General features: G+C 41.0%; 2 protein-coding genes across 3 annotated transcripts; both read left to right on the plus strand.

Annotated features, from left to right (window-relative positions):
• The first annotated feature begins 19,909 nt into the window (after positions 1–19,909).
• med13a (mediator complex subunit 13a) lies at positions 19,910–91,203 on the plus strand. 2 transcript variants are annotated; one of them, XM_029519298.1, is made up of 30 exons: positions 19,910–20,506; positions 28,348–28,582; positions 39,465–39,633; positions 58,111–58,256; positions 63,008–63,208; positions 63,321–63,515; positions 63,689–63,851; positions 65,242–65,352; positions 67,350–68,099; positions 69,630–69,846; positions 73,486–73,516; positions 73,980–74,101; positions 74,344–74,434; positions 75,722–75,933; positions 76,307–76,482; positions 78,660–79,570; positions 80,012–80,179; positions 80,699–80,922; positions 81,420–81,609; positions 81,909–82,320; positions 82,773–83,004; positions 83,688–83,879; positions 84,613–84,836; positions 85,361–85,503; positions 85,624–85,782; positions 86,924–87,112; positions 87,652–87,800; positions 87,893–88,066; positions 88,674–88,774; positions 89,532–91,203. In XM_029519298.1, exons 1-30 carry the CDS (start codon positions 20,441–20,443, stop codon positions 89,662–89,664), a joined length of 6,486 nt encoding a protein of 2,161 aa, XP_029375158.1. In that variant the 5' UTR covers positions 19,910–20,440; the 3' UTR covers positions 89,665–91,203. The 2 variants fall into 2 exon arrangements, with proteins under 2 accessions (XP_029375158.1, XP_029375157.1); XM_029519297.1 differs by having other exon boundaries at positions 20,441–20,506; positions 78,648–79,570; positions 89,532–89,664.
• Positions 91,204–91,998: 795 nt separating this feature from the next.
• ints2 (integrator complex subunit 2) lies at positions 91,999–107,375 on the plus strand. The gene is made up of 25 exons (XM_029519054.1): positions 91,999–92,303; positions 93,182–93,492; positions 93,599–93,737; positions 93,967–94,069; positions 94,365–94,478; positions 95,482–95,612; positions 96,178–96,348; positions 97,008–97,228; positions 97,455–97,580; positions 97,808–97,879; positions 98,705–98,819; positions 99,314–99,382; positions 99,534–99,668; positions 99,775–99,951; positions 100,467–100,581; positions 101,307–101,411; positions 101,595–101,759; positions 102,563–102,764; positions 103,967–104,092; positions 104,403–104,604; positions 104,781–105,062; positions 105,499–105,606; positions 105,730–105,835; positions 106,148–106,324; positions 106,652–107,375. The coding sequence occupies exons 2-25, from the start codon at positions 93,200–93,202 to the stop codon at positions 106,831–106,833; spliced, it is 3,636 nt and encodes a 1,211-aa protein (XP_029374914.1). The 5' UTR covers positions 91,999–92,303; positions 93,182–93,199; the 3' UTR covers positions 106,834–107,375.
• The last annotated feature ends 36,804 nt before the right edge of the window (positions 107,376–144,179 follow it).

Here is a 144,179-nt window from a genome sequence, read left to right on the forward strand (position 1 = left end):
GTTTGATGGCTGAAAAAGTGTAGTTGTGTTTTAGGAACAATTGGCAGAGATATTCTGACTCTATAACACTATAAGCTGTTACATGCTCTCAACATTCAAGCAGATATTTGAATGCATAGATCTCATTTCCACATAATTGCAGGGTGCACTAGTGAAGATGGGTCTCTTAGCATAAGAGTCCTAAATGCTGAACAATGGGCTGTCTGTTTCCTCTATGGAAGTATGTAATGGCATGTTAGCCACTGAAAAGAGGAGTGGGCTGGAGCCATTGATGTCTCCCTTATTCCCCCTTTTTTTCTGTCCCTGCCTCCGTCCTTCTCAGCAGGTTAATATGCATTTCATTAGACGACCTGCTGTTAGGGAACCGTGCTGTTTTGTGCTGTCTCCTCCACTTGCCGCAGAGTGACTTCCCCCCAGGATCGGACATAATTGTTCTCGGAGACGGCAGCAGGTCCAGGCCCACTCTTCACTTTGCATCCAGCCACCAAGAAAGCTGTGGATAATTCACCTCTCCTCACTCCGCTGTCTCTGAACTGAGATGGATGCAGATGAGCTTTTCTGTACCTTTCATTGTGTGAGAGTGTGCCTGAGTGTGTGTAGGAGGTGGTGTGCCTTAAGCAAGAAATGGATTGGACTGTGTCTTTAGACTGGGCTCAGAGAGGCAGGCGGAGAGTATAATCTGATTTAAAGCATGTCAAGGATTGTGAATAATTTCCTCATTACCCCAACCCCTCCCGTCATTTTCAGGGCATATTTAATTTAACAAGAAGAGGGAGAGGTCTGTGTGTGTACATGTGTGTGTTTGTGCGTGTGTCACGTCTACTCTGAATACTGTCTCCATCCTCCTGCTCGAGGAGAAAAGAAATACTCGTTGCATACTCTCCCTCTTTTTCTGTCTCACTTTGCCTCTCTCTCTCTTTCTTCGACCCCCTGAGAGCTACAGCTGTCACAGTGTCACTTTTCCCATCCATAATTGAGGAGTACGCACTGCACAAAGCCCATGAAACCATGTCAACCACTTCCAGTTGCTCCTGTTAAATAATCAGGCAGAACCAACAGTGCCAAGGGGGAATCTGCCTGTGCAGCTGCCTGTATCACTGGCTTGAGCAATCAGTACTCAACCTACCAGCTCCTCCGTCTTCTCCATCAGATTATAACCCCCCCTCTTCTCCATTAGCACCCTGGTTAGGGAGCCACAAGGTGCGAGAAGATGTTTATTCTTTTCTAATCTCCTTTTTCTTATCCCTGCCTGTCTGCACCCTCCATATACCTGAATCTCTCTGTTCCCATTCCCTTTACCCGCACCCCTCCTCTCTCCTGACCCCTCCTCTCTGTCTTTCTTCCCGATGGCAGATTCTAGCTGGCATCTCATGGTGTCAGGAATCAAAGAAGGCGGACAGCTCCGAGGAAGGCATACGGCGTGCTGTGTAGCAGGCGCCAAGCTCCCGCTCTCACCCTCACCCCGACACCCCTTCATGGGTCGGCGTATAATTAAGCATCACTACCTTCACCGTGGAACTGCAATGACTCACACTGTTCACAGACACAGAATCCATTACAATAATACTGCTGATGATTATTAGGCACACACTTCACTCTCACAGGGAGGTTGCACAGAGAAGCGCATGTCAAGATGGGGGGGGGGGGGTTGGTTAAGATGCAATGTAGTTTAGCTTGACATGAAAGTAAACCTTCAAATGACAGAGAACAGCTTACATTTAGAAAATAAGCAGAGCTGCCCGGATTGAAATGATACAGGCACTTACATACATAAATTCTGTGTGTGTGTCTGTGCCGTTTGATCAAAAGGGCTGTCTGGAAACATACACCCTCTAAAGAATTGTAGAGTATACAGTGAGGCTTAGTAATGAAAGATCTGTAATTACTGTGTGGTGAACAGTAATGGTAACCTCCCACTCTACAGGCTTTTGACAGCCATACTGCTCTCTGGGGACCGTGGATTTCTTTATATAAAATGGCTCTCTAATCCTAGCCCTATAGCAGCTGAGATGTACCGTGCCAGGCCCAGTCATGAATTATCATTCAATACAACCAAGGTAGGACACCAGAGAAGTCTGTTGTTGAGATAGCCGCCTCTCCGTTCTCAATATAAATCCTGTAAAACGCGACACACTTGGCCTCAGAGAAGCAGTCAGGGTGCTGATATAGGTGTCTAATAATTATTGTTTTAATACAGAACATACAACTACTAATCTCATTTCACTTAATTTTCCACTTTATGGGGAGATTATTATTTTATTGAAATGTTATTGATATATGATAAGTCATAATAGAGAGGGTGGTTTGTTGTGAACAGTCCCTTTGGGCAGTCTTCTATCATAACTTGCTTAGCTGGTTCCCCACAGTCAAAGACTCATGAATAGACAGTTGAACTTCTCAAAGAGCAGCCCAACTTAACCAACAGTGATTTTACTTTTAACTGGTTAATTAAGTCTGCAGTGATACATTTTAGCAAGTCACTAATCCATGCCGTTATTTCTAGTTACACTAGAAACATTTGTAAAGTATGACTAAATTGGAGTGAGTGGAAATGAGCATGCTTTTAGAGTATAAGAGAAGGTCATTCAAAGTGAAATGGAAATTCAACATGCTTTGAGCCATTGGCCTACTTGGTCTGAATTTTATTTTTTGAGTCTCTGACTCATCATCAACAAAAACATAATATCATTTAGTATATATTGATCGTTTTGTTTTTCCTCTGTCGATCTGCCGATCCTGGTGCTCATACTCCAACTCTACTGTTGAATGAGCAGATCCAACGTGTTATTAGTATTTAAAATATCTGTTCAAGTACGCAGACTTTCTGAGAGAGTGGAGAACATTGTTCACTTACTCCTCCACACCATGTTAGTCCAGTTGGTCCTGAGAATTGAACCGGCAACCTGCTGGCTAAGAGCCTAGGCGAGGCGAATGTCTTTGGTTCTGGTGCTCACTTACTCAGAGACATCTCAGGGCTCTTTGATGTGACTTTAATAACACTTTTGACTCAAATGTTTTCATATTCCTAACGGTACTGCCAGGGTGCTGCTGTCTGTGGGCAATGAATTCCTCTATGATCTACTCCTGTATGTAACCTGAATGATGATGTCTAGGCCACAGTGCCTCTCTGCCAACCCACTGCTTTGTTATTATTTGCAGTGACACATGCAGGGAGGGGAAAAGGTCAATGGCCTCTCCCATAGAGAGAAACAACAGAACCTCTGGATCATCTGCATATCTATGAGCCAGCGAGAGTCATTGTGACCGGCTGCTGTGGATTTATGGACTACCATACGAGTCTAAATAGGGAGTCATAATTGTGTGGAGACGAAGGAATCCAAGCAGACTACATTATGTTAATGTGGCGTCTGCTGGAAGAGAAGAAAGGATTGTGGAGTAGTATTTGTGTTTTCCTGCCACTCAGTCTGCATCTCATAAAAGCAGTCAGCTTCAAGGTTTTCTGTCTCTGTATGTACTAACCAGAGCTATTAATAGCTGCGTTTGCCCCTGAGCAGAGCTTTGTCTGTGTGACTGACTTACCAAATTGTGCAAGAGGCAAAATGTCTATCTGTTTGTTCATTAATTCATTTTCTACCAATTATGCATTTCTGGGTTGCAGGGGATGCTGGAGCCAATCCCAGCTCACACTGGGTGAGGGGGGGTCACACTGGACAGGTCACCAGTCCATCACACAGCCAACACACAGAGACAGACAGAGACCAACAACCACTCACACTTACAGATAATTTAGAGTCACCAGTTAACCCAAACATGATGTCTTTGGATGGTGGGAGAACATGTACACAGAAAGCTCCACACAGAAAGGCCCCAGGCTGGGAACCGAACCCACAACCTCCTTATTGTGAGGCAACAGCGCTAACCGCTATGCTGCCAGGCTGTGCCTAGCTATGCGTTTGAGATTGTTTTTTTTTTTGTTTTTTTTAGTGTCTGTGAGAGAGGGAGAGAATTTGAACTAATTGTTTACTTATGTTAGTTCTTTCAGGAACCAGGAATTATGTTAAATGAACTCTGCAAAAGACTGAATCTATACAAAGCACAGCCCTGTGCCTCTGACTTGCTGCCCTACCTTTCCCACACAGACTTTGGGCTTTCAGCTTCTCCAGTATGACTCAAAAGCAGCTGCCATCGCCAGGTCTGCCATTCGTCATGACTGGCTGAAGTGGAGTAAACTGATTGGAGAGATTTCTTTGTTTTCTCAGAATGAAAAAGTGCCCAGGAACTCACTGTAATCAAGTCCTCATCCGTGATGTGTGAAATCTATATTGTGTAGCAATTCAGTGAATGGACAAAACAATAGTAGTGTATGAGAACATAATGTCAAATGTATAGAAAAATACAAACTTCAAGCGCTCACATGATGGAGCAGTAGTGATCCGGAGTATCGCAAAAGGCCTTTACAGGCTTACATGGCTTGTTCATGAGACAGGATCAGGAGACACAACTGAATTTGATCTTTCAAAGCTTTGAGCCAGCAATGTGTCCTGACTGATTAAATTCGATGACAGGTAAAAGTTAATCGGATTCATTCAGCCTGTCCGACAACAAATTGCAAAAACATTTTTTAGGAAACACACTCCTGCAAAGGGAGATGTTTTTAAACTATTTGAGGAAATTGATTTTAGACAGCTCAATGATCATTTTCACCTTTTCCATCTTTTTTGTTTGAGAGTTTTTTGAAAAGTAGTTCCTGCATGCTGTTATACACACCCCTTAATGACTGTGTCTAAAGGTCAGGATAAGATCAGCTGGGATATATGCCCAGAATGTACCCACTGAGCACACTGCTGTCTCTTTGGACTTGAAACATTTACATTGTCATTTGTGGCTGTTATTGGATTGCACCCTGTTATTGCCGACCCACTACTGAGGAGGCTAATGAAATGTGGTGAAAGCACCTTGTTTTAGGAAGACTTCATTGATGACTATTGTTACTGTTGTCTCTATTTCCTCTGGGGATGAGGTGTTGTGTAGATTGGGCTCTATGGTTAGTTTTGCAATTAAGAGAAACTGGAAGTATAATGTAAGTGTGGGTATGTCACATGCTGAGCAGAACACAAATATATGTACAATGCACCAACCCTTATTCTGCCTTGGTGGTTTTAACCCTTTACATTACATAGTGAAACTGCCAACAGTTTTCCTTTAGATGCAGCTTCACAGACAAGAGCCAGTCAAGCTACTTCTGTATGCTATGTGTGTCACAAATCAGAAGACACAAACACAGAATCATAAGGCAGAGGCAAGCATGCAGCAACACACTGACTTTACTGAAAGTAGAGGCAGAGGAAAGTACAATCCATTCTAGAAATCAAAAACACAGAAATTCAAACAACGAGGCAGAGGCACAAAGACATCAGGTAAAAGAAGGAATACACAAAGACTGGCAGACTACAAAGCAGGCAGGAGCACAAAGAACAACAGCAACTTGCCAGCTAAGGGCTTAATGAGAAAACCAGCAACAGGTGTGTTGCTGAATGAACACACTGGCAGCTGATAGGCTGACAGGCTGACAGACAATAACAAGGGGTGTGCCAGTGGAGGTGGGAGGTGAGCTGGCGGGAAAAGCTGGCAAATGCAGACTGGAGGATGAGTGCAAAAGAGCCAGCAGGAAGCTCCAGCAGTGTCCATGAGAATGTGTGGGATTAGATGTGATGTGGCAGCGAATGGATAAAATCATGCTTCTGTGTTGTTTGCGTGTCTGAATGATCATTGTGTAGCTCAGGAGGCTGCTGATTTTATGCTGAAGTGTTGTTTAGAGGTCAAGCTGTTCATCATGGGAACTACCAAAGGGGCCTTAAACACTGTTGATGGCCTGACTCAAGTGTTTATTCAGACTGTGGTGATAATATCTGATGCCACATAAGAATGTCCAGTGCTTCCTTTTTATTGTTCTCTCCTCATGTATTTCTCTCAGGCAAACATTGCTCACCCTAATAAGGCAGTTTAGGGGATTATTTTGGCCCACACAGGGATGCATCGTTACTGTTTATGTGTGTCAGGGACATTGTTAATGATTTTGTTTTCAATGGCCCACCAGTCAGTGTGTCCTTGACTCTGTTAGCTGCTTAGCTGCCTGCAGAACATAAGGACATGTGTCTGATGTGTTTTCGAAAGAGAGAGAGAGAGAGAGAGCAAGAGCAATCTATCGATATGGAGTTTGTATGCATGCACTGTATGGCTTTTAATCTCCAGTGTCGGTGCTTGTGAGGCTGCGCTGTGTGTGCGGGCAGAGCAGCAACCCCATCCTCCACCACAGCAAAGGCCCAGGCTCCACTCTGGAGACATCTTGTGTGTCTCTGGTGAGTAATCAGGTAATTGATCATAGAGACAGGTAATTATTCCTGTGCCAAGCTCACTGGCAAATGAAAAGTCCAGCAAAAAGCATCAGTCTCATCCAACACAGCCTGGAGTAAGAAGACAAGAGAGGAGTAAAAATGGGGTTTAGGGAGGATAGATGGCCAAAAAAACAGGCCTTAAATCACAAGCAAGTTTTTTTTTTTTTTTTTTTTTTTTAGTCTTTTCAGTCTTTGGCCTATTAGAGAGGTGTGTGCTCCAGATGTTCATAACTAGAACCTTAGAACCAGGGACGAACACAGTGTTTAAAAGGGCAAATTCTTATGATGTAACTCCCGTGGTCACACTGCAGAAGTTTGAGGAGCGGTCTCACATCTTACCAACAGCAAGTCAGTGATTAGAGCATTACACTGGTAATATAGCGTGTTTCACTTAGGCCTGCAGTCTGTAGGCTGTAAAAGGTGAGCTACTGTCGATGTGACAAAGTGCTTACAGGCAGAATTTTTAGCTCCCCCTGCCTACATCTGTGATCTAGATTGCTTGCTTCATTGGTGTCATTTAGGTTTGTTCTGGAGCAGTGAGTAAACCAATCTTCTTACATACACCCTTGTCTGCAGTTTGCCTTGATTTATGAGGAGGGAATAACCCAGCCGAACTTGAGGCTCATTTGTCACCTGTCATTAAGATGTACTGGTAAGGTGTTTTCCTGTTACAAATAGGCCCCTTCAGCCCGCTCAGTAGTTGTGCTGCTGCTGCCACTTCTTGGCCTGTGTTATGGAGAGCAGGGGAGGAAGGAAGAAGAAAAGAGAGGAGCCTTGCTGCCTCTCCAGATGTGTGCATCTCACACAGAAGGAAAGGGTATTATGTGTTGTCCAGTTTGCCTGGTGTAATTGCATTGCCGTCTACACCAGACACCAGAAGATCTCGTTCCCCTCACGGCTATCACTCATTTTTCATCTTTGTGAGCGAGCGCACAGTGCCTTCTTTCCTCCCTGTCACCCCCTCCTCCCCGCAGCCAGCAGAAGTGGTTGCGCTCTTGTGGGCTGAAACTCCCACTGGAGACAGACACTTATTTGGCTCCAGGATAAAACTAGATGTGTGCTGAATTGAAATGCTAAGTCTAGCATGAACCTCCGGGGCCATGGGAGACTAATCAGTTGTTGAAAGCCAAATAAATAAATAAAGGCGCGCTGCAAATCTAATTTAGCCTGGACGTATGCTACTGCATTTTGTGAGCATGACTGCTGCTAAAGCCTTAGTTGTAGAACACAAGCAAGTGTGTGAGGTTTTTCATTCCCCTTTGTTTACATGTAGAATGATGGAAGTACGGAGAGAGGAATAGGAAGGGACATTAAGCCCACAGAGGTGAAGGAGGAGGGGAGAATGGAGACGCTGGCTGAATAGATGAGGCCTAGAGAGGCACAGTTTCAGATTTGTCATAAAATATGTATTTCCTTCAGCTGAAATCCCTCTAAACAAACTCCCTGAACTGACATTCAATTGGTGTTCTCCCAGCTGCACAGGGAGGAGGGGTGAAACTGGGAGGCAGACACACAAAGGGAGAGACACGAGCAGACAGAGGAAGAGTGTAAGAGAGAATATGTTTGACAGGAATAAGAAAAAAGTCAGGGGAAGCTGTCTGGGGGGGGGGGGGGGGGGGGTTGAGCCAACAAATGCATAATGTAGCTTTAATCAAACGTGCAAGTGTTAAATATTCAGTGAGTAAACAATGACAGAGATGCTGATATATCATTGAGAGCATTGTTCTAAATGCATCTAAATGCAACTTCAGATCTTCTGGATTTCTCTGTCCGCTGACAGCAAAATTGAAGCTCATGTTCCAGGCATGAAATAACTGGAGCATGTTTGACAGCTAGGATTACGAATAGTTACACAGCTAACACTCATTAATATCTGAGCCTAATTATAGCATTCTGAATTGAACTTGTAAGCTTACAAGTCATTTTATTTCCTGAGGGACTCTCAGTGTGTGTTCACTTACCTGTTCACACAGCACAGAGGTGCTACAGTGAGCTGTAAGAAGACACTACTTGAAGTGCCTTTTAAAGACTACTGCACACATTCGTTCCAACATTTTTCTTCAAACCATTACAAGCTACCTTCTTAACAAGTTGGTGGAAATCCTTCAGACTTAAAATTTTTCATTATGCCTCACTATCACAGATAAGGCTTTAGAGAAAAGGCTGAGAAACTCATTTCTCCGCCAAGCTGTATCCCGGAAGGCAGAAAAAGTGCAATACACGCTGCCCCCTTGTACCTTTCTATTGCTACTGCTCGCTCCAAGTACATGTAAAACAACAGCTGAAAACAGCAGGTTAAGGTCTCGCCAGTGGTAGATGTCAACATGGAGAACATTTCTGTCATAGGTCGGAAGTGAGTGGATACACTGGGAAAAGTGAAATAGAGAAGACAATAATAAATCAAGCCTGCGTTTGCCACCATGCTTGCAGCTCCCAGAGGCTGTTCTTAGACACACTAGTCAAGAGAGAGCTGCTTGTTCACATGTGGATCTTTAGCAGGTTTGGCATAATGTTTACCATGATTATATCAATAATTTTGCATGCTGGCATGCAAACATTTGCTGATTAGCACTAACAGAAAGTACATCTGGGGATCATGAGATTTGTTTAAAACTCAAGATAAAGTCAGATGTAAAGTCATTTATCCCATCCCGTTGTCTGGACCAAATTTCATCCAAACGTTTTTGAGGCATGACATTCAACATGTGTCAGTCTCACTGCAAGTTCAGGAGATTACCCCAGTCTTGACATTTTAGAGTCAGATCAGTAAAAACGTAGACCTGCTGGTGGCTGAAATAACGGGATCACCAGTGTCTTGGGTGTTCTTCCTCTGTGGACAACAAGATCGAATGAAACTGAGAGACATGTTGTGTAGCTGTCTGCAGGGACCTGAAGCCAGAGAGATTACATTCACTCCACGTTTAGAAACGTACTGAAGTACAGTAAGTATAATATAGTCAGTTACAGCAGTATTAGTTGTCACCTCATTATGTGTTACGTGTTGCACAGATTTAGCACAGGAGTGAGATGGTTTTAAATTTGCGTGACACAGGAGTACTCTCATGAAATGTTTCTATATGCCACTGTATATTATTGCTCACTCCATCCAGAATGTTTTTGTTTTTTCAATTGTAGTGAACTTACACTACATTTATGGTGAGTGGTGGGTGCAACCAGTGATATCGATCTCTTTGAATCACATGCCAATTTTAGGAATTTGTTTTGATTTTGAGCAATCTGTCTGGTGTTCATTTATTTCCAAATGTTTGTTTTTACTCACGTCATGACAAAACAAAATTTGAGCGTAAGCTGAAATTAATTGAATTCCGCAGTGTAAGTTATTTCTCACTGCAGTCTGACTCACTGACAGTTATAAAAGTAATTCCATGAAAATCTGTCAGGAAACGTCCAGAAAACGCTTCAGAGAATTCATTGAATGATTTAAAGCTTATTCTGCAGCTCTGAGGTCCCTTCATCTCTTTCTGTGGGGGAATATTTCAGTGTTGGATATCATCCTTTTGGGAAAAAAAAGTTATCTTCACAGAAATATCTCTAAACTTTACAAATAGAGACGTGTTAGTGTGTGTAAAGTTAGTCAAATATTATTGGAAAATCCTTGAGGAATTGAGATCAGCCATTTTTAAAATATCTATCAGACAAAGTGATGAGAAGCAATGCTATCACTGTCTCCAATGAGTACTGGTCTGATCTAATACCAAGACTGAGCCTTTCCTGGCCGATGTCGTCAAAAGATGGGTGAAAAGGCCTGAGAGAAAAGTTTTTTATGTTCAGTCTCAAAACGTCTCTTTGTGTGCTGTTAACTGTTAAATCCATGCAGGAAGACATCTGTGGCACTCAGCAGGTACTGGCCGTCCATCGTGCCCCTTGCTGTGAGTCATGGTTAGAGAAACATGGAAACTGTATTCACATGCTTGCTGAGTGCTGCTTTGCTCTTGCCTGTTTGTCTGACGCCGCAAGGTCTGTGGTAAATCCCCTACAGTACAGTTCCAAACTACAATAGCAATAAATATTTTTTCACTTTCATCCCCCATCATATGTGGCTCAGAGCACATTTTGAAGATGCCAAAAAACATTTCTTCCACTTAAGGTGTCATATTTTCCAGCCCAAATTAGTGGCTAGCTTTCTGTGGGTAAGGACTATTTTGCATACAAGCTTTCATTATTCTGCATGCACACATGAAGTATGTGCACTTTTACGTAAAGTGATACTGCAAATCATGATGACATTTCGCCTATAGGTGGTGCAGCATCCACAGGATACGTTTCATTATTCAGAAGGAATGGGTGTGACTAACTTTTTTGAAATGTAGACAAGGACTGTGGAACCTGGTAAAAATGTCACCAAAACGGAACGACTGTTTCATGCATTCAGTCACTTAGACGAAAAGAGGCAGAAGTTGTGTCACTGTTAAAATGCCACAGAGTGACAGGGAAGTTGACCAACTCTCATCTCTCATTCATGGTCTACTGAGGCCAGCTCTGACTCATCAGGTCATGCACCGCCATGAATCAGACAGAAAAGGCCAGAGCGAGCGGTGTGTGTGCTGTTTGTGTGCAGTATGTGTGGGCAGAACGTGGAGGTACCAGGAGTACAATAAAAGAGTTTAATACGTTCTCAAAACCACATCAACACAGAACATCTGTGGCTCGATGCTACTAGCCAGATGTTTATCTCTAATCAATATGAGCACAAAGAGATTACGGCAAAGTCTTATCATCTGTCATCTATTACTGCGAGGCTCCAGTAAAAATATCGTTGTCATTTGCGCTACCTGTTGTGCAGTAAAACCTCCAGCAGTCAACTGGCTGGGCGGCTTTGGGATCCTGTGGCAGTATTCCAGTCAAAGCTGTGATAGTGATAATGAGGCAAACTCAGCCGGCTGTGCCCTTCCCTGGCTTTGTAAGTGGTATCATCAAAAGTACTCAAACATGTAAGGGCATATCTGATTTGCAAACCAAATACAATCATCCAAAATGGACTCTTTCAAGTGTTTACAAGTTGAGTATATTAAAGAAGAATTGACACTAAATTATATCACCTATGCATAGAAAGGCTCTATGCAGTTGCCACAAGCTGAAGATTAACTGACTGAAGTATACATTTGTCATTCAGTCTACAGCTGCTTTGTATCAGGGCAATGATATGCAGGATGTTAATGCATTTAACATGCACAGATTCTTCATAAATAAAGTCTCATGATTCTGACTGACGCTTTAAAAAGCGCATTTCTTAGGATTATCTTCTTCTTCTTTTTTTTTCAGACACTGGACTCTGTGATTGTTAATATAGTGAGATGAGATGATTCTGCAAACTGGCAGCTTGAGCTTCCATCAGCCAAATCCCATCTAGAACATAAAATGGAGCGAGCTGATCATACACATTATGCCAACCATATTGCCCCTCAGAACAAGACACTCTATGCAGTAAATGTAAGACACAGATGCAGACATGCATAATGCATGAGTGTTGAGTAAGTGTTCACACAGTGAAGTGAGTGTGTTTTAAGAGTATTTATGGCATATTTAACTGTGAATAGAGAATCCAAACACGTAAAGAGACTCTCTCACACACGCGCGCATGCATTTGGATGTATTCTGACAAACAAACACTGCATGTGTGAGTCAGTCTTCTCACTACCTGTGCCTCCTGTACTACCGCACTACTCATGTACGGAGTTGTGCTGAGCAGAATGATAGAAATAAAAGCTACAATCCTCACAAAACTGTCATTTTTAATAACGAGGAACCATTGCTGCATTGTTCTTTACATCAACAGATTAAGTGTTACACATCCATTCATCACAGAGCAGAGGAGGGTACTGTGTCTGTCGGTGGTTTCTATGGGGAGCGTCTGTTTACAGAGGCCATGGATGCTGCACTTGGCAAACTTATTGACCAGTAACTAACATGTTCAAATAAAACTCGCTCATGAATATTGACTGATATCCCATAAAATATTGATGAGTGTGCTGTGCTAGATCCTTGGTTGTGTGTTTTTCTTTGTTTCCTGCCAGATGCATGCAAGCATGAAATTCATTCAAATGTTTGTACATAGATGTTAGAGTTGTATAAATAGTGTAAAAGTAAAAGATTAAAACTAACTGTACCTGGTGATTCTCTGATATATCAAACATATATTTTGTAATAGAAGCATATGATGTAGACCCTGATCAGATGAGTGAGGGCTTTTAATGTTATATTTTCTCGTGGTTCCACATCTACTTATGATTTGCCTTGAACTGGGGTGTTACTCTGGACATTTAACAGCTGGAAACTGAATTGAGACTTGGTCCTGATGAGGTAAGTGACTCAACCGAGCATTGTCATGTCTCAGGTCTGCTGTTTGTTTGAAATCCAGGTTGATCAGAATCTCTACTTTAATTTACACATTTCTGCACAAGTTGCATTTTTCACAGCATGAAAAACAAATGCAATGGAGGGTAGGGTTTGGGGGCAGCGGGCAGGCTTACTGGGTGGTAAACAGGTCTCTGTATCAATCAACTGAGGGGGAGAAGAGAGCCCATGGGCTCTGGAGCCTCCTCCATCCCACACACAGCCTCCAATTAAACAATTTGGCATCAAGGCTGCTTTAATTGGAAACATTGCTGGTCCTGCTGCACAAGGGTCTCCACTACATCAACAGCCCTTCAACCTCCGTGCAACATGCCCTTGACTTGAACCCTAATGCACCCCTTGCTCTCTGTCTCACTGGCCCTCTTGCACCTTGTATATCTTCTTTCTTCCCTCTCTCTCTCTGTTTGTCTCTTTTCCTCCTCAGTGTTTGTCTGCATCTCCCTCTCTCCCCCTCTCCCTCTTTCTCTGCTTCTGTTTCTGATCTAATTGCAGCAGTCCATATGGATGGTGGGAAAACTGCAGTGTCTGCAACCTGGATGTGTTTCCTGTGGCTGCTTTGTCCTGTATTATGGCACACACTGCCATAATCCAAGAGGAAGATTGAGGATTGAACCAAATTGAACCCTCAGAAGACCTTGGGAGTAGCCTCTTAGGTGTGTCTTTTTTCATCTAATTTTCCTATTTTCAAAGGGAGAAACTATCAGGGAAGGAATTTGTGGATGCTACAGGAAAACATCTCCACACAGGAGCAGATATTATAAAAGTCTTACTAATTACACTGTTCTGAATGGTGCTTCCTTGGATGTGTCCTGTCCCAAATTGTCCCTATGAAGGAAATGACAAAGCACCATGTCACAGAGGAATGCCAAGCATGTTGTAGCCAGTCCCTCAGGTCAGACTCCTGACAGCAGGCCAGTTTTATGGTTTTGCTGACTGCTGCTTTTGATGGTGTAATTGTGACAATGATCTCATTCTCTCCCTCTCTCTGCCTGGTCTCAAGGAGCTCTGTGCTCAGCCTTCTTCCCAGCGGCTGGCTGGCAGTCAGGAGGGAGAGGTGGGGGCCCACATTTCATTAGCTTTCAATTCATATTGAATTTATTAATCCCATGCTGGGCTGGAGGGTGGAAGGCTGCTTAAGAAGGGCGAAAATATCTTCAATATAGACACCTTTTCCTCCATCTGCTTGCAATGTGTGTGCAAAAGTGTATGAAAGTGGAGGTGGGGGGGGGGGGGGTGGGGGGGTGGAGGGAAGGGGGTGGGAGCAAAAGAACCAAGAAGGCGGGAAGGGAGAGGGAGCATAACAACGACAGCCTAACAACAAGGGCTTGTGAAAAGACTGCAGCAGGAAAAGTGTGTCAGATCATTTACCAGCGGGGATGCACAACTTCGTCTTTTTAAAGGCAGCAGCCCTGCAGAAAGGCTCTTGTCTAGTCAGCACTACAACAAAGGCACAGCATTGGCTTTATTTGAGTGCCTGGAATGTTCCTGCTTGAACAGGGGCAGCACCCAAACAACTTACCCTCAGTCCCATCAGGGGAGGAAACGTGGGGCTACACCTCACCCCAGATAGAGAAACAAAGCAGTGTTGCAATAACTGAGCCGACAAGCGCTTCTCCACTATTTCACGACACAAGTGATCCAACAAATAGCAAATAGCAGCCCCCTGCCTAACTGTCTCTGAATAATGCTGTTTGTCGTTCTGAAGAGACTCCTGTCCTGTAACAAAGCAGGTTGCAGAGTTGGATTTCAGCAGGTGTCTTCTAAGGCTTCTCTGAAGTGAGGGTAAGTGAGGGGGTGTTGGGGGGGCACTTGTGGTTTGCAGTCTGCTTGGCTTGACCCTCACTCAGCAAGGTTTTGCACACTCCAGCCGGGCTGCTCAGATGAAGGTTGAGGGCACAGAGCCAGCCTCTGCATCCTGAGCACTCTGCAGTCCTCACGAGCTAATGACAAGGGGGCTGCTAACACTTTATCACATGAACAACTCTCAGTCGGTCCGTGCGTGGGAGGGGCTGGGCGGTTCCCATTCAAGTTTAGGCCATGCCAACTCTTTTCACTTTAGCAGGAAAATTGTGGGATAAAGCAAAACTTCAGACTACATCTTCTTCTATTTGAAAATGTTTTCTTCTTTCTTCCCCATCATAAACCTTGTAACCTGAGAGTACCTTTTTCACCTGCCACCTGCCATTCAGCTCAGATGTTTAATCTTAGGGCGATCAGATAATCACAGCAAACACCTACTGAGCCTACTTTTTATTCAATAATATTTGGTCGTGGAATCCCCTATTTGAAGACCTTTAAAGGTTACTCTGCAGCAATGAGCAAGAAAGCTGCATTATTTAAAGTATCTCTGGAAAGTAAAGTAAAATAAGATTAAATTCACCTAAGTCAGTAACACACAAGTGCAATAATGCTTAATGTTTCCCACCTACATCTAACTATGACTATATCTATAGTGAACTGAAACAGTGTAGTGAAAAACCAGGGCACTTTGTGCCACAATGATGGATGTTTTGGTCTCAAATTGAAATTGTAAAATTTTGAATAAAAATGTCAGAACTTGAGGCAATAGGAGCCATTGAAAGCCGTGCACAATGTTTTCTGTTTCCTTCAGGTCAACTTTTACTTTCATTGCTTGGCTTATGAGCCAACTGCATCATTATGTTTTATGTTGCAGTACAAGCTAGATTTACTCTCCTCTTTCCAAGATGCAACTACATCAGCAGATTCTCCTACTGGTAGGCTTTTATTTTCAGGTTTCTGTTTTTCAGCCTGAAATCAGTGAGATACAGTGGTAATTTCATATGAAATGCAACCTGGTCCATAATATTCATATATTTACTTTCAGCATTTGTTCAACATTAATGGCAACGTGGATAGTTACTATTCAAAACCAAGTAAGTATTTGAATCTCATGTGCTTTTCCAGATCAGCACTGTGGGTCTAAAACATTATATTATGGTAATTCAAGCACAACCTTGGCTCTCAATATGTTTTTTTCCACATTTTAATAACTTTCCAGTCATGGCCAAGTGTCGTTATGTGAGTAAATTAATGGAATAAGTGCTTGTTCTCATTATTTTCAAAAGCTCTGCTCAGTCTATCTTTGTAGACAAGGTTTGTAGCTACTCAGAATGAACAATCCTCAATAACCATTTTTGTCTGTGTGGAAGAAGGAGAGGTGTGTGTGTGGCGGGGGACGGGCTGGCCGGGGAAGATGGCTACTTTATTTGAACATGGCATACTTGTTGACCTCATCAGAACTGTTCCTGCTCCGCAGAGGGCAAGATTGGGATATTACCACTTATCCTGTGTAAACACAAGTTACACTGTTGAACTATGAACTATGAACCTTGGAGTCATGCCCTTAACTGCTGGATGCCTGAGATTTATCTGTCAGTGAAGGAGAAGCCTTTTCTGCCTGGATGGTCAATTTTATTGATTTACAGAAAGCTTTTCAAATATGTCACTTGATTCTCAGGATTGCAGAGCAGCAGTGGTGTTTGCTTCTTGCTTCTTGCTTCTTCTCATGCTTCTGGAGTCACAGGCCATTTAAAACCACATGTTCTCACAACAACATTTTTTTTCACCATTTAAGCTCTTCTATTTGAGCATAAGAGATGATAACCAAATCAATTTTGTGTCTCCAACAGTGTTGGAGTGTTGCATCTTACCTGACCACCGGCGTTCATTAAAGTCAGACCAATTTCTTTTTCAGGCTAAATTTCAACTTTATTATTCCCTTTTTCCAGCAGGATTTAGTCATATAACAGAGAGACAGGGCAAATCCTCCAATTGCAGACTGACAGAGAACATGGAGCATGTCAAAATCAAATTTCAAAATACCAGTTGGCCATCTCCAAACTATTTTACACTTTCATTTTCAGAATATTTTAGAGTGCTGCTGGGAAAGAATATGCATGACAGAATGTCTCTGTGAGATTAGATAAGAAGTAGCTTGTGATAAGTGGGAGAAAACCATCACCAGATATGATAGCAATCTGATATCCATATTAGTTATTCTGCTTTGACAACAGTGCTCAATGGCTACGCTATTAGGTGTTTTTTGTTGTTGTTGTTGTTGTGGTGTTGTTAAACAATCTTAATCAGATGGTATCATACCAGAGTTGTTTTTGGTATCAAGAAGAGTGATGATAAAGCCTGGGAAGTTCTGAAAGTGAGATTATGATTCATTCCTACAGGGATATATTCCTTTAGGGCAAACTGGAGACACAAAGCTGATTGTGTGGGCCATCGGAGAATGCACAAAACAAGCAAAAAAAAAAGTCTTGTTATGCGTTGTACTAGTATTGAGTTTAAAGTGCTTGCACAATTGACATATCTATGTTCGATCAAATCATTTATAAGTAAAGTGTAACTAGAGGAACGCTGGTGCTGTTTTGTGTGAGGGACATATGCTTTTGCGGCTCTTGACAGACACACAGGAACAATGTTGGGACATTTCAGGGGCTAGTATTTTTCGTTTAGTTTCACTCCATGCGTTCTTGTTGTGCAAACACGGCCGGTATGTTGGTAATGCATGAAATGATTGAAGAGATTATTGTTTTGGCCTGGTTTTCCCAGATCCACCTTTGCAAAAAGTAATGGTACTTTTCTCCATTGGCAAGGGAGAAAAGACCTGTCACACCCATTACGCTGATTAATAAGCACCCAATTAAATAGTTAATGTATTAAAAAAAAAAACAACTAGACAGCAATCACTCATGCATAGAAGTAAGAGTTCAGAATAACAGAGAGATAGAGTGAAACTTGTATTACATGGTAAAAGCGGAGGTATTACTAGAAGGAGCTGTTAAATAACACTTCCACTTTGAGTAAAGTAATTACCCGACAATGAACCACAGAGGAAATTCTTGGTTAGTTAGTGAGTTGCCATTCATTTCTAAAAAGAAACTGCCATGACTAAAGATGCCTCACATTGTATGATAATTACTACTGTAGGCATTGCAAAGTAATGGAAAAGAGACCTGCTAAAAGCTAATTATTAATATTCCATACATTTACTGAGCTCAAACTTAGAATATTCTGGCTGGGAACGCACCTTTGGGTAAAAATAAAATTCCTGGTTTACCTGAAGAATTCATTGTACAAACAAAATATTTGATCTGACAAGAACCAATTGTACTACTATTTCGTATGATAATGTTGCATCACATTGTTGAATGTGCAGTATAATATGTGCAGTGCAATAATATTTCATACAGTGATTTGATGAAGCATAAAGATTTGAGTCATTGTTGAAATTATCTATAAATGTCAGCTCCAATCCAATTGACGAGAACCATTGTAGTATTTGCTTACAGAGGAAAAGCCTATATTGAGTGATAATGCAAATTCAACTGGACAACAGTGACCACTGAACTCCTTAGCCTCAAGGTTAATGCAAACTACAGTACATACTATACATTTTTGAAGTTATAATTGAAACCATTTTGGTGGGATACTGGCCATATAAGATCACGAGTGTTTGGTCAACATTGTGGAACAATTATATATATGACTCCTCTCACTTAAAGAATACAAATCATGAAGTGTAATAATACACTATGCGGTTTGAGTCAAGATTACTTCCAATGATACGCAGGCTGCAGCCAAAATCTGCAACAAACTAAAAATACATTATTTTGATTACAGTTCAATATCAAAAGAGGACAACAACACCTGAAAGAGGAACTCTCCAGAGTGCTATTGTTGGAAACTTCTTCTGCAGAACATAGTTCACCTTTTCCAAATAATATAATAAATTAATAATAAATTTGGAAGTCAGTTCATTTTCCTCGTGGTTCATTACTTTTGTACTGTTGCATACATTACCACTAAGGTCTCTGACCCCCCTCAGGGAAACAACACAACGTGATGATCAGAGACTGTGATTAATCAGTGCTGATTCACACTGTTATGATGCCACAACCTCCACACCTAATGATGCCTGCTTGATGAACATGCTAGTTGGATAGTTGGGTGTAAAGAAAAACTGTAAACAAACAAACATAAAAATATATTTTATAAAATGCTGGTAAATGTAGGTGATGGTTTTTGACTCAATATGTATCTACATCCAAATGATAACACTGAATCGTGTTTATTTAGAAGCTTTATCAAATTGTAATAACAGACATTGTGTCAGAGCCAGTAAAACACTGTTTGAACTTTGTTTAGTCAATTCTAAATATTGTTTTCCCCGCAGGTTTACTAATAATAAAATATTGCCTGTGGTTAAATCTGACATTTAACTTTGTTCTCTCTTTGATTTTGCAGTGGTACAAATCATTTACCTCTGCATAATACGTTATTTACATTGGACTGTATTTTCAGATCGTCGACATAAATCATCCTTATTGCCAGGCTTTGATGCACACTGGTTCATCTTTTGCTCCCCCAGCTGTGTCATCATGAGCCATTTTATTTATCTATCTGTTAGTGTTCTCACTGCGTTCCCTTGCTGTAACTGCTTCATATATCTCCCTCAACGATACGCGATCGTTTATTCTTGCGGTTTTGCACACAGTAAATATTTGATTTTTACTGCTTTGTTTATCTCTCTTAAGCAACACTAGATTGAGGTGAGCCGAATGAAGTGAATGTATATGATTGAAGTAAAGCAAAACAAAGGGCGCATCAGTGCATCTCGGTTGCAGTTTCAAATGCAGCATCACATGCGCTAGGTGGTGCACTGTGTAAGTGAGCAAGTTGATAGGGCTTGATCATTAGTAACAAAATCTGTTGCTCAGTAGCGCCACTTGCGCTTGGCCTAGCGGCAATACCTATCAGTCTTGTGTTATTACAGCCCTCATGACCACGACACTGTCAAGGTATCTGTGCTCATAGGCGGAAGCTGCTGTGCGGACTGCCAAAATAAATCATTTAGTGATAATAACACCAGCACAACCTGATGTAGCATCCTTTCATGACAGGCGGTATGTTCAGAGCAGATAATATATAATTCTGATATTAAATGTAAACCACGGCCATTGTTTTCCCTACAACTGCATTCATAGTAATGAGTAGACTAAGGGAAAACACCACTGTGTACTTTTACTCTGCCGGAAACGTCGCCTGCGGTCTGATATATTTCTGTCTGTCTGCGGAGAACTTGACAGAGCTTTGACCACGAATGAGCCAATAGGCTGTGGAAGGCAGAGTTGTCCCTGTGGCCGCCATTAAAGAAAGGAATCCATGAATTCAAATGGAAACCAACAGGAACCGAGGCAGAAAAAATGATCGAAATAATCGTTAAAATATAGGCCGATGGCAGATTTCGAGGGTTTTTTACAAGATGTATGTCGTTTTTAGACTGAATTTTGCGATGGAGGAGTAAGACAGGACGTTTTTGTTTTTTAAAGCAGAGACCGTTTTAGGGCTAAGGGGGAGGGGGAGAGTTGCTTCTTTGCTCTCCTTTTCTCTCCCTTTCTTTTTGTTTTATGAACATTTGTCTCTTCCTTGAATATGTTTTCACTGTGTGCTTTCGAGATGTCGACATAAAGACTGCACGGTCTCTTTTATCCGCTTTTAGCTCCGGCGGGGGGAACTGCAATCGGAAGGTTGTTGAATTAACTATCCTCCAGCCAAATGTTACAAAAAATATTTCTGATTGATTAAGCCTGCACATCATAGAAAACACAAATCCGCAAATTGTTCTTTATTTCCCGGGAAGTGAAATGATGGAGAGTTGGATCTCGCAGTGAAGAAGGATGAGTTCTTGTTTTGTACCAAACGGGGCCAGCTTGGAGGATTGCCATTCCAATCTATTCTGTCTGGTAAGAGATTTAAAACTAAAGGAAAGCAGCCATTTTTAACTAGCTGAACAGGAGCTAAGCTAACGCTAGCCACTGAGGCATCAGTTGATAGTAGCTTAGCTAGGCTTATGGCCTGTCGAGCTGACATCTTTTCAGGACGAGGTGTCCCACTCCGCTAACGTTACCATGTATCCTTCTCCAAACACGTTGACACTTTGTTGTAAAAAGCGCCTTCTAATAACACCTTATATGTTTTGGAAAACCGAATTTCCATTTCCCCTCAGGCGAACCAAAACAATTGAGGTTAACGCCACTCGTTTATAAAGCTTGGCTTACTCCACATCTCAGGACAGACATGGCAACATATCGCCTGTTAGCATGGAAAGAAATGTTGTGAATTTTACTGCCAGAAACCCGACTGTGCTCCCAGTGAGTGAGTTACTGTGGCACTTTCTCCTCCTTGCCTCGGTACCTTGTTTATTATTAACTTGCTATCTCGTTCTCATTACATTTCCACTATGTCTTATCAAGCGGTGCCCGGTAAACCAAACACTTCATGCACTTGAGTCTGTAGCCTGGAGTTAAATCACTGGGAAAACGTGGGGATGTTACTGCTGACTGTAGGTTTTTTTTTCACTTCACAACACTGACAGCTCCTGGATGAACAGATATCAATTGCCTAACTCACACAGCTTGTCGATAAGTGCAGCCTCCCCCGTTATGGCTTTTGCCTAGAAAGCTCTGTTTAGCAACAAGATTGAATATTACTTTGCAAACGTTAACACGTCATCATCTTGTTTTTTTTAGTAGACTTCATTTGGTAGTATCCCCCCCCCCCAACTAGGGCACAGGCCCCAGGCTGATTTATATAATTTCTGGCATGCATTGCAAACATCAAGGTAGCTGCATATCTGAGCTGCACTTTCTGCTGTTATAGGTGAGGTGTGTAATGTGTTTACCTGTTTGTCTGCCTCTGAATGTCTGTCTCCACTTAGCATGTCAGATGTGGGGAGTTGCTATTACCCCTAAATAGTTGTGGTTGTGGTGCTACCCGCGTTAAGTTCAGAGGTATTATTTAAATCCCCTCCGAGATAACTAGCACAGTGAGTGTTCAGAGTGCAGTCCAGTCCAGATCAGATGTAAAGGCAAAGTCTGGGTGTTCAGTCCCTCCTCTGGTGGATAATCAGGAACACAGTCTGTGTGTGTTTGTTGTTGCAGTTAATTGGCTTGTCAGCAGGCTTAACTACAGTTTCACTCATTAGCTAGCTGAGACCTATAATGCTACCTTGGTGTGCTCATTTTAACATCTTGCATTCATAATTGGAAGTTGTTGATACAATTTGTCAAGTTATGAAAGGTAACTCTTTTGGGGATTAGAATTTTAGAAATGGATTAAATGTCAGTTTTTGTTGCAGCACCAAAAATAAAAGACAACAGCGTGTGTAGACTGTAAATTGATTTGTTAATAGATTTAGGTGAAAGCGTTAAATGAGGAGGGAGAGTGTAAATGCATTGAATGGAATATTGACATTGAATCTAATAACAACTTAGGGAATTACTACCCCTTTTTATATCACAAACTGACACAGCTCCCAAGCCTTCCGCCCCCTAATGCTAACATTTCATTGCAGAAAATCCCCACTCTCTGAATACTACACTTTTTGGTCGATAGTGTGTGCTGAACTTGTAATTATAATGTTTACGACAGCGCTTGAAGGCACTGTTGGCTGCAGTGGACAGGCGAGGTGGTGGCTGGTAGTTGTGGTGCTGTGCCTGTCTGGCTGACATTTTCCCGCACAGTGAGACTAAGCATAACACCACTGCTGTTATGACTCACTCACTGAACAGACTCCACTTTGTGGCTTTATGGAGAAAGAATGTGAACACATTGTGGCCCTTTTTCTCCCCTTCATTTTTCAGAGGATAATCTTCACTAGTGTATGACACTACTTGTTGCATACTCTTTTTGTATTTTGAAGTGGGCCTGTTTGAATTAACTTGGAGAGGAAGTTCAGCGTATCTACTCATACGTTGTTAGACATCTATGTAGCTGGTTTAATTTGAGCTTTGCTTATTGGGTTGATATATGTTTCAGTGTCGGGAGTTTAGGTTCAAACTGCTGTGAAAGTGCATAAATCAGAAAGAAGTGTGTATGAACTAGTACAAATGAAACTTGTTGAATTTGCATTCTAGCCAACTGAAAATGTGAAGACACACTAGTTAGTTTCATGTTTGCTGCATGATAGACTTAACTGAATGATAAAGGTGACACAGGAAAACCCAGAGCATCTCTAACTTTATTTGAACAGCTTCACCTGTTGCTTGTTTCATATCTTGAAAGGAAGGAAGGCAGCTGTTTGAACACAGTGTTCTCTGCTGAGACACACAATCCTAAGTGGCCGGAGGGAAGGTGAGCAGCCGGCAAAATCAGGGGTCGTCACCCCTTAAGTATGCATCACCTCAGGAAAACTTATTGCCCATATCCGGTGTCTTTGGCCTTAGATTCCCTCCCACAGCAGCAGTGTAATTTTTGGCATTGGTACATGAAAGCTAAAACTTCTAATGACCCACATCGCTCGTTGTGCCAAGACATTTTCTAAGCAGTTGCTCATGTACCTGAGCATTTACGAAGACACAGAAAGAGAGAGTAACTGCAGATTCACAGTGAGCGTGTTAGGCACATTCATGCCCACAGCCTGTATGTGTAACCCAAGTTTGAAGGAAATACACAGATATTCTTGGCGCCCACTGTTTTTGCACACAGGCTGCCTCTAATTTATTTTGAAAGGACAGACAGAACAACTGCAGAAGGCACATTTATCCTTGATAGAGCAGTCTGTCTCTGTTTTATTGTTGATGAGGAGACGAGTGAAGTACTGATGTGTCTGGTCTTTGACAGAGGGGCTATTCAGTGGTGCCTCTTCAAACTCAGAATATTTAAGGACAAGTAAATATTCTTGTCTGAAGCAGGGATAAGGTTGAACCCACAGTTTGGTTTAATACACTATTGCATGTATTCTACACCATCTCTGACTCAGGACAATCATGATAACAAAAGTAGTAAAAAAAAAAAAAGTATAAGCAGGCTGCCTGTAGTGTAAGTTCTAACTTTTAAATGTTATTGCAAATGCTGTTGAACACGAGTTTAATTCCAAAATGATTGATCCTGCTGCACATCTGTGCAGCTATAGCCAGTGCTTTTTTCACAAGTAAAGAACTTTAAAATCACGTTCAAAGCTGAAATAGTGCTCAACTTCACAATGAATGAGGTGTTCTGATGTGATAAAGTTGTACAAGATGTGTTGTGTTGTTTGTCATCTGGAAGGCGAGTCTTTCTTAAAACACATCCAGTCAGTCTTTTTTTCCCACACTGTTACCACTCAGCAGTGCTAAACAAACATCCCTAATGTCATCAATTTTCAAAGTTAAAGATAAACGTTAAGTATTTCTGCAGGGAGACTTGGCTTTATTATATCATTTGCAGACTTATAGATTACATAAACAATTTATCAGTCTAGCTACTAGTCTTAGTTACTTCTATTATGAATCAGCAGCACAAATTCTTGGCTCACTTTGTGTGTAAACAAAACAGATTCTGCTTGAAGTTCCCCAGGAAGAGTCCTGTTTCTTTGAAACTGATTACACCCCTTTATTGTCTGATAAGCTCATCAGGTTTAAAGAGAACACTCGGCTCCACAGCTGCAGGTCCAAACTGATCACTGCTCCCATCAGCCTTGCGGTTTTAGGCTCTGTATAGAAAGGGTAAAATCAGCTCACCTTGGAGTCAATAAAGACTATTAAAAACTTGATGAAGTTTCAACGTGGACCCAGTTTAAGTCCACCGTGTCAACACATCCATGCAGTATTGAGGTCAACTGCTCACTGGAACTCTTTTTGTTGAAGTGCTGTTGAACAATCAATGAAAAAAAAAAAAGAAGATGGCTTGAAATTTAAGCAAACACTTTAACGCTACAATGCAGATGGTCAATATTATGTGCTGCATAAATTGTCTGTGCTGCCTGTGACAAACTTTTGAATGGCTCTTTTCTTCAGCCAACGGCATTGGGAGAAAACCTTATGTTCATATGTCTATTACAGACACTCTTAGTCCCTGTATTGTATAGACATCTCTATATATGATGTACAAATTGCTTTGTCCATCTTGATTTTGTTGGAGGGCAAACACTGGTTCGTTGCTAATGAGTTCATGTATTCTCTGCGTCAGTTATGCATCCTTATTTTGTGTTTTCCAACTCATTAACATTACCCTGTCCCCTGCCAGAAACACAGATGTAATGACACACTGTATTTGCCTTTGTTTCACACACACAAGTTCTTATCTAACTGAACATGTATCTAGGCAATAAGGTATCTGTACATTTAAGCTAAATGACAGGCAATCAATTATGAAACTGAAACCGCATTATAACAGAACCCATAACATGTCCATCTCAACCAGCGATGCACCTGTTTGATATTGTGTGATTCATTGTCTTTGTTGTTCATCTACATCTTCGGCTCAGCTCTGTGTTAGAGTTTAAATTGGATTATTGTCTCTTGTTGAGACTTGTACAGTGGACTTCTCATTGTGTATTGGTCAGGTGTTCAACCATGTTTTATTCCCAACAAATCTAAAGTGTGCCATCGGAAGTAGGAGTGTGTCCCAGCTTCTTGTTCAGGGCAGTTATGATGCTCATGATCAGTGTTGTGTTTACATGCTGTTGTAGTCATCCTTGCAGAATATAATTAACAAAAACAGTGAAGTGTTAAATATTGTAAAAATTGCATCTCATCAAAGCAGATTGTTTTTTCTTCCTCAAGTGTCTGTTAAATTAAGGTTAATATTGTGAAAGATGCCATTGTTGTGATCATTAATTGCAGAGTAATAATATTGAATTGTGGCTGTTAATGATTAAGTTTGGCATTGAGGATGAAGATATCAGATATAGCGTTAAAGTAATAAACATTAAATGTTCTGAGGATAATTGCCTATTGATGGTAACATGCAGTCTTTGGTTATACATGCCCTGTAGACCACAGTTGGTGTACTGAGGGCTTTTTGTGTGGAATATATTCTAAATGAGAGATTCCTAATGTATTCAGCCCCCTTCTTGGCAGTGAAACTGCACCATAGATGAAAATATTCTAATAGTAACAGAACTGTTGAACAAAAAAAAAAGGTTATGAATGGCTCTGTAATGTAAGATGAAGACTCAGGCCTTCTTCTTCTGCTCTTGTAGGCTGTTGTATTTCATTGACACATTAACAGCGCAGCAGCATTAATCAGCGTGTTAGCTGCGAGTGCTACTACAAGAGCCAAACTTGAGATGAACCAGGTCAAAGTTTCAGCAGTCTATAGTCAGTCAGCTCACTTTTCCATGTGTGCACAGTTGCACTGCACTAACTGTAGATAACAACTAGAAGCATGTCACTGTTTTTGCATGTGTCAGTTTAGAAGTTAGCTGCTTTTAGGCTGAGTGTTATTCAACCATTTAACTCTCTCTTGATCACACATGGCTTTTGTGGTTATTCATGCATAAATTGTCGGGTGAGGAAGATTCTAACTAGCATCTAAAAAAACAACAACAAAAAAAAAATCGCAGATAAGTGATTATTAATGAATATATTTTTTTGGACTAATCAATTAATTGTTTAGTTGTTTATGACCAACAATTATTGTCAAATTATAGTGCTTGAATGTTATTGATGAACAGCAGGATAGAAAGCAGCTTTCATTTCCCTTTTTCGTGGTTGATGAGTAGGATATTTGGAAAATAAAGCCTCTCTTTGTATATATTTTATGTACAGCAAAATCCTACTGAAATACTGGAGATTTTTTTTTTTTTTTTTATTAGACCAAATGTTATAGCAAATGCAATGGTTTTGCAGTTGTCACTTTGTTGATTGTTCGATGTGGCCTGTGAGAGCAATGGTCTTGTATATCTCTGCTCTATTTAGTGGTGCTTGGTTACAGTTAGGCTGACTCAGAGGAGTTGAGGTTAACCTTAAAGATGAATTCATGACAGCTGTTTCAGAAAATGTGGGCAAATTTGGATAATGAAAAAAATTTTTACCGCAAGTTAGCAGTTACCGAAACTGATTTGTTTATGTAATTCTAACTTAAGGATCAGCACCTTGTGACCAGCTTGATGCCTGGCTGTTTGAGTGCAGCACATAATCGTGTCTGAAAGTGTGAAACCAATATCTATAAGGAGCGGAGGCCTATAATAAAATCTGGATGGTACTCTTGAACAAAACCTTTCATACAGTGAAGCACATAATACCACTGGAGACTGGCCATGGTCAGTAAGATGATGGTGCTGTTCCTTTTGCTAATTGCCTATCTGTGCCTCTCATGATCTGGTTTCACAGTTAACCGTTGTCCCCTCCCTCCCTTTGCATTGTGTGCACAGATGTTTCCGAGTAAGATGCAGGTGTAATGTAGTGCTTCACACTCCAGCAGGAAGGAGAAGCCTGACTGCTGCAGCTATATAGTTACACACAGACCTAACTGTGCTGGTTGCACCTCTGCATGCACAGCAGCTTTTGAATTCCTAACAAGCCACATTTTTTTATCAGAGCTGGTGACGTTTTTATCATGTGTCCTAACAACTTCTCTGTTATGTTGTGTTGCTACTATAGTGCAACCTTGGGCTTTTGTATATTTGCTGGACAATTATTTCCTCCCGAGTTTGTGCTGGAGAACAAATTGAACACATGATTTCTATTTATTGATGAAGCACACGGTGGTTATGTATGCAGAATACCATCCCAACCTGTATCCCAATAATATATTTCCTTTGGACATGTACAAGAGCCATAAATATCACAAAAAGTATTCTTAATCTCAGTTTTTTTCAATGACCTGTATTAGTTGCTGTGTCTTAGGGCTTGCTAACTTGTTGTGCTCAAGCTCTGCTCCAGCTGATGCCACAAAATGCTCTGTTTTGAGAGTCCCCATCCCACACCCAAACCTCACCACACACCATCACAAATAACTCCACAAATCTCCTAGCTTATCCCTAGCCAGGCGAAAGACCACCGCCACAACCGCGGGTAATCACTTGTTCAGGCTCAGCGCATCTGCACACGAGTTAAGATATCCCCTGAATTGTGATGGATTAATTGGTTGAATATACAGAAGGACAGCTTGCCAACTCAGCTTGAGTGCAACAGGACAAAACGGCATGGAAATGAGCAGTTCATGTTCATGCAGATTACTTGAACTGTGTACAAGGATAGATAGAGGACTGAGATTGCCAGCTGAAATGTGGGTGTATGCTCTAAGCCACTGTGTGTGTCCATGTGAGTGTTTCATCGTCATTAATATTTGTATGCATGCATGTGTTTAGGTAGACAGGGATTGGTGGGTGCATAGCTGATAAGCAGCAGTGGTGGCTACCAGTAGTGTGGAATGCTCCTGCTTTAACACTTAATAACCCTGCCAGTGATTTACTGCGTGTGAGGCTTTTTCCTGTGTGTTTTGCTCTCTCTATAAAAGCCAGACAGTGTTTATAGAAAGGCAAAGCATCTACACACCCCCAATACTCCCCAATAATGAGGATTAAGGTGGTAAGACCACAGTTACTAGTAGTACTTTCTTCCCTATTTGTGTTTTGAACATGTTCACAATGATGTTGAAAGCACAAATGCACAATCCAGAAAAAAACACTTGTTCTCCCCCCCCACCTTTTTGTTTTGTTTTGTGTTTTTTTTTTTTTTTTTTTTAGGGGTTAGAGTTTAAAGAGAAGTTTTAGGTACTTAGTCTTTAAACAATGATCATGATGTACACATTCCAAGATGCTAAGTGGATCTTAAAGTAGCAAATGCACACTCTAATACATACTTGTTTTATCTTGCAGGCTGACTTGACAGGGATCAAATGGAAGAAATTTGTGTGGCAGGGTCCCACCTCTGCGCCCATCCTCTTCCCGGTGACGGAGGAGGATCCCATCCTATGCAGCTTCAGCCGCTGCCTGAAGGCGGATGTGCTAAGCGTGTGGCGGCGGAGTCAGCGGCAGGGTCGGAGGGAGCTTTGGCTGTTCTGGTGGGGGGAAGATCCGAATTTCTCAGATCTCATACACCATGAGCTTGCAGGTGGGATATCCTTGGTATATACATAAAGGCATGTAAAGTGGAAAAGAAAATTATGTTTTATTAAGCTATGCAGATATATATTTTCTTCCCTAGTACGGGAAGGTCAGAGGTCGGGGTAAGCAACGCAACAACATCCAGGGTGCTTGTGGACATTCAGTGATTCAGTTCAGGGAAACGGGGCTCTCTGACATAGTGCTGGTTCTGTTATTATAACAGTAGTTGCAGCAGTATTGACCAAGATAGGCAGATAGTCAGCCAAGTTAGTTGTTCCAGTTGTTTGGGTATCTCTTTAAATTATTAAAGAAAGTGAGAGATAGACTTGCCATCCTATTTTTCTGAGTCACTTACTTAGATAATATGTTCTTCTCCACTGCCAATGCATCTTTTGTTGGATCCACTCAAGGATATATAGCTTAAAGAATGATGGCTGCAAAAGATAACAGGAAGTGGAAAGAGCTCACAGCTTTTGTAATAGAGCCACTTGAACATAGATCTCTTGGTCAAGATATGTTGTTGGTTGTACAAAGGAAAATGATACAGATTCCACTCCTTGACTGTCAGGTAGGCAGAGAAAGCACACTGTAAGTAAGAACGTCAGGAAAGTCTTAATAATCTCCCTAAAGCTCTCCCCTTGGCCTCTTCTGACTGATCAGCTGGCCAGCAAGGCTGGTACTGCCAAAACTTGCAGGAAAACTCCTTCTCCCTGGCCACATGGGGCATCATGCTGTGTTATTATTGGATGTGTCACAGAGAGGATTATCAAATCTAAGTGTCTGCTGCCCTATGGCAGATGATTCAGCGCCTCGCATTTTATTTTGGTGAAGTAGAACAAGTGGGCTAAAGTCACACGTCACCACTCTGCTGTGGATGAATGAGAAGGAAAGAAGGTATAAGAATCTGAGTTCAGGCCTATCATAACACGATCAAGAAACACAGCGTGTAGGAGCATTCATGCAGAAACGAGGCAAATGCATCCACCCCCACTTTCTTCTTTTCTCTCCTCAGTAACAGTGACATTAGTGGTGGAAGATGGGGAAAAGGCCATCTTTATTCATGCTCTCTGCCATGTAGATTGAACTTTGGAATCTGAGCCAAGCACAGCCTGTGTGTGACCCTCCTTCATTATAGGACACTGTGCCTGAAGGGGACTCAAAATGGGAGCTAAAGGCTACAATGGGCAACTCATTCAGGCCTAACAGGTCCTGGTAATAACCTGAAGCGTCAGGCTCAAGCCCTCTAATGGACTGTGCTACATTTCAAGTGGGGGGGTGATATGGAGAATCTATTTTTGGAAATTGTTGTTGTCCCTGCTGGGATCTTACACAGGCTTTAGAGGGATAAAACATATGTTCCAAAATTGAATAATTGAATATTGACCAGTAAATCTGCACCATATTTTGCCTCCATGTTTTTGAACATAAAATGCTAAATCACAAATTTGTGGGATCTGTGGTGGGTCTTGTTTGAGATGTTGTTACCTGAATGTTTAATTAGACACTGTGGTGCAGTGCATCTCTTCCTCTGTGTCCCCATGGACAGTCACAGAGACTTGCATCCTGTTCACCTGATGAGATATTTCACATTCCCCACCCCTCCCCCATGTTCCTCAAGTGTTTTGCACCCTGACTCAGCTGTGTCTCAGTGTGAATGGCTCCCAGATGGGTGGTGTCATAATCTGTGTTTCCTGTTTTGGAAGCCGCTGAGCCCTACTCTCTTGTGGAAAGTGTCTTCTCGTTTCTGAGCCTTTCCCCCTTCTGTAGCTCCTGCAGGGCTCTTCCAGTGAAATGGAGCAGGGCAGCCTCTCTAGATGGATATAAAGTCAGCCGGAGGGTTACTTTCTCTCCTCCTCCCTTGCAATCTCTGATCTGCAGCTGCTGATCAGTCTGTTTTGAATGGTGTGCCCTCAGACCTGATATTACATCTGAGACTCAGATGGAGCAATGTAAGGAACTGCTCGTATTTGTCATCCTGTGAGTCTGGCCTGCCTGGAGATTTTCAATGCAATGGACTTCTAAGTCCTTCCAAGGCCCCAAATTCCACACTGTTAAACTGGGAACGTGGGAATCTGTCCAATGCTGACACAATAGAGAATGATAAGCGCTCTGGGTCCTGAGCCGTAGCATTGATCACTGCACGTGCGTGCGCTGGATGATGATTGACACCTGCTTTATGTCTGGACTCTCCTAGGTGCTTTGCCTGTAGAAGTGTGAATCGACAAATAACGGGTAGAATTGGCAGTTCAGACTGTAGCGGGACCAGCCCAACCCATGCACTCAACTGGAATGCCACAAATGTTGTCACCTTTTTAACTGCCACTCTCTTTTTGCCATCAGTTTGATGTAATTTTTTGCCTTTGGTCCTAGTTTGTCTTGGGAATTGTAAAAAAGCTTTCTTTTCGTTCAGTCTTTACTGCTTCTGTTTAGTCTTTAGTGCAATGTTGGCGGTAAACATGAAAATCCTCTCTTTTCTTTTCATTTCAGCAGTTGAAATAGCGCCTGTGTGTCCGCCCCAACCCTCTTCCATCCTCATTAGATTAGCGGCCTGTGAAAGTCTTTTAATTTTGAAGAAGTGCCATTTCTGTATACCAGTGTGCCAGTAATCCCTTCTCTCCAGGGAGATGAGGGGAGAAGGAGTGAGCAACAGAGATGAGAGTCGTGAAGGGCGGAAAACTTGAGGGATCTTTTAACGCCGCCTGACACTTAATCACCATTGAAGAAATGTAAGGGTAACAAACCACCAAGCCCCTTTTCTACGCTGTTGGACAACCCGACTCACTCGTAACACAACGGGAAAACCAATTCTAATCTTCCCCTGGCCATGCAGAGAAATTATTCCCAAGAAGAGAATGCTGTTGCTGAATTAAATGGCCCCCCTCCCCCCTCCCAGTGGTTGACGACAGGCATGTGTTCTTATGCAAATCCTATACTCTCTTCATCGTCCTCTCCCCTCAAAAGCTGGTGGAGTCTTCTGACTAGGGGCATCTAAAGCAAAAGATAAATGACCGCCTTTTCCTCCTCTTGAAGACCTACTGATCTTTTCTTTTTGAATTTAGGAATATATGTCTGTATGTGAGGGTAATTTTTCTGTGGGACATTTCTTCTAAATTCTTACTAGTTTGCCCTGGACCTTTTCCCCTGCACCGCAAATCCCATTCCGGCTTTCACTTCACCACATTCCCCATCCCCTCCTTGTTTTTCCCCTCCCTCACCGCTCCCTTCGCTGCATGTGACACATGTGGTGGGCTGCATATTGCACTGCTAACTGTTAATAGGAAGGTTTAAAGGGCCATTGGTCATCTGCTGTCCAGAACAGGTTATGAGCAATATTCAGTGTGGTTCCTGGAGCTCACATATCTATTCTTTACTAGCTACTTTGTCTGATCTACAGAGAATGGCAAGGAGATAAGTTGGGGGGGTGTTTGCATTTAAAATGTCCATCTCTTCCACCAGTTGAGGATGAACACATCCTAAACTGTTGAGTGAAAAGCTGCATTTAGTAGCATTTTTGTTTTCACAGGGATCGTCTGCTGGTGGTTCCAGCTTTGCTAAATTCAGAGTTTTTTTTTTTTTTTTTTTTTTTTTTTTTTTTTTTTACTGTTCTTGGTTTACTGCTGTCTTCCATGCCCATTGCAAAAACAACCTGCCTTTGCACCTCAGGGCAACTTATCCAGTTCCAAAGGGCACGTATCAGTAGTCTGTGAATGTTGTGTTGGAGTCTATTTTTTTTTGTCTTTGTTTGAAAACAATCTGTACTGAACAACCTTTGTATCTGAAAGAAGAAAACAGCTTCTAATAAGTCTAATGACAACAAATATCCATAACAAGTGGGGGGTGTTATTGATGGTTAGATGGTGGGAAAAACCTGCACAGGTATTAGCAGGATATTGTTGTTCTGAGAAGATGACACATTTTCGTGGCACAAGCTTGATCATTAGCGAATGTGTAGTGAGAAGGGATGGATCAGTTTTCTGCTGTCTGTAAACCCCAAACACTTTTCCTGCCTTCTTGCATCCCATACAGAAAGCAGTTTGTAATTCCAAATAAATAAATTTACGGTAAAATTACGGATGAAACTGCTGCAGATGAATTCAAGCAAAGTCTTTGAGAAGTAAACATATCTTTATCATATGTGACTTGTACATTCATTGAGAAGTAGTCAAATCATTCATTGGTTGCATGGCATGCTGATGTGATGCACATAGATTAAAACTCACTTCTGGGTAATCTGAAGTCATCATCTTTGATTTTTAAGTGATCAACTGTAATAATTTCAATACATTGTGTTTATTTGATTGGAGCTGCTTACCGGTACTTAGTTCCATTGGCTTGACAAACATCAATACCCCCCGCCACCACCATAAGCACCCATTTCGATACAAAAAGATTGTAGGATCATATTTGCCTGTGACAGCGGCAAACTGGCAATCTGTTTGTGACGATCTGACTATGCACTTATTTTAATGACTGTATGGGCGTATTTGTTCTGTTGAATTGTGACAGGAGTGATGACACAAAAATGGCTGTGATACAAATTCAGCTCCACAATGATGTAAGGCCCATTGCATTGTAGCACTGTAGCTCAGTGTGTGCCCCAGGCAAGGATTCAGAAAGGAGAAATGCCACTCACTCTTTAGAGTTTCCAAATGTTATTGACTTGGACAGCCTGTGAAAGTCACAGTGAATTTTGAAATCTCCACATTTAAGCTGTAGAAACTTGTAGAGTGGAGAGTAAAATGTCCACAAGTCCTGGCAATGGCTTAAATAATTAAAAAACAAAACTTCCTTAAAAACATCATTGGGGTAGGAAACTAATTACTCTTTAGTCATAAATGCCATTGGCTGAAAATGCCCATTTATATTTAAGGGTTGTTTGGAATACACACTGGAATCACATGGCTTTAGATGAAAGATAATTAGTCAGTGATACACATGGTTAAGCTTGGCTTTGGATTTATGGTGGTTTTTCTTTTTCTCCTTCAAAATGGTTTTAAATTTTAGTGTGCAACACAGGGAATGATGAATAGATAAACCCAGACCAGCTCTTAGGAGGAAAAAGTAGTGGAGGCCAATGGCTTTTGTGCTTGGGGATCAATTTTCCAGGGCTAATCTCCTGCCTGTGAACCACTCTCTGCTTTCTTCTTTTCCCTCCTGCTCCAGCTCCCTCTCTTGCGCTCACTGATGGATCTCCATTGGCTGGCACAGTGCAGGAACTCGGCCATGCATGCAGCTCTGGCCCATGGGTGCAGTCTCCCGCTCCTCTCTATCTATCTCTCTTTTCCCTCTCTGCTCAAGAAATATTCATTAATTAGTAATGGAGACTTTACAGAGCACTACTGGTTCTGTCTCCCTCTCTCCCTCCTTGCAAATGAGTAGGATGTGGAGGAGAGGAGAAAACCTTCTGGCCAGGCTTGGTAGAATCCCCTTGAGCACAGTAGATCACAAGGCATTAATCCTGCTGTTTAATGACCGAGTGCTGCTCTAATTGCTTACACACAGAAGACTTGGGTTGGGGGGGAGGCACTTTCCAAATTTTATGTGGTCCCTTAAAATACCCATGTGGTACTTTGCCATTTTGAGTATGGATGTGCATTTTTGATAAACGCACAAATCTAATACTGCAACCTATCTTGGTGTCAAAGAAAGGTTGATGTTGTGTGTTTTCATGTCAACAAAGACGTTTCCTTACGAGAGATAGATGTGAGTATCCTAAATAGAGTTGCTGTGCACCCGCCTGGGAGCTCTTTTAAAGGTCAACTCATGTGATCCTGCTACATGTGAGACATGAAAGTGTCCTAATCATCAGCTGAGCACATAAATCTTTGTCTAAATGAGGCAACTCATCTTTGGCCCTGTTTACTGTCCACCTCACTCTGCAGCACTGCCTCCCTACACATACTGTGCACACACACCGGACATGAATTCATCTTTTCTAGTCAGACTTATAGAACATCTGATACGTCAGGTCCTGGGGGTGTTTTTTAAATTTTTATGCTTACTATCATAAATTATAGTAAACTGAATATCACTGGAGATGGGACTATTTATAGGATAACACAAGCAATTTAAAGTGAATGCCTCTGAGGAAATTTGTGATGTTTTCATTATTTACATCACACATTAGAGACAATGAAATAACAAGATAGTACAATAATATAGTTTGACTGGGAATTGGCTGTGTTTGAAGAGTTTCTTTTTAGCTATTTTACAGTTTGACCATGATGCCTGACCTATTTATGATGAATGAACAGTTCTCCACACAGACCAGTGTCCTATTGTTTGAGTTATCACCCACTGCTTTTCAATGTGCAATGGCATTTGCAGACTATATTTAAATATTACTTGAAAGAAAAGTCATTTAGAATTAACTTCTGATACACTGCTCTTTTAGATGTTAGATATTTTTGAGATATGAATTAAGTTGGAAAGCCAGGGGGCTTCTCTCGCTCACTAGACAAGTGCAAAAAAAAACAAAAAACAAATCTGGGTTTAATTTAAGGTTGGAATTTTTTTTTGTGGGGGGGGTTGGGGTATCTATGTTGTTCCTCCCCCTGAACCCAGTTTAGAGTTGTTGCACTGCTGCTGTAGCAGGTGGAGTCTTAGCACTTAGGATTCTGCACGGAGAGCCCAATCTGATTAATTAGATTTTTGTTGTGAAAATAGTTTTCCAATTTCAGGGAGTGTTCAATTGTTTACCCTGGAACAGTAGATTTAACTTAGAACATTGTGTTTCAGTCTGTGTATGTCTGAAATGGGAGTGTTGAAGCAGGCATTGCATGATGAACATGAGGTTGTTAGGAAGGTTTGATGTAAACCAGACGCCTGTTTTAGAGTTGCTTGGCGCTAGAGGGAGAGACTGAGGAGGAACAGGCAACAGAGCGGAGGAGGCAATGGGGCAGATGTGGTCTCGGCTAAAAGCAGATGGGATCGCCGTGGTGGTAGCGCACGATGTAAAAGTAGGTGGAGGGAGGTTTCTGCAGGACTTGGCGTCATCAACAGAGGACTAAAGCGGGATTGCAAGTGTAAATGCAAACTGGTTTGAACTTTTTCTTGCATTAGATTCCAGCCTTGCAGCTTCTCCCATCTTTCATGTGCTATCAGCTTCACTGATCATCTACTTCTGCATTACGATTTGCACAAATAATTTTTCAATGTCATGTCATACTTCATTCTTCTCTGTAATTTCTCCTAATGTGCTGTCAGTGCATTAGTGGCATGGGCTTTTGTGTGTTTATTTTTTTGCTGCTTTTCCTGCCATGTTTCTTAGTGTGTCCAGACCAACTGCTAAATCAATCAAAACAGACTTGTTTTTTTTTTTTTTTAAAGCAAGAAAAGAAACTTGACCTGTGCATACAGCACCACAATAGTTTCTTGAACACAACATTGGTTTGTTTTCTTTGGGTTGGGTGGGATGTTATAAAAGCCAGCTGAACGTGATACTTCTAGAATGTCGAATTTTGAAGGGGATTAATGTGGTTGGGATACCTCTTTTGATTTTATTTTATTTTTTTTACTTTGTGACATTAAAATTGACAATCCTACTTTTATATTATAATTGCACCCTGGCTACATAGTTGGTTATTTGCTTCAAATCTGGAAATGTGTGAAAGCACTTAGTGTGTCTTTGACCAAACTTTACCAACCTGCTAGAGTGATACACAATATTTCCAATTCAAATAAGGAAATCAATGTAATTTCCTATTTTGATAGCCTGAAAGTCATCTGATTTGAGAATAAATTTCCCTGCCTTATGCATCACAGAAGTAAACCATAGGTTAATAATTCAATAAAATTTGATTAAGTTGGCTCTGGGCTGGCTCATATCTAGCTGGTGCACGTCAAGCTGACATGAAGAGTGGGTCACATCCAGTGTTTATTTTGTGTCTTCTCATGCAGACAGCACACTTGGGGTGATGTTTGCTGTAGACTTGACTGAAAGGAGCTTAAGTGCTGTAAGATGTGAGCAGTGGCTGTTAATGAGATTACACCAGCATTCAGGACAGCACAGTATGTGATTCAGAAAGCAACTTTGATAGGTCCAAGTGTACATAGCTTTATCCTGAACAGCTCAGTACGTGAGGATAAGTGAGTTGTATCAGTTCAGCACACATGAACCAAACTGTTAACAGTGTTGTGACTCTGAACAGGCTGATTACTGTTGAACACTTGACATGTGTGGAAAAGTGTAAGTTCTACCTAAGAGATTTGTCAGTGCCAGTTGTTCTCTTTCAGTCATACAATGCTAGTATGGTTAGCCATCCCCTATCACTTCCTATTAGCAAGCATCATAGTTTCCTAGTGAATTATAGCCGTTGTGAACATTTAATGTGTTCAGTGTATAATTGTGTGCATAGTGTCCTTGTGTTTTTTGCAACTCAAACTGGTCCAACACATATGACATTTTCTTTGGTGTCATTTCTTGGCTTTGCGCCATCTAAGCTATGATCACTTCACTGAATTTGGAAACGTGTCAGTAACAACAATCAGTGTAAGACACAAGCTGAACATGTTGTATAATGCAAATGAAATTAATTAAAGGAAGTTTTGATTCAAGGAAAAAAATGCCTCTATCAGTTTTTTTTTTTTTTTTTCCCCCGTCAAATTATTTAATAGTTTCAGCCCTGGACTACATCAAACGGGGTATTTCATTGGCGACATAGGCATTTTAGCCTATCTGTACTGGAGGGAAATTAGAAAAAGGTGCAAGTCCTTGTCCCCATGGTGTTGACGTAGTTGTAGAAGTGCTGTCACCACCAAGGATTTCTGAGACAGATGTAGTGCTGTGCTTGATATGGACAAGTTTATATCCTGATAGAGGTCATTTTATATCCCCATAACGATATATAGCCAAGAATCGTATTTTTTTTTCTTCTTTAAATTATATATATGACATGAAATGAATGGCAGAGTCTCTTGTCTTTTCTCCTTTAATTTATAAAACACATATTTTATATAAACAAAACAAAACAACCCCCCCCCCCACACACACACACACACAAATTTCAAAGGGACAAATTCCATTTAAAATATCTGGTGGTGCGGTCAGTTTCAAGTAAATAGATGTGCAAAGAAATAAAGTAAATACAGTAACAATAACGTAACAGAGTTCCCCTTCTCTGCACTAATTCCTCTTTGGGTTCCACTGTGCTCTCTCCGTCTGCAATGGTGTCTACATCCATGCTCCCCTAGCGGTGCTGTCCTTGCAGGTGATGTAAAAATACTATCGCAAAGCAGTAGCATTGCTGCAGTTACATTAGCTGAGCTCAGTAGCCCACACGTTAAAATTATGATTTAAACAAATGGAACATTATCCTATGGTAAACAGGTATATGTTGCACTACAATATATATTGTAATATTACACAGCAGTAGGCAGATGTGTTACCAGAATCATTAAGACGTGCAGAAAAACTTGTATGAATAAGTGAGCAACAATCTAATATTTCTTCTTCTGCATGTTTTTGCTGAAGGTCACTTACTGACACTTTGCAAATATGAGTGCTTTACCCTTCTGCAAGTTTTCTGCAAGTCCTTGGGAAGTCTCGCATTCTAAAAAGCAATAATCTCAGTTTTGCCAAAATGTTATTGGGAAACAAAACCAACATAGAGCCAATACCTCTAATGCAAACTATGCCACCAGGTCATTGAAAGAGAGAGAGAGAGACACGCACTCAAATACTCTTGCATGCACAATTTTCTGTATGGTCATTTTCAGTGAACATTAATAAATTCAATTTCTTTGCTAGTAATACCTGGACTTATTTCCCTTGGTATAATAATATTTTTTTCTGGCCAGCATGAACTTAAAACAAAGTCTGAAGTCTGTTGCTCATGGTCCTAAAAAGAGCTTAAAACCTGTTGAAACATGATGAAACCAAAATCTTCCCCCCACCCACCCACTTTGGAAACCAAAACTTAAGGTGTGATTTTTGTGTGTCCATTTTGTTCCTAACCAACTCAACAAGTGCATGAGCAGAAAGCACCTGAAACCTCCACAGCCTAAAAGAAGCAGCAGCAGGTTTCCGCATAACCCCTTTTATTCACACTGAGCACACATTGTTTGCATTTACAATTTCAGTTTGTCCTCTTTATGTACTATGCTCCTCAAATTCCAGTTTTTATTTTACTCAATGTTTTTGCCTTCCAGGATATGTGAAATTTCTGTACCTGGGTGTTCAGTGTTAACTATGAAGTCCTAGAAGATGGCCCATCGCACTCATTAGATGTGTGTCACAGTTTCCCTTCTGTGATTATGCACAGAGTAAGATGTTGTGCACACTGAAGGCCTGTGTTTTTGAATAGACATAATTACTCACAGCTGCATACATTTTTGTTGGTGTTCGTGTCAGACTGGAATGGCAAAGGGAATCATAATAGCATCTATATGAGTGAACTAATGCAATGAGGCTCAGTGTCTTACTGTAGACTTACTGTAGGTTGGAATTCTGGCAATTTTTTTGAAAATGAAAATACCTCTTTTAAAAATCATTATGCATAATCACACATATATAAACATTTTATCCAGTGAGACATTCTCTGGATAATTTGTTGATCTTTGAGCAAGGTAATACGTGATGATAAAGCCTGTTTAATATTGAAGAGTCATATGATGATACAAAGTAACGCCACCGTTATATTTGTTATGACAGTTGGTGCTTCTACACTTCATCTTTCAGAGACTATTAATCATCTCTATTAGAGGGTGTACCTGATCATGTGAAAGGCTTATGTGTTGTTTGCCTCCACCGTTCTCACTGTAATAGAAAATTGACTTTTTGCACTGTCAACATTGGCATTACTCAGTTCTTAGTGGTTTATAAAAGTGGGATGAAATCTCTGAAAGCTTTCAACTCTGCTCACTGCTCTCTCTCTCTCCTCTCTTACCAGCTGAGGAAGATGGGGTGTGGGATAACGGCCTTTCCTACGAGTGTCGCACCCTGCTGTTCAAAGCCATCCACAACCTGCTGGAGCGCTGCCTCATGAACCGCAGCTTTGTCCGCATCGGCAAGTGGTTTGTCAAACCCTATGAGAAAGATGAGAAGCCCATCAACAAGAGGTATGCTGGCTCCACTTGTTTTTGTGCAGGTTGTCTCTCCTTTATGCTCAGGGCATCGACCTTCACTGAGGAGAGGGGTTTTTTCTTGACTCTTTTTGTCACTCTTGCCCCCTGTATGCTATGTCTATTGTTTCCAGCTGTGATGTGGTCTGGTGCAGCTCAGTGCTCAATACATAGGCTCATAGTGTTGATGTGTTATTCAGTGGCTGTTAGGCTATTAAACCAACATTTCCACAGCCAAGGGTTCTAGTCCCACCGACATAAATACACACATTCATTGGGCTGCTTCAGACTGGGGTAGATGTTCAATAGCATGTATTGCACCGAGAATCTCCTGATCTTTTTTCCACTGATCCAAACTCGAGTACTTAAATTTCAGTATTGTGTCCATTTGTTACTGCCATTCGATGGTGGGTAGAATAATGTGATATTACTCTATGATGTCGTGTATGTGTCCTTCTGAATCTGCGAGCTATAAACCATGCGCAGGGCTTGCGCATTCAGTTGTCTTCATGGTGTTAATAGAGGTTTCAAATGCTTTTCATCCAGCTGTAGAGTGTTGCTGATAAAGAAACTATGCTGTTCTTGGAAGTTTTGGATTACTTGTTTGCAGTGTGCTTTACAGTCTTTTAATGGAAAGTGTTTGAGCAATTTTTATGTATCATGTTGATGGTTCAAAAATTTCTGGAATGGCCTCTAACTTGATCGTATGTTTCAGCTGTGCAGTGTACATTGTTTAGTGTGAAGTGAGTTTTAGGGAAGACTTGGTGCTGTTGTTCTAACTGCGCATTCTGTCTCCTGGCTCTTCACTTGCTCTGAGTGTACTTCTGTATGACTGAGACATCCTCCGCCTCCACTTAGCTATCTGCTGTGCTGAATTTCTTGCCTTCAGTGTCTGGGTTTATTGATAAGAGGTACAGAAGCAGGTAGCCAAGATGACCGCAGCATTTTTTGCCATACATGCCTATCAACTCCCTGACTTGTCCTACCTCACCCTGATCCCACATATAGTATAGGCTGCTCACGTTCCACTGTTGTTGACTAATTGTTTTTGGTATTGTTGCCAAATTCTTGGGTCAGGTGACCGTGGCGACTACATGGTGGCATAATCTTGTGTATGTATTATTTTTCAAGTCACTTGTTCTGTTCAGGTTAGAATTTACTAGAACTTTGCTACCTGCTGTCAGCATATCTTTATCATTGACACAGTGTGTTTGGCAAATCACTTTAAGAGGGATTCTTTCTGGGGCTTGCTTGAGTTGGCGGCATCTCTCAGGACAAGTATCTTGGACCTTCACTTTGCTGGCAGAAAAAGACTAAAGAATAGACAAATGAATACAGCAGAAGTATTCACTTCACTTTTTATGCTATATTCACGCCTTGTTTTTGGATCTATTGCTTCTTTTCCCAGTATGCTATTCAAACAGAGCCTTAGTCATGGAAAAACAGAAAAGAAAACAATGGTCTTTTCCCCTGCACTGGAATTCGCAGGCCACCCGCTGCCTCTGTGTCTGGCTCGCTCCCGCTCTTCTTTCTCTTGCGTCCCACTTTCTCTCTCTCTCTCTTCACCCTCTGCTGTCACAGAGCAGACTGGGCAGGTTATAAATAGTGGTGCAACCACCCTGAATTTCAGTTGTCGTCAAGGATGTTTTTCCTCTCCCTTTGGTGTGTTCCACTGTGTCCCAGCCACGCTAGAAATTCTGACAAACAAAGCACCACAAGCCTTTGACAGAAATTCACTGGCCCTGTTTTCTGTTTTTTATTATTATTATTTGTTTATTTATTTATTTATTTATTTATTTTATGTGGCTACTGCTCCCAGACCCCAAATGTCAGCGAAGCTGTTTTTGAGCAGTTACTGATTCAGGACTGTGGTGTTTGTAATTTATTAAATGTCTCACATAATGTTAGTTTTCATGTCAGAGGTAATGCTTGGTCCTCAGTCCTCTCTTATGCTTTTGTGTGATCCTTTGTGTTTTGAGCTTCCTTTGTGTCTCGTCACTGTGGAGCTCCTCAGGTGTGTCCTGCTGGTACAGCCACAGAGAGCTCTGTGTTTGCCTATCGGGAGACTTTATCCTCATGGGTGGTGTGATGGTGGCTTTTACGTCTGTGCTGGCATCATTCTCAGCGGCTGACTGATTCTATAGTGAGTAGGACTGAAAATTTCTGGGGGATTCCAAGTCTCATTGCTCATTGAAAACTGCATTTATTGACTAATGTGTTGTTTTATGCATCTCTTTGATTCTTTTTCTTCCATCCTTCAAGTCAAAACATGCTCTAAATTGATTAGTTTACAGTTTTTGCTCCTTGTCTGACTGTAAGTATGTTGTTCACCTTTTATCAAGTAGGTCAGCCACTGTTTGTAGCATCTCCTCTTCTTAATCATAAATAGACTTGCAATTTGGAGGAAAATGCCATATTTTCTTTGCTTTGAGACCAAAAAATATATTTGTGTTATGGAAGTGAGTTTAATATGTCGAGTCATAGTAATACAAACATTTGAATTGGGGAATGCCACACAGCTTACAAAGCACTGACTTTTCTTATAACCATCATTACCTCTCTTACACTCTAAGACTTTTTCCACAGTTTTGAATTTATTTATTACAAGAAACCTGAGTTGGACTAGGGTGGTTGTTTAAGTGCTGATGGAAAACTCAGTAAATGACATGATGGGCGTTGAGGGAGTTGGTGGCAAATAGCACCTGATACACAAGTATATTTTCAGACATTTTTGTCTGTTCGTTTACAAATGAATTTAGGGCTAAGACTAATGTTAAGAACATTGGTAAAAGCTTTTCTAATGTGGAAACATCTCCTTCTTGTAACATCACAGCCAATTATGGGGTTTGTGGTTTGAAGACAAAACAACACAGTTAATGGAAATTGATAATGTTTCACTTTACTTGCATAGTTTAATCAGCAGCAGCTTAAATTGTATAGCATTTGTTTACAATATAGTCAAGTATTGAGCAAGACGCTCCTTACAAAACGTACATGTCACAGGGCTCATTGTTTGATCTGACATGTGTTTTGGATTCATGAGTTGGAATTGGGGGGTTTTGGTTTCAGCCATCAAATGTTTATACACATTAAAATAAGTTACATATTTAAAAGGTATTTCTTCCCTCTGACCGTACACTGTGAAGTCTTGTGGACTGTCCTGTCTGGTCTAATACCTTTCTCCAGAATGCAGTTAAACCAGGACCAGAATACACAGATATGCACGTTTCACCATTTGGCCCATTTGGATGTGTTTGGCCCTCTTGTCCTATCATTTCTGGCTTCTGAAGAATGTAGTGATCATTTCCCATTTGTATTCTCTCCAGTACATGCTTCTTTCCAAGTGACCTGCTTTTGTTTCAGCTTCCCATTTTCAAGTAGATTCAAGTTATTTTCTTATCTCAATTTTCCTTTTTTATTTCTATTTGAAAACTTTCTAAGAGTTTAGAAAAGTTGTGTAAATATCTAAACAAATCTCTGCCACGGGATCAAAGTAATTCTCAACTCTTCAAACGTCTTAAGATTTCCACCACTTAATATCTGATACAGCTTCCCCAATCATTGGTCTGACCTTTTTATCTAAAAGTGATATCTAAATTGGTTATGTGCGAAGGTCTTTATTAATCCAATACTAGTTAATGAGCTTACCAAACACAACATCTTAGCCATTGATAGCATTAATTATATGTAGGGCTGGGCAATGAAACGATAACGATAAGTATTGCAAAATAACTTTTCCTCAATAAAAATATAAGACATGGTTGATAGAACTCATTCTATCCATGTTTCGAGAGACAACACGAACAGCCAATGATAATGAGAATAGCGCTGTGCCGAGTCAATCACGTTGCTGGAATAGTTACAGTCACATGAAGCTAGGTTAACACACACACAGAGTAGGTGATGCAGCTGTCTTAAATGTAAGCATACGCGATTGTTTTGGCCACCAGTACGTTGGCAGAAAATGTTAACACGAGCGATAGCAGCCCCAGAAGAAGACACTCCAATGGACACAGCCCAAGGCTCAAAAGACGAGGACATTGTTGAGAAGAAAGGGCAGAGGAATTCTGTAATGTGGGGATATTTTGGCTATTTGAAGTCCGACAAGAAGTAGAGAAGTGAGCACTGCGCTTTTGACTGGTCAGAATTGAGAATTTTTATATTACCTATTTTATTTTTTTGTAATTGACCAAAGAATTTAGTTGTCGATTTGTTTGCGTTCTCCTGTAACACTTGAAGCTTCTGACTGGTCAGAATTAAGATTTTAGTTTATTATATAATAATTTTATTTATTTGAAATACAGTCCTACAAGGTCTGTAGTACATTTCATATGTTTAACTTCTGACAGAAAACAAATAATATCTTCACATCCCACATAGGAGTAAAAAGGAACCTTTAAATAGTTAGAAATAGTTATTTGATTTATATCATGATATATCAACTATCGATATCGACTGATATGAAATATCGTGATAGGATTTTGTTCCATAAAACCCAGCCCTAATTGTATGTTATTTAGAGCATTTTTCAGATTTGGAACAAGTGTCCATTTATGTCTATTTAAGATTTCTCAGAAGATTTGGAAGTCTGCATTAAATTCTGCCTTTGTAATCTAATAATATGGATCTGTGTCAGATTAGTGAGGGTACACAAATAATTAACTGATCATAAAAATTATCAGGTTAATTGATCACGAAATGTGTTGCTGCCCCAGTTGATCATGAACTTTCACATACGTTGTTACATAGACTTTTTTAAAAGCTAAAAATAGAAAATACTATAATAATTGTTGGTGGGAAGGTCAGATCAAATTTGCATATGAGAAACATCGAATAGCCCTCGGATCATTGCATGGCTCCCGTGCTGCATCTAGAGTCTCCAGTTGGTGCAGGCTGTTGCTAGCTGACATTGTTCATAACCTCAGACCTCAGCCTGTGTTGAAATGCTTACATCATCTCTCCTCCCTCCCTCCTTTCTCATTTTTAGTCTGATGTGTGTGGTAAGCAGCAGGCAGCAATCTGAATTTCCAGAATCTTTAATAGTGATAACCTCCTCTGGTGCCTCCATTTGCCCATATTTCCTCCTTTCCTGAACAAGATATTATGAAGGATTAGCTGTATTTTTCTGAGAAAATATCATCTAAATGGCTCTGCAAGACAAATAAATATTCTTGGATTAAGGTTAAAATAAAGTATTGAGAACACTTGAACAAAAAAATCTATTAAAAAATCAGCGCATATTGATTGTTCAGATCCTTGTGTTTTCAACATTACCAGCTAATGCAGCAGTATGTGTTGGTACAGCTGACAGTAATTCTCTTTGTCTGGAGCGCAGGCGGCTCCAAGTTGTGCTGCCTGGTTGTTTCTGAGAAGCTTTTGCTGCTAGGTAGACTGGCTTCAGGAAACAGAGAGAGAGAGAGAGAGAGAGAGAACACAAGGGAGGGTGGATGGGAGGGAGGGAGCAAGGAAGAGCTCCTCTTGGTTGTCATGGCAGCAGGGAAATGCACCCTGGGATCGTGTGTTTCCAGGGTGAGGTGGGATGCGTGTGCTCTATTGGTCAGTTTAAGGCATACTAACTTGTTGACTTGTTCCTAATTGGCTGCATTACCAAAATTCGTAGGAACGTTAAATCTTTGATGTCTTAATTTGATCAGGACAAAAGGCACATTTGTTTCTTTTTATCTGCTTGGTATGCATGTCTGTGTTTAAGCAGCATTTACAAGATCTACAGCATGCTCCAGCAGTGCTGCAATCAGCAGAGTGTTAGATTACTACTCGCTGTATTTAAATATCTGTAGTCTGCTTGTTGTTGATGTCTGATGGAAAGTGTCATTAACAATCAAGCTGTTATTAAATGAGGCCAGTGTGCAGCAGCTCATATTCTAAGAGTGAATGGTTATGATTGAATGCAAACATAGTTATACAATAACACTTAGGCCTGCATAAACATAGGCGACTGCGCTTTTCTGCATGACTGTGTGTTATGTGGCTGAGCACATTCTTCCTCTATTGTTTTGGCCCGACGTTGAGAGGTGAATGTGTGAGCCCTGGTGCGCCGTGGCAGGCGGAAGCAAAGAGCAGCACTCTGTTAAGTAGGACAGTGCAGGATAAAGGGCTACTGCCTCCAGTCTGGGGCTAAAGCGCTAAATTTATCCCCTCCCTGCTCCCAGCACAACACAAACTCACAGGCACACAAACATGCTTGTCAACAATTGGCATGCAAGGCAGTCCACACCGATGGCTGTGGGAGATTTGGCACACAAACTTTTCATTAGAATTATTGGTATAAGACACAAGAAACAGCCAGAAAGAGCTGCTTATAGAACGTGCTGTTCTGATGTACATATACAACTCAGCACCTCTCCTAAATACATCACCCCTCAACATTTGACCCCCTACCCCTCAGTCTACTCTGTACTTCATCGGTCTCTCTGGCAACAAGAACTCCAGGGAGACTGGACTGTGGGGCCATGTGATCCGGCACTCTGGATATATCATGTTGCTAGAGAGATCCTGTTCAGAAGATAAATATGGCTCTCAAAGGAAAATACTAGTGTTTGTCATTGGTATGGGTCACTTGCTTAAGTGATGCAGAATTATATATTATTAACAGTTCATTTCCCATCAAATCACTTCAGTCTTACAATTGCAATACTAAAGCAATGTCCTGTGCATTTCTGGCCATACAACAACACTGTTTTAGACACTACTATTTGTAGCGATTGCAGATATGCCCAATTGTCATCCTCAAAGCAAGTTTTGTTATTTATGTTGACTGTACTGGTTGCAACAATATTCATCCATTACTTTAATGCTCACTGAAATGGGTTAAACACTTCTCTAAATGAGTTAGCAGTGCTGCTCACTTTCCAGGAATGGATTATGGAGGTGAACACAGTATAGCATGTCCGATAGAATGATTAACATATCTCCTGACATTATGTGCTCAATGAACAAAATGCCCATAAGGTTTCAAGCAGTATGAAGAAAAGCGACACCATCAGAAACTTGTAGCACCTTGTTTGTTTGTTTTGTTATTAATCTTTTGACAGACTGTAGAACATATGCCATCATCACAAATATAGGACAAACACATCATCTACTTTCCTGTAAAAAAAAAAAAACAAAAAACAAAAACTAATATAAACAAGCAAAAAAAGCAACAACTTGTGCTTCACATTTAAGTTCTCTATTTCTCCTCTTATTCTACTACTCAATCGCTATACTGGATTAGATGAGATCAGGTGCCTTATATTTAGACAGACAACCCCTCTATTGATGTCAAGAAGGAGCCCCACACTTGACTGAAGATATCCTCTCGCCGCATTACTCTGTATGTGACTTGCTCAAAAGTAGCCATTCTTGTCATTAGTTCAATCCATTCCTTAAAACAGCAGAGAGCAAATGACTTCCACTGTCTCAGAATTATTCGAAATCCTGTAGTAGTAGCCAAACTATCCATAGTCTTTGTCTTCCAGTCAGAGTGTTATTGTCTGGCAGCAGACCCAAAATACACAGAGCTGGAGTGTTGGTGAGTTGTAATCGGAACAGATAATTTAAGAGGGAAACAGCCCTTTCCTTTAGATGTACATTTGTGTACAAGAGTACCCACTTCCTTCTCACACCTCCAACATTTTTCACTGTCCTTAAGTTTTAGTTTGGTCATTTTACTGGGTGTCCATTGATTTCTATTCAACAGTTTCCACTGAATAAACTGAGATTGTGCTTCACGAGAACAGGTATGCCAGGATGCAACCAACTTAATTAATCTATCTGCTGAAATCTCTTCGCCCACATCTTTCTCCCATGTAGCACCTTGATTATTCCACTAATTTCTTCTCCTGAATACTGTTCCCTTATTCTCTGATCTAGGCTTGAGGCCCTGAGCACACAAAGAAATCTCTAGTTTCTAAAGTTTCAGGCTGCGCTATCTTTTAGGTGTCATAGTGCAGAGGAAACCCCATATTAATCTCAGCGATGGAACGGGTAGCGATGGGGACAAAATTTCACTATTCATGGAAGGAATCCTTTGTCCTTACGTTTCCTGTTGTGTTTACGTTCCCACCTCCTCAGCCACGGCACCTTGCATTCCTCCAATTCCTCCCATCTTCCCATGTGACCAGAGGCTATTAGAGAGGATTGGGCCAAGTGAGGGTCTGAAAAAGTCCTCATAGTTAATCTGTCAGGCGTCACTCTCTCCCAGGTCTCTCCTCCTCTCTGTCCTTTTCCAAGTAACTGGGATCCACATAGTGCTGTCTTTAATCCAGAGGTTCAGACAGATGGCCACTTTTAAAACTAATCCCTTATATGGTGTTTTACATTTCACCTCATTACCCGAGACTACAAGGTGGTCACACTGGAACTTGACCAAGCAAACCATGTTAAAAAATTTTCATGGATTTTTTTCAACATTTGCTCTCAATAACCCAACTCCTGACAGATCTCTGCTATCCAGATATAGTTTTCAGTTGTTTAAATTCACTGTTGAGGTTAATAATGTAACAAAAATATTCTTAAAATGCATCTGAGGATAAACAGAATAGGTAATCCTTACATAGAGCCCAGGATTAGGGTGCTGTAAGGGATCCTGTCTTTATGTTTCTTTTTGGCTGTATAGACAACACAGTGCTGTCTTCAGCTGAAACCGCTCCGGTTACATTTTCACTTTCATCCTCCCATCTTCAAAGCTTAGCTGGTTTAATGCTTCTTGAAACTTATTTCCCATGTTTAATTTGCAGTAATATCAAAGAAAGAAATGACAGATAGTCTAAGTGGAAACCAAAAGGATTTTTACCCTGTAATAAATATAGGATGCAAGTACACAACTTAGTAACAGAACTGTATCAGTTTTTTACATTCGTCATCTGTTGTAAACCTGGTAAAGTCCTGTTTTGTTGTGCAATGTAAACAGTCATCTTTTTTTTCTGACATCCAGCAAGTTAATTTAATTGCTCATTAAAACAGACATGATGTCCACCTGTTTAACCTTTCCTCGTTTCTCTCAATTGTAGTCAGTAAGACCTACTGTAATTTCCAGACTATAGCACCTGAATATAAGCCACACCCGCTAAATTGAAAGAGAAAAACAGTTTGAACATAGATAGGCTGCACTTGATTATAAGCCGCAGGTGTCGGAAATATGGGAGAAAATGGCATATGGCAGGAATTATGTTACACAGAAAGATTTCACCCTTTCGCCAGATCGATCACCTTTGACTTAAAAGCTGCATCATATGCATGGCTTCATGTATTTTCCATGGTAAGGGTGTGTGCATGAAGCGCAAAATAAATGACTCATCTGAAGAACTTAGTGTGGGTGCAATTAATTTAATTCAAACAATTTCATTGGTCCACTGTGACCTGTTGGGTCATTTCATTGGTCTGATGTGATGCTAAATGTATTGGCGGCATGAAGCTCGTTACCCTTAAAAATCCACAAATTAGCCGCATAGTTCTTTAAGATGCAGGGTTCAAAGCGTGTGAAAAAAGTAGTGGTTTATAATCCGGAAATTACGGTACACATTTGGCCACAGCATTTAGTAAGATTTCTGTGTAGAATATGTTGCACCTGGAAGACAAAATTATTGGGACTGTAAGTAAATTACAATGGCAGGATTTACAATGAACATTTAATTTCTCCTAATTTGAAAGAAAAAGGCCAAAAGAAGCCCTTGCTTTTGTGGGTTGCATAAGCTCATTTTTAATCCAAGATGAGGCTGACTAATTGGCCGTGGCTCTGGGTAATTAAGTTTTATTATTGCAACTGCATAACTTAGACTACTTATGCCATGACCCAATGACTCAGTGCAAGGCTTGTCCTAAAACAGGCTTAAAATCCACCCTCATTACACGCGACCATAACATATTTACTTTACCACTCACAAGTGTATAGGATGTGTTATGCTACACGTGTATGTCTTGACAATTTCTGCACATCACACTGTGGTGAATATACCAAGTGCCTTTTTCTTAGGAAGGAACAGATGTCATATTACAATCAAGATGCTGTTGCAAAGTGCTTACGTGAACATGCTAATGAGTATAATTACTGAAAATATTTTTTTTTTCCTGACGAGCAAAGGTAACAGGCTCAGATTGAGAGTGGCTTTTTAGCTGACAGCAGGTATATTAGAAGAATCCTGGTGTGCATACCTGAGTGTCTGTTGGTGCACTTATGTGTGACATAGCCCAAATGTGGGGGAAGCTGGATCCTGACTTGCTGTCAGGGTTATGTCAGTATTATCTTTAGTCTGCTCCGGCTCTATCTGTGTATCTCCTCTTTTTATGGACTTGTCGTTCCATCTCTTTCCATTTCTCTCTCCCTTCCAAGTCTAATCTGACATATATAAAGAGGCTCACCCTGCTCTCCATTTGTGGCAGAGGGAAATCAATTCAAAGTAATAGAGCTCTGAGTGTGTGTAAGTGAATGTGTTGGCCTTAAGAGTTTTAGTCTAGTTTTTTCTCCAGCACCTAGTCTCCTGTGTGAGCTGTGTGTTAAAGGCAGGCTGTTGCCTCTCTCAGAGCCCGTGTGTTTGTGTTACTTTGGCAGCAGACAGTGCTGTTGTTTCCCAGTGGTCAGGTGGCTAGACAGTAGGGAAGATTATATCACCCTGGAAATGTCCTCTAAATCAATGCAATCTGCCTTCTTTGTTCTTTCATTGTCCCTTCCTTATTTGTCTTGTTTTCTTTCCCTCTTCACCAAAATACCATCTGATGGTATAATGCATATATGCTTAATCCTTATGGCTTAGCATGTGTCTTGTCCTGTGCCAATTCCCAGAGTGCTTTTAAAGGAGAAAGGGAAATTCACGCTGCCTTTTGATATTTTTACAGGTAACAGTAGATGTGTCATAAGATGTCACACATAATACAAGCTCCCCAGCAGCATTGCTTATCCAAATAAAATTTTATGTTGTCTTTTTCTCTCTTTCGTCACTGTCCACAGTCATAATAATTGACACTCTTTTACTCACGTAGTGGCTGATTGCTATTGTAAGCTTTTTATTCCACAAACATTGTTTATCAATGTTGTGTCAGAATCTGTACCAATGCCAGCATGTCCTGTCACTGCAGAGGCACCAGTCAAAACATGTTTACATGGCCCACATTGCAATAACAAGCTGCTACAAATGGCAGATATCCATGTGCAAGACAGAGCAGAGATGACAGCTGTATGCCCAGAGATTGAAGGGTGTCTCTTCTCAGCGGAATAGACACTTGCTCTCCACTGTTGCTGTTGTGCTGAGGAAATGTACATCATCTATACGGAAGCTCAGTTCAATAGTGCGCGGCCAGCCAAAGCCAAATCTGTGGAATGTCACAACTCTGCAGCCTCCTTCCTTCCTCACCCCTTTCTAGCTTTATATCACCACTCTAGAGCAGGACAATAATTTGATATAGATATTGTGATAGAAAAGATTTCAATAATGTCGATATGGTTTTTAAACACATTTCTGATATTCCGCTTTACATTATTTACAGCATCTGTCTCTAGTTGCAGTTCATTGCATGATGCTGCCGCCACTTCATTGTATTTAAGTCAAGTAAAAGGAGCTGAACACAACATGCTATGTAGGTGCATCATGACATCACCACAGCCAGCTCTGACACACTAAATGTGAACCTCACAGAGGTGACTGAACAAGCTTTTACAAGTCATAATAAAGCAGACATAATAGTTGATAAGAGAGAAGAGACTAATTGAGGGTTTGGAAGAGGTTCAACTATCAAGCCTGAACAAACACTTTTGTTATTCTTAATCGTGGTGGCTGATGCGCTTTTTGTTTTTTTTTTTACTCAAGAATGAAATAATCAGCCTAAGATATTATTGGCAAAGTTGAGGTTTGCTGTTTGAATATGACAGCTAAATATGAGTAAAAGGTGACAGTGATTTACTTGCATTGTTTTTAGATTTAAAATATTGAATTATTTTGCAGGAGAGGGTTTTATAGACTTAGCAAATAAATTTTTTGTAGAAGTTTGTACGTACAGACATCTGTGTGCACGTGTGCCTGGCTTCATCTGATACCTAAAAAGAAAAGCATGAGATTGCTCAGCAGGGATATGAGCAGTAGCTAATGTTTTGTGAGTTCTGTTTCTCTTCTAGAATTTAGTTTGTTTTACATTTACTTGCAATAAAAAGTGATTGAAATAACAATAAGTATTTTATTTCAAACTGCTGATTAGTTAAACCCTTAGAGGCTTTTAAAAACAAACATAAGAACGCAGCAAAAGAATTCATGTGACAGTGGGGCACTATTTTGTTGGTTAACCAAATCTTAACAGAAGCAAACAGTGCAAACAAAATTACATAATGCTTAGGAAATAAAACTTAGTGAAAATACCACAGATACATTACATTTGCCAGGAACATCAACATCATCCCACATTACAAAAATCCTAAAGCAATGCATGTTACTTTATCACAGCTTGAGCTGCCTGTGAATAAATTCAGTTTGGTTCCTTTAGGTTTGAATGGGCAGCTGCTTTGCTACCATTTTCTATAACAAGCCCCAAATTCATCTGCTGGCAAGCACAGATCCAGATAATACTGTAGATAATGTCGTTGTTGCACACAGAGTAATTTTTCTAAAAATCTTATTTCATAGTCTTATTTGTATCGAACAAAAATTATTAGATTTTAGGATAAATTGTTCTTCAGAGATCAAAAGTTTGAGAAAAGATAAGAAAAAAAATTATTGATTAATTAGTTGTTCAGCAGCAGACTAATCAGAAACTGTTTTAATGATTAACAATTGTTCCAGTGAGTTCCTTCTTTTTCATTGTAATGATTTGTTATTTTATATCATTGTAAACTGTAAATTTACTTTGGGATTTAAATTGTTGTTCAGATGAAAGCATGAGCTTATGCTGAGGTAATTTTATTTATAAATCATTGGCATTCTGTCCAAATTAGTTAAAGCTTTAGAGCGAATGAGGTTTAGAGGTAACAGTTGAATGATATGGATCTTGAGGCTGAGTGCAGTTTAGATAAACTTAAAAGCAGTGTGAGTGAACAGGGGAGAATGCTGCTCCGCTTTGGTCTGTCAGTGAAGTGATTAAGCTCTCAGAGGCAGTAAAATGTCAAAAGGCCATGTACACTGATGAAGAACAAGCTGGGATGTGAATTTGTTTTTACATAAAAGCCATATTGAAACTTCAGGGTAGCGATATCTGTCCATGTACCACGCAGCATGTGACAGTGACTGAGGCTGTCAGTCCTGTTCAGCTCTCACTCCCGACTCTCTCTGCTGCCACACCGGCCTTGGGCACCTCATTTCCATGCCATGCCATGCCAGCTGAAGGCAAATGTACCCACCTGCTCTCCTTTTGTAAGTGTCCCCGCTTCAAATCCTCACAGGATTATCTTATTGTCTCCTTATAGTGGCAAAGGCCATCAGCCATTTGCATCTGAGAGGTGAAACAGGGAGTGCCTCTGTGGCGTGTGAGTGACCATACGCTCCGTGTGACGAAGAGGAGAGAGCAGATCAAGAGAGTGGCCTGCTCTTTTTTTCCAGCTAATAGATGAAGACCAGGGTAGAAGTGAGTGGGAGGAAAGGTGGGGAAATGGAGAGAAAAGATGATTAAAGATCTTGTGGCTTTTTGTCAGGGTACAACAGCAGCCTTCCTTCCTTCAAGCTTTCTCTTCAGGACTGAAAGGAAGAGAGGAAGTTGAACACATTGGGAAGTGAGATCCCACAGATCCAGTTAATGAACATCATACTCTGACAAGTATCTGCTTGTTTTGTTGGTTATTTATCAAAGTTTATTAAAATTCTCTATTCAATTCCTCTAATGATAGAGCAAAGGGGATGAGAAATATTTAATCGTTTAAGAGGGATTTCTGTGTCCATCAGCTCATGCATTCTGTGCTGCTGACAGGTGGTGTTTTAATCGCACATGTGCACAATTTTCTGTAGTGTGCAACGTTGGCCTTGGTTTTTTTGGTCTTTTTTGAAGTGTAAGCAGTATCTTGCTGCAGGGGAGATGACATTCTGAAAATCCCAGAGAACCTGGAAGCAGGTTTGACATACTTTAACAGACACAACGTGTCATGGAGTAAAGGCATTTAGGGAATTCTTTGTTGACTTAATTAAAACGGCCAGAAAACAAGGGAAACTGGACAAAATATAACTCTTTTACACAGTTTCTGTACAGATTAAAAATCTAATTTAAAGCCGTCAATTAGTTTAGAAGAACTGATCTTACTTGCATTTTGATAGTGCCATATAGAGCCTGTTTCCACCTTCTTCTAGCACTAATGATAAGTTATACTGACTTGTTTCCAGCTCTGAGTTCATATGCAGCATACAGACATGAGTGGTATTCATTCTCTCATCTTAACTTGGGCATGTTTCCCAAAATATGCAAATATTATTTCTTTTGGCATTTTGCCTTTTCCTTATTGGACATTTAACAGTCCAGAGATTGACAGGAAATAAGGACAAAGGGAGAAGAGTCTGAAATGCAACAAAGAGCCATCTAGCCAGGAAGTGAACGGTGTACCAGTGAACCTTTAGGCCCCAGGATGCGGAAGCCTCCTATTTCTATCCTGAAACAAAGCTCTGTGTCATCATGTCATTGAGTCACTTTAATTAGTGCTGAGGGTTCCCTGTGCCTTCACTTGGCCCGCTCCTCTCCTACCACTTGCCCCCCACACACACTTCTTCCTTCTTAACAGCTGACGTTTGCAGGTGTATGTTTAGCCCTCATGTTGAGGTGTGTGTGTGTGTGTGTGTGTGTGGGGCTGTGTGGCTGTGTTAACTGCACCAGCGAGCAATAGATGTTTACAAACCTGATATTGGCACAATGGTGTGTTTGTGTGTGTCCAACGTGGACAATGAACACACTTGCACACCTTATAACAGTTCCAACAGGCTTGTGCTGCAGTTTGTCACAGTGTAAGCTTCACTAAATCATGTTCTTTCTGTTTGTGTGTGTCAGTGAGAGATGCAGTGACAAGGAAATGTGTCACGTGTTGCTGTTTATGTTGATGTTTCAGTGCCTGCTTGGCTGAGTGCCATCAAGGCACCTGTTGAGTTCAGTAAGGCCTGTCTGCAGGATTATCTCCACTGTCCCTGTTTATTGACCTGACATAAAAAGACACATTAAAAGGGCTGAAACCGGAGTTTTGTGGAGTTAATTTAAGTAACTGAAAGCAGACGGGACTCAATAACTCATAAGAAATTAACATCCATGAAGTGATATAGGAGCGGACTCTCATCTCTCTTTGGTCGTAATACGATTGTTTAGCCTGAAACGGTTTTAATATCAACAGCTGGCACATTTGATAATCTTCTTAGCCCAAAAGGCTGACACTGATGAAGCAATCTGTACACTCACATTTGAGAAGATTTAATTTGAATCTAGTGTAACATTTTATGCATTTGTGTGTTTGTGTTAGAGTTGGGTTGTACTTCTGCCTGCTGAGCCACAGATGGCAGCCCTCTACCTCGAGCCTACAAGTGCCCTGCTAACACGAATGTGTGAGAATGCGTAGCGTCAGGTTTTCTTTGAGAGCGAGAGGAGAATGGTACACTGCAGTTCTGTTGATGTCTGCACAATACAACCACACATGTAGACCTCGTCATTTCCCCTCTTCTCCAGCATGGATGTTCAATGACAATCAATGACTATCAGTACAATTGATAGGGTTTGCAAAAATCTGCACCCTGTGCTGGTCAGTATCAGTTAACCACCAATTGAACACCTCCACTGCTTTGTTACTGGAGCAGTTGTGACACACCTCCCAACAAACCACACCTCAGTTATCAATTCTGATCCGATCCAACCTGACCAGGTGTCGTCATTTGTGTTTCCGTCCCTCTTCCTCATCAGGTGATTGCTGATAGGAACGGTTGTCTTTTTGTAGCATTTCGTCTTCATCTTGCTGCTCCCACTGGGCAGCTGTGCCCGAGACAGCTCTGTCAAGTCCACAGTAATGAGACAGTTTATAATACCACAGGTCAGGTCAGGATGTTGAAAAATGTCTAGCATAGTATTTGTTCATGTTACAGGGATGAAGCAGAAGTGAGTTCAGACAGTTTCAGACTCGAACAGCTAATCTGCTGAGCAATGCAGTGGGTGTCGTAGATGTACTTTCGCTTCATGATAAAGCTGGTTCTCCATTCACAAATCTCCATATTTATGTCTAAATGCAATAAATTTGTTTAGAGGAAAAAGTGGCAAAACATATAAAATGTAGAATACAATTTTATATTTTTTTTTTTCTTTTTCTTTTGAACTTTTTAAATTTGTTTCAAACACTTTTTGTATATTGCTCAGTCCACAGCGGTTCCTGCTGCTTCTCTAAACTGGCAGCAAACTCATCTGAATTTACTTTAGCTAATGCATTGAAAATACATGAGGACCTCACACAATCCCACATTCAAATAGCCCAAATGTCGTTGGTTTGTTTATTTATTTATGTATTTATTTATTTCTTATTAGCTGTTTAATCCTTTTCCCAGTTTAAATGCTTTGTTATTGAGCTCTTGAAGGAACCGGCTTGTGTGTAATTCAGAAAACACTGTAAGCATCAGTGAGCATGCAATTTGATGATGCAAATCATAGAATGCCGCCATCACATCACTAGGCATTCCACCTTGAATGTTTGTTGAATTTATTACATTGTACATTTGAATGGTCTACAGAATGCCAGAATGAGATTTTTTCTTATAATGGCAAAGTTGAGCTACATTCACTTAGCTGCAGGAAAATCTTGCATTTTTTTCTGGAGTCCTCTGTGCTGGTCTAAATGTGGTGCTCTCCTTTGAATAAACAAAGGGAGAAACAATATTTCATTATTGTGTTGTATAAATATTTTACATTTATTTATTTTTCCTTTTTCTTTTTTTTTTGGCAGCTTCACAAGGAAGCACTGGAAATAAGCATAGAGGTCATTCTAGTAATAATAATAATAAAAAAGAAAAAAACAAGTCTGATGAGTTGTCTCACTCAGACCCCTAATGACTACAGAAAGCAAAACCATGCCCACTACATCAGACTGCTGAGCTCATGTTTCTTCGATGGACTTTGGTGCACAGAACAAAGACTGCAGATTTTTTTCCCCAACATCACTTACACTGTTGTCCCTTAAGGCTCCACTGTTATATTAAGATACTAGTAATGAAAAACACCATCAATGAACACATGAGCATTAAAGTATTGTATTAAACATGTCCATGAATGAATAATGAATGACAGCAGCAGTTCAATACCTGAACACTAAAACATGGATGTTTTGGTAGAAATGCAGTGATATGAAAGGCTCCCTCTTGCTTTTACTTGCCTTCATTGGCCTACTTGCCGCCAGCTCTACAAAAATGAATAGTATACATTTATAGCCGTTCACTAACGAGAACCACCTCATCTTTGGAGGAAAAAGGAAGTCTAAGATTAACGTCAAGCTCAGGGGGGCTTAGGGCATCTCTCCACTACGTAGGTGGTATTATCTTATTGAAGTGCACTCTCTCTCTCCATCTATCTATCAGCCTTGCTCTCTCTCTGCTCCTTTTCTTTAATCCTCTGCAGAGTAGGTGTGCCAGAGAGAGAGGGAGAGAGCATAGTGATATTTGCTTAACCAAATCCTTGGGGGACGCAACCCTTTTTGATCCACTTCCAAATTCACCCCTTCATTTGGTCATCTGTCACTAGCACTGTCTCCCGCTCGCTCTGCATTTATGTGACTTTGTGCGCATGTGCTTGCAGGTGTGTTTATTAAATGAGACAGGGTGGGCGAGGGTGAAATAAAGAGGAAAGCCCACAGATAATGGTCCTTCTCGGTTTCCATCTGCTGCGTCCTTCCTTTTCATTTCTTCTTCCAACTTGTCACTTGGGTTGTGCTGTGCTAAGGTCAGACTTGCACAGGCAGGGGTTGCTGTAAGTAGATGGACTTGTGGCTCGCCCCTTTGTTTCACACCTTCATCCTGAACTCTGCACACACCGTTGAGGTTTTTCTCAAATATCCCATCCATTTGTGTCTGATATTTATGGGATTATTTGTGTATTTAATATTACAGTTGAAAAATGCTGCAAACATTTTACCGGTAAAAGCATAAAAACATCTTTGCATGACCAGAGTGTGCACAGATTAGGAGCTTCTCCTTTTGCTCCCTTGTATCATCTCTGGCTTCATCTCTTCCATCAAGTCTTTGTCATGTTGACACAGAATGAGTGAAAGAGAAAGAAATTCCACTGTGCCCTTTGATTTAAAAAAAAAAAAAAACACTGGTTATTCTAATAATATTTTCTCTTGCTACCTCTTCTCTCCATGTGAGCTCTTATTTTTTTCTCTCTATGAACAGGAACAGGAACATGAACTTGACTATCTGAGCCCCTGTCCATTGCAATCGTTCCTGCACCTCACACTTTGTAGGAGTTATTCATTGCGAGCCGTACTTCATTTCAGAGGTACATATTAAAGTAATGTGATCCCAAATGACTCATATTTTCTCTCTCTCTTCCTCCACACAGTGAGCACCTATCCTGCGCCTTTACCTTTTTCTTGCATGGTGAGAGCAATGTGTGTACCAGTGTGGAGATCAACCAGCACCAGCCCGTCTATCACCTGACGGAGGAGCACCTAACTCTGGCTCAACAGGCATCCAGCCCCTTCCAAGGTAGGTCTCCAAAGGCACTTGACATCTTTTGAACTTGTATCAATGAGTTCTGTGCATCTCTCAAACCACCATGTTACACAGCATTCTTGGTGAATATAGTCCAGTTTGGGGCCAGTTAGAAACACATGTACCACATGTAACCTTGTTCTGTTCTATTTCATGCTGGAATTAGGAATGTAATCAGTGCTTGAGTGGCTGGATAAACAAACAAACTTGCCACTTTGAATTGACCCCCAAGTTGAGTGCCACAAATTATCTACTGACGTCATTATTGCTCTTAGGTTTTGTTAGAATCTGATTGATGGTGTCTGAAACTTCGTAAATGAAAGATAAACAATGTCCCTCCCAATGGGCCTTGTGTTATTGGAGGAAATTAATCCTAATGTTTTTCATCTTTTGTTTCTTTTAACTTATTGCGTCAAGGCTTCCATGGAATTCTTCATTCCAAAAGATATTGCCATGATCAGCTGACAAAATCCAGCAAAAGCTTCCTGATATTCGTATTTGTACATATGCCTGTGTACTCAGGCAATCAGGCCAAAAGGACTGGTAGTCTTTTGGATTAGCTTTTTTTTCTATTTTGCAACTTCACAAAATGCAGCTGGGAGGCGGTGCATTTTAAGGTAAAGAATTAAAAGTGGTGTTTTTCTTTGTTTTGTTTTTCTATCAGAAATCTGCCTCATGATCAATGTAAGTACACAAAGTGTATGAAACAACAAGGTCTCGCACAGAATTGTGGGAACAATTTTACTGGGAACAGCTTAAAAATGTGAGTGCAAATATAAAGCAACTGTGCAATCAACTGCATTCTTATTTCCAAATAAGATTAACAATATGCTGCTGAGGCCGAGAGGGCTTTATCATGTTTACCATTAAGAAAGTAAAAGATGAAAACGCCTTGCATGAAATTACCCATTGAAATGCATTGTCAAATCATAGAAAAGAGAGACAAAGAAACACCAATGTCCTATAACCATGAGTGATCGAATTTTAGATGGCCTCATTTTTATATTCAAAGATATTCATGTCTTAGATTAGTCTGAGAAGCAGCTTAATATGGGTTGGTATATAAAATGTGCATCTACAAAAAGATGTTAAGCAAAGCAAAGCCCTATGTCCAAAGGAGTTAAGGTGGAATATAGTAGAGAAAATGAGGGAAATGTGCTTCCTTATGTCTATTTTTTCACATTGTCTTGTAATATAACAATTTTAAAGCTCAGTGTCGATGGAGAAGGTTAAATTTCTCAATGAAATATATTAGAAAGTGTGTGTATTTGTGTGTTGTGTTCTGTTGTATGCTGTTGCCAAGATAATGCATACAATACAACGTTTTTGTCAGGCTGTCTTTGGTTAGAGATTGGCTCACAGCCTTCTTAAAAGAAAAGCTTCAGTAGTCACTGTAAATTAGAGTGTAGCACATTTCTAAAAATCTGAGGCCCTAACATATTTCCATCATTGGCTCTAAATTCATTATCCTACCCCAAGACGAATGTGGTGTTATCAAAACCATTGTTCGCTTGCATCTCCTCTCACACATAGAGATGTTAATATAATGACTATAATTTACCTCTTGACTTACATTGTTTGGGGAAGGAAATCGTTTTCTCCAAGTAACATTATTAGATTAAAGTGATTTCAAATAAGTATAAGTAAATAAGTACACATCCATTCTGTTGGTATTTCTATTCAAATTGAGGTGTAGAGTGCTGTACCAAGCATTTGGCTCAGCTCACCACCCCCCATGATCAATCCCTCTTACGCAGGCTGTCACGTAAATGGACCTTTTCTTTAATTTACCAACACCAACATTCCGCCTGACCCAAGATAAAACACATTTTAAAATCCTCTGTTTCTAAATAGAAGTTAGTGTTTCCCAGGAAAGTGACAAAGCGCGACATTGTCTGACTTTTGATCAGACTTGCTCAGTGATTGACACACGAGCCTCTGGGAAAGGTTTTCTACCTTTAACCCGCTCATCTATCGTTAGATAGATGGGATTCTAACCTCTCCTTTCCATACGCTGCCACCTAAATAATAACAATAATCACTTCCTTCAATTACCACAGCAATTCCTGCACAGCCAACTCCTTCTCCTTCTCCTTCTGAAGGGTGGTGATAATGCCTGGTCTTGCTAAAGAGCAGTGACTTTGATATAAATACAGTGATTACTGGAACTGGCATGGATTCTTAAATAGATATTGATGGGTTTTGCTTGTCAGTTAGGATGATCATAACCCTCTTCAGTCTCCAGCAAGTAGATTGTGTTATTACTGACTTGTTCTATTGCTCTGTGAACACCAGTCTTTGCTCAGTTATCTTCCTTTCAATCGTCCTGCACGGACGTGCCTGCACCCCATGTAGTGAGCACTGATATATAAGTGAGTGTGTATCTATTTTATGAGCCACACTTAGGTATGGTGTGTGTCTGTGCACAGGTGTGTGTTTTCACCGTCACAGCCTATCTCCTCCTGCTTCCCTGTCCCCAACCCCCACCTCTGCTGTGCTTGGTTTACTGCGCAGCCGAGCGCTCTGGCAGGCAGACCTCTTCAGGATGTGACCTCATAAAAGGGCGCAGAGTGAATGTAATGAACTCTCAGCCCATTACACTGATCTGAGCACATTTGACATGTCTTCAGGGAGTCAGAGAGAGACTCACAGGCAGGCAGAGAGAGGCAGAAGGGATGGAGGGAGGGGGTGGCACTGTGGGGTGGGGTGGTGATGGGGAAAATGGTAAACCATTTCCATAATTGTGCTGAATTTGATCTCTCGTCCACAACTGGCCCCAGGTCTTGGGACTGTGTATGCAGCAAAAAAGGCAGAAATGAAAGGGAAAAGGACTCCGGTTAAATTTAATTAAGGTTAATGTAATCGGCCATAGCTGGATGCTGTGTGCTGCACCATAAACAACCTTTTGTTCTTCACTCTGTTGGGTTGTTTTTGCTGACGTAGTATATTCTGTAGGTTAAGGTGGAGCATGATGCTATGGGGCTCTTGGGTCCTTTGTGTCTCTTTCCATGTTTCATAATTTAGCTTAAAAATGCGTTAACATTCAGGTGTTCTGAACTACACTACAGTTCCTTTGACAGTGAAGAACATTGGCGCTCTTTACCTTGTGATGTTTAACATGGATGCTGCCGTCCTACTGTGTTACTTTCGCCACCATCTACCAGCTACATCCTTAAAATAGACACAACTGATTTTCATTTCAATGTCACATTGAGTAATTTTCATTATTTCTTTGCAAAGATTAAAAATGATCCACTGATAGAAAAAGTGCTTAATTTTGTTGATGCATCTCTAACAAGCCTTTGTGGTCAGGGCTGTATTCAGTGAACAAATGCATTGTTTTCTCTGTCTAGTTTGGAAAGGTGCTTTTCCAGTCAATCACTTTCAGTTTGAAAACTGTTTTTTTTCTATTATCAGTGACTTAATACAGGGCTGACAGGGTGAAAAGATAAAGTAAAAAGTGAGGCTGATATCAGTCAAGTGAAACTGCACTGGGTTTTTTTTCTCTGAATCGCTCATGCTGAGGTAGTCAGCCTGAATCCTGAGAGGAAATAGTGAGTTCTGCTTAAATAAAAACAAATCTAACTCTCTCCTTTGATTTTACATTTTACGGGGTTTAAGTTCAAGAGCTGGAAGATTTGGGCCTCTAATGAAACTCTACTCCTCAAGCATCTTGTCTTCTTTTTCCCACCATTTTCTTTTTCTTGTCTCCCCCCATTTTCCCATCCTGGAAGCTGTTCTATGGTCCGGCCCCAGGATCAATACCTGGAGACAGAGGCCATCCAGTCTAGTAATGGCATACTAGAAGAGCAGAGCAGAGAGGGACATTAACAAATGCTCACTTACCCACCTACATAGCCAGTGTAGCTGAATGAGAATGGAACAAGCTTGACAGGTTGCATGTTTTTATATATATATACATACTTAAATGCCAAGCTGATATGCTGACAGTATATTTTCTGTGCATATATGTATGCATTATGCATGTTATCTTATGGTAGTATTTGCATCCTGATGGATTTAGGTCTGTTCTATAAGCAGACTGATGGGCTCACTGTGTGACTCCCATTTGTCTGTGCAGTCAAATGTGTTTGCTGAGGAGTGGCCCTTTTTATAAGCCTCTGTTTATGGGCTCTGAGAGGCCACAGCTTGCCAATAATTGGCGTCTGGATTGCTCTGTAAGTATTTGGTGAGTCAGCCGGGACCGGCTGAGTCCAGCAGTGCTCTGAAAAGGTCAGGGTGCTGCTGATTCAGCCAGAGATGGGAGAATGACAGGGGGCAGAGAACATATGGTAAAAGAAAGAATGCAAAGATGACCCAGATGAGAAGAATGAAATTATTGCAGGAGTGGAGATAGGAAAGAAGATATAGGAGAGGAAGGGAAAAGGAAAATGTATGAGCTGAAGGACAAAAGTAGGAAGGACAGTTCGAAATGAATAAGGGCAAGGAGCAGGAGGGATAGGATGGAAGAAAGATGGAAAATTAAAAGAAAGAGGTTATGATTGAGAACATAAGTCTGGGGAGATGAGATGAGAGGAGAAGAAAGAAAACTATGGGAGTAAGAGAGAGAATCCCACGAAAGGAAGATAAAGGTTGCATAAAATTGTGCAAACAGTATTAAAGGAATTTAAACAGGAGTTCTAAGGTGAAGTAAAAAAGATGGGTGAATGATTGTTGCTGTTTTTGGGGCTCTGTTCAGGGTGAAAAGTGCTAACTAACTTCCCCTCTCCTCGCTGTCTCACCAGTGATCCTGAGTCCTTTTGGCCTGAATGGTACACTCACTGGTCAGTCGTTCAAGATGTCAGACCCGCCCACTCAGAAACTGATTGAGGAGTGGAACCAATTCTATCCCATTGGCCCCAGCGCCAAGGAGGGTGTATCTGAGGACAAGGTGGATGACATGGACTGGGAGGACGACTCCCTGGCATCTGTGGAAGTCCTCGTTGGTCAGTTTTTAAAAATTTTGTTTGTATTTTCATTATAGTTGCTGAATTTGTAAAGTGGCATTCATTGGATTAACCTCTGTGGTTCCTGTACGTCCTGCCTGTGTGTGTACAGGTGGTGTGCGTATGGTGTACCCAGCCTGCCTGGTGCTAGTTCCTCAGTCAGAGATCCCTGTTGTGGCCCCTGTGGGGTCCTCCCACTGCACTGCTGTCTACTCGGGTGGCCACCAAGTGCCTACTTCCCAGCGAGAGCCTGCCATTTCTTTGGTGACCCTCACCCCTCCCACATCACCCGAGGAGGCGCAGACAGGTACTGATGAACACTGCCAATTAATAACACTGGAGAATAAAGAATTCACCAAAGTGTTTAGGTCTGGATCCTCTTAACATGGTCTTTATCATGAAGTTCCTGATTTTTTTTTTTTTTTTGTTTGTTTGTTTGTTTGTTTGTTTTTTTTTTGTTTTTTGGCTTTCCCTGTCCAGTGGACTCTCACTCGGCCCAGAAGTGGGTGAAGATGCCTTCATCATCTGATGTGTTCAGTGTGGACAGAACAAGTCACCATGGAGGGAAGATTCCTCGCCGGCTAGCAAGTCAGGTGGTGGAGCGTGTCTGGCAAGAGTGCAATATCAACCGAGCCCAGAACAAGTAAGTCTGCTATCAGCTGCTTACACACAACAACCCTAATTTATATCTAAAAATTGACTGAATGAGGAGCTGGATGTGAAAATGAAGATGAGGGAGGGTAAAGCACTTTCATTTGCAGCAAGACACCAACAACAGCTGTGAGACTGCATCCCAAGATACTTTTCCAACAGGATCAACCATTCAGTCTTAAATAGTCCCTTCTATATATGGTGAGCATAAAAAGAATTCAGGTTTTTATTGACCAATTTATTCATGTCATTTGATAAAGTGAAAGAACTCTCGAAATTGATAAAGGGGACTTTTTGTAAGTTTTAAGAGCTATGGATCAGTGTGACTGGACTCAAGGGAAGATGAGCGATACGGTTCTTTATATGCCAGCAAGTGAAATTTATTATGGCAAAGAGACCTTGATATTGTCTCTCCAACAGTCTGTAAAAAGTGTAAAATCCAATTCCAAAAAATCAGCATTTTAGATCAGAAAATCAGATTTTACCAGGTTGAGTTGATCGGAGTATGAAGATAAGATTAACTTTCTAAAGCTGCATTAACATTGGTCTGCCTTTCAATGTATTTGTAAAACAGCTTTGATTGTGCTGTAACAATACACTTAAATCATTCCCTGACCCTTTCATCTTAATCAGAGGAAGCTGTTGTCATGAACTTTATTAATATTTTTCTTTTATTTTTATGAGCACACACGAGTTTTAGGTTTGACAAGCAGAATAAATGGGACCACAGGTTTGCAGACTGGGAGCACTGGATATCCTACTGTGAAGCACTACACTAGCTCAGCCCTCAATGACCCGATCTAAGCCCGACCCTCCTGCCCTAGCAGCACCAACAGAATACAATGCTGTGTGAAATGTTGAAATTTCAATCCAATTTCCATTGTATTTTATTAGTCAATTATAAAGCTGAAAAAGTCCTTAAATATGCTGTAATTGGGAATGATGATCATGAGTAACTAGAGATGAGTTGGTCTGGTGTATTGTCCCTTGGTCTTTTGCTTTATACAACATCAGTGAATCTGACACATTGGGAGCACCCTGGGATTTTGTTGCCCCTTAACTAAGTGTAGGATGTCGAATATTCTTAGCTGTTGGCTTGTCAGCCAAAATATTATTGCTCCAAGCAAGCCCATAAAGACAGCCTAAGCAGAAAGATTTTACCAATCACCACGGTATACCAAAGAAACATGAGACACGGCAGCTCACTTTTGAGGATTAATGTTTCAGAAATTGGATGAAAAAGAAGACAGATCTGTTTACATGAGTAACACTGCATTTAAAAAAATAAATAAATAAATAAATAAATAAAAAATCAGAAAGTTGCAAGACTCAACTTTTGCCCTCAGATTAATTGTGCTTGAAAATGTTGTTTTCCTCTCTAGACGGAAGTTCTCAGCTGCAACCAACGGTACCTGTGAGGAGGAGCTGATGGAGAAAGTGGGGGTCTGGGATTTTGTGGAGCCTTCACAGAGGTCATACTGTAGCTGTTCAAGGTCAGTCACTTTCCATATCAATGAGTGGTATTTACTGCTGTAGCTCATATGTTCATGCTCACAGATTTTGAATTCAGGCCTGGAGGGCTGTACGAGTTATACGTAAATCTAGACTTTGTCATCCATATTATTATTCATATTATTATTCATATTTTTCAATTTATAACTATTTTGTTAAAGTGACAGCACTGCTGGGGCGGTATCCTGTGCTGGACAGTGTGTTTCTATAAATCAGACATTTTTATTCTCACGCTGATGGGAATAATTTGAAGGAGAAAGAATAGATTACCCTCTGATAGAGTGCTTAAGGGCAAGTGTGGTAATGAAAACAGCATGTGTGTTGCATGCTCCGGCTATTGACAAATGAGTTCAAAACATGAAGAATGAGTTGAAGTGCGTGTGTGTTTTCATTTCCTCATGCTGGCCGAGGAAATGTGGGAAATTGTGCTGTCATGTAGACAAAATGTGAATCTAATAACATAGTAGAAACCTACAAGGAATGGATGATCTGATTATATTTTTGTGTCTTTCTACATAAACCTGAATATTAATGAGGCAAAGCTGACTTCCTGATGACAAACTATCAGTACGATTCTTTAGTCATAGAGTTCATGGTAGGATGGAGACCAGTCCAAGTGCCTCTTTTTTTTTATCCACAAGGACAGATGAGCACAATTCCAGGTGATTCATATTGTCATTTGAACCACAGACTGGAAATGGTACAGTGAGGGTAAACCCCTTTGAATTGTAATGCAAGCGATGGAGGCATACATTTTGTCACCTGACACCTCAGTCTTTGTAATTATACTTTGTGTGCTTACACACACACCACTCCATAGTATAATGTGCATTAGTGTGTAGATGTGTAGATTTTACCACCTTATTACTTTGATGGATGTCTTTAGAGTCTTATTCTATGACTAAACAGCAAAACAAGTATCTCCATTATCCCCAGTCACCATTTTTTCTTTCTAAACCAACTACAGTCACAACCAGCTGCTTTACTCAGAAGGGCAGATGTAAACAGTCCTGAGAGATGGGGGTCTGGATTCACGACTGGCCTCCTCATCAGGAGCTAAACCACTTTAATTGGTTGATTGAGAGGAATTTTACCATAATGGTTGAAGAAAAAGTACTGCCAAAAGTTTATATCTTGTGTGGGTCTGTCCCAGGAGGGGAATCCTTTGCACCAGGATTTTCTTCCACCTAGAGAGAGGAGAGCCAACTTGGACTGCAGACAATAGCAAGTGGATTCGGCCAGTCACCTGGAGCGTATTAATTTGCTGGCAGCCAGCCAGCACCTTGGCGACACAGAAACGGGAGGCTCTCTGCATTGCCAGTTTAATTGCCATTGTCTTTGTTAAGTAGATACAAGCCTTTGAGGTTTCTGCATATCTTTATATCTAATAGACATGAAAGAGCTGCAGCCTTCTCAACAATGCTTGAATTTTAATCACAACAGTTGGGTGAGTGGTGAACCGACTGGAGAGGCTCAAGAAACACTGATGCTGATACGAGAGACTGTGATGCATTTCTGTATGTGTGAAGCACTTGAATCTTCACAGTGTGGTGAGACAAGGCCAGTGGGGATGGTTTGATTGACTGATGACAGGAGAAGGTAGTCAGGTTCTTTTTTTTTTTTGTTTCTATTTCTTTTAAATTACCACAGTGACAAATTTGCATGATGCAATTTTAAATGTTCTCTTCATTTAAAAAATAAATGTGTAAGTTCTTGAAAATGCATGCTGTTCATGTCTCAATAATTAAGTAAATTATTGTGCAAAAATGTGATTGTTGCAATTTTACTCTTATGCAACTTAATGAATGTGTGACCAAAGTGTTTACATAAGCTGCTCAAAGCCTCTGTGTATCATGAATATTTAAAATCTTCATTGTATATTTAAATGGTTAACAAATGACTATCTCCTGCCATTTTGTTCAGTGTCACTGGCACAATATAATCTCACTGTCTTTCCGTGTTTGTCCTCACTCCTTAGATACAAATCAGTGAAGCAGCGAACCGGGAGTACTCCTGGCCATGCTCAGTCAGCAGGCCAGCCCTCCCAGCCTCCTACCAAGCACAAAGCTGGTGGAGAGAAGCCTGAAAAAGGTGACAAGCAGCAGAAAAGACCCCAGACACCCTTCCATCATCGCAGCCTGACCAGCGATGAGGCCTCAATGGACACAGAGACAACTGCAGGTCAAAGGTTGGCCATGAGAGGCCAAGATGGAGGAAGATTTCCTACTATCCGCTCTGCAGAAGTGTCAGCCATCCAAAAAGCCCCCCAGCTCCATAGTGGGACGGTCAATGCTGGACCATCAGAACAGACCAACTCCCCCCAACCCCCACCACTTAGCCCCCACCCCTGTGAGCGTGGTGAGGAGTCAGGGGAGGGCATGAAGAACCCTTCAACCCCCAACAGTCAACACTTTTACCAGCCCCCCCCAGAACCTTGTCTGGTGAAGGGTGGAGGCGAGGAGCTCGGTGGGACTGAGAGTCTGAATCAACACTTTCACACCCATCATCCCCACTCTCACCCTGGAGTTTCAGTCTACTCCGAGCCTCCTGAGCCCACGGTGTATGTGGGCGCAGCAGTCAACCTGGAGGAGGACAGCTCACACGCACCATGGCGGTTATTCAACTTACCCCGTAGGAAAGAAGCTGAATTGGTCACACCACTGCTGCCAGGGGACAAGCTGAGGGATGAGGCCTTGGCTTCACAGGACAACCTGGTGTCAGTCACAGAGTAAGTGACGCTGGCCAATTAATCCTAATCGTTTGATTTTGATGCGCTCTCAAACTCATGTGCATATGTGTATATATAATAACCACAACAGCTTGGTACGTGTGTGTGTGTGTATGTGTGTATGTGTACATATATATATATATATATATGTGTGTGTGTGTGTGTGTGTGGATACACACACAAAGCCAAGAGGGCTTCAGCCATTAGCACACTGACTAAGCTGTTAGGCATCTAAACCCTCATACCATTTCCCCTGTTACGGATGGCCTTGGTTTGCTTTGGAGCACTTTCAATAGTCCAGGAAAAAATTGTTTTGAGCGAGCAATGATGTAAAACCCACCTTCTCCCTCTTTCTGATTCTCTCTCTCTCTGTCAGATCCCCTACCTTACTTCACCTCTCTCATCCTCAGCTTCAGGATGCTCAGTGTAGTGCTAAGCTGCACACAGCATGTTAATCTCTTGCTATGTGCCCTTTTGACATCATACATCTCCAATGTGCGCGGCCAGCACTGCTCATTGATTCCTACACACAAACACGAACATCACATCTAGGAGAGGGGAAGAGTAATGGCAGGGTTAGATAGAGATAAACCTCTGCTATTGTAGTAGAGTTGAAGCTGATAGAAATATTGTTGGGTATCAGTTTGGCAGGTCCTGGAGAGAGAGGGAGCCGATAGCATAGAGGAGTAACACAGAAGATGAAGTGTGTGTGCATGTGCGCGTGCATCTGCCTTCGTCCAGTGTGAAGGCAGGCGTGGTGACCAGCAGCCTGTAGAGTGGCCGTTGTGGGAATTATAATTGAGGTTATGCAATCCCAAGGGACCAGCTACTTGTATGGACTGTTCTATTCACCTGTAATCCTCCCAGGCTCTGAATGGCAGCTAATCTCTGGCCCAGGCCACTGCCCACCATCACCTCACTTCAGAATTGGACAGGCATGATGGGAGGATAGAAGTACATAAAAATGTAGGAGACAATGGATGGAGGGGATAACAAATTAGTCAGTCCCCTCAGTGTTCTTTCTTTACATATGAGCAAGAAGTAGGCCAAAGATGTATCTTTGTAGGAGTTTCCGATGAGCCATGTCACAGCAATGGGTGATAAATGCATCTGTCTGTTACGTGTTTGAGTAGTGAGTGCTCCAGTCACCATGTTTCCATAAATCTGCCAGAGAGGTGATTGTCTGACAACAAACATGATGTATCAGTTCTGTTGTGTGACAGCTGTCAGTTTTGTTTTCAATCCCTTCCTGCCATTTCTCTTACTGTAGAGAATGATGCTAGAAACACTAACATGATATCAGGCAGCATGAGGTCAAAACAGAGCAGATTAGGAAATGTTCCAAATTCCTATTCACTTAGTTTTTCCACATACAGCTCCTTATTATTTTTCAACTTACTATACTGTAGAATGGTTCATAATCAAAAAAAAGCTCTTGGGAGTTATCTTGTTTGAAAATCTTAATTGTCTCTGATGGTCATGTGATGCTGCTTCGTAGCCCTTATACCTAAATCATCATTCTCTCCTCAGGGTGATGTCAACATCTAAATTGCCACTGAAGGTGTCTGAGGAACGTGTTCAAATGTATCGAGCCAGGAGAAACCAGTACTTATCTGCCGCCATAACTGATGGTGATCACGAGCCTGAAGTGGACCCTTACGCCTTTGAGGAAGGTGACGTCAAGTTCACATTCTCCAACAAGAAGGATAAGGCAGGCAGTGAGCGTGAGCCGGGCAAGAAACATAAGGTAAGACAAACTGAGTCAATAACTGAGATCGGTTCATTTTCCCTGGCCGACAATTCATTCATACCACAATTCTTCTTCCACCGCTTATCCGTTTTCGGGTTGTGGGAGGTACTGGAGCCAATCCCAGCTCACATTGGGTTAGGGCGGGGCACACTCTGGACAGGTCGCCAGTTCATCACATGGCCAACACACAGAGGCAGACGGAGACAAACAACCATTCACACTCACATTCAGACCTACAGACAATTTAGAGTCATCAGTTAACCCAAACATGATGTCTTTGGATGGTGGGAGGAATCAGGAGTACCCGGAGGAAACTCACACAGGCACAGGGAGAACATGCAAACTCTACACAGAAATGTCCTGGGAACCAAACCTGTAACCTTCTTGTTGTGTGGTGATAGTACTAACCACTAATCCGCTGTGCCAACAATATTTAAGAAAATGATTTTGCCTTCTTGTTGTTGGTTTGAGCATGCACATTTTTTCCCTATATGTACTGTGGAAAGTGCTTCAGATGGTTGCCAAATAAACGCCATATTTTATCTTACACATTCATGATCAAGAAATGGTAGAATGTGTACATAACTAGAAAACAGGTTATGCGGTATGTTTTCATGGCAACAAATTATAGTATCTTTCTGTACTGGTAAACATTAATTTTAATAACTTAACTGCATCTTACACAATCAAAGTTGCAAAAGCTCTTCAATGTGCAGTTTTGACTTGATGTAAATGTGCTCAAATGCTTCCTGGTACCCATGCCTGTTATATATTCATACCATCATGATTTGTTTTCCTTTTGTCCAGACAAAATGTCCCTTTTCCTCCAATTTTTACAGTTGAAATGAAAGCTTAATTTTTTAACCGCCAAAATGGTTTGTTTGTGTTGGAGAAACATCTACATCACTGCACAATCAGAATTCATACTAAAGACTACAAATACAAATTGAATGGAATTGTGTGCAGGTGAGGTTAAGAATTATATCTAGGTTTAACTCATGTTAAAACCTCACCTCAATATACAAAATTTCAGTGACCAGTTATGTCATTAGAGTACTCTTGGTATGGGCTTAAGAGTAAAGTCTTTCCAAGAAGGCTGTTTTTTTTTTTTTTTTGTATGTGTGGAGTTAAAAACGCAATATGCATTGAAGGGGCAGGGAGGATCTAATGAAAGATGTTATCCAGTTTCATCATGGGAAGTATAGGATCCAGTGTTTCTGGAGCTTAACCCACTCCAGGGACTAAAATTTCAGAATGAGTCCACTGCTTTGATTTTGCCTTTTCTTCCTTTTTAATCAGTTTTTCTCAAATCCTCTAACTTCATGAGAGGAAAGTGCTAAATTGTGATTACTTAACATAAAACACAATCCAAATTGAACTTTAAACAGATGTGTGAAGTCCTCTGCTCTGGCTAAGGAGACACACACACACACACACACACACTCTTCCTTTTTCAAGTTTGCTGCTTTCAGTTGACTTTTCCGTCACAACCCATTGAACACAATTCAAAAAAGCAATGACAGTTTAGAAAAATGCTTAGTGGTGTGAATACTATCTTAAAGGTAGCATAGAGAGTTATCATGTAATCCATGCCTTCCTCACTAGTTGCCAAGATAAAAACAGAAAAGTGCGCTGATTTAAGATCAAGGAACAGGCAAGGTAGAAAATAGGCCATCAGCATCCTTAGCAATACTAGACTAAAAATAATGGTGTGACCGCTTTCTGCATGCATCCGCTTTCACTGCCCAACTTGAAATGAACAGGAAGCCATCCCTGAATCTCCATTGTTAGCTCAGCCCAGAGGAACACCAAATAGTTAGTCTGTCTAATTTCCTTTAGTTGTTGTACTTTCTATTGGATATGCCCTCTCCCTCCTGCCCCCAGTGTACTCCTCTTTTCTGAGCCTGCCTCTGAGCTTGTTGGCTCCATTTCCCGACACGGGCCACCTGTTAACTGTGGATCACCCCTCGCAGGGAAAAGCAGATTCCATGTGTGTGTGCATGCGTGTGTGTGTGTGTCTGCATGTTTGCAGTAGGAGCCTTGAGACTTAACCGCAGCAACAAACCTGGTTCACTCAACCATTACACTTAGAAGATGCATGCAAATATTCACCCTTTCTGCTGTCTTGTGAAGACTCTGTGTTGGAATATGTGGGTGCTGGCTCTCAATGGACTCCAAGGAACTGTTTGTGCAACAGAGCCCCACCTCTACCTGCTGGATATGTATCTGTATGTGGGTGGGTTGTTGTTTTGTTTTTGTTTTTTTGGAGGATCTCGAGTTATTCTTTCTAACTGAAGGATACTTAACCTCCTACCTGACTGATGTGAAATACAAACCTGAAACATTAAGAGAATTTCATTCTGATAGACTAATTAGTCAGTTGAGATTAATGATTGAGATTCCATTAAATATTCTTAACTGCTTTAATTTGTTTTGTGATTGGATTTTCAGCTTTACAAGCTGTTGTTTATGGCTCATTAGAATCTTAAATCATTGACTGGTGGCCAGAGTAGACAGACGTATGTGAGCGTCTCCAAACATCAGACTGTGACATCTTCACACTGGAGAGTTATTGAGTGCTCCAGGCCATGCGACGTGCTGTAATGGACTAGCGTCTGATCCCCATAAGATTGCACAGAAGTGGTTCACCTATATATACCTATACTTCCTGCTGAATCGAGTATAAGATGTGGACATAAAAAATGCCTCATACAACTCAGGAAAACAAGTGAGATTGCGGAAAGAGATGATGGGTTGTCTCATGCATGCAGACTTGGAGTCGAACAAGCTTTTGCAATATGTAAAGACTTCGTACCTAAACACTTTTCAACCCAAGGCCAGGTTATTGATAAGGGGTTAAGGCATCATTACCACCTATAGATTGTAGCCTTGGTGCGGATGTTGTGTTCTGCTGTAGATTGGTCCTTTAAGGGAGATGGATTAAAGCCCTCGTTACTCAGAGAAAAGCCCTGGAGCGTAATAAAATCAATGGGTAAGACACAACATTCCTGTTCCCCAGCTAGATGAGTGCAGCATACCTCATACACACAACCTGTTATAAGAGCTCACATGCACACACACATAGACACACAGGCTAACTCGAGGCCCGCCCACCCAGATATTGATGTCTGGGTAGGAGCCGAAGAGGCCATTCCTTGGATCATGATTTCACTCTGACCCACACTGGAAATCTCATTTGCCAGAGCAGAGGAAATGGTGCCTTTTCTTCATGGTTCAGTTTAATTTCTTTTGTTAGTATCACATTAAATTTTTGTATTGGTTTGAAAAAGGCATGACTTGGGTCTGGCTATTTGATTGCAGATGTTCAATGTTGCATGTTTCCGTATTCTGGGTGTGATTGATTCCAACTCAGTCAAATTCATTTATGTAGCTGTTCATCACAGTTGAAAGCCTAAACCCTAACACACACACACACTTAACACAACGCTCTTTAACAACTTGGAGGTTCTTTGTCAAAGTGCAAATATATTCTTATAAACAGTTTGTCTGATTTGTTCATGTTAAACATTGTTTAATCAAATATTCATTGTTTAATAAATATTTTGGTAGTATGAGGATGTGTTGCTGTTTGATTGTTCCACTGTTTCACTATTTAAATTGTCTTTATCCTCACAGGGTGAAGACGGAGGAACAGGCCCATCAGATGGTAAGCAGTTCCTTTATTTCCTAAAAATCCTCTTATATTTTCTGTGACTTGGCCACTGTTACACAAACACATACTGTAATAATACATCCAAAAACTTCAGAACTTCAAATCCAGATAGTGAATCCCAAGAATACACACTTTATCTTTGTCAGGAAGCAGAACTGAATAAAAATTTTAATTTAGTCTTTATTCAGTCAACACTCATTCACTTAAAGTTATTTACAATGTAAAACTCATGTAACACATTTATCATAGCTAATGTGTTTGATAATTTGAGTTTTTATCCCATTATGAAATACAGTAGGTATTGTGGCCAATACAGATGTTAGCAACCTTATCTCAAGGAACAGTTTTGCCTTTCACTGACTTCCTAAGTATCCAGAATCTACTTATGGACATTTACAGTTGGACAGCAGATATTTTTGTCTCAACATTAGTTGTGTATTTGTGTGTGTGTGCACAGACGCTCAGCGGGCAGCTGCTCACAACCGCATGGCTTCCACCAGCCTCATCCATGAGACAGACCTGGTGGTCTCCATCAATGACCTGGACAACCTCTTCAACTCAGACGAGGATGATCTGGCGGTTAGTATAGAACTGAGCTCATACTGCCATAGTATTTCAATACGCAGGGTGTGGTATGGTCAGAACAGTATGTTGTACCTACCTATCATCAGGCATACCCACTCTAAGAGGATGTTCGACTGACTTGCAGGCCCCACATGTGTCAGGAATGTAACGCCTGTGAATTAGGAACAGTATTATTAACTGACGCTTTGAGTTAGCCAAATGACCAGGTGCTAAAATACTTACTTTTTGGTCCACAGCCTGGATCCAGGCGACCGGTGAATGGAACTGATGAGAAATTTGGCAGCAAAGAACCAAAGCCATCCACTTTGGATCCTGTCTCCTGCATTAGTATGTATCTCTACAGCTGTCTACACTGATGTCACTCTCTGAACATGGATGTACTGCTTCTCTTTAAACTACATGGGTGGATTTGTTTCAAGTGCTAATTTACTATCTGATTGGTCACACTTGTGAGCCCCTTGAAACTTAAGAATGGTGAACTGAGATTCTGCCAAAAACCACTTCAGATTCATACATAGTATTCCCCCTGCTCACAATTTTTGCCAAATGAAATGGCATCACATCTTTTAATCCACTCAATAAAGTTTAGCTTTCACTACTCCAACATCAGGGATACTCACACTTGGCTTTGCCACCTAGTGGTGAAGGATATGGCTGTAATTAATTTTACAGTGCTTCAGTGATTGGCTCAAAAGTGACAGTCATCCAGTAGCTGCTGGCTACTTCATTTACTTCAACTGAAAAGTTACACCTAAATTGTTGTTTTTTAGCACAATTTCTTCATTCTGTGTGGTATTTATTGTTGGGCTTGACCTCAGGAACACTAATGTAGATCTAAAGAGTAGGGCGCTACATTTTACTGTGAAGTAATTTGGTCTTGGGTTCCATTTCCCTTAAGTTTCACAAACAGATAATTCACAGCTCTAGACTATTTTACCATGGATTGCATTCATGACGCACAGGGATGCATCTTCAAATTAATGAAAATAGCTACACAAGTTTTAGATGTTAAATATTCCTCTAATTCTTTGGGGCATATTTGTATTAGGACCTTTTCACCAAGGAACTTATTATCTTTATCTGATGCAGACAAAAGCAGAGTAATACGTACGCTCTACCTATTTTGCCAAGTGGTTTCTGTAAATTTTCATTCATGACAGAAAAAAGGCACCAAATGGGAAATTGTGACAATCTATATACATATTTCTTCCATTGTCAGTGAGATGTCTCTTTAACTTTAAGATGGCTTAGTAATTAATCTGTTTGTATTTGCATGGTAAATGCCTGTAACAACGGCTGCTAGTGATCAACACACAGAACCTGTAGTAATTTCTAACAATCTGAAATAACCCATCTCTCTTTTAAATCATCCCATGATGCATGTAGCTGTTGTGTTAAGAAAATCTTTTTCTATTGAAATGCCAGGGAATGAATGTACTGCAAAAGATATATAAATAAATACATCTAATCTCTTCATCAGTGTGTTTAGCATTTTAAGTTGTGTGATAAGGGAGACACAGGTGGAATTGACATTGAGTGCACTCATCCTCTTCAAACATTAAAACCCTGATAGCCCACATTCAGTGACAGCCCGGTGTTTCTCTCTACCACCAGGCTCTGCAGACCTGCACCAGATGTTTCCCACGCCTCCATCACTGGAGCAGCATATCATGGGCTACTCTCCCATGAACATGTGCAGCCGGGAATACGGCAGCATGGAGCCCAACCCAGGCATGACAACACTGGATGGCACTCCATCTCTCGGAGGCCACTTCAAAATTGAGGTGGAGGAGAGTTTCTGCAGCCCCAAGCCATCTGAGATCAAGGTGTGTTTAGCTGTAGACGTCTGCTGGGTGTTATTGCAATGTCAATTTCAACTGACTGGACAGACAGTTGGAATTTACTGCCAGTAGATGTCAAAGTGAACGATTGGTGGTGGATTAATTTGGGGTTTGCCACACAGGTCACTAATGAGTAGATGATGCATGCATGCATCTTATTTCATTTTCTGCTGCATGTTAAAGCTGGAAATGTTAAGTTTAGACATAGTGTGTGTATGGGGGGGGGGGGGGTGTTACGTAAAGTTGCTTAGATAAAACTGTCACACAAATGTGTTGCGTTTGTGAATAGAGAATAGCTGTGTCCTCTACTCTTTTATTTTTATGTCTTACCAAGCCTTATTTTCTGCACATCCTGTAGGACTATTCATTTGTGTACAAGCCAGAGCTGTGCCAGGGGTTTGTAGGCTGTTCCATGTTTGCTCCCCTTAAGATGTTGCCCAGCCAGTGTCTCCCACCTATCAAAATACCAGAGGACTGCATCTACCGACCAAGCTGGACCATGGGCAGGGAGATAACCTTCCTCACCAAGGACAGGTACAGCTGAGTTTCTGTCACACTTTTACCTCCTTGGTAACCAACCAACCAATGCAGATATTTTTTAGCCTTTTAGTTTAAAAAAAAAAAAAATCCCCTATAATTTATCATGATGATCTGGGCAGAAAGTTACTGAAGCATTCTAACTTAGACTAGCGAATCCATGCCAAGGCTGTGTTGGCTGGTGTGTGCTTGCTGTGCAGGGAAGCATGTACTCATACTCGGCTCTTTCTGTCCACAAACCCTCTGGTCTCTCCCTGGACAACCCCAAAGCAAGCAGCTCAATTTGTCATGCATGGATACATCAGGCAGTGCAGGGGAATGATTGTAAAATGCCTTCTTGGTTGAAGATGATGATTATCACTGCTGGAGTGATGAGATGGGCCCCCTTAGTGTCTCAATACCACCTCATTGCTCACAGAAGCTTCAACTCTTTATATCTGCCACGGTTTTCTTTACTACACACATGAATCGACACATGAATGAATGAACCCTGCATTTGTTCTATTGATATTCTTTTTTTTTTTTTTTTTGAGGGGGGGTTCTATAATTGAGGCTGAAGAGCTTTATTACATTTGGACTTAATTTTATTACATCCATGTGTTGTGTTGACCAAGGAACATGATATCTGGCAGGCTAAGCAGATTGAAAGGGTTCACTGATGCGTGTCTAATCTTGCGATTCTGAGAAACTTCTGCGCTTATTTAGGCTTTTTACAGTGTCAGCCTTACTTTGTGTTTTTTGTGTAAAATGTACAAGAAACAAACAACACCCATGCTATAAACCAACTAAATGGCCTGCAGCAATTGTCAAAGTGCTTCCTCAGTAGTGCCTGTGATTGGAAAGCAGTGTTTGCTGCTAAGAAAGTTGTTGCTTTTTACTGAACACCGAAATGTCAGTGTGTTATTTATTAAATGGGTTTTGACTGGGCAGAAACTGCTGATTATATATATATATATATATATATATATATATATATATATATATATGTGTGTGTGTGTGTGTGTGTGTGTGTGTGTGTGTGTATAATTTATTTATTTTATTTATTATTAAATTTTTTGTTGGGGGGCAACAAAATCAGCTAATTGCTGATTTTGTTATTGAGAATAACTTAAAAGCATTCCCCTTTTATTAGAGCATTGGAGCACTGGCACTGGAGCATTAGAGAAGTGTAGAGCAGAGCAAGTAGCACAGATGATCACATTTTAAATGCTTTTAATAGCTGTAGTATTAGAAGAGTATGTGTAACTGGAGTGCAAAACCTGGTTCAGGTGCAGGGAGCAAGAGGTGTCTGGACTTGAGCATGGACAGTGTCCAAAGACTCAAGGGTAAAGATCTGATAATGTACCGCTGCTGCCTCTGCATCTGCATCCCATCTTGAAACGTGCCCTGGCTGCAGGAGGGTGAATTGCGCTGGGACTTCCTTCTAATGGGCCTGTGCCAGGAGCTGCTCCCCACATATAGCAGGGGACACGATGTGCTCACCCCCCTCCTCCTCCTGCTCACTCATACACTCTCTCCCTGCTTCCTCACTGTTGCTTGCCAGCCCAAAAATAAACCTTACCTCAGAGGGACGCTTGTTGAAATGTTTATTGAATGTCTTTCTCTCTCCCTCTGCTTCTTTATGCGTCTCATTTTCTCTTTCTTTCTCTTTCTCCCTGCCCCCCCACCACCATACATTCTTGCTCTCTCATGTGTAACTGTGTGCAGCCTAAACCCACTCTGCATTCCTTTTGTAGTTGGATGTCGTTGTGACCTACTGCCTTATTACTTGAGCTATCCTCACAAATGCGCTGAGGCAGTTGGATAACGAAGTTGTTATATGTAGCAATGTACAGACCATCGTTTTGGTTTCAAAAACAAAACAATTATGTTCTGGTACAAAAAGTCTGCCCCGTTTTTATGCCACAATTAGCTGTTCAACTTAGCTGGAAAATCTCATAGCCACTTGGTTAGACAGAGAGATATTTTCTGATATTTCTTATTACTGTGCTGAGCATGAGAAGTTATGTTATTTAATTTTTGATTGTCATGGATTTGTTGGTCCCATTTCAAGCCTCTTAAACATGTTTCAGTGTCCCCCTTGCTGTCAGACATGCTGTAGTGTCTTCTTTTAGTTAATTAGTGCCTTTCTAATTCATGTCCTTGATTCTTTCGGCCTTCAGTAATATCCCCAGCGTGGGCAGTGCCATGGATCAGGACTACAGTCAGACTTACACCCCTCAGACCAACACGCCCTTCATGTCCAACAGTGCTCCACCAAGTAACAGCGGTGCTGGCATTCTGCCCTCACCTGCCACCCCACGTTTTTCTGCCCCCACTCCACGTACACCGCGCACCCCACGCACACCTCGAGGTCCCGCCAGTGTTCAGGGCTCACTCAAGTACGAGAATCCCGACCTGTACTCACCAGCATCCACCCCGTCGACCTGCCGGCCACTGAACTCAGTGGAGCCTGCCACTGTGCCCTCCATCCCTGAGGCCCACAGCCTCTACGTCACACTCATCCTTTCTGAGTCAGTAATGAACCTCTTCAAGGACTGCAACTTTGACAGCTGCTGCATCTGTGTGTGTAACGTGAATATAAAAGGAGCTGATGCGGGCGTGTACCTGAGCGACCCTGTAGGTGAAGCCCAGGAATCGTGCAGCTGCGGCTTCAGTGCTGTGGTCAACCGGCGTTATGGCAATGGCTCAGGCCTCTTCCTGGAAGACGAGCTGGATATCATCGGCCGTGGCTCGGATGTCAGCAGAGAGGCAGAGAAGCGCTTTGAGGAACTGCGGCTTTCATCGTTAGAAAGGACTGGAATTGGGAGGGGAGACCGTGTCCCAGATGAGCTGATTCTGCTTCTGCAGGACCAATGTACCAACCCTTTTTCACCAATTTCAATTCTGGAGCATGACATAGTGACACGGGGGCCAAGCGGGGCCCCTGTACCGCCATGTGTGAGGGTGGAGGAGAGGGACTACCATAGCGACTGCTACATGGCCCTGGAGCATGGCAGGCAGTTCATGGACAACATGTCTGGTGGCAAAGTGGATGAGGCGCTAGTCAAGAGCACTTGCTTACACCACTGGGGCAAACAAAATGGTGAGAAATAAAATATTAATTTATGATTTATACTAATCATGGCTCAATTTTACACCAAATGATATTTCAAATTTTTAGAGTTCTTACTGTATTTAACCATCAAAGATGAGTGGTCTACAAATAAAAATTAGTGCATAATAAAGTCACTCAGCTCAAATAAAAAAAAGCTCAATGAAAATATTTACTGTGCAGGAATTTAAGTTGAGTAATATCTATACAACCATTTTATATAAATTTATTTTGTTTGAAGGTATCATTTTCATGATCAACGTATCTCTTTAATATGATTGTCTCTTCTGATGCTACTAAAACATATCAACCTTATTTTGTCAAAAATCCGGAGTTAAGAATTGTAGGAGAGGAAAAGTACGTCTTACTAAATTTTGGATTAAACACGGTGCTTACTTCTTGTTGTTAATCTTAAATTTTCCTCTTCTCCAGCAGTGGACGTGAGTGTACTGTGCTCTCAGGATGTGCTGCGGGCACTAATGTCCCTCCAGCCCGTACTGCAAGACGCAATCCAAAAGAAGAGGACCGTGCGGTCGTGGGGGGTCCAGGGTCCTCTTACCTGGCAACAGTTCCACAAAATGGCTGGACGTGGCTCTTATGGTAAAGATGGGGACAATTATCTGTGTAGGACTGTGTAGTAAATTTTTTGTTAACAGCGTAGCGTAGATGAATTAAAACCAGGTATCAGTGATTCACGAGTGCTTCACAATGAAGGTGTCAGATTTCTGTAAAAAGGAAAGAGGAGAAAAACTCCCTGTAAGCAAAAGCACAAAATGCTTGTCTTGTCATCTTGAGCAGAAAGATATTTGTTTTCTAAGAGGATTACAGTCAAATCCGTTATATCAAACGTGATGGTTGGCGTGTGTGCATGACATTTTGGGCTGTGTGCGCCTTAAGGTAGATACCCTCGATATTGTCAGATCAATAGGCAACGTGGTCCCTCTGCTGTTGTCCAGATGTCAGCTCTGTTGGGAGGAGCTGTCAGATTGTTTGGTGACCTCACATTCTGATGCACAGTTACGAGGGGGTGACACCTTACTTGTTAGCACCACTCTTGCTCACTCTGATTCTTTCTATCTCTTTCCACACTTTCTCACCTTTCTACTCCTGCTCCCACAGGCACAGACGAGTCCCCAGAGCCCCTGCCCATCCCCACCTTCCTGGTGGGTTATGAGTATGACTTTGTGGTCCTGTCTCCTTTTGGTCTGCCCTATTGGGAGAAGCTGCTTCTGGATCCTTTTGGTTCCCAGAGGGACATTGGATACCTGGTTGTTTGTCCTGACAATGAGGCCCTGCTGAGCGGTGCCAGGAGCTTCTTCCAAGACCTCACTGCTGTCTACGAGGTAAAGGCTGTAACCCATCAGTATTAGTAGTCTCTAAGTGTAACATTGCTTTACTTGGCTTCACTTCAACTTTGCCAAATATTTATTCCTGCCTTGGTTTACTGTTACTTATATGTAGAGTGAGAATCACTATGTATTTGCTAATTTTTTTTTACAGATATCTGAATAACTTTTCATGAATTTGATTTCAAGATGAAGTCTGTCTTCAGTTTTTGCTAAGAAAGTATCCATGTATATGGGATAAGGACATTTAAAATTGAACACAAAAATAACCCAGAAAGAGCCTCGATAACAGAGGGTTAGTAATAGAGCCGAAGTTAGACTAAAGTAATGGGAAAATCATTTGTATATATGTAAAAATAAATTAGCATAATTTGATGCCTCAGGTTCTGTTTGATTTCTTCAACCATTTGCACATGAAACTGAATTAGTCTGCCTTTTTTTTTTTTTTTTTTTTTTTTTTTAACCTAACAGTCTCCACATCTGTTTTTCCATAGTCATGTAGACTAGGCCAGCACCGACCCATTTCCAAAGGCTACCCTGATGGCATAGTCCTTGTCGGCGGCAACGGAGCCAAGAACCTAGTGGATCAGCCAGTGAGCGACTGGTTCCTCAAGGCTGCCAGCGGCAACAGCGATGCCTTCACTAAGCTAAAACTCTATGCACAAGTGTGCCGCCACAACCTTGGTACGTGTTATTTAAAGCCTGCCAAGTAACTGCTGCATTTTTCATTCTGCATGGTCCTCACTCTCACTGCTTGGTTCAGTCAACAGTTTGACATCACTTGGTTTAGTTGTTATGAAAAGGCCAGCTAGAGAGTCTTGACTGCTTGAAAGAGAGCAAATCTTTGAAATGTGAAAACAGAGCGATCAGCGTAGGAGGAGGTGAAATTGCAATGAAATAAATAGAGCACTTTTTTTTATTTTCTCTTTGTGTCTTTCATGTTGTTGATAAGAGTCCATTGATGTGTTTCTCTTTGTCCGTAGCTCCATACCTCGCATCACAGCCATTGGACAGTTCCCTCCTCACACAGCCCAGTCCCCAGCCCTCTTCCGGCCAGTCATCCTCCACACAACAGTCTAGCTCCACCTCCAGTTCAGTAGGCCAGCAGGGCTCAGTGAACGCTGCAGGCTCCTCGGTTCCCAACAGCAGCAACACTGTGTCTGGGAATGGTTCAACATCATCCAACAGCCTGGTGACATCCTCGGGGCAGTCTGGCAGTGGGATGGCGTCTAACAAGCCCAGCTCTTTCCCCCCTTTTGGGAGCATCGGCAGCCAGGGTCAAGGAGGTGCCCCCCAGATTGGACAGCTGGGACAGCAGGCTGGTACCCAGAATACTGGCACCTCAGGGGACACCCCCAGTAGCCAGGCCCAGGGGCCCACAGAGCCTCCTGAAAGGTATTTCAGTCCATGAAGGAAACCAACAGAATTTATAGAATTTGTTTTATACCTACGCAAATGACATTAAGTCCCAAAAACTTTATAACATATTGTATTATAAATCAGTGTATAACATTTAAATTACTTACTAACTCCTTTTGTCAATGGATGGTAAATAACACACAAATAATTCTGTTAGAAGTGTGTATATACTGCAACGTCAAATGCACCAGGTGTGGCTTTTGAATAATAAGACTGGACTCATCAGTCAAACTAGCATTAGCCTCACCATTCCCTGTGTCGTTTGAGATGTTATGTTTTTATTTTGATTTTAAATTAAATCATTTTTTAAGCTCCTTTTCTTTAGTCTGATGTTCGCTATTTTTTTACAATGTGGCTTCCCTGATCAGTAGCTGAGGATAAGATAAAAGTTTCTAATAGTGCGTGTGATCTTGTTTCCTCCCTCTCAGCACTTTGGAACGAGACAAGGTTGGAGTGCCCACGGATGGGGAGTCCCATGCCATTACGTATCCACCTGCCATCGTTGTTTACATCGTGGACCCCTTTAGCTATGACGAGGCTGATGGTGGCCCAGGTCCGGTCCCGGCCCACTCCAGTGTGTGGACACTGGGATTACTTCGCTGCTACCTTGAGATGCTTCAGTTTCTGCCTGCCCACGTCCGCAATTCTATTTCTGTACAGGCAAGTCAAGTTCTGCTGTGACCCATGTTTTTATTGCTGAGTGTATTTCACAAGTGAGAATGCATTTATTGTTTGTTCAGTGTTTGTTTGCTCTTTAAATAATTTAGTAAGTAAGTACCATACTCATTGTTGACACATTTATAATCATTAGAGGTAATTGTTCAATAATGCTTGCAGTTTGTCCTGAGTGACCAGAAAAATAGAAAGAGCTTAATAAAGCACAGCCACAAAATACTACTTATCAAGATTATTATTATTATAAAAAGCATCAACACCTCTGTAACAGTGTCAACAACAATCACATATTTGTAGCCAGTTTTAACACAATAGTTGAGTTTCAAGGGAGAGCACATTTCTGATATGTTTGAGATTCTTGACTTGTGCGTCAGTGGATTATAATGAATCAGTATTCAGCATTACACCTTAATCTAAAATTATGAAAAATATATTATTCATTCATACAGCTAAAGTTTTTAACTTCATAATTACAATTATCAATATTGTAGGTATAACAAGCGTTTTATTTCACAGTCACTTTGTGTTGCAAATTAATAATGGACTTTCATGTAGAATGCTTATTTCATAATTTTTTATTCTCAGTTGTAAATGTTGTTGTGGAGTTTGGTTTGTTTTGTTAGCTTGGTAATTCTGACAACTTTCTTTTTTCTTTTTTAACACTTTAGATTGTCCCGTGCCAGTATCTGCTTCAGCCAGTACGGGGTGAAGACCGACATATTTACGCCCAGCACCTCAAGTCTCTAGCGTTCTCTGTCTTCGCTCAGTGTCGACGGCCACTGCCAACCTCCACCAATGTCAAGACACTAACAGGTTTCGGCCCAGGCTTGGCCATTGACACTGCACTGAAGAGCCCAGAGGTCAGTGCAACAAATCGCCATGTCGTAATTGCACATTATTTACTGTGTCATAATCTGTATGAAACGCAGAAACAATTGTGTGGGAACAGGCAGTTGTAGTTCTGCTCCACAGTAAGTCAGTAGCAGCCCCTTGTTGGCAATGTGTGATATAGGTGTCCTCTGATCAATAGGTAAGCAAACAGAAGCTGACACTGTGGCCTTAGCAGCAGCATTTTAGTTACTTTCAGCTCTCCAGCCTGACCTGAGGTGACCTGGCCTTTTGCCCTAGCTGTGTTTTTTCCACCACTGAATTGAAAGAAGGCACTGAGATAGAGAGTTTCTACTGCTAACCATCCTTGTAGTTTTGCCTCTGGAACAGGACCAGGGGAACTTGTAACCCTCTGCTACTCCAGAGTTTTCTTTCCATTATCTGCTTGGCTAGCTCCTGAGACCTCCATAATGGGATCTTTACTCCAAGTTTAGATAAAGGGGCGCTTTAGATCAGGACCTAATTCAGTCGACTTCCTTGCAGAGAGTTCTACCTTTTCTCCTTTAACATATCAGCTAATTTTGCAGGTGATTCTGGGGTATGGATGGGATAAACTCTAAACACCATTTAGAGTTTTGCTAGTACAGATACAGAACTGCATGTACAAGATGAATATATCTGGATTGTTTTTAGACATTTGTTTATAATGACTGAATATTTATCATTAAATCCTTTATCCTGACTTCCTCACCTCTCAATCTGCAGAGGCCGGAATGTCTGCGTCTGTATACACCTCCATTCATTCTAGCTCCAGTAAAAGACAAGCAGACGGAGCTGGGGGAGACCTTTGGGGAGGCGTCGCAGAAATACAACGTGTTGTTTGTAGGATACTGTTTGTCCCATGACCAACGCTGGCTCCTGGCGACATGCACTGACCTATACGGAGAACTGCTGGAGACCTGCATCATTAACATTGATGTGCCAAACAGGTAGGACTGCAATCAGCACTTTACTAAACCTGCTGCAATCACTCACACACTCACTGAGCAGCAAAAGGAATCACTCACAGTTGCTGTCCCATTAAACTATATTACTAATAAGAAACAATGTATTCATTCATAGTACTGTTAGAGTACATGTGCACACCAAATTAGTTCATGTTTGAAAAAACATGGCATTGTTCTCCCCCATATAACTCCATTGGTTAATTTTCTCCAAATATTACACATACAGTCAAAGCTGCATAACAAATGTATGCAGGCTAACAAAAGGTGTGTTGCAGCTTTTGTTCATTCTCAAAATCTGTTAGTTTGATAACAAAACTGTGATTTATTTTATTTACTTCAGACTAGATGTCAAATTAAACCAAAAAAATTGAAATATAAATTAGAGTTGAAAGGAAAGACTCATCACTGTCTGCACAGGGCTTCCTACCATAGTGTACTATGATAGAAACCCCCTCTGTGTAGCTAAGCAGCACACTTTTTTACAGCAGTCAATGTGTGTTCCTCAGGGCGCGAAGAAAAAAGGGCTCGGTTCGGCGGCTTGGTCTGCAGAAGCTGTGGGATTGGTGCTTAGGACTGGTGCAGATGACTTCAGTCCCCTGGAGGGTGGTGATTGGTCGTCTAGGCAGGATAGGGCATGGAGAACTGAAAGGTAAACGTAACTGCCTTATTCCCAAAGATGCTTTTTTGTTCCAAAAAAACTAGAACAAGACACTCAAGTGTTTTCCATGCCGGTTTGTCATGTGTTCATTCCTCTGTCTTGCTGTCCCAGACTGGAGTATATTGCTGAGCCGGACAAGCCTCCAGTCACTGAGTCGCCGTCTGAAGGATATGTGTCGAATGTGTGGGATCTCCACCTCAGATACTCCCAGCATCCTCAGTGTGTGCTTGGTTGCCATGGAACCCCAGGGATCGTTTATCATCATGCCAGGTACAGCATGTGCGCCCTGGGAAAATTATGAACACACTTGGTATCGTTTTTTAATTTACACCTCTCAGTGGCAATGCTCTACAATGTCAGGAGCTGGTAATGTGTGTGGCATGCGTGGCTAGATGGATGGAAGCAGCACATCCCAGTGTAGATTGATGAAAGATCATGTATCTTTTGCTCATAAAGCACTATCTTTCAAATGGCCATTGATCTCAATGCAGTGTGATGGAGAGCCAGATCAATGGGTTTATTTTGGGAAATGAGTGGGGGATTTTTAGTGCATCATAGAAGGATTGTGTTGAGCAATGCTTGGCTGAAGACATCTCCTTCCTAAAAAGCTGTTCAAGCTGAAAAAGATTAGGAAAGCTTTGCCTCTGATGTACAGACCTGCCAAACTGACTACGTCACTGGAACGTAAGACTTAAACTTAGATGTGTATTGGCACAAAACATAAGAGCTAATATTTTACACTTGTTCTAAATGCCAGGGTGCTTTAAAAAGTTCGAATTCATTCAGTCAGTATGATTAAAATGAAGACGAGACTATATCAACAGTCACTTCACTGATTTAGCGTTTCTGATCACAGATGTGACGATGTGAGGGTTCCTTTGAAGGTGTTAAAAAAAATAAATACTATTTGTTTGTGAACAAAAAAGATGAACCATTTGCCGTCACAATGTTCATTATGCTCACACCCACGTGGAAAACACAATAAATGAAAGTAAGATCATCGAATGCCACGGAACCAGTGTTGATAATGGTTAAACTGATGGTAAATAAATTAATGTAACATATCAGATTTCTTTTGTAATATGCATCGGTTTCATTGATGCTTTACACCAAAGTCTCTCTGTCTGGAGTCACTCTTAACTCATACATGGAAAATTTGCTTAGTCAGGGACAAGTCTAAGAATTTTTCCCACCAAAGATAAAATGATTGTGACAAAGATTCCTGTTTTGGTTCATCCTGCTTAGCAGTGCTGTTTATTGACCTGCCTCTCTCTCTCGCTCTCTCTCTCTCTTTCTCTCTCACTCTGTCTGTCTCTCTGTCTCGCTGTCTTGTCCCTGTCACTCTCTCTTGTGTGTGCTCTGTCTCTCTCCCTCCCTCTCTCACATACTTTCCTCCTCTGCATCCTATCAGACTCAGTGTCAACAGGTTCTGTATTTGGCCGAAGCACCACCCTGAACATGCAGACATCCCAGCTAAGCACCCCACAGGACACCTCCTGCACCCACATTCTGGTCTTCCCCACCTCCGCCTCCGTCCAAGTAGCCAGCTCTAATTACACCAACATTGACCCCAACCTCGACATTCTGAACGCCACCACTGGTATGCAGCGTACTTTTTACAATCTTCTTGCCTTGCAGTCACTCCCTTGAATCTTTTTGACCCAGTGTTCCCTGTGCAATGTGTTGGACCACAAACAACTAACTGACGTAATAGTAAAATGTTACACTTGCTGATATTTTCCTCTGTAATCTCTTCGGTTTTGTTTCCAAACACTTTCCATAAACTTTTCTAGTCTATTAAGAGAATGTCCTGTAGCAATGAATGCTTATATACTCCATGCATCAAGAGCACCCTCATGTGTCATCAGCTCATTTCCTCTGAAAATGTGTGATTCCATAAGTTTGAATCATGCATATACACCAAAGAGCAAAATTAACCACAAGAGTGCATTAAAGACTGAAGCCTGCATAATGTTTTCTGAATTGTACACTATTGATGTTCAGATCACTAAAATCACAAAGATCAGACAGCAAAAAGTTTTGCTAATGTTGTTGTAGTTGTTTTTTTTTTTTTTTTTTTTTTTTTAGGGACATGAAGTAATTTATTAAAAGAAAATCTTACCTCTTTGGCATTTGCAGACCCATTAGGGTCCGATGATATAGGGATCTTTGACCTGCTGGACCAGGAGAACGAGTTGGTAGACCCAGATATCATCAACATCTCGCCTACCACCTCACCAGTACACTCCCCTGGATCTCATTATCACCATGGAGGTGATGGCAGTAAGGTGAGACATGTACATGCACACATAGATGGCTTGAAGCTTAATGTGTCATGTGACAGAAACAGAGCTAACCTTAATTCCCTGCCTTGCTGCAGGGCCAGAGTACGGACCGTATGGAGTCTCATGAAGAGGCTGCAGCGGCCTTTGGTCTGCTGCAGCAGCCATTGGCTCTTGGCTACTTTGTCTCCACGGCTAAAGCTGGCCCACTACCCGACTGGTTCTGGTCAGCCTGTCCACAGGCTCAGAACCAGTGTCCTCTCTTTCTAAAGGTACCAGGTTCTTTCCTCCCATAGTATTGCTCAATAGACTTTTTAATGTATCTTTTCTACATAAAAGTAGAGTGATATTTTGCTTTTTGTGATTTAAAAAAAAAAAAAAAAAAAAAAGGTGATGACAGATTTTGAGTAAAAAAAAAAATAGTAAAAAAAACAATTAACATAATAAGCAGCTACTGTTCAAATTCATTTTGGGATTCTCTCAGTGGAATAATAAGAATGTATTACTTTTCCTCAAAAAGTGCAGTTAAGATATAAATAATGAGCCCTTGTTCATTGGAGGTCGGAAAGATGTTTGGACATCTTCATTAATCAACTGCAAAATCTGTTCTGCAGCATTTTTACTGCTTATGTGACCCTACATCAGCAAGTGGTGTCGGAGTAATTGAACCCTTGTGTGTAAACAGATGGCACGTACACGATATCTGGTTCGCTGGCTTTAGTTTGCAGTTATATCTCCTGCTTCTAGAATTAGCTGCAGACTCGGCTGTCACTCTACTGTGAATAGTGCAATAATTATTTAGATGAGATGCAATAAAAAGTTAATAACTTCATTATAATGCCATTGACACCAGCTCTTTTCCCGTTCTCCCTCTGTCAGGCCTCTTTGCACCTCCATGTGTCTTCAGTGCAATCAGATGAACTACTGCACAGCAAACACTCCCACCCCCTTGACTCCAATCAGACCTCAGATGTACTCAGGTAAACAAAGCCAACAGTAACACACACTACCACGAGACAAGTCCACAAAATAATATCACCACCCTGCTGACAGTGATTTTTGGATTTGCAAATCTTATTTATGCTCTATGTATGGATAAACATTTGGTTTACAAATAGCAAAATGGACTGGACTATAGAGCCCACCTGAATATAAGCCGCCGCTAAATTTAAAGAGGAAAACTATTATGTACATATATAGGCCGCAGGTGTCGGAAACATGGGAGAAAATGGCATAGGGCAGGAATTATGTTACACAGAAAGATTTCACCCTTTTGCCAGATCGATCGCCTTTAACTTGAAAGCTACATCATATGCATTGCTTTGTGTGTTTTCTATGATAAGGGTGTGTGCATGAAGCGCAAAGTAAATGACTGATCTGAAGAATTTAATGTGGGCGCTAAATGTACTGGCGGCATGAAGCTCGTTACCCGTAAAAATCTCTAAATTAGCAGAATAGTTGTTTAAGCCGCAGGGTTCAAAGCGTGTGAAAAAAGTAGCATCTTATAATCTGGAAATTACAGTAGTTAACATTTCATTTAATATTAACCATGAACTGGATAATTTTGTGTTATTTCTACAAATCAGATTCCACAGGACATATATTGATATGCACCCATCCCCTGACTTACAGCTGATGTCTCTATAGCAGTGCCCTTTTTACAGCCTAGTGTGTCAACCTATAAATAATTCAAAAATAAATAAAGACTTTCTGCTGTTTCTTTGCTTCTCTGGACAGATTCGTGCTGGAGCAGTACAACGCCCTCTCCTGGCTGACATGTGACCCGGCCACACAGGACCGACGATCGTGTCTGCCCATTCACTTTGTGGTGCTCAACCAGATGTACAACTTCATCATGAACATGTTGTAACAAACAGCCTGTTACAGGAATGACACAGGTGAAACATTTCAGTGAAGAAGAAAGCCACAACTCTAAAGAGGGTTTCATCAAGACTGAAGAAGACTGCAAGAACCATAACCCGAGTATGGAGCTGGATCCTGCACTAAGACAGGATTTAAACAGAAGTTTTAAAGCTGAGACGGTCCTGTCTCCTACTGCTGTTACTGGTTGAGACAGTCCTGTCCCTGTGATTTAAAGACATGCACATAGAGACAAGGGAATAATGAAGAGGGAGAAACCAAAAGTTGCTTTGCAATTAATGAACGTGAGCGAATTGGTTATGGTATGTAGCATGGCAGCACAGTCACTGGCCAGTCTGTAATGGAGATACAAGTTTTTCTGTAAAGCTATTGGAAGAAAAGGGACATATTTGATCAAGGAAAAAAAACTCAAGAATGGATCTTTGCTTTTCACACCTGAAATTCCTTTTTATTCCTTTGGATGAAATAGTATCCAAATGAAATGCCTGCATCTATCTTATTTATTGTAAGTTTTTAAATGTATAATTTGTCTTATTTCTTAACCTCTTTTATATATAAAATGGAGAAGGTTTATATCACCTTCCTGCTTTAAAGCAATTGGTCTAAGATATATGTAATCGTCTTAATTAAAAAAACAGCCAGAAGAAAATCCCATAAAAATTAAATAAAGTCCCAGTAGGTTGCTTTTAGAGTATTATTTTTTGTAATGGAGACAGAATATTTGTATTGTCACAATGTACAGAAGAATTAGAGTGGAGAATTATGTTTCATGCCTTTGAGCATGAAGGACTTACAGCAAAGCTGTAGCTACAGAGGACTTGTACAGCAATGAACTTCACTGTGTTCAAATAGAGGTACATTGTTGTATATAGAATTTTATACCACACATTTAGACACAAAAACCAAACGGCAATATATATAAATAATTATATATGAATGCCATGCCAGCAGTTGGTGGTGTGGCTTCTGTTTTAGGAATAAAGTCCGTCAACTTATTTTTCTGTGCTTGTGTTTATTGCTTTGGGGAGGGGGACTGTGATGTGCAATTGACTGACCTCAGGTTTGATTTATTTTATTTATTTTTTCTTTTTAGGGGAGAAAGAAAAGTCAGAGTAACAATGTGAGAAAAGATGTCTTAATGACAGACATGCAGTGTCCTTTTGAGCACATCCCTTTAGTTTACTGTACCTCTCCTTATGCTGATGGGCTGAGGTCTGAGTCTTTTGGCACCACTTCTCATTGGTTATGGATACATTTAGACCAATCCCATTTTACTTAAGTGCAAGAGTAAATGTGTGGTGTAAATGAACTTTAACCAGCTATGGATGGCTGCCCATTGAATATGCAGTGTATGTGCACGGAGGAAGATCTACTGTCTGGATTTCTCCTGTATTTTTGACTTTTGAAAATCCATTGATATTGCTCTTTACCTTGCATATTTGCCAACATTTGTTGGTTCGAAAAACATGACCATCAAAATGTATTTGGTCTTTTTGAGTGTAGATAAATACATTCAATATTTAATAAAATCCTGAAAATATATTTTCAGTCCAGTGCCATGTTTTCTTTTTGGGAAATCATGGTTGTTTGCAGTAATAATCTGCTTCTGCTATACAATATGTCTGCAAGCATGTTTCCAAACTCTCTCTGGGAAAGGTATTGAAATAGTGCTGCAAAATAATTTGAAAATTGCTGAATTGCCCTGCAGTTGTGTACTAGCAGCTGGCAATTCATTCATTTGAAACTTCTCTGCATTTCCTCTTGCTGTCAGCAGCCTTTGAATATGCAGAGGTCCTCTCCTGCTTAGCCTCATCCCTCAGCAGCTGCTGTCATTGTGCCACTTCAAAATGCTGTGGAATTTACTCAGACAAGATGTCAATGAGTGGGTAGGTACGAGTCTGCAGCATTGAAGAGAGAGGTCTAAGTTATGAGTAAATAAACCTTTGCACTCACAGCTGTTAGTCAAAGTAAGCCATGCAAATTTAAATCTGCACATGGTTCATTTTAGACACCATCACATCCACAATAATTATTGTTTATGATACTCTCCAAACATATCAATTTCTGTAGCTTTACCGCCTGCCCAGAAGGCGGGACACTCCATTGTCTATTTTCCATCAATGGGCCAACAATAGGAAGCTAATGAAACATTAACTGTGGTGATCAGTTATGTGTCCATGGTACACACATCTGGTCATCTCGCTGCTTTTCGCCGATCCCCCCCCCCGACTGATGTGCCAAAGCAAACATCAGCTGTAGGTGGCTCTTAGATATCCATCGCCCTGGACTGACTGGTCAACCCGGTGCCGGTCAGAGTTTGATCACAGCCTGCAGTCAGCGTAGCAGCGGGCTGAGCACGGCCGATCCCGTCACTTTAAAACTCAAACATCTGCACCCAAGACAAGACCGGGTCCACATGGACATGCGGAAACCTTAGCTGACAGCGGTGAACACAAAACAGCTTCCAACGACATAAACCTGCCGGTGAACGCTGGGAGCAGCTTCCCCCCCCCCCTCTGTCACCGGCTCAGGACTACCCTGTAGAGGTTGGTGGTACGGACCCCAGTCCGAGGGCTCAAGGCCTCCATGGTGACATTTCTTTTTGAAAAGACGTCGCCCTAATACGAGGTAAGGCGATTCTGGCTGAGTTATTGAATGGCCATTGACTTTGGGAGGTTTACACGGCAGGGACAGACCAGCGAGTATGAGCTACCTCACAAGCTAGCGTATCTTAGCCTAGCTTAGCCGTTAGTCCACCACTGTGTATAAATGCTAGCTAAGTCATAGCAGGCTAGCTGGGAGCTAATGTTAATAAGTTGCCCAGGCACGTTAGCTGCATCTTTTGACATTACCTGTACTTCTAAATTAACTAAATTTCTAAGTGGGGGGGAATAAAATCAATCCAACTTAAACCATGCGCAATCGGAACCCTTATTAATTAGTTCGAGCAGAAATAAAAGCGTCAGTTATACCTCATACCTAACCATTTAGCTAACCGCTAACGCTATCTTGTTTTGTTAGCCATGTTATCATGATATTTACCATCGCAGCATAATTTTGTACCAACTAAGTAGAACCTTAGACTATATAACCACAAAAGCATTACTCAAATGCCCTATCAAGCCCTATGGCCTCCGTCCATAGCTTCTCCTGTTAGCTGAAATTGCATGGTGTAATGTTCTTTTCTTTCCTTATTTGTTTAAAGTTTTATTGTTTTCTGCTATTTAGTCCATATTCTCTTGTTATATGTGGTCCTTTCTCTTATTTCTGGCTCGACTCGCAGCTCTTACACAAGATTTCCGATGTACCAAGACTGTGTGCAGGTGTACAAATGGAAAATAAAGATAATCTTCCAGTAGAGTAGTTTTCTTGAGGGTCTTTAGTGTTTACAGTCTCAGATACATTTTTACAACATCTCATTCCCCACAAGGTGCTGTGAGTGACACTGTAGGTACTTTGCATCAGATCGGAGAATCAACATGTTTTAATGGTCCTCCCTCTTTCAGCAAGGTTTAACTGAAGAGATGGCAGACAGCACAGGTCTGCAGTTTGTAAGCGCCTATGCTTTTGAAGCCATGCAAAAGGTGGATGTGGTTCGTCTGGCAGCTTTAAGCGACACAGAGCTGAGGCTGCTGCTTCCCTGTCTAGTGAGGATGGCTCTGTGTGCTCCCGCTGATCAGAGTCAGTTGTGGGCACAGGACAAGAAGCTCATCCTTCGCCTGCTTTCTGGAGTGGAAGCTGTCAACTCAATTGTAGCACTTTTGTCAGTCGACTTTCATGCCTTGGAACAGGATGCACGAAAGGAGCAGCAGCTTAGGTATAGTGTACTCGCACACAGGAACATGATTAATGTTACTTCTGGTAATGAATAGAATTGGGATTTGATTTTGGCCGTAAACACAATGTGCTATCTCCTCTGCCAGGCACAAGGTGGGGGGTTCTAATGGGGAGAGCATCCTGGTTTCACAGCTACAGCATGGTCTTACCCTGGAGTTTGAACACAGTGATCCTCTGAGGAGACTCCGTCTGACCCTTAGTGAACTCTTGGCAATCATGAATAAGGTACACTCAGAGGTCCATATATAAATTGCACACCTGTCTACACTTATTCATAGAAGCTTGAAGGTGGCATCACAAATCCCACATCTCTGGTAGCTGGTTTTATACTGATTGAAAAATTAAATGTTTCTTTGTACTGGAAATGGCCCTCAGTACTTTCATCCTCACCTAATAGGATAACTTATATGATTGATCAACAGAGTCTATTACTTTTTCCCTCATTGGTTCTCAGGTGGTAGACTCAAATGGAGAGTTTTTCTTAAAGTCTTCTGAACTCTTTGAAAGTCCTGTTTATTTGGAAGAAGTTGCAGATGTGCTCTGCATTTTACAAGCAGGTAACCAACCACTTTTGTCTGTCTAATTTTATTATAAAGCAATTGCATTGATTATAACTGCTTTTATACACAAATGCATTTACAAATATTGGGATGCTAAATTAGTAGGGCTCTTTCATGTTCCATAAAGTTTTGGTAATATTTATGGCTTTACATTTTAATGAATTTATATTTAAATTACAGTTTATATAAGCAAATATTAGCAATGCATTTTTAAAAACCTACGTTTTTTTTATGGTGTAAAATGTGCTGCTTCTTTTTTTTTTGTTTTGTTTTGTTTTGTTTTGTTTCATAGAGCTACCTTCCTTGCTGCCCATTGTGGATGTAGCAGAGGCTTTGCTTCATGTTCGTAACGGTGACTGGTTTCTGTGTCTGTTGGTTGCCAATGTCCCTGACAGCTTCAATGAAGGTAATTCATCTGTGCCTCAGCACTGCACATAATATCAGTTGATGATGTGCAATGGAGTGGCTGGTTAATTACCAGTACTTGCCTCATGTGGTTAGTGAGTGTGCCTTGTGTGTCTCAGATAGACCGTTATATGGCATTACCTCACAGGCTTCCTTATGATAGTTTCATAATAATTATAGGCAGTTGAGCTGACCTTGCATGTTTTTGTGTAGCCGTTTTCCTCGATAATTCTTACCATGCTGCAGCCCTGATGGTATGTCTCTGATTGATGAAGACGTTATTGTCCTGTGCAGCCTTGAAAGGCTCATAAGAAAATGCTTGTTGTCTCTAAGGCCTTCTTATCACACATAGGGTCAGAAATTGGTCAATATCTTATTTTGGCGTGTTACATAGCAGCTTTTGTAATTTGACTTCTAAAAAAGACTGTGCTAAGTTAAAAGGGAAATGAACTGATCTAAAGTTGAAGTATGCCAACACAAGGTGGCAACCAGACCCAAGTCCAGTTGCTTTTGTGTGATGGAAAATAATCCAGAGGCAGCAAAGACGGAACTTAATATTGTTTTAGGGCATGTCATCATCTCAGGTAACCAGTAATGGTTAGCTTTTCGAGCTTCCATCTAGAGAGTGACACACACCCTTGAAATGATGTCTGCCGATGGCTGTTAAATCTCATTTACAGGGAGATAAATGACTCAAGATTCTATGGAGTGTATGTTTTAATGGCAGAACGCAGCATGGTCGTGACTTTGGAGAAATTGTACTGCTACTGCCTGTTACTGATATACAGAAAGCCAGTAAATCTTAGAGAGAAGCGTATAATGATCACCATCTACAGTATCAAAATGTATTGACTAAGACTTTTGCTTTGTTTTGTGTGAAAATCTGTTAAGTGAGCATGTTGCTAAAAGATGCCATTGTTAAAGGGAAATGTTGTTATCTTAATGAGTTATCTCTTGGTTTCTTATATGCTGCTTGTTTACTGAAATGTAATCTGTCACTGCAGTTTGCAGAGGTCTCATCAAGAATGGAGAACGTCAGGATGAGGAGAGTGTGGGTGGTCGACGCAGGACTGAGGCCCTAAGGCAGCTATGTCAGATGAACCCCTCACAGGCGCTCAACATCAGAGCTATGGTGGTCAGTTACACTAATACAACTGTGATGAGAAGACAAGCAAATTAATACTTTAAATTGCCTGTTGGTGTAAATGTGAGTTTGTGGTTTCGTCAGCCATGTGATAGACTAGAATATGACTGTTTTATTCTGTAATTATTTCAAACACACACTTCACAGAAATCATTTCTTTCTGTACTTATTTATGTGGCGATACACTTGGTTGTGCTATTTGAGAGGGGACAAATTTCTGTAATTCTGTCAGGCTGTTGAGCAAGTCATGTGCTGAAATAGGGTTATTTTAGACACTAATCTACCACAGTTGTTGGCAGTGGGGGTTTGTTAATATATAGAGTATATGTATCAGGAAGAATCAGGAAAAATGGTTAAGCCCCAAAGGGTGGAGATGGTCCTCACATTGTTAGGAATGATGTGTAAAAGGTTTATTGGTACAAGGACAGTGATGTAACAGCAGGAATAGTATTACTCTATACTATATAGAATGCCCTATATGACAGTAAGGTGTAAGAGCAGTTTGGAAGAAGAATATATCCAATATAATTTATCTGTTAATTCTGTGTGTCATCAGGTGGAGGAGTGCCACTTGCCTGGCTTGGGTGTAGCTCTGACTCTGGACTACAAACCAGATGCAGCAGATGAGGCAGTTAGTCCTCTAGTCTCTTATGTCAGTGGTCTGCTGCTGGGTACCAATAGCAAAGTCCGGACCTGGTTCAGCATGTTCATCCGCAATGGACAACAGGTGAGTGTCCAGGGTATAAGAAGATACCAGGTTTTGTCTCATCTTGTTGAGCACAGAGCACCAACCAAAAAGAGCTCATAATGAGATGACATGTCAAAACAAAGCTACTACAACTACTATGGCTGGATGAAATGGACCAAAGAAGGCCATGAATGCAAGATTTATGATTTCACTTTGATTAGATTCATGGTAAATGATTAAAATGTTCTTTCTAGTAGCATCACCTTAGTCTGCATTAAGACAAATACTGTATTATAGTATAGTATAGTATAGTATAATATAGTATGTATAAATTGTGGCCATAATCTCACACTTAAGCTTGATGTGCACACGCACACCAACACCCATGTTCTCATGGACAAGCTAACATTTTAAATGTAAAAATTGATACAAGTGATTCCCTATCTTTCCATATCCTTGCATTCCCAGCAATTTATGAATGGTACTTTCTTCAAGGAAAAACAAACAGCCAAGGAAAAAATATACCCAGCCCAATTATTATATGTGTATAGGCAGTTAATTGACACACCTTAAAATAAACACCTTTGCTAAACAGTGGCTTGTGCTTGCTCATTTGTTGGTTGCTGTTCTTAAATGTGAACTTTAGAATGGAGTAACGCCAGTTGACTTGCACTCTCTCTCTCCCTCTGTACTGCCAGCGAAAGCGAGAAAGCAGCTCAGTGCTGTGGCAGATGCGCAGACAGCTGCTGTTGGAGCTGGTCGCCATCCTGCCACGTTCACGCAGTACACACGTCCCCAACGATGGTGACATGGAAGGGGAGAACATCTCAGGGTACTCTGGCCTCAGAGAGGAACATGTGGTGAAGGCCAGCGCTCTGCTTCGACTGTATTGTGCCCTCATGGGCATTGCAGGTCTCAGGTAGGTCAGAGAGTATATAGCATTCCTTTTTATATTTCGTAGTTCTGTATTCCTGATTTTTGTCATGTGTTCTATTGTCAAGTAATTTGTATTATTGTTTTAAGTCAGAATGCTTTGTTTGGATCAGTGAAAAAGTGTAAAAGTTTTACAGTTAAGCAATTTGTTAATGTGTACCTTTAAGAACTCAAGTCATCAAGAAAATTTTCTTTTTTTGACCCTCTCCAAGGCCGACAGATGAAGAGGCAGAGCAGCTGCTGCAGCTGATGACCAGCCGGCCTCCAGCCACTCCTGCCGGTGTTCGCTTTGTCTCTCTGTCCTTTTGCAAGCTGCTGGCCTTCCCTACCCTAGTCAGGTACACAAAGCTAGTCTTATTGATTACTTTTAGTGTTTTTCATAGGCTGGGATAACAAACTCTATTTAACTAACAGGTGGTCTTGATTCTTGATTTTCTGCCAATGCAGGCCGCTTGCCAGAGGTCTTGTCTGCCTCTTTTAGCATTTAATACTGTCTCTTTGTTAGATGGAGTGCAAACATTGTACTGTGTGTGTTTCTGTTTGTGTGTTGTGGGTGTCTGTTCAGCACCCCAGAGCAGGAGCAGCTTATGGTCATGTGGCTCAGCTGGATGATCAAAGAGGAGGAATACTTTGAGAGGTAAGAAAGATTTACATATTTATGATAATGAGCTATTTTTGAATTATATTATGAAAAACTGTGGTTCTTAGTTTAAAAATGGAAATAAATTGTGAATATTTATCAGCATTAAGGCAAAAAAATTCTAATAATAAGTAACAATTTTACTATGTAGTAAATATGCTTTGGACAAAATATGTAATTCACTTTGTGGAAAAATTATTTGTATTTCATTATTTGTGTTACACTTGCAGTGTTTCAGTTTATTTGGTTGTACTTTATTGTACAATCATAGAAGTTTTATTTTGGTCCTGAAAAATATCTGATCATTCTAGAATTTGGCAAGAGAATGCTGTCTTCCTACTTTAACATGATGACAAAATAAATTGTGTATGATTTTAATGAGTTGCTTCTGACTAGTATGTCAGCTGTAGCTTACTGCAATAATTTGAATGAAGACTAAGTTGAAACATAGGGTTAGGGTAAATTTCATGTTTTTACACTCAGTTGAAAGTGTGCTTGTTTTGTCTCTGGGTTTTGTTGTCTGTGGGAATGACAGGTGATGAATGACAATGATAACTGGAGGAGTACATTTGTCTTTATTCATGACTTGAGTCCACTAAAAATAGATCCTCAACTTATGTCTAAAGTGATTTTTAGGGAAGACCACGGGGATACAGGCTGATAGAAAGTAGACGTTGTAGTGTATGTGTGAGCATCTTTGTAGACTGGTGCAACTAGCATAATGATTTAATTAAAATTCTGTCTTGTAAACTGCAGGATTAACGACAAATCTAAGTGTCTTTCTCACTTGCGTCACTTTCATGTGTGTCTTCTTCCTTACAGTGCTGCAGGCGTATCTGCTTCTTTTGGAGAGATGCTATTACTGGTTGCCATGTATTTCCATAGCAACCAGCTCAGCTCCATTATTGAGCTGGTGTGCTCTACTTTGGGGATGAAGGTAACGTTGTAGGTGGAAGAGAGGGAGGCAATGATCAATACAACAGTCTGGCTGACCAGCTACATCTCCCAGTTATCCACAGCAGTGATACATATGAAGACTATATCACTGATGAAATACTTGCAGCATATACATATCTGCCAAGGCAATCCGTACCCTGTGGCCACTTTCCTGTTTTATACCTTATTAAGTACACAATTGTTTCCTGCCTGTGCACTAAATAGTTTTCCTGTCTCAGTGTATTTTCCACTAACATGTGTTATGTAATTGGATTTAGAGCCTGTTTGTTTCCACCCCTAGGGCAATCCTCTCAGTTCAATGTTGTGATGTTGTGCCTGCCATGTAGAATTTTCTTTATGAAATATGAAAGGAGGGAATAACAAAATACCAGCACTGTAGCCTGGAGGTTGTTTTGCACTAAGGGTAAACACACCTCTGTGCATCTTTTTATTTATTTATTTATTTATTTATTCATGCATTGTTCAAATTTTCAGATTGCCATCAAGCCAAGCTCTCTCAGCAAAATGAAGACCATCTTCGTGCAAGAAATCTTCACAGAACAGGTACATACACACATCCCACAAATCTATTTGCCAGTACATTTACATATTATGTAGTGTAATTGAGGTCACATGTTCACAGCAATGTGATGTAAAACTCTTTCAAATTTTTTCCCTTGTCATTTTACGGATAATGTAATTTTTTGGTATTTAGGTGGTTACAGCCCATGCAGTTAGGGTTGCAGTGACCAATAACTTAAGTGCCAACATCTCAGGGTTCCTCCCCATTCACTGCATCTATCAGCTCCTTCGGAGCCGAGCGTTCACCAAGCACAAAGTGTCCATCAAGGTATGATATGTACGATATGTGGTTTAGAATGATGGCTAGATGACTTGCTACAAAGTTCTAGACTGTTTCTGAAATTAATGCTAAACTGGTGTATTTTTTTTTCTAGGATTGGATCTATCGCCAACTCTGTGAGACAACCACGCCCATGCACACACAACTTATTCCTCTAATTGATGCCTACATAAACTCCATCCTTACCCCAGCATCAAAAGCCAACCCAGAGGCTACCAACCAGCCAGTCACTGAGCAGGAGATCCTCAATATCTTTGTGTGCTCTGCAGCCGTGAGTTATCCCAAAGGTTTCCCAGAAACAAAACATACACCCTGAAGAATTTACATTCCTGTAAATTGTGTTTCTCGTTCAATCAGTGTGTTTTTATTAGATTATTTTACCTCTCATTGTCTATGTTCATGTTTAAATGTTTGAAGGCAATGTTCATTTTAGACAGATATTTTTTTAATGGCTCTTACTGTTGGACCAGTGCATTTTGTATTTTATTTTATATTATTAATTCATTGCATGATTGTTGGAAAAATTTGTTTTTATTTTTGCTAGGATTTACAAGTATTTTAGCTGAATTTGTCCCTGAAAATTAATTTCTGCTGAAAACTAATTTTACATAATGATTGGACAGTAGTTTGAATGATATTTAAAGTTGGCAAGCCTCACAGTATTTGATACTCCTGATAAACCCTTTGAAAGTATCCATCTCCATTTTCATTGATGCATAACCATATTGTGCTGATTGTCCCCAGCCTTCAGAGGTTATTTTTGCTTTATCACTCTATCTTGTCTAGCAAGGAGAGGGCAGCCGAGGGGGGCGACAGCGCTACTCCATCACCACCCAACTCCTTATCCTGTACTACATCCTGTCTTATGAGGAAAACCTGTTGGCGAGTACCAAACAACTAGGTATCTACAAGACAATAACTGCCCCAAACAGCACTGCAATCTGCCTGGCCTCCTTCTGTACTGTTGGCACACTTCCTTCTCAGCTACTTTTTTTTTCCTTTCTAAAGTGCAGCCATTGTCATCTCCTCCACTGAAGAAGTCATTGTATGTGAGATATGGGGAATTTGTCTGGCAATGAGAGGAGAAAGGCAGCTTTTGTCCTCTGATAAGTTGTAGGAGACACTCTCACTCTGGATGTGCAGCCATTCATCCTTTTCTCTCTTGACACTGACTGTTGGCTGCTTCATACCGAATAAATGGAGGTCTGACAAAGAGCCAAGTACAATGGCTGTGGGAGCTAAGCTAACTAGGACAACTGTAGGTTAGATAGAGCATTAGTGGTTAGCTTAGTCAGTGTTTATACCCTCCCAGGACAAGCTCTCCTTGTGCCCTTCATTAGGCCAGATTTATGTGAGAGTTTATGCCCATCTCCTTAATTGCTGTGTTTACCCAAGTGCACCCAAAGCCTTCAAGGAAGGAGTAATGATGCCCATCAGCAGTGGTAATGAACCCACATCAATGAAAAATCACCTCCGCTCCTCTAACACATTGGCACAGTGGCTCCAGCGTACTTACACTCTCAAATAAAACATTTATATATCTTCTCTTCCTTGATGTTCTCACCATGTCTATTTACTGTTCTCTAGTTTCTTTGCTTCAGTCACCTCTTCTGCTATTTGTTTTAGCCCTGATGCAGAGGAAACCAAAATCCTACTCAGCAGCCTTGATGGACCAAATCCCCATTAAGTACTTAGTTACCCAGGCCCAGGGACTGCAACAGGAACTCGGGGGTGAGACATGGTCTTAATGTTATATGTTATATCTTTTCCCTACTATATTTGGTGTTTGTTCTACAGCAGGTAGTAATAATGAACCCAAGTGAGCAATTATCTTTATATATGCTATACACAGAAAGAAGATCTTTTGGGTAATACACATGTAAACAACCTTGGTGTCTTTGTCCCTTTTCCCAGGTCTCCACTCTGCGCTGCTGAGGCTACTGGCTACGAACTACCCCCACTTATGTCTAGTCGAGGACTGGGTGTGTGAGGAGGAGGTGACGGGAACCCTGCCCCTGCTGAGGAAGATGATGCTCACCAGCAACACCTGCAGATACACTCAGAGCCAACTTCACCAGGGTGAGTGGATTATGAATGAAGGATGAAAGAAATAGGAGTAACACATAAGGTTGGGGTTAAGGTTTCTGCATTCAGCGCTCCTGTATATTTATCTCAAAATCCAATAAATAGAGTAAAAAAAAAAAAAAAAGTAGAATATTAAGAATACAAAATGCATCCAAGAATGTTTAATGGTAAATTAAGTACCGCCAGAGATAATAGTATGCTTTATACAGTCTTATGCCATGTTATCAGCCATGGGTGGAAGAGGAATGTGATACTTATACCAGCAGGTGAAAGCCTTTTTCCAACGAAAATCTTATCTCAGTGGTTCATCCTGAAGGGGTTTAGAGGATTATGTTGTAATTAGCTGTTCATTACTTGATTTTCGTACTGCAACTTTATCGTTTACATACATACATACACAGACACACACACACGTGTATGTGTATGCAAAGTTATGCTCCTTTGTTGTAACTAGGGCTGAACGATTTTGGAAAATAATCTAATTAAAAACATTTCCAATATTGCGATTTTTTTTTTTTTTTTTTTTTTTTTATCTTCTCTTTTTTTTGACATTGAATAAACCAATAATTACAGTAAGAATTAGTGCAATAAGTACATAGATGATCTGTAGATTTGACATCAGTAATACCCCATGAAGCTATTTATATGTTAAAGTCGAATGTCAACTGGTCTGTAGTTTGATCTGCAGACTTTTGATACTTCAGAGGTTTTTGGTTTTTGTTCAGTTTAGTGTGAGCATTTCACTCCACAGCACCAGAGCTTGACGACTAATTCAACAGTGTTTTCTCCCCTTCCAGCCTTCCAGAAGTTGCCATCCAGTAGTCCCAGGTTGATGCGGATCCTGGAGCACTTAACATTGCTTTCACCTGGAGACCTGATCCCTTATGCAGAAGCCCTCACAGCCAGCATGGCTCTGCTGCTGGAGTCTGCTGTGCCACGTCGCATTTTGCAGACCCTCAGTAAGCTGTGGATGGGCCTAAACACTGTAATGCCGCGAAGGTATATACTCTGGACACCATTACGTATTGTAGATGTAGGATAGAAAACGCTACCGTGACTGTCTCTATTGAGATAATCACTGAATGTCATATGGGAGTACTGCATTATGGAAGTGGGACATTTGTGTTTCAACATCACACAAGCTTAGTTTTCCCATTATGAGGATATTCCTAGTCAATGTGATATTAATTTGAGGTATGCAAATAATGCTTGCATTAAAAATATAAGCTCAAACTATTAATTTGCCTTCAGTAATTAGAATTTGGCCTCTTTTAGGCCTCAGCTTAATTTTAGAAAAAGGAAATATATTAAAAAGAGCCTGAAAAAAAAATTCAAGTAAAAATCCACAGATGAGATGTTTTTCTTCTCCTATTCATTATATGCAATGTAATAACATTAAGATTTCTGTTTTTGTTTTTGGCTGCTGGTTTAATTTTTTATTTCTCTCAGTAAAAGGTTAACAGAGAGTTGGACATGGTGTTATCTCTACCAAGGTTCTGTAAAACTGCACTGAGAGTCAATAAATAGATTAAAGGAGGTCGTGTGGAACAACAGTTGTGGCCTTTAACTCCAGGCCACTCACTCAGTGATTCCTGTGAGAATATATCAGTGGTATTGAACCTGGAAACTCTCTCAGCCTGTGGGAACTCTGGACGGTGAATGGTGACCCTCACGCTGCCCCTGGCTCCACAGGAGCAGCCTTACCTATCGATCCGAAAGGGGTCTCTAACAAGGAGAGCTTAGGGCAAGAAAACTGGGGGAAACTCTACATGAGGGAAAAGTGAAGGATTACTGCAGCCTTCCTCTTCTCCACACTGCCTGTCGTAATATTGAATGTTGTGGAGAGCTAGATTTAATACTTTTGGCAATCTGGGAGGAGGGCAGTAGTGTCAGATATCACACAGATTAACTGATTGATGTGAGTGTGCTTGCAGCAGGAATAGCTTCAAGATTTGCCTGCTGTCCAGTTTTAACTTTAGTCTGACAAGACAGAGTGAGGGTGAAATGCTGGGACAAGCTCATCTGCAAATCATTTGACGTTATTAAACCCCAACTACTGTGTTTCATCATATTTTGACTTCATTTGAATTTCTTTTCCTCTATATTGACCTATCAATCTATCTATCAATTGAATGTTACTCTACTTTAAAATACTTGCAATAGGAATGAATGTAAAAATATATTTTGTGTTTGTGTTGCAGGTTGTGGGTGATGACAGTAAATGCCCTTCAACCCTCAGCGAAGCTGCTCAGACAGCAGAGATACACTCAGAATGACCTGATGGTGGATCCTCTCATTGTGCTACGCTGTGATCAGAGAGTATACAGGTAATTAGAGGACTCCCAACATTTGGTAAATTCCAGCCAATCAGTGGACACATAAGCAGGCACCACTGTTTATTTAAAAACTTGCATTGATTATGTTTAGTTTATTTAAGGTGTGTTTAGAAATCTGGTTTCCATGGTCAAGAAATCTTGTTTCCTTTGTGTTGTTTTATTAACTTTCTAAGTTTTTGTTTTTTTTTTTTTGGCTGCACACCTGACTCTACTTTCCAAATTGCAACAGATGACTATAAACAGGCACTGGATTTGTATCTCAGTAAAGATCTGAATTGTTCTTAATAATTTTTTGGCGCAGGTGTCCTCCTTTTATGGACATTGTCCTTCACATGCTCAATGGCTACCTATTGGCCTCCAAAGCATATCTGCACGGCCACCTGAAGGAGACGGCCGACTTTGATCGGCAGACCCAGACTGTCTCGAGCCTTGGGGTGCCCGGACAACCAGATACACCTGAGGTCACCAGGGAGGAGTTGAAGAATGCACTTTTAGCTGCACAGGTATTTCAGCTACGAATTAACACATTCACACACCCACATACATACTCAGATCATACTTCTTTATGGTATCCATTTCTTTTTATTGTCCTGGGAGATGTATAAATCATGGATGCATGTAACATGAAAGATGACCTTTTCACACCAAGCCATACTTACCAGGTGTTTCTGACAAACAGGACAGCGCAGCAGTCCAGATTCTTCTTGAGGTATGTCTGCCAACCTCTGAAGAGCAGCGGCTGGGTGCCAATACAGAAAGCCTTCTGAGGAGCATCAGGGGTCCCATACCAGGGAAAGCAAAACAGGGAAGCCTGGGCCCAAAGGTCAGAGGGGGCGTGGAAAACGATGAGCCAGAGGGAGGCCTGTTCAGTGACCTACGGGAGGTGCAATGTCTCATCTGTTGTCTGCTACATCAGATGTTCATTGCTGACCCCAACATTGCCAAGTTGGTTCACTTTCAGGTAATATTAGAGGAAAAAGGCTGGCAGAGTTGCAGTCAGAAACACAGAGCAGGATAATGTTTAAATAGATCTGACTCAAACAAAATCAGGAGGACATACCACTCTTGAACTCAGGTGTCTGATTTTGTGACATTTCTACATAATTAGACTTTCAGATGAAGAGTAATGCCACCGTGCAAACACCTTTGTGTAAATGCATTTAGTTAGTATTTTAAAAAGGTGCCAGTTTCGTTTGACGTCATTAGCCTTCCCAATCTGCTATTAGTCGTAAGTGACGGGAGTACTCATTGAAGGAACAGATGACCACACCAGTCATTCCTCAGTCAGATTAATACTACTACACCCCTTCTCACACTACTATGTAAAGGTTTGATTCATCCCACATGCCTCTGTGTTTACCGTAAGTTTTATATGTCCTGCTCTGTCTTTCTGTTAGGGTTACCCTCAAGCTTTGCTGCCTCTAACTGTGGCAGGCATTCCCTCTATCCATATCTGTTTGGATTTCATCCCAGAGTTGCTGGCCCAACCCCAGCTGGAAAAGCAGGTGAGCGCCCCCCCCCAACCCGTGTTGATATGCCCTCATACAGCTGTGTTTTACTCCGTGTTTGCACGAAGCATTTGCATACCTCCCACAAATGTATTGCCCCTTGTGATTGTGTGTCCTCAGATATTTGCCATCCAGTTGCTGTCTTACCTGTGTACCCAATATGCCCTACCCAAGTCTCTCAGTGTGGCCAGGCTGGCCATCAGTGTCATGGGCACCCTCCTCACAGGTCAGTGAACAGCTTTAGATTATGGCCTTGTTTATTCAGCAAGCTGTTTTTAAATCTACATTTGCAGCTTCATCATTGAATTTCCTCTACACAGACTTACTGTTTACTGCAAATTACATCTTGTTTAAATTAGTTACTGTCACACAAACATGCCTTGATGTATTTTTCTTTATATTTGGCTGCCACCATCTGGGCTTTGGTTGTTGGTGCAGCATTCACTCTATTACATTATTAAGTGTAAAATTTGAACCAAGTCTTTTGACGCTGTTCTACAGTGCTTTCTATAAGTCTGTGTTTATGTCTGCTTTTTAGTGCTGACTCATGCCAAGCGGTTCTCCTTCTTCATGCCCACCCTGCCCTGCCTGGTGGCCTTCTGCCAGGCTTTCCCTCCGCTCTATGATGAAGTGGCATCTCTACTGGTACAAGTGGGACAAGTTTGTGCCTCAGATGTAGCCACCAAGGCCAGGGACATTGACCCTCTTATTGCCCGTAAGCAATCGTACACATAATTTGTAACAATGTCTCTTTTTAATATTCTATGATAGGAAACCAGTCAACATTAAAGCACTGATGCAGACATTGACAAAAAATATTCTGTCCTTTTTTGGGGGGGGTCAGCAAATGTTATTGGCTGACCTTTTGTGAAACTAGGTGCAACCTGTGCTTGATGATGGATTTTTAGAGAGATATATATTTTTATATACCATAAACTGTAAACATGTCGATAGTGTGAAAATGGAGAGTAAAGACTATCATTGATAAGATCGATCAGTGTTATTTAAAATGTCTCAGCAGTTTGCTGTTTTCTTACTTCAGGCCTGCAGTATTTGAAAGATAAGCCCCAGGAGGCTGCAGTTCAGGTAGAGGGATCGTCAAAGCTGACTTTACCCCAGAGGACAGCAGAAGAACTGAGTGGAGCAGACCCTGATGTTCAGCTATGCTACTGCGTTGAAGCCACCTTCATGGACATCATCAGCTCCACCTTGCATGGACTATAGGCCAAAGAAGGGGCCTGGCTTCAGCCAACACCTTTTCACTTTGCCCGTGAAAAACATTCACACTCCTGAGAAAGGCTGCTGTCGACACATCCATTCATCTTCATTAAACGGACTCAGACTTGATACAGCTTTGATAAGGGCTTTCAGATAATGTTAAGTTATGGTTTGTTTTAATTCTGTGCAAACAATGGGGTGTGTGCTTTATATTCACTGTTGTTTTTTCACTCAGTCATGTAATAAAACTAGATTTTTGACCATCAGGATTCTTTTGCCATCTTGTGAATAAATCCTGATTTCTAATTCATTTAGAAAATGTGCGTTCTCGTCCTCACAATTTGTAGAAATCCAGTTCCTGTTATACTTACTATTGTTAAATGGGTCCATTTTCTTGACCCCCCCACTTGGCAGATTTTTCTAAACTGTTATGTACCCTTCTTTTTTCTTTTTTTTTTTACTGAAAAAATGAAAGCATTGCCTTGAACCCATATGTAGAGCTTTTGTACCGTATTTGTTTGTAATAAAACAAAGAAAATTGTGTCTGATGCAAAGTGTGTGATGCAGTTTTAGAAGTGGAAAACATTTTGGTTTTTATGGGTGGTATGAACTGTTCATTGGATGAGAAATCAAAATTTTGTTCAGAGACAATGTTCTGTCCTTGGATTGATCTTGGGCTGAATGTGTTTTTGAAATGGGTTGTGTCCTTCCTGGACCACATACACTAATTGGCCAGGCGTTAGCTTCAGGCTGCTAAAGATGCTGAAGGGAGCTAATGTTTTTCAGCAAATGAGAACCTGCAGGACTAATGAGACAACAGAGGTAGATCCACACAGACACCCATGTTAAAATGTTCAGCTTGGTACAGTATTGGATGTTGGGCCCGGTTCATACCTTAATACTACATAATAGAAATGGTTGAACTGCAGGCTGAGGAGAGCTGGAAGATGAATGAGGAAGGGAAATGTTTTTATTTTGTTGATGCAATGTTTAACAGTCGATAAAAAGTACTCCCTGTTACTCTTTTGAGTCATGAGAAGAGCAGAATTGAAGAAATAATCCAGAAATAATAAGAAATACTTGAATCAAAATGCCAAATGTAACACTCAAGACGGACTAAATGTGCAACCTAATAGCAGATGTTTCAAGTCTGCCGACAGTCAGACTCAAGAGTGATATCCACAAACTACTGAGATACACTAACCAATCTTTAAAGCCAAACTCATCCTTTGACTGTCAGGCTGCAGCATGGCAGGCATGGAAAATGGAGAGGGCACTGAGTTCCTACCAGAGCTGGTGTCAGTAGGAGCCAAGTTAAGCCAACCATGTGTTGTGCTGCACAGTCTCAACAATGTGCCACCTTGTACGTCCACAGTTAGCCCTGAGGGGAATGTATACTTGCATTATGTAGATCAAACTTTGTCACCTGGGGCTCAAAGAAGAGCGTGACAATGTTTGGCCCGTAATGTTTTTTTTTATTTGTCTGTTGCTGGTAAGTACAGTGGTAATATGACTCCCATTGATCCCCTAAGACTATCACTTGGAAATATCACTCTGTTCAGTTTTGTTCAGCCTTATTTCTATAATGTTCAAACTTGAGTTGATGCTGAATGTGGCTTCTATAACTCATGCTTGCGTCTGACTGATTGTATACTACGCTGAATTACATAATCCACATTTCTGTGGACTACATAACTCAGTGTAATATCAGCCAAGACAACTGACTTCTGAAAAGTTTTCATTGGTCATTGTTTCTTTGAATTTGTCATTCAATTCAGATAACTCATGTTATGGCAGCTCCACCATCATAACTTCCTAGACGTTTCCTGGTAATTCACCAGAGGGCAGTCTTGCCACACTAAAAACAGATTAGTCCTTTCAGACTAACAATAAATTCAGTAAACCCTCAGGAGTAAGCAGCCTCAGGTCATTTTCAAGTTTTGAACAGATTCAACTGAATAATGTTGAATTAAATGAAATGATCATTATAATGATTGAGTGGCGTATGGGTGATCATACGATTCCCACTGTTCATCAACAAATTCATGTGAGTGGAAACTGATTTGTACTTTGACATTTTAGGCAGATGTGAATAAAAGGCATTTTACACATGCTGCACTGCTGCATCAGCAGCGGAACGTGAACATACATGTAAGTTAAATAAGAAGACAAACATTTGTGTTGAAATTCCAAAAATGTTACAGTATGCGAAAAGCATATTGTGAGATATGACACAGGGTGTTTTGTGTGCTCTCCATGTAGTGGAGGCATTTATGGAGTGCACTGCAGCAGTTTGTTGTGCCAATGCAGTTTCCTGAAGCTGTGAGAGATGCCTGAAGCAAGTAAGGTTGAAATCACAGAGCAGTTGTTTTGCTGGCATTGCCGCTGTGCTTCTAACTCCATGTACCCAAAATTCAACCTCAAGCACAAAAAGTGTTTTGAGCCAGAAGGATGTTAACTTTTCTGTTCAGCATGAAGACAGACCGAGGGAAAACTCCAGATTTCTACAGGTTTATCTTGTGAAACCAAAGAACTTGAGTTTTCTGTGGAATGGCTATGACGATATTTGGCTACATTAGCAAGACTTGATGAAATTTATTCTGTGATTAGATGCAGGTCCATTAATCGCTGCTATTTGAATATGTCAAACCAACTCTAAGTAGACTTAGCTAAACTAATCATCATCTACGGCTGCAATAAATCTTTGATGTTGTTTATCTACAATGATTCCATTGCAGTTAAAGATGCATTACTTTAACTGCAGTGTTTCTCCTACCATGTGCACACACAGGTGAGCACATGCCCACCAGCGAACAGAGAGTGGGTCAAAAATATCAGCGTTATTATTTTTTTTAAATGCTCCCAGGATGGTGAAGGCAACGCTCCCAGGTGGTATATTGACTGCTGTCATTAAAAGAAACCATGAACACAACGGTTCCTGTAAAAGCTGTACACTTCAGGGAAACACTGAACGGGAGGATCATTTTGAAGGATTTATTGCTGCAATTTTTTGTTAATGGAAGTAGGATTTATTAAAGGACGGCATGACTTTTGGCCAGGTGTACCTAATCTACAGGATTCTGCAGGTTTGGCACAAAAACATGACCTGTAGCGCCTAATGACTTCCCTTTACGCTTTAACAAGATAGATAAGTGGTTGACAGTTTACAGGGATGTTGTAAAACTCCTGATTGCCAAATTAAGAGAGAGAGACATCAATTCAGTACACCGGCAAAGATTGTTTTGTTGCGTCACTCAGAAGTCCAATTAGAGTAACTCTCTCCTGAAAACTCTCAAGGTTTACATTTGTCTCTTTGGAAGAAGTGTAAGACGCAAAGACACGGCGCTAATTATCTTTTATTGTAAACGTATGTCTATTCTTTTCAGAGGATGGCTTGGTACCTAGAGGTAGAGATAAAGGTTACCAGACTTTTGTTTCTTGTTTTGAATTACGGTAGCATATGATGGTAATTCAGATTCAGTGCAGTGGGGTTGTGTTTGTGTGTTTGAGCTGAATCGTTTATTTTTCTTTCGTCTTTCTTTCCAGGCTTTGCACATTAGGTTGTGTAAACACCAACCTTATCGAAAGCAATTTCACAACAATACCTCTGCCTCTTTAGAAATCTCTCCATGACCGCTGGAGGGAAGAACTTAAAATGGTGTTCTTAATGCACTTAGCCTACGACACACTACCTCCAGCTTTTTCAATTCACATCACACGTCTGTTTGCTTCTGTTTACTTGCGAATAATAAAAGGCAAGCCCTTAAGAGGCAGCAGCGAATCCCACTTCAGCGTGTGACAAGAGTCATTGAGGTTAGCAGAGCCTTCTTTCTCTGTTGGCCTTGATGGCTCTTTGAGAGAAAGGCACTTCAGGTATAAAGCAGTAAACACCCACATACTGCTGTGACTACCTTAAGCCGTCTGCAAGGACAGTGTTTGCTTTGAGTATTTGGCTTTTCAAAGCAGCTGGTTCAGTTTGACAGAAGGGTCTGTTATGTAGTCAAAAGCTCTTGATGTCAGCATCCCATTTAATTTAGAAGGGAATTCGTAATATTCAAAAAAAGCACTTTGATTTGACATAATAGAAGACAATGTAACTGCCGTGTTTCTGTCTGCGCCCACATTTGCTTAGTGAATAGCTCTTTTTTTTCCAAGTTGTCATTGTGGCTCTATAGAGGGGAGGGTGTGTCTGCGAGCTGTCAGTTGGTCAGTCCAAACTGAAATTTCCCAACACTTATTGAATGGATGGCCATTAAATCTCTCCCATGGGGATGAATCTTGTTGACTCTGGTGATCCCCTGACTTTTCCTCTGGGCCGTTAGGTTGACATTTGTGGGTTTTATGTATTGAATAGTTATCCATGTGATCTGGTTGCCTGCCCCCAGCTGAGGAGTCATTGTAACAACATCGAAACATCTGCACCAATTATCAGGCTGAATTTGTTATTCCAATACTTTAACGCTTGAATGTCATTCCTAACTGAAAATGTCAGCATGCCACCATGCTAAGATGGCGAATGTGTCAAACATAATCCCTCCTTAACACCCACCAACACTTTTGCTGCATCATCGCATGTGTGCCTATGTGCAGCATCGGCTGTGAGTTCTGTTGCTGTCCTGGTTGATGTGATATAATTGCGCTGATATGTTGGGCATTCACATCTCATCTGTCTATGTCGACCAAATGAGTGTAGTGCAAATCAGTGGTGTGTGTGTCAGTGTGACAATTCAATGCTGAATTATAGATTTAAGGCTAAAGCTACCTTATCCTCAGTGTATATCAGCGCTGAGGTGCATTAAGGACATCAGTGATCACCAATCTGTACTGTAGTAAATTAATACTGGCCCTTAGCAGATAAGGGAGGATACCCCCCCCCGTCTACATTTCTGCAACGTGAATGGAAGCTTGTTTTGCCTGATCAAAGAACAAGTGAGATGCTGATTTCTTTCAGATATTCCCTCCACTCTGTCTTCTTTGGCTGGTGGAAGCTGCGGGAATAGATTACACGGAGCAGGAGCACTTTGTCAGGCCTGAACGCATTTCTCACAATTTCTTGCCAGGAACAAAGGGACACTATTAAAGCTTTCGTAACACCCTCTAAAACTTTTGATTTCCCCCTCGGTTGAGCAGAAAGCGCCAGGAAGACGGCGATTGAAAATTAATTGGCAGTGTGTCAGCGGCGTATTTACATTTTGTTCTTTTAAAGATGCAATTAATTACAAGAGATGAAGAAATCTGCAGAGAGATGAGATGCGTTGCGTTGGTTGCCCTCCTCCCTGTAGACCATCTTCTGCTCTGAGGGAGTGTAGGCAGGCTTGCCAATTAACCGCAGACTATAAAAGACGTAAAGCTCCAATATTTCAGCAGGTAAAAAAGGTCCACATTTAAATTGCCTGGCAGGCGATGTATCAGACAGATAGTAGCATGTTCTTTTTCAAAAGTTTTGTAACTCCAGGAAACTATTGCAAATTAGGTGCCAGGAAGCCATCAACTGTAAATGCTGTACAAGACGTTAAGGGCCCCTGTTGCTTTTTTTTTTTTATTGCCAAATGAGCTTTGTTTGAGTCTATAATTGGAACGAACCAAAAAAACATATCTGTAGTCACCCTCACATAAAGTCTGTCTGGTATTCATCATCGTCGTCATCAAGGGAGCAGTTACATTGACATCCCACTGTCTTGCCGGTCTAGACTATTTATTTTACTGGGATTGGTTAAACACTACAGACTTTATGCAAAAAGAAATGAGGAAATGAAGCGTTGTTGTTTAGCAAAATGTCCTTGTCGAGAGGTTTCTGTGAGAGCATGTGTTTTTATTTTTCATGTTTTGATTTAAGTATGGAATCATAAATTTCAAATACGAATCTTTTCTTTTCTTTTGCAGCTCCACTTGTGAAAGCTTTTTGGATAAATGTGCTTCCATTAAGTCTTACAACCCACACACCCATTCACCCAGGCTCTGGCCTCCCCAGACTTTCAGAGTGAGCACATATGAATAGCAAATGCGTCTCACAATAAAGCAGGGGCTAGGCCTTCTCTTCCCTTTTAACACTAAAACACAAAGTGAGCCTGTCAGAAATACCCTCAGGCAAAATAAGATGTAGTTTTTTGTTCTTGCCCATCCTCCCCCGGTGACCACAAACACGGCGACAGCACCCAGGAGTTGCTGTGGAGCTTCTTTAAAAGCAACATATGCTTTTGTACTGGAAATTCATTAGTCATAAGGGGAGGAAAAAGAGAGGGGGGCAATTGAAGTTTAGCAATAACATCTCAAATGCCCCACATTTAGACTCTGGCAGTAAGTACGGAAAAGTTTGAGAAGAAAGAGAAAGTTTGATGTAAGCACATAAAAAGGAATAATGTTAGACACCTCGGGAGCTTGCTCGCTTCGCGCTTCCCTGTGAAGACCAAAGAGGGCCTTTTAAAAAGCTTGTATAATTGATTCCACCCAGAGGTAACCCAAGGCAATCACGTACCTCACCAAACGTGAACACTAAAGCCTTGTGTAAAGAGCGTCTGTTTTTGTGCCATTTTATTGCTTTCCAGTTCCTACCATCTTTTTACTGGAGCTTTAATCTGTGATTGTGAATAACAACGAAGTGAGGCAAAGCTGAATAAACACTGTCTGAATGGGTGATTGATGGATCAATTTGGGTCTCTCATTTCCCAGCGCTGGTGGCGGCATTCACATTGATTATGTTACCTGTGGTCTCTTGCCAAAATACAGTCCTTGAAATGACTGTCTGTTGGAAAATGTCCAAAGCTGCCTCAGCCAAACAGATGGCTCCCAATGCTGCAGTCATATCCATATTAATGGCGTGATTACAAAGCATTACAATCGAGAGATCTTGTCATTAATGTTGTGATTTAAAAAGCAATTATGGAGTTTGATTATCTTCCACTGCAGCTATAAGGTGTGTGTGTGTGCGCTGCTTTGCCGGTGGGCCTGCGGTGATGGCAGATTGATTCTTCATCCGGGGACTGTGTGTTTAGCCATCTGACTGACAACTAATGAGCTGAAATAGCTTCTGCATATCAATGGAAGGGAGCAGGGTCAAAGGGTGACAGTGGAGAATGTGGAGATGGTTGGAAATGCATGACTGTTAGCGAGGATGGATGTGCGGTTGAATGTGTTGGTGTGTGCATGTGCTAGATTTGTGTTTTCAGTTTGACAGGCTGTGTCTAAATCTATTTTGCATTGTCTAAATCTGGAACTAAAAAAAGTGTCTTCTTCTTCATACATGGAAGGTTACAAACCTCCTTAGTTGTTGATTACTTTACTGTCACCAAAAACCACAATACTAAAATCATTGCATCATATTTATTTAAAAGAGGATGTCTGTTATCACAAAAATCTAACAAGTTCAAAAACAAACTCAGCCATTAGCGTGACAGAAAAATACTTCCCTGTACATTATAATCTCACCAGATAAACAAAGCCCAAAGGGAGAAAAATGAGCACAAGTGGAGTTAACTGGATGTAAGACATTGTGTTGCTCTTTTAAAGTAAGTGCTAGTTTAAGACCTTGTAAAGGGCAACACCATCTTCCCTGATGAAGAGAAACAGACGGGTAGCAGTGTAAAAATTTGATCCCATCTTCTACCTCCGCTCTGTTATTACCTCAGGTGTGAAATCCTTCCCCGCTCACGCTGGAGAACCAAGCGGGCGTGCTCAGCTGTGAAATTGCATCTTTTCTGCTCCCTCTGCCCCCCCCCCCCCCCCCCCCCTCCCGTCAGCTCCCTTCCCTATCCTCCAAAAAGATGGCAAATGCTTTTTTTCCCTCGCCATTAAAAAAACTGTAGTTCTTCCTGCTGTGAGGTGAAGCTGTTCTGCTCCACAGCTGAATAATCAAGTGCCTTCCTCCTACATAGATCTCTTGCAACAAACATTGAAGGGTTCAGAAACCCACGAAACGCGATGACGGCAGCGGCACAATGACTGTACACGGCTGTCATGAGCCGAGACGACTGACTCACATTGCTGGCTGACTGGGCTAATGTCGTCATGTAAGAGTAGTCAGAGGAGATGAAACCCAACCGGAGCTGCAGAGCTCCATCTGGGGACATTTGAATTGAGATGTAATGAAAGCACAGCAAAAAGGTGTCATTTGCTAACATTACAAAGTGTGCTGAGCACAAATGCACCGTACAGTCAGGCAGCTTGGGGCCTGCTTGCCTAATCCCACGCAGGTCCTCTGTGGTTTCTCCCATGTCCTGACAGGGATGCCAGAAGGGCAAGACAGCAGCCATTTGCCTGGAACTTTATGGCTCATACAGAGCTGGCCTGAAAGACGACATGTCACAGGGCTGGAATCTCCTCACAGGCCACGGACTTCATGTGCTTTTACTCACTGAGAGAATGACAGCTGTAACGCACATTTGAGCTAATTCAGCTAAATCAGGGACTGCAGATGAATTTGGCTTCTGGTCGGGCTAAAGGTTTTAGTTCTCGCTTCTAATACGAAGCGATGTTGTGGTTAGCAAGGTAGCAGCTGGTTTCAAATGTTTTCAGGTCTATGACTGTGGTCCGCTAAGTTACCATGGTAACAAATGCTGAACTACTAACATGCTCTTGAGCTTTTAAACATCTGGAATAAGCCAACTTATTCCAACACTCACGGCCTGCATTGCACTCTCTTTCTGCTGTGTGTTGAATTTATTCTATTCTATTCTTATATTACATTTATTCAGAATGCATTCACTGTCTGTGAACACTAAAAGAATATGGCCATTTCACTGACAAGCTGGAGGAGTTTAGCCTACAGCTCTTACACTGAGATTCCAAATAAGGCTTAATATGAGCAGCAGCAGCTCATGGCTCTCAATTGTGTCTACGTGGTAGAAGATGTCGGGAAAAAAAAAAAACATTGCTCCAGGCCATGTTGACAAGTGTGTAGAGTGAAGTAAAACACAAGCCTTCATGTTGCGTTTGTAGACAGCTGGATGTTTATGCCTGAGAAATACAGCTGAAAGCCTAGTGTGTGGATGTAACATCTAACAGCTCGCTGTGGACATCCCTGAACATTCCTCTGTTTTCAGTTCTGAAAATCACTATCGCTTTGGTTAGTAGCAGTTTTTTGTTGTTGTTGTTGTTGGGTTTTTTTGTTTTCTGTCTGCATTTGTCCTCATAGTTTAACACCACAGGGAGTCAACATTATATGAGATTGATGCAGTTATAGTCTTTTAGCTAAATATTTTATTATTTCAGTGCGTGCGTGTGACCATCACCTGCCCTCCCTAGAAGCTAGTTTGTTGACCTTTATTGAGTGAAATGACGTTTGTGTGGCAGGGAGGGCAGTGCTACACCTCAGTGAATATCAGAGGGGAATAAAGGACAGAGAAGATGTGGAGGGATGGGCAGCTGAAGGGAAGCAGGTGGTGCTGGTAGGAACTGGTGGAGTGAAGGATGTTGGCGCTTTTCCTGTCACCTCACTCAGGATTAGTCAGGAGAGTCCAGAGGGTTTGTGTGGAGAACTGTGGGGAGATGGGAGTCCAGATAGTGTGGCCCCACCAGAGGAGCCGAGTCAAAGGTAGGGTACATAGTGATGGAATGAAAGAGCAGCTCAGCCCATTTTAGGCATCATCAGTTCTTCATGATGTGCCCCAACCTGGGCAAGTGAAACCACACATGCATGTGGACATTCCCTAAATATGAGTGAGACCATGTGGCCCAGAGAGCCACCGCAGCCACGAGGCATGCCGCAGTTCCCCAGTGTTCCAGGAGGAAGCCTGAGCAAACGCATGCCAGTGCAGGGCAGGAGGGCCCCCACCCCCCGAGCACCGCCTATCCACCACTGCCACCGACACCTATCCTGCCCCAAACATCTGATAACAGTGAAATGAATATTAATACTCCATTACTGCTGCTGGTGTGATTTGCTTCCTTTGCAGCACAAAATGTTGGCATTCTGCATGCAATACCTCCCTTCCACATGAAGACACTCCTGAGGCTCTGTGCTGGACATACACTGTCCATAAGATAATATAGTGTGTGCTGTAAATGTATATGTATGTACACACACGTGCACAGACACATGTGTTTATACATTTATAGAGAGAGTGCATCAGCATTTTTAAAAATCTGGTACTCCCACCAAAGAAGATATATTCTCATTAGATACAGGTACACAAAAATGCACCCTAGCCAGTGATTTCATCTTTAGCAGCCTTTCAACAGGCAGCATAAGCTTTACACCCTTTATAATAGAAAAGTGTTCCTCTTCCTGCAGCCCTCGATGGACTGCGGCTGCCAGCGGGAAAGCCTGCAGAATAATTTAACAGGACTGTGGGGAGAGCCACAGAAGAAGATAAAGCCCTCCAATATGATCTCTGAAGACCCTGAAGCGATCCACTGTTCTTTGCCCACCATTGCCATTACTGACACTATTGATTATGGCCCTGGAGTGATCATAGCATTCAGCTCTTCCCCTCCAGTGGAAGTCACAATCACGCAGCCATGTTGCCCAAATTATAGACTGTCTTTGAAATGAAAGAGGAGGTGAGGGCTCAAGAAAGAGAGATAAGAGTGATTGAGAGAGATAGTAGAGGGAGGTGGTGGGTGGGGGGGGGTTATTATAGCTTGGTTAGTTTTTCCTAGCAGCTGAGAATGTAATGTTTCTGTCAGCCATATTAAAACACAGGGCCACAGTGTCAGAGCTGTGTCGGAGGTAGCGGGACCTCAGTGGAAACATGAAAATGGTGTAATTGCCTCTTTGCCTGTTTGAATTGCTAACAAGGGAGCCTGACATTTTCAAATGGTTCTGATTACAGCGAGGGCTCAGGACTCGCAGGCGGCCGAGGCCCTAGCGTTATCAGTTACTTCTACATTAGGAAAGGGCCAGTCTGCTTGTGCATATGGAGAGCGTAAAGAAAACCGACTTACCGAATATCTTCCGGAATGTGTACACAAACAGCAGTGTGAAGTTTTCCTCTCTTGTAGGACAGACACACTCTGCATGACACACGCCAGGTGGCTCCTTGATTTAATTAGCACACTGGAGCTCCAATTAGCTGCAATAGTAAATCAGATGGTGCTTTTCATCATTGCCTTGGGCTGATAGGCCCAGTAGGACTACATCCTCTGCCTCCTCCAGGAAACACAGTGGCTCACAGAGTGAAGGATTACAGAGAGATTATAAGTAGATTTAACTGCTTTAGATGATTTCTGTGTCTTAGTCTTAGTTGTCGGCTGGTGGCACGGAGGTTCAGTCCCAGCCAGCAGTTTGTAACCATGTTATCCACCTTTGGTTGGCGCTGCTGAGGATTCACAGGTTTGCAGATTTTTTACGCTGCTGAACAATTCCTCCTGAATGCTTATCAAAAGCAAATCATTTTTTTCATGGCTTCAGACATCCAGTCTGCTCATTTGCAGACTGTCCCAACAAAACCAACACATGAACATCATCAGCTCACTCACGTCTACCAAACCTGACTATCAATTCCTTAAGATGCTGCCAGTGAAAATCAGAAGACCACTAACTCACCTTTTTTTTTACTTTACCGCATCAGTCATGGGTTCTCTTTCAACGTACTTAGAGATGCAGAATGCACTGGGGGATCAGTGAGAGACCCCCTGCGAGTACAATAATAATGTAAATTAATGAGAAACGCATCTGAAATGACTAAGAAGAAAAACTCTATCAAGCACTTTTGCTGATAATTGCAATAGTTCTTCCCTGCTGGTCTGGATTTATATCACAAGTCGTCTGAATTAAATACAGTTGGAGCAAAGGCTGGAGAATCTGAGATCGACCTGGGTCCAACTTTTTTGCTACATGAGACTGGACTGTCAGGGCAGATGAGGTTTGAGCGACAGTTCACCATGTGGTCAGGTGGCTTTGCATACTGACAGAATGTCCTTTGGACCCCAAACCAGCGGAAATGTTCTCGCTCACCCAGACGCAAACACACACACACACACACACACACACAGAGGAACAATCTTCCAGTTAAATCATAGATAGCGAGGTGACATCTTGAGACCTTGTCTGCATGTGTGAGCCACTAATTGATTTCATAGACCTTGGTGCAATGAGACGTTATTCATGGTCTCTGTAACCCGGCTCTGCGTTTATCGTTATGAATCAGGCCAGCGTGTAATTACTGTTTCGACACAGATGTCATGGCATCAACTTTGTCCGATTCCCTTCATGCACACTCATTTCGGATCACATTTTCTTACCTCAGTGCCTGCAGTGCTGATGAGGAACAGCGATATGTGGGGAGAAATACAGAGAACATGACTAATGTGACCTCAACAAATGTATTTTCCACACTGGTCCTCCCTGAAATGCTGTCACAGCAGCACATTGAACAGATTATATTACCATAACAAAATGAATGTTAGTCAGACAAGCGGTTGCCATGAGATATAAATGCCTGTATCCAATTTGTGCTGAAGAAGAACTTTGTGTTCGTAAACAATTTACAATATGTTGTATTAATATAAATAGAAGAGAATCAATCTTTTGAGGACCAAGAATATCCACAGCAGGTTTGGATAAAACTGGCTGCCAGTTTTCAAGTACTTTTTCAAGAATCGTTGTTGAGTAGCAGTTTTCTTGGCAACATGGCAAGTAGCCAGTAGTAGATGTAGCTTCACCGCATGATGCCCGTTTCCAAAACAAATTGATTATTCTTGCATGCTATTTTCCTGACACCAGTGGAGTAACCAGTCCTATAAAATTCTTAAGCAAAGTGCAATGGGGAAAAAGCAGCAAGATGTTTCCATGCTTTAGAAAAAACAATCTCAGTTCTATTTGAATCTGATTGACTTGTTACAATTAAATGACAAGCTATTTCAACTTTTCCGTGATGGAAACGCTTCATCGCTAAATTTGCGGACGTTGGCGTTAAGGGGTTGAAGTTCAGAAATGAACAAGCATGTGTGCTATCCACCTTTTCATCCACAGCTGCAGAGCCAGTTAGAACCATCAAAGGACAAGATGAAAGGCTGACCCAGAAAGCTTGATTCAGTTCTCCACTCCAAACACTGACATATGCTCGTGTGGCTCCTGGCTGCAGCCACAGCGAAGGCCAAGCAGATGGAGAAAGTCCTGAAAAGGTAGTGCCATCAGCGGTGTGTGTGCGTGTGCACGTGTGATGGTGGGTGGGAAACACAGTCAGGCCTGGATCCTGAGAACTTTGGTGTGACTTGAACCCCTCTTTCTGTTTTATATGTGCATTTTCATTCACACCTGTCACACTGTGCTGCCTCAACTGCTGCGGGTTTCCAGATGTCGTGCTTTGCATATGACACACTAATGAGGACTGCTACTGTTTTCCACTACATGCTAGTTAGTGTGAAGTAAGAAATAATTTATAAGAAATACTGTTCAGCTACCAGTCATACAAAAAAATAAATAAAAAAAAAATCCAACCAAAGCCATACCTGTATATATATATTTTTTTACATTGCTGCATCGCAATGACGCACATTAATCACAGCCTTGTGGTTTCAACTGGAGCTGTTTGGGGTGTTGTTGTGAAAACAGCTCTGACCGTGCTATGGTCCTAGTTGCAGATAAACAGAAACATGTTCATGGTCTTTTTAAGTATCTCAACAAACAAGAAGTGCGTGTAAGGATAAGGCTGCCTGCCTTTTTATTAAACTTTTCCAAAACCTAAGAGAAACTCCATTTTTTTTATGGCAGCATGAGTCAGTAAGGTTGTAAAATGTGATGTGATTTCTCAGATAATACACATTAAAATGAGTGATGGTTGGTCAGTGCTATTAAATGTTCATACGACAGGAGGTGGTGGGAGGATATGGAAGATGTGAAGAGATTGGATGGAGTGAAAAATGGCCCATTATGAGCAATACTTTTATCACGTAAAGTAGCTGACTGACAAAGAAGGATTTCCCATAGTTCCCTGCTGTCCAATATATCACCAGGGGCTGACTTTGTCCTTCACTGTAAACCCAAAGTTCAGTCCATCGCAAAGAGTTGCTAGAAAACATGTCAAGTGTCACTCAACTGACATTTTAACCATGAAAAATACCCATCCAGCTAAGTGAAATAGCTGATTTATTGATCTTTTTTTCAATGGAGCTTTCTCTTTGGAAGAAAGCTGTTTTCATCGTAACCAAATCTTAAATTTCATACCCAGGACACTGTTTTCTGTTTGCTTTCTTTTTTCCGAAAATCCATATTCACACAGATGTATTCTTTTTCAAAATGCATTTGTACACAAATGATATATTTTATAAAACATTGATCTTTTTTGTGGGATCACAGTGTCTGTTTTTTCCTTTCTTTCCTATTGTTGGTTTTCTCAAACTTTTGGGAGCCACTTTTGCAGCTAAGCATAATTACCTGTGGGTGAGTTTTTTTTATTTCTCCAAATCTGTGTTTTTTGTATTGTGGCTATAAGAACAATGTTTTTCTCTTCATTTTTTTTTAAATCAAAAAAGACATTATAACCAATTGATTTGGTTTTCTGAGAGGGTGGCAGCCACCCTGGGAGGATTTTTTTTTTTTTTTTTTCAATCTTAACCCACCTAGTAACGTCTTAACTAACGTAATCCCATTAAGACAGATGCAGCAGCTACTGGCTTTCATCTGTCTGAAGCTGAGTGTGCTCCAGGCATATAAAGATTAAGGATGCTAGATTACAACAGTTGAACACACTGAGGCAAAAACATTTTCAGATGAACAGACAAGGCTTGGATAATCACATCTGAAGCTGTTTCCATTTACATAGCTATCCATCTGTGATAGCAGAACTGCAGCCTTTTTTTGACCAAAGGAGTTGAAAAGCTTCTCTATCAAACACAACTGTTGCTCTCTAAACACAACCAATTAGGATGACGGATGACTTGCACCTCGACTTGCATCCCCCAAGAGAGATGAACATACAACTTGAATAACAACACAAACAAAGAAAAACAAAGAACAACATCAGACAGCAAGGTGGAATATTTTTCATCCTGGGAATTTTGGCCGTTTGAATCCCTCCCCTTGGTCAATTCTTCTTCATCACGTTTGACATTCTGCTCTATTTGAGGAGATTTGTAATGCAGGTTTTGATGCATAATGGATGGCGGCTGACTGGGAGCAGTGCCTTTTGGGAAGATGGAGGAGACCTGAGGAGGGTGTGCCCCTGTTGCTGATTGCTTCTTATTGAGCCCCGGTGCCCTTGGGATTGTCGTTATGAAGCGCTCAGCATGTGGAAGTACTGTGCCCTGTCATACCTTGTGCTACGACCTACATGCATTACATGTAGTGTGTCAACACCTAGTGTGCGCACAATAGAGCCCCTTTGATTTGCAGTTCACTAATGCGCCATTATTGATTTTAGTACCGCACTCTGCATGGGACAGAGATAGTCTCCTTGAAGAAATGAATCAAGTTGTAAACAATATGAGGATGGGCTCCAGGAAAACAAGCCTAGAATTGCTAACAGCACTCTGCTAATATGTTGAGAAAACTCATTACTGAGAATTACTGTTGAGGAACCGTGTTTAATGAGCACTCATTACCCGGAGGATAGAATGACACAGAAATCCTTATTGTTTTAGTGTCTCTATATTTATAAATTAATATTTCAGGGGTCACATATCACCTCAAGGTTATGCAGGATTAGCAACTTCACTGAATTTGCAATTAGTCAAACATTCTTCATCATCGTTACTTGATCAATGATATGATGATGTGTACGTCCGTGTTAAAATCCAAACACTAGAATAAGCTGATAACTCCCAGCGATACTTTGCATTCCCTCCAGCTGTTTCTTTTCTCATTTCTTTATCTTGCTCCTGTCCACCTCCATTTTCCTCCAGCAGTGGTATCTCTGTCAGAGCTGCTGCCGCCTACACAAATGCATTTGAGCCCTGGCTCTGCTAAAAAAAAAAAAAAAAAAAGGGTGGGGGGGTGGGGCAGTTATGTTCAGTGATAACAAGAATTGATTTCCAATTTCCTTCACAATGACTGCGTCACTTCCAGCGATTCAGGCAATCTGGCCTACATTACTGAGGCTGCAGGGAGCTGTAGATCAGGGTGACAGCTGTCTTCACCTGAGGCCCCGCTCTCTGAGATCAGAGAGGGAGATGGAAATTTGGCTTTCGAGATCTGCACTTTTTCATCAACGCAAATAATGTGCTTTCATATTTGTAATAGGTTCTACTAAGTACGCCTGTCAGCAGCTGAGTGATGAGGCTGAAGAAGCGCTTTTTGTAGCCTCTGATGGGTTGATTTTACATTCTACATTTATTGACCTAAGTAGGAGAACACAATACTGCCAGAGTCCATAGATAGAATAACCCCAGCAGACAGTGAAAGCATTCAGTGTTGCTGCTATTAGAAAGAACTTAATAATGAGGATTCATTCGGGATTGATTTGATCATTTTTCAACTAGCCTCTTTCCACCCAAATGTTTCCCTTTAACCGACCATAAACTTGTACTGTGTATTATTTGTCATCTCTAAGATATTAAAGAATAATGGAAAATAATATTCATTCATTCTTTTGATTTCCACTTGTATTATGATAGAGCTTGATAGATCTGTGATAGACTTGAATTGTTGTACATATTACTGAATTTCCCATAAAAACTATACAATGCTACTGTACATCCTGGCCTCCAAACAAACTTTTCCATTTCCTGAGTTGGAAAATGCACAGAATTTAGACACACATTTATATGAATTTGGAGTTCCTGTTTTTCTAAAATGATCAATGTTGAACTTTCATTCTCCTCCACTGGGCAATTGCAGAGGAATTTCTTAAACCATGTACTGGTCCTTGCAGGCTTGGAAGTTGCACATCATTAGTATAAATGCAAAGTGTCAAGCTGAGACTGGGTTGGCCTGATAACAAGTTGGCAGTTGCCTTCAGTGGAAAGGTGACGCTGACAGGGGCTGACAGGGGCACATAACTGTTACGCATGTACGCATGTATAACAGTTATGTGAAATCAGGACTGAGTAAAGTCAGTTGTATCACTACGCAACTTTGCGTACTGGACAGTTGTGTTGGCAACGTCACACATCTCAAGTTACAGACACACACTATGGCGTGACCTACTACTGTGTAATATGTCAAAGAGACAACAGACATGAAGCGGCCTCTTTGGTGTTTCGCCACCGACAAAGAGACGGCAAGCCAAGCCGAGCTTGAAGCTAATAGCGAGCGCACTGAAATGCGGTGCAACATCTAAAACAAGCGCGTTTAATACAGGCTGAAAGAGTTACTGTTTATCTGACACATGAATGTGGCGCAAGCTATTGCAACTAAACAAGCTGGCCGAGGGGAAGTATGCCAAAGCCAGCTGTTGACCTGTGGATGGAGCCAGCTAATCGATGGCTCAGGTGCGGCTGAATCAGGACAGCGAGGAGGACTGCTCTTATTCAGACCATGCTAAATATGGGGGGAGTGCCACACACCATCCCCTGGTACTCAGTGAAAAAGCAGTGTGCCTCTGCCATGGGTGCCATGATAGCCGTTGTAGTTAAAAGCACTCTTTCCTTGGTCAGTCTCAACAGGTCATCTTGTCATTGTTTCTTAGATACAGAATATGTGACGATTTCGGTCGCAGTCTGTAGTAGTAAGCTCATATGTAAAGGTTAGTTATGCCTTCTGCACTGGGTTCATTGCTTTTGAGAGCCTGGTCAGTGTGTGTGCTGATGGAGGGCTTGAACAGGCTCCAGACTCCAGCTGTCAGCGCTCCACCAACCTCCTCCGCTTCTGCTGGCAGATCTGAAAGTGTCGCGCTGAACAAATATGATACATGGTTCTTTTGCATCAGTGGCATGTAAGGAAAGTTGTGTCCTTGTCCACAGCTACCCAACGGCGAGATTCTTTTGAACAAAAGCTATTTCCCTATAAGCAAAATAAAATGGCCAACAGAAACGCATCATGCCGCAGTGAGGTCCACAGAGGCTGGGCTGTGTTGGCCCATTAGGGGGCTATCATCATTCAAATTATACCAAATGATACATGTTAAATTGGGTCTCTATAAGGCGACAGTGGCTCCTATTAGGGATGGTGCAAGGATGAGGCTTTATCATAGTGCTGGTGCAGAAGGATAAGTGGGAGGCCATTTGTCAGCTGTAAAGCATTGCTCACAGCAGTTTTAATCAAAGAGCACTTTGTCCTTTTGACAAATGGTCTTGAAGGCTGCTCCACATTCAAATGCTTTGTGGCCATGTTAGGTGGTGGAATGGAATTAGGCTGCAGTGACATGATTTACACTGTATGCCTGTGACGTTCTTTTTCACAACTCTTAATTTATGGGGAAAATGAGAAAGTGTTGCAGTGGATTAAGCGTCACAGCTTGATGAAGAAACACCAACTTTAGGAATATTAGTTGCAAAATGACCCTCGGATATCCACTGTGTTTAAGTTCAGAGAAGATTTTGTGAAGCCCAGACTAATGAATCAGTTTCTTAGTGAAACATCAAAATCTTTCCGAACCATTGCCGAACTGTAGCTGCAGTGTCTATTCGCTCTTTTCCCAGATTGTTGCTACAGATCAAGTTTTTAGTTTCTGTTTGTTTAAAGATTTTTCGCTGATTTACCATAAAATGGATTGGATTTAATTCACCGCCCTGACAGATCACAAGGAATACAATGGATTTCTTCTTTTTCTACTTGTTTATAATGAAACAGAGATGTGGTACTTTCTGAAGACATATTTATGTCTTTAAGAAAGTTGTACAGTGATTTTTAGCTTCATATTCAAGTTCATGTGCCACAGTGTCGGAGTTCAAAGGTCAGAGCCTCAATTGTGTGCAAAATTGTTTTCGCATAGCTGAAGACTGAAGAGCAGGGAAAAAAAAATTCTGATCTAAAATGAATTATGCCCCTGATGTCATTGGGTCTATGGAATAATTTCTCCCATCCCTTCAGGACATTAAGTCCTGATCTATCCATGTAATATTAGAAAAAGCCGAAAACCGAACACTGTTGACTAATGAGTTGGCTAATCCAAAGCATGTGGTGAATCAATGTAGAGGCAAGTGTCTGGATGAATGAGAAGCACTGCTCAAAGTGTCTACATGCTTTCTGGTGGCACAGCGTGTGATTAAACTGCAAGGAAAAAAAATCAATAGTTGGATTCATCTCCCAGATCACAGGAATGTAGCAGCGTTGTTAAACACATTCCACTTAAGGCAGCAAATGAGTGCTTTTCAGACACATAAAATGAGTCATTGTCTAAAGCAGCACATCTCCACTAGCCATTAAATGCTGCCAGACTATCATTAAGATACGACTCATTTCTTGTCAAGTGTTCATGTTGAAGGCCTAATTCCTAGCCGCAGATGTGTTTGTAGGCTCTCAGCTGGTGGGCAAGAACCAAAGGGTTACATCAATTTAAAGTTAGGACACATTGACCTTCACTTCCTCTACGCCCTTCAGAGACAGACAGTTTTAAACTTGTTGCTCAAGTCTGGAACAAACGAGAGCTGGCAATACTTAGACAGAGAGCTGCAGGAGCTGCCCCGTCTGAACTCCCACAGATGGATTTTGTAATAATCAGATGATCTTGAACAATAAGATAGTTGTCCTTTGTTAATCCGAGGCTGTCATGCGAGGGAGACACTCTTGGTATTCTCATTGACCTGTGTCTCTGCAGAGTGAAATCTGCCCATGGCCACAGGGTGGTGATGTTTGCCTTTGAATTATCTCTGTCAGCATGACACATGCTCAGAGTCTACTCAGATACACTGTTAATTGTATGGAAAGGCTTTCGGATCAACCTGGGTGCAGGTTTTCAATGTCGCCATATTTACATTACTCAGCATGTGACATTTAGAGCTTCATAAGCTGTTACTATGACTATCAGGGACAACTCTTTGATTCCTCAAACGGTTTTTATTTTAATGCCTATCATCTTCATGTAGATAGTATGACCGTTATAATGATTAGCCACAGGTAAAGAACAAACTGCACTCTTCCTGTGTGTTTTAACAATGATAGAATTTATAAATGCAAAGTTTATCTGTCGCCAAGTCTCGCTTGCTTTCCCAAACCCTGAGGCCTTGACCGGTTCACAGTATGCAAAGTACTTTTAAAATGCTAAATAAACTCTCTCCACCTACACATGCCAGCAGGTATTAAGGGCCCTGTGTGGTTCTCCAGTATCCTGACACTCTGTAGGTGGTGAAGCCAGTGCTGATAAAAACAGACTGTCACACTCATATGATTTCAGAGTTCAGCCTGGCCATAAATCTGCTGCAGCCTCCTAATGATGTGTTTTTCACATTTCTGCCTCAGCTGCTGTTTGACAGCGAACATTAATGTGAAACAGTGGAGCACAACATAAAGAGCAGTCACAGGAGGGCTCAGAATAGAGCCAACAATAACATGTTTCACTGTGTCTTTCACTTGGTTGATAACTATTAGCCCATGTAGAATTTTTATAGCTTGTTAAGTCATCTGAATTTTCCACTGAATTTCAAGACACTCTAATTTTACATTTCAGGCTTTCGGACAAAATTTCTTCTGCTTGGAAAGTAATAAAAATTCTTTTTAATGGTCTGTGAATCTGGTCCCACAGAACAGGCTGGATGCATTTTCATGGTACGACTGCAGTGATAAATGCGTTCGCTCGATCTCATCATGAATGGGTTTATGCGTCTGACTCATTATTATTTCTAAAAAGCTTCTTTCATTCATCGTGCTTTTCTTCTGTCCTTGATACATCTGGTTCTGCTACCGACTGATTGTCAAATAGAGCAACATGCACCAGCTGTTTGTTGATGCACTTATAGGCTTGTATTAAAGGACGTGATTTCATCACACAGTCAAGATTAGGTTGGTTACTGTCAACTTCACAGTTAATTTCAGTTTAAATTCTTGAGGTCACAATTAGATTTTGATTTAAAGTTGATCCAATACGCTTCAATATCCATTCAGTAATGTGTGTAGATGAAAAAAACACCCAAATCATTTATAATTGTAAAAATAATAATGCCCTGTGATGGACTGGTGACCTGTCCAGGGTGTGCCCCGCCCTGACCCAGAGTGAGCTGGGATTGGCTCCAGCACCCCCAAGACCCAGAAACCGATAAGTGGTAGAGGATGAATGAATGAATGAAAAATAATATTGTCCTTGTACAGAACAGATTGACCCCAAGATATATTTTACAATTTGTTATTATTTGATGAATGGAGAATAAAACATTAACAGTAAGGTGCCTGAGCTGAGCTTGCAGCAATTATAATAAACATAACTGTGCTCTAATTACACGACATCCGCAGGGTTAGCTTTAGCTGCTCATTGCCAAACTTCTGTGTGGTGTCTGCCCAAATTGTTGCATAGGCTCATTGTATTGTTGCAGAACTTTACTGAGATTACAAAAGACACAACTTTTAATGAACTACTACAACCCATTTCTGTTGCTATTTTTTGGCAACAACATATGTTGTTTGGTTGAGGGGAGGCCTCCGTACAATGCAAAGTCAACAACAGTGTCTTATTATTATAATGGAAATAATCAGTTTAAGATCTTTTATATCGAATGATTTCTATATGTTGATGCAGTGGATCAAAACAAACACAGCAGAATGAAACTTGTGACTGTTGAAATAATCGTGCAGCCCCAGGGAGTACAACATAAACTCAAACACAGAAGGACCAAACAAAGAAAATGACACAATAAACCCCAACACCAGCCAGGCAGGTTGTCACAGGTAGTTAACATGAAAATCTTTTCTGTTGGAAACCGGGCAGACTCTGTGTTTTCATTCATCAACTTTGTATTCATTCTTAACTTGCACTACTCTTTAAATCAGTCCCTCTGCACAGTTGCCTCCACTGTGCAGATCACTTGACTGGTCGAGGCCATGGGCACACAGCAAAGCACCAAACCTTTGTTTTTGTCAAGTGAGAGTTCTTTTTTTTTTTAGTTTAAGTTTATTTCAATAAAGTGGCAAAAAGACAAGCGCATTCAACACCATGAATGTATTAAGAATAAAAGAGAAGACATTGAGCCTGGAAGATGGTGTCTCAAAGATGCTGACAGCATGGTCTTTTTGATATGCATGAAGGTTCAGTTCTCTATCATATCACGGTCTTATTTAAGACTTTACAAGCATATCTTGAGGGATTTGTTTTGGATACCTTTTGGAATCCTCCCTGGGGATGTGCTCTGGGAGGAAGCCCCATGGAAGACACAGGACACGCTTGAGGGACAATGTCTCTGGCCTGGGAATGCCTTGGGATCCCCCTGAAGAGCTAGAGGAAGTGGCTCAGGAGAGGAAAGTCCAGGCCTCTCTGCTTCGTCTCTGCAGGCAAAGATGGATAGATTTACCACACGCGGCACTGAGAGGCAATGCAAAGTCTTTTGGTTCAATGATGATTCACTGACTGTATCCAGTGTTGGAGTACCTTTCATTTCCCTCTAATCTTCCAGTGTTGTTGATGCACTGAGTGCTAAAGCACGCTGTAAAGGCCTCAACTGAGCGTGACAGCCCTGTGTCCCGTAGTTTCCAGCCCACCACTCTTGGAATACGACTTAATAGGCTCTTTACTTGTGTGCCAATAGGTCCCCACTGTTCACCTGTCTTAAGTGCAATGAAGCATTAGCCTTTGCTCATGCAAAAATGGTGTCCTAAAGCTTCTCCTACAGACGTAGCACTGATCTTTCCCAGCATTCATTTCAAAGGGAAAGTCAGTGCTGGTCACATCGAAGACTGGGTGTACGAAAGACTTCTCTCCCTCGTTTAACAACCTGCATGCACATACACAGACCCTCCATCCCCTGGTCCAGTCATTGGTACTCAGTTTAGTCATTAAGTTGACCCTTATACATCCTGCCTTCAGTTAAATATATGCAAACCAGGAAACAGGAAACTCCATTCGAGCTGTACAATGATGAGCAGTGAACTATTTTAATGTCAGGAAAAGACAAAAGAATGAGACTGAGGAAAATCAGAGTGATGATCATCTGTGAGCTTCTTGAAATCAGAGCAGTAGAAGTTAAAGTGGCTCGTTTCATAAGAGTTGAGATAGATCTGAGTAGTCATGTTTTCACAAACTCTTTATGCCCAGACAGATCGATACATGCTTTGCAATTGTGCTTTTGGCACTTGTCCCAAATTCAACAAAGCACAATATCCTTGCCGCCGTTTAAATTGATTTAATATTTCCGCTTTCTTTTGTTCCAGTATGATATGTCTATACTCAGACTCACACAACTACTGGAACAACAATATAGATTTAGTGCATAAGAGGAGCAGAAATAAGTGCTTCATTATTACCATTATACCATTATCATGGTATTTGGAATCCATGTTGCTCAGAAAGAACTGATGTTGGTGGTGATAGTGAGGTTAAGTAAATCTGCTCAACCATTTATCAGGAGGAGTGGGACACACTCCCCTACATACTGCCAAAACTCTGTAGCTTCACAAATAAAACTATATGTACAGAATATAGATGTGCATACTTTTTGCCAGATCTCATATGCAAAATATACTTTTAGAAATGTAATTATGTGTGAAACTGAATGCGTATTTACAGGTTCATAATTAGCCTCAATAGATCACGACGCTTCCTCATTTCGCAGCCCAAATTATGGTGTTTGGTGCAACAAATAAGACGACAGGACACTAGAGCTATAGTTGGGCAAATTTGGTGTGAAGAGGCTGTGAGTCAAAACATGTTTTGTCATGACTTGGTGAAGGTCAGAAGAGGGAATATCCACCACAAGTGATCTCTTGTAGGTTGAACGTGACAGGAATCATTATTTCTGATTTGCTGTTTACGTTGTTTTAATAAAAACTGTCTGGAATGTTTTATTGGCGGATCAATTGTATGATCCCTATTGTATTGTTTCACGACTTGGCTACCTTGGTTGACTGTTATTACTGGATGCAGTAAGGAATTATAAACTTTTCTGGGTCTTACAAAGCAGGTAATAGTTGACAAAACTGGTGACCAGCAGGTGAATCTAGTGGGACGTTTAAGCATCTGTGCCAGAAATTATTGAAAAAAGAAATGCTGAAATGTGACACACACTACGCAGATTATTAGCAGGTTTTATCCTGAAGTGTTTGTCTATTGAATTAGAATTTGCCTAGTTCCTCTTTCTGGCACTCATTCCCTGTCTACTGTATGTTTGATGAAATGTGAATTGATTGTAATTGAGCTCGTAACAATTCATAGCAATTTAGCAGATTTACTGTGACCCCAACCCAGTGTCCTACAGTGTGAAATAGAAAATGGCAGGATGACAGCTGGCAAGGCAACGTAAAAGCAAAGTGAATAAAGGGCAGGCTGTTTGGATACAGTCAGACCTCTGCTCATTAACATAGCTTTTCTTCCTTTAACAGAAAACACAGCTTTCTCAATTCCCAAGCTATTCTAATCTTGTTGTCTGTCTCTGCTGTGCCCCATCTGGAATGTCTTGCCTGGGAAGATGCAATAACTGTTTGAGACAAATAGTGCAGGGCAAAGATGTTGACGCAGAGAAAGACATGTTGATCAGGTAGGAAACATGCCTCACCTTGTTAGGCATTATGTTATTTATCTGTACAATTGAAATATCAGTACACAGCGTAACGGTGTGCCACTTCAGTTTGTCTTACCTGAGTAGTTGATAGGCACTAAGGAAAGGTAGCTTGCTGCAAGCATTGTTCCAAGTAGAATTAGGCCTAGGGTGCAAGCTCCACACTGTTGATAAAATTAGATATTTTGGAATTTGCAAATGTTTGGCATATATGTTGAAAAGGAGATAAGATCCTGTGTGTAAGTGTGTGCTCAATGATAATTAGGGAACTCCTGCGCATGCATATGAAGTCAAGCAATGGGTGATTATTGTTTTGAGTCTTTTAGATTTTTAATATATTGAGCTGTTTTTAAAGTTTGTCAGATATGAATTATTATTTGAAGTATCTGGCTGTTAGACTTTTACCTCTACCAAAGGCTGAGTAAAGAAAGTTGCCTTATTCAGATGAGTGTTTGCTTTACTGGCCTGCTAATGTGATACTGAAATTCATCTGGAATCACCATTTTTTTGCTTCACTTTTTCTATCTTTACACACTGATACATAATATTTTATGTTAGTGGAATTGGACAGGGAGATAAAAGTAAAGTTACCGTTTGCTTTTGGAATGAGTAAGTTATTTTAAGTTCATTAAAATTGTGTCTGGCTTTTTCAATGAACAACATATAAAAGGATTAAGAGACTTGTCCAACCGTACTATTTTGATTAATGCTGCTTTAAATGTTGTCTTTACGCAAGCTAATGTACAAGAGTTGTACAGAATGATACATAGAAAGAAAGAAGAAAACCTTTTTATGATCAGCAGTATGGAGTGCTGATGGTCGAGTGGCTTAAAGCACGTGCCATGTAATTCCAGCGTCCCTGGTTCCAATCTGGCCAGAGACCTATGCAGGTCATTCCTCTGTCCCTGGTTCGTGTTAGCCTCTGACGAACAATTCAGAGGCAATATATTTATATAACTGATTAAATAAAGACGACTAAGAATCTGACCAGGCATTTGGTGCTATTCTTCATTTACTGACCAGTTTGTGAAAGTTGGTTATGAAACAGATGTGTTGCGAATACTCAATACTCAATACTCAATACTCAATAATAAAGAAGCTAATGTTCAATATTTTGCACCAAGCAACAACAAAATATGTGGTCTCACTCTTTCTGGACTGATAATTACGGCACATAGATTTGTGTGTCTGTGTGTGTGTGTGTGTTTTTTTTTATTTGGTAAATTGTGCCAAACAAGAGGGCAGACAGGACCAATGGACAGATAAATGAACACTGTCCCCAGGCGGTGATGATATTCTCTCCTCTTCAGATTTAGCTTCAGTGATTTGTGGAGATGGGGAGGAAACATGAGCTGCTGTACTCAGATATCACAGTACTGTGCTGCTGATTGATGAGAACAGCAGTCAGCTCTTCCTGGCAGCCTGCTTCCTGTTCAGGCCAATACCAGACAGGAGACAAGTGATGGATGTCAGGTCTCTAACTAAAGCCAGACAGTCCTCACCATTTTTTTTTTTTAAACCACTCTCACCTTCAGATTTGTGCCCCCTTATCTCATCTGATTGATCCTGATGTTATGCATTGCACTGTTAGTAAATTCTTCAAAATAGACTGCACATTGAGTTAAACCTAATTCTGTTGCCTATTTGCCTCCAACAGAAAATGTCCGTTGAATTCTTTTTGTATACTTAATAAATGACGATGGGACAGAAATACACAAAGCTTCCTTCAGTCTTATGTAGAGAGGTAAGATGAGGACATAAAATCCCTTTCTGAAACAGTCTATCTCTGTTTCAGAAACACTTGTAATGCAATAAGGTCTGGCTGTGTAGGTCACCAGTCCATCACAGGGAGAGAGAGACAGAGACCAACAACCACTCACACTCACGCTCAGACCTACAGACAATTTAGAGCAGGAGCCACCAGTTCCAATCCTGGAGGGCTACTGCCTTGCATGTTTTAGATGTTCCAACACCTGATTCAAATGAGTAGCTCCTTATCAGACCTCAGCAGAGCTTGATGACCAGTTGTGTTGGAGCAGTTGGTGACACCCAGATTTAGAGTTTCCAGTTAACCTAAACATGCATGTCTTTGGGCAGTGGGAGGAAACCCATGCAAGAACGGGGAGAACATGCAAACTCCACACAGAAAGGCTGAGGAACCGAACCCACAGCCTTCTTATTGTGTTGTGACAGCGCTAACAACTACACCACTGTGCTGGTTTTATACGGTTTCTTAAAACATAATTGACAAAATTAACCCAAGAAGTAATTTTTCTGACATTCAGCTTTGCTTTTGTTTTTGTGTGTTCGGTAGGTACGTCTGATTGTCTGCTTCACGCTTTTCTCCTTCTACTCAGACTGTCATTCAGTGTTCAGCTCATCTTTAGACTGATCAGTTGCTCCTGGCACCAGGTTATCTTTTTATTACATACACCACACTAATAATCTAGGAGAAAGAGACAAATGCACAAACCAGTCTTTGTATAGTTGCAAGGAAACCCACTGACATACAGAAGTTTCATACACTCATCACAGGAATGAATGTCATATGTCATAATTTTTTAATGATTTATTTGAAACATTCTTTCATTTCTTTATTTTCTTTGAAATAAATGATGCTGAAGGTCGTTGAATGTTGTAACTTGATGAAGCCAACCTATAAACTCTTTAGCGATCGTGATTGACTGCAGCAGGAAGTTTCTCTTTGCCAGCACTAAAAGGACTCATTGGACTGACCAATACTCAGAACAATGGCAAAGTCCGAGGAGCTCAGTGAAGATATAAGAGTAGAATTGTAGATTTACACAAGTTGGGAAAGTCTTTTGGAGCCATTTCTAAACTTGCAAATACAAGTTATTTGGATTCGTCACCATTTTGGAAAGGTCTGGAAGAAGACCCAAACTGTCACGGCTCAAGCTTGCCATGAAGTGGAAACTGCTGGAACACCAGTGTCAGTGTCATTGTTTAGAAGAGAGCTTTACATCACCATGGACTAAGAGGGCGCAGACAAAGAAAAGATCCCCTCCCAAATCAACACCTTCGAGTTTGACTGAAATTTGCAGCTGCCCACACGGACAAACCAAATGCCTTCTGAAGATTTAGCTATTTGACCACAAGGTGAGGCTTTCAAACGTAAGAACTGTACCAGCTGTCAGGCATGGTGGTTGTAGCATCATTCTCTGGGGCTGCTTTGCTGCCAGATGAAGTAGATGGAATAACGCAGAAGGTAAACTGCCTCCAAATTTTTCAAATTCACCTCAAATCGACAGCTAGACGACTGGAAGTTGGACACAATTGCGTGTTCCAACAGCAAAATGATCCCCAACACACATAAAAACTGGTTGTGGAACAGATAACTCAGGCTAACATTAACGGTTTCCCATGCCCTGACCTCAACCCCATTGATCATTTGGGGACCATGCTCAAAAGCTGGGTGTGTACCAGGAGACCAAGCTATTTAAACGAAATCTACCAATGCTGCCAAGCAGAGTTGTCAAATATCCAGCCAGAGTTATGCCAGAAGCATGTTGATGGCTACAAAAAGTGTCTGGTTACGGTGAAACTTACTAAGGGATATTTAACCAAATGTTCTTGGGAGTGTATATTTTTGACCCTGTGTGGATTAGAGAAAATCCTAAATAAATTCAAATTTGTGCACCCAATTCTTTTTTGTATAATCATTCCACGAGGAAATAGAATGGTTCAAATAAATCATTACAAGCATAAAATCAATATAACATTCATGCCCATGATGATCATACGTAAACTTCTGACCACAACTGCATTACATTCCCCATTCCACACATCTAACCTTAAACGTTAAACTTTAAACCATGTGTTCAAAACAGCAATTTGAAGTTATGAGGGCCAGATAAAATGTCTCCACTATGATGCCTTTGAACAAAACTGGTTCCATGCAACAAAAGACACACAGGTACACACACACATTGAATCAAAGAAAGATGTCTGTTGATGTCTGACAGCTGTGTGCACTCCAACATGTTGAGTTTCTGCCAGAGGAAACGGCGAGAAAGCCTTTGATTTCTCATGCAGCATGGCGAGGAGGGGGAGGGTGAAGGGGGACGTCGGAGAAATTCATTAATTCCAGCGATTTGCCAGTCAAAACTCCTTTTTTTTTCTCTACCAACCAAACTGAACATAAACAAACACAATCATGTGCAAATGAGCCCAAATGAGATGTGACAGTTCTATTGGGCTTAATTTATTAGTGGTGATTATGCGGGACTGCTTTCCACTGGCAGCCGGCACAGACGACTGAGCGTAAATAAAAGAAATCAGCAGCTTTATGAAAAGTGGATATTATTAATAGTGATCGCTAAAGCTGTTGGCATGAGATTCATTTAAGGATGGATTATAAAAGCACAGTCCTTATAAGAAGAATTCTATTTTTTCATATCTTGAACATTCAATCCAGGCTCCATTGTCACAGCAGGGGTTAAACGGACATTATGAATGTTTAATGCGCTATTTTCGGTTTCTATGAAATGGCACAGAGTAAAACAAGCTTGATGTCAATTTCAAGAAGTACTATATAGACTGTGTGACATGAATGGCCTCAAGCTTTGCAACCAAGTAGGCTGTTAAAATTGGAAAATGTACTTTGTATCTGTTAAACTGAAACACATAGGCGTGTGAGACAATAGACAGCTATTTTAACATTTAATAGCTTATATTGTGAGTCAGCATGTACTCAGATCTCCACAAATACATAATGTTTTGTCTGTTGAGTCTCATGATACGCATGTCAGGGAGGATGCAGGCACAGCATATGGGCTTTACTTTTTCATCAACTCATCGATCTGAAAACAATGGACAATGGAATACTCTATTCATCTGACTGAAAACCAAAGGGCAAGGCTAGAAAGACTTATACACTACATGTACGCCTACAGTACAGTGTTTTCGAAAGCAGTTTAGACTGAATATCACAAATGCAGACAGGTTTTGACGGATTTTGAAGTTATCAATATGCGTTTACTCAATGTTGAGGCAGAGATCTAAAGAGAAAAAAGGAGAGGTATTAGGCACTGACTGCACTTCCACTGAGCTAAGAGTTGGCTGTTAATCATCTTAGGAGGTGCAACGATGTCATTAAGCATTCCATGGAGGGTTCCCACCTGACATATTGGAAACCAAATTCATCGATATCCCTCTGATCAATAATTTAGTCAGGCAGGCACCTCTAACACTGCCAGCTCCTGGGACTTGTTTAATCCACCTGTTGGATGAAGCTGTCCATGTTCCCCTGCAGGGAATTGGGCTGATTTCTCTGAGGAGCCACTATGCTCAGGGGTCAAAGGGGATTTGCTTTGTTATTTAGAAGGAAACGTAGTATAGCAGAAGCTATATATAAGAATATAATAAGAATATAATCACATGACCCTTTATCAACACATTGCTGTTAACAAATGGCTGATATAAATCGCAGCCCATGAACCACATAACAAAAAGTGTGTCTTCACACTGTCAGCACCCGTATTGTGAAGTCATCTGAAAGGATTTACTTCTATTTGTTCAGCTTGTTTGACAAGGTGTTTAAATTTGCCAGATTAGCACGTTAGCATGTTAGAGATGAAAGCAAAAAGAACAGACATAAGTGGCTGAAGATGCTCCATAATTACTTTAGCTTTGCCATTACTGTAAACTCTGTTTGTGTGCGCATGTGTTCTCAGATGCACATCTGTTTCAGATGCATCTTTTCAGATATATTTTGGGATAATTGTGGAGGTTTAACAATCTTGGATTAGAAACAGATCTGATCATTAGTTAAAGCGCATGCATTTCCATCTGTGTGCATTTAGATTGAATGGGGATGTAGATTATGATGTCAATCTCAATTTCTTTACACATATATTAGACATAAAGATATATGTTTGTGTGTGTGTGTGTGTGTGTGTGTGTGTGTGCATGTAAATTCAAACAATTTTACCAAAAATACCCTAACCCTAAACATTCTGCTGCTTAAAACAGTTTTGTGGAAAAAAGTATAATTGGTCTACCATAAATGCAGCAGTACAAATTATCAATAAGCTACACTACAAACCCACGAGCATTAAAATTTATAAATAAATTAGTTGTTGTCATTCTGTTTTATATTGGGTCTACCCCTTAACCCCTATGGCAGTAAAAAATCTAAACAAAACAAAACATGAACACATCGAAAGATTTTTTTATTATTATTCTTGAGATGATTTTCACTATTCTCAATATGTTGTAAATTTCCACATGTAGATTAATGTGACAAGCGTTTGGCATTTCAGTGCAGTAGTAGAATAACCTTGTTTGATGTAAATGTACACACTTGACTAGGGACAAGTCATGCTAGTGCTTTACATGTATATTTTGGTAAGAGCGAATTTAATACATTTATCTGTTAAATTGGGAAATGGAAATGTGCTTTAACTGTGTCCAACACACCAGTAACAACAGTCCTCCAGATCAAACCTGTCACATTCAAGCCGGCCTCACTGTGTATGTGTGGGTGAGTGCGTTTGTGTGCATGTGTGTGAGACTGTAGGTGGAGGCATGTCGTGTTACACGGTTGATAGAAAACCAGCTAAAGGCTTCTCTCCTAATGGAGCAAGACCAAAAGAATATTCCTCCGTCAGTTAGCTTGTAATGACCTTTTTGGAGCCATTTACTGCCGTTAAGTGATGAGCCTGTAGCCAAGGCCTTAAAACCTATTACATGTTCTGATTGTGTCAATCTAGTGTGCTAATTGAATGCTATCCCTCAGCCACTTTTCATCAGTGAGGAGCCTGTGCTGGTGAACTGATTTGGATATAATTTGCACAGCGAGAGCTTCAATCACAAGAGACAAACATTTTCCCTCTCATTAAAGAGCACATTAAAGATTATCTTCTCTGGTTGCCACAGTGACTCTATCTAATATGATTTGCTGGAAGTGCGCAGAGAATAATTTCCCTGTGTGATCCAGTGAGACTTGTCTTTTCTCTCCTCTCTCTTCTCGCCTCCTCTCTCTTCTGCTGTAAGTGAGTCTAAAGAGACCTCTTTGATCTTTTCTCTTTGCTCTCAATACTCCAGTCTGAATTTAAATAACAAGGCTGACTATTTTAAGAACAAAGCTGCTGTCGTGCTGAACAAGGAAAAAGAAGAGCTCACTTTTATTTCTCCCACTATCCTGTCATAATAAAATTTGCTCGACTGTAGGGGAACCTGTGCTGCATTTGAAACCGACACAAAGTGAGGATGTTGATGGTTAGTCTAATGAAAGTGATGAAGTTTCTGTGTTTTAGAGCATCTTCTAAAACAGAACAGAGAGTAATACATGATTTTCATCAATTTGTGACTCTGAATCATTTTATTGAGTAGAATTATTTAATTTTATGTTTTGAATGAACGGACAACAAAAAACTTTATAATGGTTTACATAACTGATAGGATGGTTTACCTAATGCTGTCAGAAAAATCTTGTGGGTTGAATTATTTTACGTTGTGCCAGGGCTGATTGATAAATCTAATTTTAATCAGAAAAGCCATTTCAGATGTTTTGATTAGAAAATCACAAACGGCTACAAGTAAAAAATACTTTATGCAGCTAGTTGGACCCAGAGCAAAAGCACAGATGGTCATAATAAGCAATTTCAGGATTAGAATTCAGGATCAGAATTGGAGGTTGAGACAGCTCACATGTATTCATGACACCCAACATGAAGTTTTGATTAGAAAATCACAAACGGCTACAAGTAAAAAATACTTTATGCAGCTAGTCGGACCCAGAGCAAAAGCACAGATGGTCATAATAAGCAATTTCAGGATTAGAATTCAGGATCAGAATTGGAGGTTGAGACAGCTCACATGTATTCATGACACCCAACATGAAGACAGGTTGATCATGAGATGGAGAGAGAGCAGCATTGAAGCTACTATTCTCATGTCTGAGATCTCAACTTTATTACTTTGTCAAATGACGTTTGACAGGAGCAATATTTGGTAGCCACATCAGAGGAAATACAACAGACCTCCAGCAGCACTTTTTTTTTTTTCAATTAATTATTTGAAAGTGTAATAAATGCTTTTACTTAAAAGTTTTAGCCCATTTTCACCTCATTATAACATGGAGACTAAAATGGCACCAAATGCCAGGAAGGATGGAAATACAAGTAACCTCCACCAGCACTTGAAAAAACACAAAATCGAATCACAATAACTATCAGAAAGATCATAATTAGATATTTTTCCAGCCCTTCTCTGTGCCCATTTAATTAGTCAAAGAGCATGTAGTAAATGCTCTGATGTGTAGCCTATAATAAATGTGCTTCCACATGCACAGCCCAGGTCAGGTTTAAACTATTATCCCTCTGGCTGTGTTAACGCTTACTCTCCACCAACTGAGCCATGCTGAGCTTTTTTACTGCCCCAGGATATGCTTATTTTGGGCAGAACTCTGTGTGAATGTTTTCATGAGGCCTTAGTTTGCAGAATTTCTCAGACTATTAAGGAGGACATGATCATTTAACTGTATTTAACTTTAAAGATAAGAACATTTTGCAAGGGTGAAATAACACGTCAGATACAGCATCAGATAGCAACAACAGCAATAAAGTCCAGGACGAGCGCATCCTGGGAGGATCTGGCGGATGTCTGATACTTACTTCTTGAGCAGGAGTCTCCCTGCTCAGTGTCTTTTTTTCACTTCTACCCTCTCTGCTGCCTTCGAATGTCATAGGTCTTGGGGTCTTAACGGAAGAAATGTTTCTGCCATGCAAAGACTTTGAATTTGTCTGAGCTGTGTCACAGTTTGCTTCCAAAACTTTATCAGCATCACAAATCTGTGGTATATTCCTCAAACAGGTCTGACTGATTTATTGGTTTTAAATCATATAATCATAGAAATAATTAAAAGGTTGGGGTTAAAATTTAATGTCCAATTCAGATCTTGTTTGAATGTTTGAATAATCCAACTTTTTGAAATTTTTTATTTCTAAAGTGCATTAAGGTAACTGCAATTTAAAGTACTGTCATTACTGCTTATGATGGCCCAGGTTAAAGGAGAAGTTTACAGGAGGAGGAGTAGTATCTCATTCATATCTAAGCGAAACTGTTATTGCGACTGAAATATTGAATGCTCAACATCAAAGCAGGACCTTGTGAATCAGAATCAAAATAAGACAGAAAATCCGTGCCAGCATTTTGCCCTAACTATAGAGAATAAGGCTGTAATACTGTTATAGAGATGACTCTCTTACTGTATTATATCGTGGAGAAGTCAGTATCAGTGTTGTAATCAGCTCTCCGTGCATTATGAACACTGTCAGCATTTCAAAGCTTCTCCCTCCTCTGCCTGTATTGAAAGGCTTGTTTCTATTTTTCATGGTTGCCCTTTGCAAAAAAGCCAGCAAACATGCTATTAGAAAAGGTCAGTGGGATCTGAATAACATAAATAACAAAATTCACAGCCCTTTTCCTACTTGCCTCTACGATGTGAAAAAGGCATCCACCTTCTCCTCTTCTCTACAGGTAGATCTTAACATAGAAAAACAGCCGTTCTAAAGCAAACTCCGCACGCTGTCTCTCCCTGCTCCCTCTGGCTGTCACAGACTCTTGGCGCATCTATCGCCTTTATTTTGCTGACTGACATCGAATTTACTGGCAGGGGGAAACCTCACTGTAAACAAGCAGGCAGATGTGTCAAAGGTTGAAGGAATGGGGATTTAAGCTTGACAAAGAATCCAGGCTGAAAGCCACATAAAGCCATACTCATAAAAGGGCTGGGCATCCCATAGCAGGTGTCGAGCAAGGAAGATGCATGTAATGTCTCTTTGTTGATGGACAGATGCTGGGCTGCCAGGAGGGCGAGATAGAGGATGGGTCACAGCATGCAGTACAATCCTCTCACATGGGGGCAGTGTTGCACCACCCGTGTCAGTTCATTCCTCCACTTCCCTCAGCTCCCTCGTCGTCCTCCACTTGGTGATGTGTTTTTCATCCACCTTTACTGCAGAGGCATTCTTCACTTTGGGTCTCTTCATTTCATCCTCTTATGATGCCGCTGATAAAAGAACCACAACAGAGACAACCAAAACCCACAGCTGTCAACATTTTGAGCATCAAGGGGGAAAATGGTGCTGGGCCCCGGTCTTTCTCAGTGTATTACTGTGTTATCCACCTGATAGTTTCTTAAAGTTCATTTCAAAATCAACTGGAACTACTGTTAGAACAGAACATATTTCATCTTAAATTAAGGGAATTAGACACTAAATATTTTCATTGTACCTGTAGGATTTTTACTTTTCCTATCCATTGTCACATTTAGTGGGCAGAAGCGCTAAATCCTTAAGTAATTTCTGGATTTTAGGGCCCATTCCTGGTTCCAAGCTATGCTCACATGGTCAGCACTCAGCTAGTATTGTGAGACCAAATTGGACTTTTTACGAATAATTTGTTTTCCTGGACTGATTCGTGTACACTGATGCTGAAAATGCTGATACTAATTGTTTAAAGCAGCTGACAGCTTAGTTGTTTTATTTTCCTATTTTTAGTCTTGCGTGCATTGTACAGGTAAAATGTCAAACCATTTTTGCAAGAAAATATCTGAGAATTAATGTATTTAATACTGCTTAATAATAACAATGATTAACATATTTTATGTACTTGCACTGTCCTAAAAGTTTCCAGCAATTTTGAAATATACAGAAATCCATTATTTAAGTCATGGTAATGTTAACTCATTCAATTACTTGTCAATGGTGTCACATCGCTTTTGCATATGCCTTGGCTGTTAAAACTGACTTTTCTATTTCAAGCCCCATTTTATGATAGAATTTATCAGTATTACTTCTTATTTAAGTTCATATTGTAAGTGTTTGGAGGATTATAGTGACCAGACTTAGTTAGCTTACTGGAGCTTAGTTAGCTAATTACAAGTCCTGTTCAAGTCAAATTTGAGTTGCACGATCTGACAAAAATTAAAATCTAACCTCATTTATTTTTTCAGATGTGATTGCAACTGCCAATGCAATTCAACATAGCTGTCTTCCATTTTATTCTCAATGGGGAAAAAAATGATGAATTTTGTTGGGTTTTGCAGCCGCACACAGACAAATGTTCCACTGTGTCTGGAGAAGGATTTGTCAGCCAGGTTGTATCTGTAGCACCTCAACGTTTATGGCATGAACACAATATTTATGATTAATTAATGTTTTGGTATTGTGCAGCCCTAATAGGTTATCAGAGAATCAAGCTGAGTTGTTGCAGCCTAGCTTACAGCCCTCCAGGACAATTAACGTGGGACTGCTTTATTCAATAGTTTTACCAGAGAGATGTGTGAATAATTTGACTCCTGGTAAAAACCTTTTGAACAACTGATTCTGATAGAATCCTACTGGGAGTAACTGACTACACTAATGGCAAGACTTTATAGTTAGTTATGAAGACACAAACTCCCATCATCCCACGCTGCTTCACAACATCAAACTCTCTCTTTTGCAAATGCTTTGATGAGACCCCCTAGCAGCATAAAATAGCATTTTGTATGATTAAATGCCCCTGTCATTACTAAACAGATCCACAATTCTATCCAACTTTCACGTGTTGAGTTTTATTTTTATCAAGGCAACACAACAGTGTGATTTGTTCTGCCTTTCCAACAATGCAGTATATTGATTATTGCTGCAATTTTGGGTTAGTGTTTAGTAATTGTTGGAAACACTGACTAACCATTGTTCATTTAAAAGAAAAAAGCAAACCGTAGGAGAAATTAGTCTTTCTGTATTCTCTCTCTCCATGTACAGTTTGGTGTGTCTTCTAGCCTCCCTTTCATCCTTCCTTGTGAAGTTAGCTCTAGCTGTGATCGAGGCCAGATTGTCTGTCTGAAATTGCCCCCATCTGAAGCAGAAAACACCCCATGCTGTCTGCCTTTACACAAGACTGTGCCACAGGTGGAATAGAGCAAGTACAGTTTGGTTCAGTGTGTATCACAGCGGGCTACTTTTCTCACTGGTTCACAATACCCATTGATTTGTGAGCGGGTGCTGCGCTGTTCCCTAGGCAGTCTGAGGCATCTCTCCTCTCTTTTTCTTCCTCTGCCGACTCACCCCCAGCCTCGTAGTAGTCATCTGAGGACAACTGCAGTGCGCGAAGATGGCAACACATCACTGGTGGGCGGGGTGCTGTTTGTTTCATTAAACATAGCCCAGGTGCAGTCTGGAGGAGGCACTTCATGCAGGCAGCATGCACATTTATTTTGATGGTGCTGGAGGAACAGGGTCACAAACAAGTTGATTTTGAAAAAGCTTTTGTGGCTCTGCATCTGGATCCTGATGAGAAATGGTATGTTTGGTAAATGAGTGCAGCAGGAAATTTTTCCTAAATGTATATTCCTTGTAAGTCCTGTCGCGCCTGTGATGAATTTCCTTTATATCCTGCTGTATAAAACTGACATTTAACTGATGAACTATAGCTACAACAGAACTCACAAAAGGGGAGCAGGGGAAGCAATCACTTGGTCTCACTTGACAGACTTTTGATTAACTTTGTAGTTTACACCAGGTGATTGAAGGTCCTTCCTTCCAGTCTCTGTACAGGGTGGTTCAGGCTGTTGGATCTTTAGGATGGATGGGGGATTTAGAGATATACTGACTCTTGGAAAGCCAAGATCAGGGATAAAATGGGATCTTGATTTAAAGTCTGTATATCTAACAGAACTGTATTTGACAGAAGAGAAGTGAGGAGATGATAAGCAGACTGTAGGTTCAGATTATTTCTGCCCTCCTCTTTCCTCATCCATTTTCCTCCTGCCACCAGTTCTTAATTCTTTTCAGGAACCCCAACACATTCCTGTGGTGAAAAGTCCCTGCTGGATCTTATTTCCTGCCATTCTCTGGTTAAAGCACATTCAGACAAACACACAGAGATTG

This window comes from Echeneis naucrates, chromosome 14 (genome assembly GCF_900963305.1).
Source record: "Echeneis naucrates chromosome 14, fEcheNa1.1, whole genome shotgun sequence".
NCBI classification, from domain to species: domain Eukaryota; kingdom Metazoa; phylum Chordata; class Actinopteri; order Carangiformes; family Echeneidae; genus Echeneis; species Echeneis naucrates.

Excerpts from the sequence above, each read along its gene's own strand:
- med13a (XM_029519297.1), top strand. The coding sequence starts at position 20,441 with ATGAGTTCTTGTTTTGTACCAAACGGGGCCAGCTTGGAGGATTGCCAT. Across the intron at positions 80,923-81,419 it reads ACCTCACTGCTGTCTACGAG|TCATGTAGACTAGGCCAGCA; the intron begins GTAAAGGCTGTA and ends GTTTTTCCATAG. Across the intron at positions 88,067-88,673 it reads AGTGTCCTCTCTTTCTAAAG|GCCTCTTTGCACCTCCATGT; the intron begins GTACCAGGTTCT and ends TCCCTCTGTCAG.
- ints2 (XM_029519054.1), top strand. The coding sequence starts at position 93,200 with ATGGCAGACAGCACAGGTCTGCAGTTTGTAAGCGCCTATGCTTTTGAA. Across the intron at positions 97,229-97,454 it reads ATGGGCATTGCAGGTCTCAG|GCCGACAGATGAAGAGGCAG; the intron begins GTAGGTCAGAGA and ends ACCCTCTCCAAG. Across the intron at positions 104,093-104,402 it reads TGTGATCAGAGAGTATACAG|GTGTCCTCCTTTTATGGACA; the intron begins GTAATTAGAGGA and ends TTTTTGGCGCAG.